The 144,179-nt window shown below is 45.1% G+C and overlaps 2 protein-coding genes and 5 long non-coding RNA genes across 15 annotated transcripts; 1 reads left to right on the top strand and 6 right to left on the bottom strand.

The window, feature by feature from the left end:
• Positions 1-4,730: 4,730 nt before the first annotated feature.
• LOC118173662 lies at positions 4,731-7,910 on the bottom strand. The gene is made up of 2 exons (XR_004754337.1): positions 7,723-7,910; positions 4,731-5,350 (listed from the first exon to the last, which is right to left on the bottom strand). It is a non-coding gene; the product is annotated as an uncharacterized LOC118173662 (long non-coding RNA).
• A 27,356-nt stretch (positions 7,911-35,266) lies between these two features.
• Positions 35,267-38,643, bottom strand: LOC118173657. 3 transcript variants are annotated; one of them, XR_004754332.1, is made up of 4 exons: positions 38,413-38,643; positions 38,199-38,320; positions 37,445-37,534; positions 35,267-36,572 (listed from the first exon to the last, which is right to left on the bottom strand). It is a non-coding gene; the product is annotated as an uncharacterized LOC118173657 (long non-coding RNA). The 3 variants fall into 3 exon arrangements; XR_004754333.1 differs by lacking the exon at positions 37,445-37,534; XR_004754331.1 differs by lacking the exon at positions 35,267-36,572 and having other exon boundaries at positions 37,170-37,534.
• Positions 38,644-53,584: 14,941 nt separating this feature from the next.
• On the bottom strand, positions 53,585-110,241 carry KLHL3 (kelch like family member 3). Of its 7 annotated transcripts, none has more exons than XM_035338408.1 (15): positions 96,660-96,807; positions 89,315-89,431; positions 86,317-86,423; positions 81,303-81,424; positions 74,028-74,190; positions 70,883-70,992; positions 66,371-66,487; positions 65,261-65,410; positions 62,202-62,319; positions 61,304-61,501; positions 60,399-60,500; positions 58,626-58,754; positions 57,079-57,219; positions 56,725-56,868; positions 53,585-56,547 (listed from the first exon to the last, which is right to left on the bottom strand). In XM_035338408.1, the coding sequence occupies exons 1-15, from the start codon at positions 96,671-96,673 to the stop codon at positions 56,519-56,521; spliced, it is 1,761 nt and encodes a 586-aa protein (XP_035194299.1). In that variant the 5' UTR covers positions 96,674-96,807; the 3' UTR covers positions 53,585-56,518. The 7 variants fall into 7 exon arrangements, with proteins under 7 accessions (XP_035194299.1, XP_035194300.1, XP_035194297.1 ...); XM_035338409.1 differs by lacking the exon at positions 96,660-96,807 and adding an exon at positions 94,096-94,114; XM_035338406.1 differs by lacking the exons at positions 86,317-86,423; positions 89,315-89,431 and adding an exon at positions 109,307-110,241 and having other exon boundaries at positions 96,660-96,839.
• A 1,551-nt stretch (positions 110,242-111,792) lies between these two features.
• On the bottom strand, positions 111,793-142,493 carry LOC118173655. The gene is made up of 6 exons (XR_004754329.1): positions 138,583-142,493; positions 137,010-137,097; positions 135,655-136,083; positions 135,156-135,298; positions 130,743-130,987; positions 111,793-112,719 (listed from the first exon to the last, which is right to left on the bottom strand). It is a non-coding gene; the product is annotated as an uncharacterized LOC118173655 (long non-coding RNA).
• Positions 112,800-129,130, bottom strand: LOC118173656. The gene is made up of 4 exons (XR_004754330.1): positions 129,053-129,130; positions 127,890-128,952; positions 125,182-125,268; positions 112,800-113,285 (listed from the first exon to the last, which is right to left on the bottom strand). It is a non-coding gene; the product is annotated as an uncharacterized LOC118173656 (long non-coding RNA).
• LOC118173659 lies at positions 116,286-116,561 on the bottom strand. Its single transcript, XR_004754335.1, has 2 exons — positions 116,390-116,561; positions 116,286-116,355 (listed from the first exon to the last, which is right to left on the bottom strand). It is a non-coding gene; the product is annotated as an uncharacterized LOC118173659 (long non-coding RNA).
• On the top strand, positions 118,405-124,203 carry LOC118173653 (neuropeptide Y receptor type 6-like). Its single transcript, XM_035338422.1, has 4 exons — positions 118,405-119,335; positions 121,560-121,652; positions 121,754-121,788; positions 122,689-124,203. The coding sequence occupies exon 4, from the start codon at positions 122,880-122,882 to the stop codon at positions 124,002-124,004; it is 1,125 nt and encodes a 374-aa protein (XP_035194313.1). The 5' UTR covers positions 118,405-119,335; positions 121,560-121,652; positions 121,754-121,788; positions 122,689-122,879; the 3' UTR covers positions 124,005-124,203.
• Positions 142,494-144,179: the final 1,686 nt, after the last annotated feature.

Raw genomic sequence — 144,179 nt, 5'->3', positions numbered from 1 at the left:
CCATCCCTGGCCCACGTCTCGGCTGCTTCCCAACCTCTGCAGCGGGGCTGAGCCACATCCCAGTGCAGGCCACCACACCGCCTGCACGGCCAGGCCTTGGCACAGGCTGGGCCTGACCAGAATTTAATCCCAGGATGTGAGAAGGATTTAGGCCCTGGAAACAGAGATGGGTTAAAATTGTTTATGGTAGCCAAATAGCCATCTTGACATGTGCACTTGCAGGAGAAGCTAAGGACGGTGGCCATTTTATCACATGGACACAAAGACACCATAGAGGGAAGGGGAAAGTGGGGTGAATCAGGAAACAACCGTCAACAAAATCCCATTCTAAATGGCTAAACCAGAGAAGATAAATGTCACCCCACTTCTTTTAATCTCGCTACAGTAGGGTGCAAAAGGCTGGTGGCATCGCCCCTGCCAGGGCCGTTTGTACGGCGGGGTGGAGGTAGGAAGAGGGCCGGGACCGCACCGTGCTGCCACAAAGCGAGCGCAGGTTTTGAGTAATGAATCTAAGGGCTAATCCATCGCGCCTGCCAGCTCCAGAAGCCCTGATAACCACGTCTCTTCTCGTTTTCCTTTCTCAGCCTTTTCCAGATTTACCAACACAAGTTTTCCCTGAAGAGGGATCACATTTCAGGCCTGAAATGCTCTGATTATTTACTGTTTGTCACGCCATAATTTATATTTATTGTTTGTGGCTCTTATTTACACGTGTTCATTATTTTCCTATTTTAGTAATTTATCCTGCATGTCCCACCCCCCCACACACACTTTTTCAATTATTTCCTACACTCACAGTTTATCAATTATATTGCCGAGATGCTTTTAGAGAGCATAATTTGTTTCTAATGCATGATTTTTTGACAGGATGATTTGTTTTCATGTTTGTAGAGAATTTTAAGATGACAGTGACTCTAGGGCAGGGAATAAAAAGTTGTGAAGCTGTTGCCTGTGGAGTCTTGCTCTCCAGGTTTCTTATATGCGGAATTGCATCGGGAGCATTCATCAGCCTGCTCATCAAGTGCACATTGGTTCAGGCCTCGCTACAGCTTCCCTTTTCCCAGGAGAGTATTAGAAGCTCTCAGAAATCATATGACTTCCCTCTGTGCTGCTCCCCTAACAGCCAGCATTGCCTGGTCCCTCTAGAGCATGCTAAAATAATGCTCCAGGCAAACATCAGGGGGCCGAAAGGGTCTTTGAGCCTTGCCAGCTCCGGTGGACCTCAGACATGGTGTTCTTTTTGGAGTAATCATCTCTAATGATGAGCACTGAAGAGCCCTGCTGTCCACTGCGGGGTTTGGTTAGGGAGCAAATGGAGCCTCTCCAGCGAAGTGCTGCTGCAGCAAGGCTCCCTGCTCGGCTGGGACCGCGGCGTGCAGCCCCCCAGCTCCTGCTGTGTTGGTCACTTTGCTTCTTAGCAGCTCTGAGGGATTTGTCCTGATGCCTGGCTGTTGCTCGGGGAGCTTCACAGGCTGCCGTGCCCAGGTTGGTGAGGCAGGAAGAGTCTGGTGAGGAAGAGCAAGCAGCCATGCAGAGACTGCCAAAAAGCACAAATCCTCCCACTGTCCTGCAAAGACATCCAATGTGCTTTGCTCTGGGACAGGTTACCTGCTCTTACTCATTTATTCAGGCAGTTTGGCCTTTCCAACAGGTGGCAGCTCTCCAAAGAGGTGACAACACACTGGCCTGTATTCGCTCTCTTAGTGGTCCCCATCCCTTGTCCAGGGGTTTTGCTCATGGCCTCTGGAAGCTATTTAACACATCCATTGCTGTGTATGGCTCTGTGAGACGGCAGACAAAATGCTGGAAAACATCTTAGCTTTGTTGATCATTTGTTTTGCCTCCTCTCTGTGCTCATCAGGTGCCAGGAATGAGCCAGTCTGTGTATGGCTTCCTAGCACAAAGTCTCTCATGGCTCCAGCATCCTCCAGGAAATACCCCACAATATTCAACCTCAATTTACCAGTTTGCAGCTCCAAGCTGTGACTGACCTAATAGTTTTCTAGTTTTAGTCTCATCCCACCTTCAGAGTAAGGTGAAAGAAAAAGAAAAGATTTTTCCCTAGACCGCTTTGGGTCAAAGACTCATTTTCAGAAGAGAAAAGTTGCACATCCACAAGGGAGCAAACAGTCTGCTGGGACACAGCACAGCACGGACAGAAATGCCAGCTCAGCAGGGACTCTGGCCCAGAGGAAATCTTTGTGCCTGTGGGTTTTGAGGCCCAGTATTCAGCCGGGGTCACTCTGCTGCAGCTGCTAAGCCTGATTTCCTGTGTGGTTTCTGCCACCAAACCCCATGGCCTCAGAGCATTTTGCTCCTGTGAGCAGATCTTTTCTGTCCAGCAAGGCTGCAAGGGAGGATTTATGTTAACAAGGTCCAAAGCAACCGTGCCTGACTGTGAGCTGCTGAAAGCAAATCAGGATCTGTCTCAGCAAAAGCCCCAATTAACTGGGCAATGCTGCACCAGTAACAGGGAGACATGGCACTCTGCTCCAGGCTGATTTTAAAAACGCCAGAAAAGAGACTGGGGATGTTTGAAAGGGTTCATGTTGGGGTGGGGGAGACAATATCTCTTGCTGAATGAGCCTGGTGCCCTCCAAGTGGTTTTGTATTTTTCTTGTTTTTACTTTCTGTGTGTATTTGTGGAGCTCACTTCAATACTGTTGATAACAATGGCTGCAAGAAAAACACAAGGTGTGTCTTTAAAGGACTCAGAGATCAAATCAAAGGGCTCCCACATAATGTTCCACATATCCTCCCATCCTATTCTCTGCCTCTTTCCCTGCAAACCCTTCCTGGTGGCAGGACAGACAGCTTGCAAATGTCCCTGGCCAGTTCTGCCCAGCTGAGAAACCCAGACCAGCTCCTCTCGAGCTGCATCATTAAATGCACGAAGCTGCCTATGAAGAGAAACCTTGCGCAATGGACAGCATTCCAAAACTGAAATGTTTTGCTTTTTCTGACCTAAAAGCTGCGATCATGGCTTGTTGAGCCCATTTTAAGCTGCAATCCATTTCTGAAGGTTAAAACTGTCTTTGGAAAAGTGTATTTAAGTAAATGCTTGGAGAAGGTAAGAAACACATTTCTTGAAGTATTTATATATATATAGAAATCAGAGCTTTTCACAGTGAATCCTATAAATTAGTTTTATGGGTCTCTAAATTTGGAGTTTGGCATACAAAATGGGGGAGTCAGAAGCAAATTTTGTAGGATTTCATATGGCTGCGTATCAAAGAGCATAATCACTTTACAGAGAAAAAAGCTATATATGTCTTAGAGATGAAGCCTTGTGTAATAACACCAATGTAATGTATACATCTTACAAATGGGAAATCAGATTGGATGCTTAATTCCCAGATTGGGTACATTAAAAAATAAAAAATAAAAAATAAAGGTCATTTGTTTTAAAAGAAACATATCAGCACAGCTCCACTGAAAGCACATTATTGAAGGAGACGAGCACCAGAGAGGACCAGAGCTGCTATTTTTGGAGCAGAAGGCATCAGAGGAGATTCGTTGTCAGCCTGCAGTGCTTAGGAGGGCCTTTGGAATCTTTTCATCTTTTTATGTTTTGAGTTAAAACTAGCATTTTATTGGCAAAGCTATCACATAACAGATAGCAACAGTTACCAGCAGACGGGCTGTGGGTTCTCAGTGTCTTTGGGGCGCAGCAGCAACAAGCCCCCTCCTCTGGCACCCACCGTGGCTGCTTCCCTAGGACGGAGCCACTGCTTTTATCCATGTCGAGATTCCTTTAACCCCCGTGTACGTCCGTGGGAATCTGACGTTAATAGATGCCCACTAAACAGGCTTCCTTAACCTACAGCTATTTCCGAGAAGATATTTTGGGCAAAAACATGTCCCTGATTTTCCGCTGCTGCCGTTACAAAAGGGCTCATTGAACATGGGAACGTTCATGCTCCAGGTGGAGCACTGCTTTTCTTCTACACCTCTACAAATGATTTATTTTTTTCAGCAATGATTTATTGCTTTTTTTTTTGTTTTTTTTTTTTTTTTTTACAGCTATTTCCCCCTCAACTTTCCACACAGCAAGGTCCTGTTTTTTCACCTTTAGTCTGACTTTGTAATCCATGGTTGGTTTTAAATCAGCCATTCAGTGTGGTAATGAATGGATTAACTTTGTGCCTTCTGATGAATAGTAGCAAAAATGTTTCTGAATTATCAAAAAATAATTGGAATTAAAATTGTAAATGGTTTCTACAAGGGACGTTTTGTAATTAGTTGAGTCCGTGCAATGGAAGCTATAATAAATAACAAAAAAATGTGTTTACCTAATCACTGGAAAGTGCACATTAGCTCTCCAATTAGAAGTCCCTCACGGCTCTACTACAAACCATCCAAAGACAGAAAATAATTTGTTTCATGCTTTCCTTAGCAGGCAGAGGAAACTCCATCAGTTCCAGTTGTGCATGCCCACGACTGCAAAGCCGGCTGCAAACTTAATTGCCAAAGATGGGTTCATTTCTCCCAGCAAGTCCCTGCCACCTCCCCGCACCTTGCCCTGTGGGGAGGCTGACAGTAGAGCTGGGCTTGGCCGCCGTGCTCAGTGTGGATGCAGGACGTTGATTTGGAGCTGCCCTGGGGCTCCACGTGCACTGAGACAGCAGAGGGGAGGGATGCAGGAGGCACCACTGCATCCTCAAATATATGCATCTAAGTTGAAGTCCTTTAAAACCAAAACCCAGCCACCCAGCAAACTGCTGCAGCACTTCACTGGATTTCAGAAGGTCAAATAGCTGCTGCTAGCACACTTACTCTGTTTCCAAAAATGAGCGCTCTACAGCTGAAGTTAAACAACATCATACGCATGCAAATGGCACTGCTGTGCTACAGCCAGTTCAGCTGATTACAATTTTCATGTCTCTCCGGAGCCAGGAGTGAGCTTCTTGTTGTTAGAGCCAGCACTGCGACGCACTTTATTGCACAAGTGTTTATCAGCTCTGTATAGAGCCGATGGGATGCTCCATGTGCTTTGAATGAAGCACCTGCACAAGCCCGGCGCTGGATGCGGCCCTCGGAAAGTGCCGGCAGTGCTGGCACCGGCAGCTCCCGGCTGCATCAGGGCCAGCTGCAGGTGTGGTGAGAGCCGCGCGTTGTGACCCCACGGGACAGCACATCCATTTCTGCCCCACGGACCTAATTACAGGGAGATAACAGTGCTTTTGGGGGTCACATGGGAAGGACAAATGGGTGACATCCACAGCCAGCTGTATAAATCACGGCGCCTAGCACAGCTCCAGCCCCTGGCAGCCACAGGTATTTGTGGTGCCTGCGCTCAGGTGCAGCAGATGAACCCGCGCCTCCCTCCCATCACCAGGCCAGCAGAGTCCTGTAAAATGAATAATTACAGCTTGTGCTCATTTCAGCTTTTTTTCTGAATGTCCCTAAGGCCCAAACACCACAATACTCTTCTAAAACTTTTCACTCCAAAGCTCTTCTCCTGAAGAAGTCTGGGTATTTACTATGGCAAGGTTAGTATCTGATGATTAAGTGACATTGGAGCATACTTTTTAATACATTTGACCTGTTTTGTGAATAGAGAGCACAGATTTATCCTTGTCATGCTAAATAGATGTTTAAGCCTGCTGTGTTAAACTGAGCAAAAAATGAAGATTTTATTACGGTTACAAAGATAAATTCATAATGTGAGGAGTGTTTTTAGGATCAGTTTGTGTGGCAAAAATCCTCTTAAATGACTGAAAACAGGAAGCAGTGTTTAACAAATGAAAACACCCTTTACCATTTAGAAACATATGACCTATTTTATCTGCTTAAGAAAATCTATTAACTAGATGCATTTGCCACAGTATCAAATTCTGCAAAGGGAATTATGCCGGAGTGAAATAAATGAACACGACCCAGGGTGTCCTGATTTGCCGACAGCCTGACAATGATAGCTGCTGCTGAGCTGTGATTGCCGTAACACCGCAGCACAAACATCCTCTGCACCCGACAGTGATTGCAACAGAAAAGTGCCAATGTCTTGTTTTACAAAAACATAGAACCTTTTGGGTAGGAAAGCAGAGGGAGTGTGCGATTAACGATGATGATTCAGTTTTCCAGAATCTGAGAATTCAGTGAATTATTTATGTGTTTGAGATCGAGGGAGGAAAAATACTTTTGGAAACTAAGAGAGCAGAAACTGCTAATGTCAAGCTGACCGAGATCAGCAGCTCTCCCTGGAAATGCAGCTGCTCAACTTATTTGGAGGGCACGGTGGTGCAAATTGTGAATGGTAAATACCCATTTCTCTCCCATTTTAAGGACGCTGCTGGTTGATGTCAGCAATAGCATATCACTTCCCAAGCACCGAGGACACAAGCGTACAAAACTCACTGGTACTTTGCAAGTCTGGGGAGAGAAGCCGGTGCCCCAAATTGCTGACAGCCCAAATAAGTTCCCCCGTCCATTACCTCAACGCGGGAGGCAAATACCATGAAATCAATTTCTGTGCCCAATTTACTCTCCGTGACATCTGCTCGCATTTTAAAGGGTAATTTGTCATTTTGCTCCTGAACTCTTATCATGTTACTTCAGGTCATGGGAAGTCAAAGCTTGCTTTTGACCCTCCACACCATAATCCAGAAATGGAAAGCCAAAACAACCCTTTTTCACCTCCCCCCAGCAGAGAAGCCACAAATTATAAATCTAAGTAGATAGTATGGGTAAATCACTGCTGCCTTTCTGTCACCTTAAGCCCACTCTATCTTAAACACCTCCTTTATTGTCCATAGTCCGTAGAGGAAAAAGGTCATTTTGTGTCCGGGGAATATTGCTGAATGGCCCGCGGATCGCTGGGGTGTGATGCGCAGCCTCCGGGTAATTCATCCACCCACTTGTTTAGGTGGAGCAGTAAATGGGCACGACAAGGAGTGACAGGATGATATGCGGTGATATACTGAGCAACTCGGGATGTAAGGAGCATAAAAGGTAGGAAGCAAGACGGTATTAACTGAAGCCCTGAGAGACAAAATCATGGAGTCAAAATAATAAAAATATATGCATGTTGATATACATAAACCCAACAAAGCCACAATGGAAGTGGAGCGAGACAAGTGAGAGGGGAGCAGAGCAGCTCTGCTGGAGGAAGCAGTAGGAGAAGAGAAGAAGAAGGGGCTGAACATGAGGTAGTGTTTCTGGGGAGCCCCCCAGGATGCCTGTGGTTTCAGCTATCACAGGAGGACGACGGGTGACTAAGTTTTATGGAGCAAAACCGCCCTGCAGCCAACACTCAGCTGCAGCCAGGAAAGTCTTATTTATATGTCCCAAACCCACGCAGCCGGCGGTGGCACGGTACCCAAGTACTCAGGGACTGCAGCAGGGACAGCAGGGATGCTTGGCACAAGGCCGCAAGGTGTGGATGCGCCTTGAAACAAAACATGCTATGTTCCAGTCAGGGCTTCAGTGCTTATGAATTATATTTTATATGTAAATTAAGTTGCATACATATATTTAAAAAATAAAAATAAAAAATAAAAAACTTACTTATCAGTAAAGTCCCTTAACAATCAATTTTTAATTAAGTACCACTGCCGTAATAGATCAAAAGCAACTCCCTTTGGAACTACTAGAAGTGCAGCCAATAACATTTATTGATCGTGCATGTCACAACAACAGGAGAGGAAAAGGCACCTTCTGGCCTGCCCCTTTGAGAAGCTTTGTGCCAGGGGTATCTGGAAAACAGCAACCATTTGCTCTTACCTAAATCCCTTTGACCTCTGGATGCGAACACATTTTCTATAGGAATAAGCATCCAGGAGATGTCTTGGTTGGATGGCTTTATTTCTACAACACAGGGTGATTTCTGGCAGGAGTTTCTTCATTCGTCCTGAAAATCAACCCAAGTACCCTACTGCCTCTGGGGATGGCTTTCCCTGCCTGGGAGCCTGTCATCTGATAAGGGCAGAAAGAAGAATAATGCACTTAAAATAAGGGAAGGAGGAGAATAACCTTAGCTGTTGTTTAATCCAGCACTACGAAGATGACATTAGATCATTGGCTCATAGATGGTGTGAAATCCAGCGTATCTTCTCCCATTTTTACAAGTGAAAAAAGGAAAAATCTCAGGCAGTTTCCAGTGTACCCTCACATGGAATTATTTTACGTTCTTCAGACAGGTGAACAAGCGGTCTCATAGCAGGCTGGCAGAAAACATCTCCTCATTACGTGGTGATTAAGTGCAGCTCCCTCACCAGAACCGAGTTGTTTGACCAAGAATGGGGAGATGCAAAGTTTCACAGGGGCTGTGACAAAACAAGGCTTCCTGAAAGCCTTATCAGAAAGATAACGGACTGAGGGGCTGAGGAGACAGAACTGAGAAAGCAGAGTAAGAGGAATAAACCTAAATGGCTCCGGGATGTGGACCCAGACCTGAGCGTGGCCGGAGCCCAGGCTCCAGGCTGCCACCTGAGCAGTGCTGTGGGCACAATGGCAGAAGCATCCACAGCTTTTCTTTCCCTGGAGGAGAGACGCAAACATCCCTCAGTCCCAGCACAGTCACACCAGGGAAAGAGCTTGCAGATAAGGAAGGACCCGCAGCTCCCTCCATTCTTACCAACAGCTCCAACCTCCCTCGCTCTGCCTATTCCAAGTAACCCAGATAAATAAAAACTAAAGCAAGCATGTCTCATTTTCCTTGACACCAGAAGAACTGCAAATTAGCTGGCTTTGAGCAATGATTAGGAAGCAGAATATTTCTCTGGGCATCACTACCGAAGTAGATCACCCCTCAGAGCAGAAGCCATAATAGCTTTTGAATCATTATAAGCAGCGTGCATTCAAGAAACGGCGATTTGCACTGAAAATAATCTAGAGCAGACAGTGAAAGCAGCATTTATGCAAATAAACTAACCTTAGCATTTTGATGCATTTGTATTTCATATTTGTATTCCTTTTTCCACACAGAAGGAACCTCGTATACGAGAAAGAAAATCAGAACAAAAAGGATTAAAAAGCTTCAAGAATTTAAATATTTCACTTTCACTTATCTTCCACAATCTGATACTAGATGCAAATAGTTGCAGCCAAATTCAATTCTGTGCTTACTATCGCAATTTCAGGTAGATATCAAATCATCAGACTTACTCAAATCCCATGAAAACTGCACATCAATCACAATGTCTGTGTCAGAACAGGAGCTGAGAATATTTTAGGAGAAAAAACTCTTAGAAATTGCCACCCAGAAAATGGCAGTTTGGAAGGTTGGACTCCTCTGAGACCCCTCCCCAAACCCCTGCACCCCTGAAGCTATTAAAAAAAAATAAAAAAAAATCATTTCATAATTAAAGAGAGAACAAAAAGAAACAACAACAAGAAGCCTCTTTGGAGAAGCAGTACGCATAGACATGCAGCTCTGCAGGTGTTCAACGTCATTTCTGTATTGTAAGACACCAACATACCACATACTTCCAAGATATAATTTCACTATTGCCTAGTTAAATTAATGCAGCCTTCTTTTAAAGTCTAGGTAACCCATTTGGCCAATTTAATCAGAGGAATTGATTTCAGTTAAACTGCTATTCCTTAAGGGATTTTTCTCCAATTTCATTTGTTTTTACACCCCTTTTAGTTAAACTATTTCATTTTTGCCTACAGGAAGAGTGCTTGGATTGAAAAATACAGTTGCAGAAACAAAGTTCTATGCAGAAAACTTTTTTTTTTTCTTTTAAACACCTTTCCATGGCACCAACTTTCCAAGCAAAAATTAATTTCTCATGTGGTGCTACCCTCTGTGAAATCTCATTTCTCTCAATGCTAGAAAAATACAAGCCAGGTAGCAACGAGCAGATTTGCAAAGTAAAGATGCAAATTGGGCCCTTCTGGGGAGCTGCCCCAGCTCCCAGCCTACCTGAGGCAACCCTGCTGTGAGTTCTATAGGCAGGTGGATTTATTTAGGGCATGCTGCATACATCTTCATTGACCGGCCTCGCGGCTCCGGCACTGTTGACCCCTGAAAGCTTCGGCACAAATTAAGGTGTCCGGAGAAGTTTTTGAATAATTTGTTTCACAGCGTCAGGAGTCCTTGATCAAGGTAGGGGAAAAAAGTGCACAGAGACATCAGAGAGCTCAGCAAACACCAGCAGCCACATCTCAGACACTTACAGCTAGAGAGACACTGCAAAACCAGACTCATCTCATGCCGTGGAAGTCACAAAATCCCTTGCCAAAGCAACGGCACCACCAGGGCAGCAGAGACAAGGGTGCTCTTGCACTGGCTATCCAAAAGGAGGGGGGCACATCATAGCTGTGCTGAGAGGCTCTGGAGAATGTCAGTGGTGAGCACAAGACAAGCACATCAGCATTTGCAGCCACAGCCATCCCCCAGGCCCACCTTCCCTGCAGTGAGGCATTGCTCAGCTCACCTGAGCGAGGGCAGGCTTCAACCACCACGGCAGCAGCCGGCACGCTTCCACCTCCACCATGCCTGGGGGCTCACTCGTGTTACTTTGTGATTGTACTGGGTGTAATTTCCCACTGGATGGGGTTTGTAAATCTGAGGAAACCATATTTTATCAAATAAATTGAGCTCTGTCCTCTCAGCTTAATAAATATTAAAACATCATCACTGCAATTTTAGGCAGGGAATGTTTATGTAAGAACATCGTGCAGATGTAGTGAACAGCTAATAAAGCGATGCTAATTATCTAATCAATCTTTCTTAACCTTTGTCTTAGACACTACATAATGCTTATGCTAAGCCTAGATCCATTTTTCAGGGTCTAAATAACGTTGTAATCATAGCTGTAATGCGTGGGTTCATTGGAAACTTCTCTTTAAATGCAACATTGTCAGTTTACACAGAAATCTGTCTATAAGCCATCTGTTGCAGAAACCGGTCATTATCAATTTCATCAATCTGTTCCCAAATTTTGCAGATGCCAGCCACTAGGAACCATCTGTTAGTGTCAAAAAAGTAACAATTCAATAAGCAGACTATTTGGGGAGGAGGTGGGAAAATATGCTGCAATATTTGGCGCAAAAGGCAAACTTGCTAATTGTTGCAGTTTTACCACTGACCTACAACTTTTCGGAGTGATGCTGAGCTCATTGATTAGCCATCCGTGGGAGGGAGACTTTCCGAAGGCAGTAATAGTCATCAGCAGCAATAAAGCTGGAGAACTGACACCTACTCCTGCTGCAACATATTGTCGGGTAGTGGCCAGGCTGGTGCCAGCTGTGACTTTCCCAAAGTCACCACTGCAATTTGAGCAGCTTTGAGTGATTACCTCCAGCAGCAGTTTAAACGAAGACAGGCTTTATAAACGGGCCAAGATTTTACATTTTTGTGGATTTGTTCAGCCTTGTGCAAATAAAACAGATTCCACATCTGTTTCTGGAATGACCATCCCTCGCTGCAGTGCTCACAATTGCTGGGACCAGCTGCACAGCCCCAGATTGAAACCTCTTGAGCCCTCCACACTGACCTCTAAGTTCACGCATTAACCATCAGACTCAGAAAATTGCCATCGGACTATCAGCGAATTGCTTTTGCCCTACATACCCATGAAGGCTGCAAGGTTTGTGTGTTCCTAAGGTTGCTCTGCCAAAGCCGCCGCTGTTGCCTGTTTGCCACATGGTTTATGAGGTGCATATGCCCAACTAAACAGTCTCGTGCAAAGAAAAGCACAGGGTGAAAAACAAGAAAATCAAAGATACAGACACGGACACCCTTAAGTGCTGGTCAAGAACTCAGAACTCACGACCCATGTTAACAACTACATCTTTGGTTTCCCTGTCCACAGAGGAGCCTCCTTTGACAAATACCTGGCAGATAAGCATGTAACACTGGAATAATAAAGCACAGAAGCTCAATGTGAATGAACTACCCTTGCAGCAAGAGCAAGAAAGCATTTGTTTTCAGACAGAGCTTCCTCAAGAAACAGAAATCCCAATTCCGGATTGGTTTTAGGACATGCTTTCAGAATGTGCTTCCATTTGCACTAAGGGGCACTCTTGTTTGAACTCAGCTCAAATTACTGGGCCGTGTAATTTCTCAGCAACTTCTAAGGGAGAGCTGCTTTGTCCTGGGACTCTTCCTCAGCAGCTTGGGTTAATTCCGTGTCTGTCTTGATCTCATTTAAAAATGCAATAAAAAAAAAAAGACCGAGCTATTTTCTCCAGCCAAAATAGAAAGACACTACCTGCAAAACTGCCATCTAATCACCGTCCTCAGGCCTTGCAATTCCTTAAACCTGTTCTGGTAAAGAAACCTTGCCACAAGAGCACACATCTCTCCTCTCAGCAGCTCCATTTCAGGAAAGCACATGTCCTGGTCCAGCTTCCTGGCCTAACGCCTGCTCCCAGGGCAGTGCCTTGATTTACACCTATATATGTGTGCACGCAGACACGCACACCACAAACTCAGCATGTGGAAGAGCTGCATTAACCATGGTTTATCCTGAAAAGCTGCAAAGGCACTTCCCATCTGACCTTCAAATACATTTCCTTTGGGTACATGTTCCCTATAAATCACAGCCAGAAGGAACCAAGCCGGGGCTGATAAATGTGCAGGACGGGAGCGAGCGTTCCCCAATGAGAAAGGGGCATGAAGGCAGCCCAGGGTGAACCAAAGAGTAGATTCATACATTAGGGCTCCAAAATCCCCAATTAAATGTTCACTGGTGCTCTCAGGGACAAAGAAATGCAAATATCACAGTGGCAGGGGAAGTGCTGGGGTAGGCAGGCAGGAGGCAGCAGTAAAAGCCAATGTTTGTACACACTGGACAGAAATTGAAATAACTGAGCAGTTTGCCGGTGGAAGAAACGGAAAAAAAAAATTAAAAGCTCAATATCCATATGCTGTGCAGTGAAAACCATACCTGTGTGGGATTATCACAAATGTATTCAGCTGTGCTTAGGGTTTGCAGCTCGGTGTTTATAAGAAAGGGGAGTTAAACTCCCGCACTGACAGCTGAGCATCAGCATGCAGACCTGCAAGGATAACTGACCTTTCTGAATGTTAATTATCTTTAAAAGGCCTGTTTGCCCAGAATTGTCTGAACCAGCTGTAACCAGCCACCAGCGTCGCCGAGGAGAAATGACGGACGTCACGAGGAGTCGTTTGATATCCATTAAAGGGGAGGAAAGTCATTTAAATATATTGGGCCCAGGGACCTTACGAAACAAAGACGTGGTAATTACTTCAGCCTCAGATTTACCTGCCTGGACTCATCAATAGGAAGACATCCCGAGGAGGAGGGAGGGAGTGGAGAGCACAGGTTGTGAGATGTCTGAGGTGCGTCCACCACTGAGCCAGGACAGGAGGTCACCCTGCCAGCTGCCCCCCGTGGCAGGGGCACAAGGGCTCTTGCCTCAAGAGCAGCCCTCACCAAATGCTGTTTAGAGGGGTCACAGCTCTAGAAGAGCGTGTCACCAAACTCTCTGCCCAGTGCTGGCTTCAGTTAGCTGCCTGACCTTGGGAACTACACTTAGGATGCGGTCGGGACGCACTGAGTAAGCAGATGAGGGGCCTAATGAGGTGCCCTCACCCTGGTGTTGCTGTCCTCGTAGGAACGGAGCTGAGGATTTCTGACTCTTGAAGTGCTCCTTTAGTGCCTCAACAGCTTCGTGGCAGAAACCAAACCACTGTTTCAGCACAGCAGTAGAGATCATCTCTGCAAAATTCCCCTAGGATGCACAGTCTGTGCTGGGGCTCTCCACGGCCAGCAGCAGTGGGATCCGAGCCCTCACTAAAGTTTGCTGACTTTTTAACACATAATAGGCCCCAAACTCTTTGAAAAATCTGATCCCACCTAATCTTTTTTAAGATGCAATGCCAATTTCCTTCTTCACCAGGATATGCACAAATTAGCTCAGCTATGGAAGACCAGAAAGGAAGGCTTAGGAACAGAGCTGTCATGGGCACCTCGTGCCGGAGAAGTGATGCTATTTTACTTCCCCTTGAGTCAATGGGCATTTTAGCATTTTTTCCCCCAAAATAATAAGTTGCTGATTTTATGCAGAAATGAAAATACATTATATTTTTTCAAAATAAAGTAGCTTCTGAGCCAATTAACAGAACTCCATGCATCTTCCAAAAATGCGACATGGAGAAAAAAAAAAAAAAAAAAAAAAAAAAAGTTAGTTTTGTATCATTATTCATTCTAATTAAAATCTTGGTCAAGGGAATCTATTGCCTTTTTTTCTATTTTCTGCTCAGATGTTGCAGTCCTTGACATTACGCTGTGGTCTATGAAGACACAGAATATTAATGCCTCCCATTCTAGAAAAATATATTAAGTCTGCACTACAATTTTGACCTTTTCGGTACATTGTATTTTGATTAACTGGCCACCTTGCTTCTGCCCCCCAGGTCTGCAAGACTACAGACCGATGAAGTGGTGGAAAAGCTTCCGAATCACGTTTGTCACCCCTAGGAAGGTTAAAGGAGTGTGATAAAACATGATACCTCACAGACTGGGTGAGGCATTCAGCCTGCGCCTCAGCTGTGCCCGTAGACAAGAAAGGCGGAAAGCAGAACCTAAAAAAGAAAAACCAACAGCAGCACAAGCGTATCTGTGGCTTTTCCACTCTGATATTCCAAATTCCTTTCTCCCTGTAGCCTCTGCAAGCCCTGTCTTTCCAGACTGCCAATTAATTCCAGTCACAAACATCTGCCCTGAATTCTTGCAGGTAATTAGCACCACAGGTTATCAACAGGAAGCTGGTACCCACAGGCACTTCAGATAATTGTGTTTCAATATTGGCACATTTCTGCTTACCACAAAAGGTCACTTCAGTTTCTTGCCTCCGTTTTCTCCTTCTCTTTTACTAAATGAATGAAAAATCGTTATCGTTATTCTGAATACTCTAAACAGTTGGCAAAGGCTCTGGGCATTGCAGGACAGATATGAGTGACGTGGACACTTCAGGAGGTTGCTGTATTATTATTTTGTAATCCTTGGCTTCAGATATAACCCTTCTCAGCATGCCAGTTAATGGGAGAAAAAAAAAAAAAAAAAAAAAAAAAAAAAAAAAAAAAAAAAAAAGCCCAAGTCTAGCTAAATACTCATACACCGGAATTAATTTCAAAGAAACATAATGGAAAGAATACATAATTCTAATGTAGCAAAACTTTTGGTCACTCTAACCAGCATCAACAGTTTGGGTAAAGCTGTATTTAGTTGTGCACATATTTGGAGTACTCTTTACCTGTTGTAAGAAGTTGTAAAGTGTGACCGTTCATTTAATTATATGATGAATAGTTTCCACAAACAGACTAAGTATTATATGTGAAGGACCATGTAGTTACTTGTAAATATAGGATTTTATCTGTCCCTGAAACAAGAAAACGAGTTAAATCATCCTTGCAAAATTGTACTCCCCACTCACGGTGAGTAATTCTGTTGCAAAAATAAATTATAAATCATCATCTTTAGAGGAGCGGTCACAGTAAGGGGACAGCTGTCATGCTTTTGTGATAGGGCCAGACAATTTCAGGGCAAGGCTGCATTAAGTGTTAAATTTGAGTAATGACAAAACCTTATCTGCAAGAAGCATTAGAGAGCCTGAAATAACTGCACAGTTGCCTTGGACTCTTGAATAAACCACGTACTGAAAAAGAATAAGTCAGCATTTGTGCCAGCACTACTTGTTAAAAGTTGGAGGGGCTGGGGGGCCATGGCTCTGCATCTCCTTTCTGTGCTCTTCTCCTGCCTCTCGTGTCTATTTTTGAGACCCACAGGCAGGATACGTACCCTAGCATTTTGTACAAGTGCTCAGAGTCTTTGATCTTCTCAGCCAGATACCTGCTTGTTGACGTGTATCGATAACGTCCATTTACACATGTGCAGCAAATTAATGCCAAAACTATCCACATACAGAGAGGCTTGCATTATAGGTTAGAGACCTATAATACTGCTCCTTTATCTGCCAAACTGAATCAAACCTCGTATCTTGCAATTTTGCTTTCCAGATTACTTAAAAACAGGATCTCACACGGAGTGCATTAACAACGGGAGTGCTCAGCGTTGCTTTCAGTTACTCCCTTTCCATCATTACTGCATTATTACACTTAGTATTTTTTATTATATCATTAAAGTTAATGAAATCTTATAGACAGAGAACTGGTGGGTGGTGCAACAGGGAACATTAAAATAATACTCTCGTTTCAATCACTCACAAAAGCAGAAAGCTAACCGCTTAACCACTAAAGACTGCACAGAGCTTGTTTAAAGAAACACCACGGCCTGTTAAAAAAAGAAAAAGGGAGAGAGAGAGACGGAGAGACAGAGACAGAGAAGGTGACACTAGCTGGGGAATAGAGTGTAGCCACAGTGCAATTCCCAGTGGCCTTCAGGAAATCAATACTCACTTCGTGTGGTACAGAACTTCTCCTTTAACCTCTATCCCAGATGCAGCCACACAACGCACCCAACTCCACGGCCCTGTGCCCTTCACCTGCGGTGCAGGATGCGGCCCCGTGAACTGGTCCAGCTGGGCACAGCTCCAACACCTGGGTTGGTCTGGGTGAGAGCGGCCGCACCAAGGCATAACTTGCTGCCTGAACACGTCTGCGGGTCACCGGGCTGGGAAATGCACCTCCGTGGCCTAAATTCAGCCCAAGCTGACCCCTGTCCAAGCGCGAGAGCCCTTGCTGGTTAAGCAATACTCTGAACAGTTTCAGCCTGCCGATCTCACAGAAGGTGATCCCAAACTACCGGGCCACTGCAGGGTTCTGACACCGGGGCTGGCAGTTTCCCATGACAGTGACAAAAATGATGAAAAACGATGACAAAATCCAGCCCTGGCCCTCTGTGCCCATGGTGGCTTTTTCTCATCAAGGGGGCGATGCGCTCGGCTCGCAGTGACAAGCTGCTCAGCACCCACAGGCGGTGACAACATCCACTGCCCGCCAGTGACACTTTCAAAAGCATCTCCAGCAGCAGGGGAACAACTCCACCAGAAACGAGGCACCAAGCGTTTCAGCCCTCTGATGAATGTATTCATAAAAATAAATACATTTTCACTTCTTTTCCCCCTCACACAATAAAAAAGCAATTAACTGAATTAAGCAAGTTTCATTCTGTTTTCATGTGTAAAAACAAGTAATGATACACAGCAGCTACAGAGCTATCTGGATGTTTATATGAAATGATCTACATATTAAAAGACTATTGCAATGATCACTCGTATTTTAATTATCAGCACTGTTCTCTTAATTTCAAGCTTGGCTAGAAACACACAAAAATCAATGTTTGATTAATGGAAAAAGGCTTTAATGGGTCAAGGAGGAGGATATTTTTGCACTTCTGCAAACTATGCAAGCAAGAGAAGTAAACAAAGATGTGGAAGGCTATTTAAAGAAAAATATTTGACAATATCCTGTTAAACAAGTTTAGAATTTACACTGAGACTTCTCCAAGATAGATGAAGTTATGTTCATGATTCTGGGGGAGGAAAGGGAAAGTAGAGGAAAAAGGGGTAAGAAAATACTTGAAAACCAGTTTTTGAATCTATTTAAATCCTTTCTGAATGCAGTCCAAAGGTCTGCGGACTGTGCAATCATTGCCTTCGGTGACATTTTTATCAGATCGGTGCAGTATCCAAAATCCATTTAATACTAGGAAAAGCGGTACCTTTTTCATTAATTTTGATTTATTAATATTAAATCAGAGTCTAATGTGGCACAGAAGACGCAAAAAAACACACTCCAAGCACCAATCAAACCTATTTCCCCCTTTGACAGGTGAACGAGCAATTACTACCTTTCCGCAGCGCGCCTCCCGAGCACGGTATCGCAGTTCCCTTGTTACGAAATGCAATTTCACTTGGGTGCTGCAGCAGCAAAATGAGGCCTGTTAGGTCACGGCTAACAACAGAGATGAGAATGTGAACACAGATAACACTAATTTTTTTATTTTTTTTTAAAGCAGAGCAGCAATAAAAATAGAACTCGAGTCCAAAGCCATAGCTGCTGTCAAGCCCAGGCCGGCGCTGGGCGATGCCAGCGGTCACAGCCCATCACCACCAGGCTCCAGCGATGGGCGCTGGCAGAAACTGAGCATCCTCCCTCAGCACCAGTAAGGCAGGGGCACCCGAGGCTCTTCCTGCCCCCTTGGGTTTGTGAAGGGTCAGGACACAACCCAAGCACAACTTCTGCCTCCCTCTTTTCTCATTTTCCAAGGGGAGGCAGCAGCTACAGCTCCTTGTGCAGCAGCTGCTCCTGCTCCTGAGACAAGCGAGTTCACGAGCAGAGAGGTCATACCCTCCTGAGCAGAACAGCAGCCCTAAATTCAATGAAACCAGCAGTTAAGGGATGCCAAAGCGCAGTAAGTGACGAAGAGATCCTTCCCCTGCCGAAGGAAGAGCTTGTCCCGTGATTAAGAGAAGGGGCTGATTGATTTCTCCTGATACCCTGTTCTCTTTAATGAAACTACAGAACAATTACAGAGCAGGGGAGGGATATCAAATAAAGTAATTATTAGATCCATGAGACAAACAACCACATAGATTGAGCTGGGCTGCAAAATTAAGATGCCGACAAGAAACAATTACTTATCCTGGCTTTTCTCTGGCTTTGAATTAAGGACAGTTAACTTCCCCAGCGACATTAATTACTAGAAAAGGTGAGAATGAATAATGTCCTGTAAATAAATTCATTTTACATCTAATCTATGAATGTGTTTGCTGCGTTTTGGCTAGGAGCAGCTCCCTCTAACTCATTAGAGAAGGACAAATCCACAAACGAAGCAGGCCAGCGAAGCCAGCTGTAAATCTGACCCCGTAGCATTTGGACTGCGTTATTCTTGTATGGATAACTCTAACAAATAAGGCTGTCTCAGGAGAAGGGATTCCAATACAAAAAAACAATAAAAATGACCTTGTGGTGGCTCAGCAAATGTTTGAACGAGTTCATACTGGCTGTATTTGAGCCAGTTCTGTATTTTCTGTCCTCAGGTGTTCCTGTAAGTGAGATTTAATCAAATATTCCTGAAAGGGCACTCGCTCAGCTCCTGAAGCAAGCTCTAAATCAGCAGCCTGATAGCAGGAGATGAACCGGTGTGACTGAGAGGCAGAGGCTGCGCTTCTGCCAGCAGCCACCAAACCACAACTCCAATGTCCAGTTTTACCCATCAAACGCCCCGCCACGGTGCAAACTCCAGTCACAGCTGACTGAGGGACACTCAGGCAGAGGGAAGGGATGCACGTGTCAAACGAAGGGGTATTGGAAAGCATTTGCCCAACTGGGCAGCAGAGAGGGAACAGGATTATTTCTAAATAAACTATAATAATTTCTAAAGGAGCACTTGTGTCTCTAAGCTGAGACATGGCCGAGTGCTGCCCTGCCAGTCCCCAGGTGCCCCCCTAAGGGCTGGACCACAACCCCCAGTAAGGCAGCACTGACCCACGGGGACTGCACCCAGCACTGAAAATGACAAGGAAGGCTGTGTGGGGAAAGCACAACTTATGTCACGCTTACTGGACAAATTCAGGTCCTGAGGCTACAGCCTGTTAACGGGGTGATTTGTGAAGCCTTTGCTCAAGTGGCATTTTTCCTGCTAGGATCAAAGAATCAGCTACAGCCATGCTTTGTGTGAGGCCAGGGGATGGAAATGGTTCGGCATGTGCTGATCACCCAGCTCTCCTGGATCCTACCCCTTCCTCTCCTCCCACAGAGGGCACTGAGTTACGTTCCTGTTTAAAAACACTTTCCTCTCCCGCGCCTCTGCCAACACAGGCGGCTACAGACGTTCTTCCCACAACACTGCCGTGAGCAAACCCAGGTCCCGAGGACACAGGAGAGATGGGGGCACAGAGAAATGGAGAAAGGTCTTAAATAAGAGTAATAATAGTCAGGAGGATGGCCAGGAAATAGATGTTAGAGATTATACGAAGACAACTTTGAAAAGCAGGCAGAGGGCTGGGGAGAAGCCTGCTTCACTTTCTCTGTGCGAGGTTATGTTCCACAATATTTTATCCACCAACATTGTAATTCTATTTCTAAGCCTAATATATTTCCCACAGAAGCCCTATTCATTCTTAAATCTCTGACTGCTGATTCAGGGAACTGTCATGTTTTTTCCATGCCAGCATCAGCTCGCCCCGTACTAAAAAAGCAAGATAAGGACTACAAAATAAAGGGAAGCGTAACGCTTTTACCCAAAGGAAAGAGACAGCACGGGAAAGACTTGACAGTCTAATTTTGCTGATCATCAGTCTCTGCATTGGGCTCTGCGACCTACTAATGAAACGCGGGCTGCAAGAGTGGTGATTTCACAAGAAATCTGACCTCTCTCATGCTGAGATTTAGAGCTAGGCAGCAGGTCTCGTTCTCCCCATCACTGGTCCAGTCCATCATCACCACACTGAATCGCTGACTACCCACACTGTACTGTCAGGCTGAGAAGACTTCCCAAGTGTGAGTATTTGGGGAAGTAAGAACATGACAGACAACTTTATACCGTCCCAAGGACCATGCCATCTATTCCCCCAAGCAATGGGACAGTTCCAGACAGGAAAAAAAGGGATTTTTTTTTTCTTCTAGCTTTGAAGCAGTTACACACCATACCATCCACATACCCAGCAAGACATTTAGTTTCCCTTTGTGAAGGAGAACAAGACCCTCTCTTCTGTCACAGAGACACGTGGTACCTCAATGCCCACAGCTGCTAACATCAAAGGACCCTCTTGAAGCAGGCAGTGCCCCAGCCTGCCCTGCCTCTGGGCTGCCTCCAAACCTACCTAGAGGTTTTCAGCAAAAACACCGCGATTTTTGATCCTGGCATTTGCTCAGAAGTTAACGGGCTGATACCACCAAACTTTGCTCTTTTGCCATCCAGGATCAGAACAGTAACCTGCTGTTGTCCCATGAGACTCATTTCTCCAGCCTCACCTGCCTCCTGACAGCCCTGCCATTTGCTCTGTTCACTTTTCCCTTTTAGAAATCACTCACGCAGTCAACTTTCACACCTCTGATTTCACCAGCCCTTTTTTTCTTTGGATCTGCCCTTTACACACTTTTCTCCCCCAAACCTAACCTGTGTCACCATGCTAAGAGAAATAATAATTAACACAGAATTCAAAGGGCACGGGGCTGAACAACAAGACCCACTGTATTTGTACACATTCCCTTTTCCTGTTACTTCTCTCATAATAGAAGTCTTGGAATTCTCTTTGAAGTCGCTTTAATTGGGGAAGAGCTGGCTCTTGCCAGCTGTAATAACACTGATGTTTGTCATCAAAGAGGTGCCTTTTGATTTGGTTTGCCTTTCTGCTGATAACACTTGCTAAGCAGCCAACTTCATCTTAATTTATTTATTGGCTCTACTCAAACGGTGGCTACAAGTTAATTGCAGCTTGCTTTTTGTAACACAAAAACACGGTGTAAAATGTTTTTATCGGTGATCAAATCCTTGGATTACTTTGTTAATTGTGACCTGACTTAATCATGAAGAGTATTCCAATTTAATAGGCAATTTCTCCAGCTTTTTATCTTCATGGTTGCAAGCCATGCTTCCCTGGCAGAAAGCAAGGACCATTAACAGTGCTTTGGGAACGAATTCTAATTTCTGTATCAAGTGTTCTCCATTTAAATACACCACCCTTTCTACTATTAAAAGAACCAGAGCCGCAACACAGCCTTTTTTGTAATAATTTATAACCTCTCAGCAACTAAGAGCATGTTATACGGAAACCGCCGCATGATCCATCTCCGCTTTGCACAGACTCAACTTTTGTTGGCAGATTTGTCAATCATGTTTATAGGTTCCTTTCTGCTGTACAGTCAGGAATCCTCATCCTATTTTGATCTGTGTCATAAAAATGTACTGGGACTGATATACACCCAAGGACTTTCTGTTGATTTGTTTCTGTCGCCAAGCTATGTCTAATTTATGTACAACTTATCTCATTCTATTAGATCACTTTGTAATCATATTTAATTTAGATTTATTCTCGACAGTTCAGGCTGGCTCCAGGCATTTAATTAAATTTTGCCCTCTTAAGCCACTTAGTCAGTCTAGATTTCAAACATGATGTAGTTTTTCCTTGGACAGCCCTTTTCTATCCATAACCTTTGAATTGGTAATTTGTGTGTTGCATCTTACATGACATTTTCAAGAACTCCTTTAAAATCTGGCCTTGATGCTGCTCAGCACAAGCATGCAGCGAGCCCGGTGTGGAAAGGCTGGGGAGAGGAAGCCCAGCACAATCCAGCCCCACTTCAATGGAAACCAAGCCACTTAGATTCCTTTTTACCATGCACAGAAGCCTGAAATCACAGCCACGGAGTCAACCAGGGCACAAGAAGTGAGGTCAAAGCAGGGATCATAAAGTTAATAAACTGCACTATTAACTTACAAATTTGGCTTGGTTTGGAAGACTTAAATTGAGAATTAAAATGTCTCATGAAAATGTGAGTAGAAAAATATTGGTTGAAAAATCATGGGATGCAATTAACAGCTATTAAATTATTTTTATGTAGGCATAAGACAATCGCCCTTTAGGAGATGGACTGTAGGGAAAAAAAAATCTTGCCAAATATGGGAAATAATTGTGAATGTGAAAGTGTTTAGAAAAAAAAAAACAGATACATAAGAGAAAAATAGAAAACAACCTTAAATACTATGTTTATTAACTAGTAATACTGTATTTATTAACTATTTCGTTTTTCTTCCTTGATTTTTATTAATAAGCAAAAAAACTTTGCACAAACAGGATTCTTTATAGTTTCCTAAGAATTCTTCCTCTCTTGCTGGTTACTGGAATTGTCTCTTCCATACCATGGTTACTGTCAAATAACAGGATTTCAGAGAACGTGCTTTGAATTTCCTGTTGTCCTGCAATTTACCTCACCTGTGTTCCTCAAACTTGAGCAAAACCCTCCAAGTCTTACAGATGTTCTCCTCCCTATGCCAACTCCTCCCTGTTCCTTCCCTGCTGCTCTACCAAGTCTGACATCATTAAAATGCAGACGAGACGTGCTTCCATGATAGCCACATACCTGTGCACATTTGTGATGCTTTGGAGCTTCTAAAGCACGGACACAACCTGCCTGCTGCTTTCCTGTTCGTGCTCATGGAGGTCCTACATGGCAGAGTGCCCTGCAGAGACAGCTAGACTAATCAAAATGCAAATTCAGGGAGAAACTAGTCACTTAAATTCTACTAATATACTTCAATTTTTTCACCCAGCAAAATGATATATGGCTCCACTATAATTCAGTCTCCTTACATTTTTCATGAGTTAAATAAAGCATATCAAGATAGAGTCCTTCAGCTGTCATATTTCACTCCATCCGCAGAACTACTTCAAGCAGATGCAGAGCAAACCCTACATCCCACTTTATTAGCTGCAGGGAATTTGAACCCAAGTAAACATGGATCCGAGTAATTAGCACATTGACGGACACAGGCAGCCCACTCAGATCAGCATCCCAACCCTTTGAGTATTATTATTTCAGAGGGAGGTACATGAAACTTTTTTGCTAAGAATGATTTATCAGCTGGGAAATTTGCTATTTGCTTTTAAGCCTCAAGTACTGGGATATGAGTGTTTATCTCCCATCCATAATTCTTGCTTTTCTTTTGAATTCAAATCAATTGTTTCAACCATTCCTTCAGCCCAAGGTATTTGTAGGAGCCACTGAAATGTCCAGACTATTTCAACGACATCAGTATCTTGGTTTCAGCACAGCTTGGCAGGAACAGTGAATGCCATGAAGGCTGTTTTCCCAAAACTGGCTTCTGAAGGCCTAAAGGGCTTCTGAGGGCTCTGATTTGCCACGCATCCGGACTCACAACCTACTCAGGATTTCTGTATGCAGTTCCTTGATTGCAGTAGTGCATTGCAAGCACCACAGGCTTGGTGAATGCAAACACTGTAAAGCTCTGATTCACCTCTCACTCTTTTTACAGAGCACAGAAGAGAGCAAATGGACAATTCATATGAATAAATAGCCACCATTATAAGCAAAGATCGCAAAATGATTCTTTGGAAGTACAAGCTCTGTTGTTACCAGAGTAGTCATTTGTACACCTCAACTTTCATAGTGGTTACTCTATTTTAGGAATTACACATTTATACGAGACCTCTTTTACGTTCCATATAACAGCATTTTGTGACAGTAAGAAGTAGAAATCAAGAAAAATGTATTTCATTTACTTACTTTCCATTTTTCCTCCCTACCAGAGGCAATTTTGCTACAGAACAGTAGCTTTCCAACCTCTGACATAGCTGCGCCTTGTCATTTTTCTTTCATCATTTATTTTCAAAGCTGCTCTATAAACTTTCCATCAATGCATTTCTAATAATCTTAACAGACTTTTACCAAGGGAAAACATAGGTTTTCATTGTCAGGAGGCCTTTCTCTGAACCTCGAGTGCTGGCATTTTTTTTGACAACCCATCTAAAGACAATTGTCTTCTATTGACTTTTTCCAGCTGCTTTGAGAATGACGACATATTTTAGGTCTGACGGTTCACCTGGCCCATTACATCCTCCCTCCCACCTCCCCTACCCCACCCCACCCCTAAATCTTGACTAAAAATGCTGTGCCTATTAACAATACCCGACTTCAAATATCAGTCTCCACATTTCCTTCATTTCTCCAATTCTGTCATTCTTATTGCCATCAAAAACAAGAATCAAAAAAAAAAAAAAATGCTTCTGCTCCTACTAAAACGTTAGTATGTTCTGCTGCTCCTACTTTGATGGCCGTTTTAGGTATGTTTTCAGTGTTTTAACTTTTAGGACAATGAGAGCAGGCAACGTATCATCTCCTCTTAGGAATCACTGGGTGTTCACCCAGGCGCAGACCCCAGGAGGCGATGCAGTTGGCACATGAGCCATGCCTTTGTCCCCACCAAAGCCAGTGAGCGGTGGCCGTGTCCTTTGGTCACCTCCAGTCCCTTTGAAGCAATGCCTGGGTTTGTGGCAGTCCTGAGGTCCGACTCTGCACCTTCTTTCCCACTGGCTCATTACAAAGTCCCCTCGTGTTCAGCAGTGAGAGAGATGAAAGCACCGTTTACAGGCTTTACTGAACTGGAACCACATGTCTGTAACATCCTTCTGTAACGTACTTTTTTCTTCGATACAACTCAATTTCCTACATGCTCTTTCTTTCCTTATAGACAAACAGTTTGATAAGTTTTACTCTATATTCTCTCCAATAAGCCAACAAGCCATTTCAAAATTTATTCCAACCTAATATTGTGGCAATATTGTGTTAGGAAGCAAAGTAACTTCATTTTCATATCACTTTCTTATAGGAATATCTGTTCAAACAGGGATCCTGCCCCTTCTAAATATCCACTTTTCTTATGGCCTTTCCAATTCCCAGCACCCCTGGCTACCTTCCTGTCTTCTGTGCCTTTTTACTTCATTTATCACAGAACGAGGAGGCCTTTCCTTCACAGCCCACTAAAAACACCTCCACACCATAGGTGGGACCTCAGAGCAGCTCAGCCATTCCATCACCCTGTGATGTACACACGTGGGTCCAGAAGATGCTTCAGAGATCTTTGGCCCTAGGCAGACCCAGCTCTGGAGAGCTGTAGCCACGCACTGCTCCTCAGCCCAAGCAGAATGGAGCTTGAAGCCAAACAAGACAAAAGAGAAACCTTTTAAATTGCTGGCTAATCTCTTCTTCTTCTCCCCGTTGCATTTCCTGGGATGTTCCTGGCACAGCTCAAATTCCTTGCAACGACACAGCACAGATTTTTTGCCCACTGACAGTAGCCACATCTACTCTGAAGAAATATCTACGTACCTACCCAGACAAATCCCTCTCCAGCCTATAAAAGACTGACTATGACTTGCAGTTGCTAATTTTAAATTCATAGTCTGTCAACATTGAAAAGGCTTCTTCAGCAACTTCTTCCACATATGTTCTTGGCTATTACATCCAACCCTCCTCTGTTACTTAAGAGGAGAACAAATAAATTCTAATCACATGCACAAATCTCCTTCCAATATTTGCTAAGCACTAAATCAACTCTTTATCTTTTCTCATATTATTTCCCAGAATACTCTTAAAGCTCAAGAGAGCCTGAAAATGAGTGGAAAAGTGCAGAGCCTGCTAAAAGAAACGTGGAGGAGAAACCTTTTTTGAGTCAAGGGAGAAATCAAAGGTTTGAGTGATGGCTGACAGCACACAGGCTGTTTAGGATGAGAAGCCCAGTGCCAGATTTGACCCTCACTAAAGGCTGAAGCTGAGAGCTAGACTAGATCCTTGAGAAATCTCTTGGGTAGAAAGTTTTATTGTTATTAAAGCAGAAATTGTGTAGGAATTTTATGTAAGAGACTTAAGAAAAGAGACTGTCTTTTCTTCACATAGATCTGTTTGGTAGATGCTGGCACAGCTTCTTTCCATTTTGATCTCCCCTAGGCTTTAATTTCTATGTATTTATGGCATGCTCACAGCCTTAAAGTCTAGATCTGATTCAGGGTGGAATTTTTCTACACCTCTGAATGACTTCGGACCACCGGTCCCTTTGTCCTCTGATAACAATGGTGCTCCTAAGCAGGTATGAAAGCTCTGATCATAACACCTTGTAAACTACACCAAATAAAAACCCCTTAAGACAGGTATTTGGGTTCTGGCTGTTAAAACCACCATCATAAAACAGCAATGAGGTCCAACATTGCCCTCCTGTCCTTTAAAGCCATGAACCTCTGCATTTCAGGCTAAATCAAGCCAGTTAAAAATAAAAGTAAAAAATAAGAAAGCTGCGTTTGAGGAAGAAACAGAGCTGCAATATGTGGAAAATGTCTCAGCAGCACTGGGTGCAGAGGGATTCCATCACTCCTGGAGCTGCATTAGCCTCAGTCAGAGGCAAAATGCCTTTGCTTGCCCATGGCTCAGCTAAAAACACCTCCGGGAGCAGGGCTGCCATGCCCAGCTGGTGCGCGGAGCCGAGGAAGGTATCAAAGCCAGAAGCAGCCAAATGAGAGTTGAAAGCCTCTGTTGTCAAACTGCAAGGTGAGAGAAATGGGATCTTTGAAACACACAGGCATACTGAACAAAAAATCTGTTTTTTCCCCAAAGAAAACATTCATGAAACACCCGCCCAAACGTAATCTCAGCATTCAGAGTGTGGCTGCACGCAGGCAAGCAGATACCTTGCTTCCTCCAGATTCAAAACTGAATCTTGCAAGAAGAAATTATTTAATCTGGATTGCTAAATATGTTGCTATAAGTAGCACGCAATGCTGTGAGAAACATACAACACCACCAGGAGAACTCCTTTATTTTATCTGAAACATTTTTTCAGTTTTTGTGATTTTCCTCCGAGTCCCACCAGCACTCTGCATTGCATCAGGATTAACAAACCCGTGACATTTTGCAGCTCCAGAAATCAATTTTTTCTGGAGTGTTTTTGGAAAAGAAGTTCACATAAAAAGAGGTTTTCTGCAGAGACCCCCAGCAATATAAACTGAAAACTAGGTGGTGTGGAAAGGCATTGCAGCGGATGGGGGCAGAAGCCACGGTGTTGTGCTCAAAAGGACCCCTAACCCCAGAGAGGTGTAGAGAGCACGAGAGGACACGTTAATGGGGAAAAAAAGGGGGGATGCCCCATGACTGCAGGCAGGGAGGGCAGAAGGGGCCTCTAGAGTCCAACCCCACTTGAAGAGACACCTGATCTCACTGAATTTACATGAAAATATATGCTGCTTCTGGACCAACAATACAGCAGGCATTATGGTGCCCAAATTCATTATGAATTTTCTTAGATACAGTTTTCATATATAAATGCACATAGCCTATACAAAAGCGAAGAAGCTTACTAAGGAAAGTCAAGCAGCCAAATCCTGCTAATTCCTACTAATAACTGAGATTTCCCTGCAAGTTCCTGAAGCTTTAAAAAAAAATAGTGAGTAAACAAGCAAATAAGCCAGACTGAAAAGCAGGGTATCCTGAGCTGTTCCTTCCTGGCGCTGTCACGTTTTGCTAACTTGCTACCGAGTGGGTCACTGCTCATGGAAAGCAGCCACACCGTTTTCTGCCGTGCCTCATAGGGCAGCCGGAGGGAACGAGGACAGCGCCAGTAACCCCAGTAACAAGGGCAGTGGTGTGCTGCCTCCCGCAAACTGGTGAGCAATGGGAAGGAACAAGTCCCAGCAGGACAGGGAAAATTTTTAGCAGGCTGCAAATTCAACACCGTTTCTGTAGGTCGTGTTGACACGGCCCAGGAGGAGGCCGCTAGATCGAGTGACACGAAGCCATTAAGCGCTGTATTTCCCCAGTGCAGTCCAAGTAATGAAACACCTGGAGATGGATGGCTCTGTGCAACTCCAGCCAGAAAATATTGAAGCTGTTGCTACTCAGGGGCCATGCATGGATCAGTGGGGACCACGCATCGGGGCCAGAAGAGGTGCAAAGCCTGGGGCCAGGCCTGCACCCTCCACAGGAGGACACAGCCAAAGCCACAGCAGCACGTACATGGGATGAAAACGGGACTGTGAAGGTGCACAGCAGTGCACCAGGCACCCAAAGATGCTCAGCTCCTGAAGGTGCCCTTGCGGAAGAGCTGCACACTTTTGGGGTGTCATTTTGCTGATAAACAAAAGCAATAGGCAAGAAAACATGCACCCCTGGGCAAATGTAATATCCCTTGAGTGATTGGGTCTCAGACGATGCTGAGGAGAGATGAAGTCAAGAGCTGAGGAAGAGACACAGACACTTCCAGCCCCACTTCATCCCCTGCCCCATTCAGGGAGATGATGAAAAATAGTAAATGAGGAAGTTTTTCATTTTTAGCTAAGGCTTTTTCTGATAAAAGGAGAAATAAGGCCTTAATTTGTTTATTATCTCTTTTCCCAGACTTCAGGATCTGATCGCATCAGTTTGAAAGTTCCCTTTTTTCCTACGAAGATAAACCCCTGTCACTTTATTTCAAATGCTTGCGCTTTAATATAAGCCACAGGCTACTTCAGGAATTATACTTATAAAAAAAAAAAAGTTGATACAACCAAAAATATGAGGAAGTCAAATTATTTTCCCTGCTTTGATGTTTATTTGTATTTTGTACTGCGGGGCACTGGTGCAATATGTGCAGAAATGCCAGGAGAACGACTGAATCCTGCTCAAGTAATTTAGAGGATGAAATGGTAAAAGGAACCGCTTTGAACTCAGCCCACCGGCACATCGCGAAACGCGCTTTGTGGTCCCCGCGTCGTTACTGCCACACAGCTTGGGTTGGTGGCTGCCGGGTAAATCTGACCACGGACACAAAATGGTGAGACTTCAAGCTGGGGCTTCCTCCCAGGGCTGAGAAGCCTTGGGACAGAGCAAATATGGGCCTTGTTTTTCTTTAGAGCCCTTGGATTTAAGAAAAAAAAAAATCTCGATTTTGTAAATGATTGATAAAACTTGTCCAGTAACTATTTCCCGCTGGTTTTTCTGAACAGCGGATCACTGCCTGGAAACAAAGCTCACTGCTTCCTGAGTGCCAACCGATCCTCTGAAGGTAGAGCACGCTGTTAACTCGTGTTATCATTTTAACACCGGTCCCAAAAATCAACAAACAAACAAACAAAAAAAAAACACAACCACAAGTGGAAATCTCAGCAGTATTATTTCAGAGGGGAAGTATTAGGATATCAAACATCCCCCTAGCAGGAAGGATGGATTGCTTTTACATACAAAGAAAAAATTATGCAGAGGCTAAGAGTTCAAAGAAGTTAAATGAACTGTACGTGTGAAGAACGGGTTTCCCCCATTACTCCAGCACAGCCACTAAAAATTCATTGTGCATTACCTAAAAAATTACTTTGGTTTAGCTAAATAAACTTAAGAATTGCAAGTATTAATTGAAATCCAACCCTTGGCTAATGTGAATTAGTGCTGGATTATAATGCTACATCATGATAAGCAGCTTGGAAATATTTCAAACAGATTTGGAAAGTTGTTCCTCGTTAGATTATAAATATTATTAACAGATAAAAAGCCATAAAAGAGCCCATCACTTCAAAAGGGATCTGGCCATTTTCTAGCAGAGGAGCTGGAGGTACACAGCTCCCTAAGCCACATTTCAAAGCAGAAAGCAAATCAAGGCATATAGAATTATTATTGATTCCTTAAATTATTAACTTAAGGGATTACCTTGTTCACTTTATTTTTGTTCAGAATAAAACATTAGCTCGATATAGTAAGGGATAAGACGTGCTAGGATTTTAGCTCCAAACATTAGAGGCTTTTGAAGACACACGTGAAATCAGCATAATGACATTCTTTTTTTTTTTCCCTGAGCGATGCTGGGGATAGCCAGGGGAGAGCAAGGCTCTCGTGGGGCTGAGGACAGGCGCAGGAGCCACGCTAGCTCCGAGACACCCAGACGCTTTCCTGTGCCTACACTGTTTGCATCTTCATTAGCAGCTTATAAGAAAGACATTAATGATGGATCCACCCGAGGTTAGGCCAGTAGCTACCCAAACACGTAGTTAAAAAAAGCAATGACAAAATAAATAAATAAATAAGCCCTTCCCAAGCAAAAAAAATTGCAGAGAGATAATGAAATGGGGCAGACAAGGCGTCCTGAGGGAAAAAGAGATGAAATTAAACTTGCCATCAGCTGATCAGCATGAAGTTTTCTTTTCAGCTAAATCCATCGAAAGAGATTTGATCACAAAACACCGTTTGGACAACTTGTTTTCACTAACAGCTTCCAAATTTCCTTTGCTCCAGCAAATGGGAGATCCCTTCTGCTCAGCCTCAGGCTCCTGCTCATGTGGATCAGGAGAGCAAAGAGCTTTCTTCAGCCCCTGTGGCCACCCCTGGACCACCCTGCTGCTGCTTGCTTTGGCCCCAGAAATAGCGATCAACTAGTTCTGTATTTAAACCGCTTTGTCCTGCCACTAATAACACAGCTTTCCAAAATGTGCTTCTCAGGAAGGACTACCCCAGGCTCCGTACACCTGTTCCTCCTGTAAGCACAATCCCTTTTCCCCCATTCCCAACGTACTCCCTATGGGCAGCTTGTCTTGATTGCTGCAAATCTCTCATATAAAGCGCATAAGAGGTAGTGACACATTTATGGCACTTTTCATCTTTACGGCTCTGTGTGCTGGTCAGTTTTTATTACACTTGCCAAAGCACCTTCCTTATTGTCCACCAGGAAAGGGATTTTTTCCCAGACAAGCTTTTAGCCCGGCGAGATGTAACTACACAATAAAGACATACACACATCTTCCCCTATTACGCTAACTGATAGAAAAAAGTTTGATCTAAGCACAGTGCCTTTCCATCTCTGTTCCCAGCTAGCCCAACACATCAGCCTGAAAATGTTCATTTTTATAGTACCTTCAGTCTTGGTACCATCTAGCCCCAAAGTGTTCCCTCGAGGGCTTGCATTCAACTCAGAAAGGATGAAAGGGCTAACTAACAAGGTCTGAGCCGTTGCAGGTTCAGCTTTAGGGGGCACAGAAAGCAAATTTCTGGTTTGTAGCACTTGCTTATTCCTAAAGTTATTAACTGCTCCAATGCAGTATTTATAGCAGGGCTGCCTGCCTCCCTTTCCCCCAAGCAAAACTGTCACTATTTTAATGCTATAATAAGAAGCTGATTTAGCAGTGTGTAACTTCAAAGGGAAACTTTCTTCTGCTGCCTGATAAAATATTAATGGAAAATAACACAGCACGGCGGCGCTGCCCAGGAGCCTAGGACACAGCTCTTTGGGGGCTGCCAAGCGGCACTCCCCCTGCCTGCTGCCTTTTGTTCTCGCCAGGTTGCCTAATAAAGCTGCTAGCAGGAAGCTCTCCGATTTGTTTCCCAAACTGTGGCCAGGGACCAGCACTACTTTACCTGCACAATCTGTTTCCCTTCCAACCCCAAAGCTCGCAGGCGAGGCCGTGCTGGCAGAACCAGCTGTGGGGCAGGCTCCTTTCGTCACATTGCACTTGGGAGGGTTTTGCAGTGATGCAACAAGTTGGGGAGCATGAGGATGTGGCAAGAATAGGTCACAACAACGGACAGTTTGTCATGCAGAAACCTCCTCAGCAGGTTATGGAAAAGATGAACCCACCAGCAGCCAGGCACCTTTGCAGAAGCCACCCCAGCATGGCTGTGAGGATCCCCCCCTTCCAGCCAGCGGCACCTGATGGGGTTCCCCCAGCCCACGCTCGATCACAGAATCACAGAATCACAGAATTTTCTAGGTTGGAAGAGACCTCAAGATCATCAAGTCCAACCTCTGACCTAACACTAACAGTCCCCACTAAACCATATCCCTAAACTCGATGCACAAACACATCAGGTTGGTACATCAAATCCAGCACATGCCCACATCCTGCATTCTCAATAGGGGTCTTTGTTGCCCTCTTTCCCCCCCTGCCTGGGTGGGCAGCAAGCACAGCACAACTTCTCATTCCGCTCTCCAGATTTTCTGTGATTTATTCTTCCTGCATTTTCAAGATGTGTAGGAAATGAAGATGCTGTAAAGCTTGGCATGAGCAGCTCCCCAAGCATTATGTAGCTCAACCAGTAACAGCAGCTTTCTGCAGAGCTGCGGTACATCACGTTCTGCTCCCGTGCACTGAAGTCACAGTCCCCAAAATGCTGCAGGTCCCGGCCAGCCTTCTTAGCGGAGATGGAAAAGTGCAGTGCAGTCATTTTAGATCCTCCCACCAACAAATATAGCCCCTGCAGGCAGGATTCAGGTACACGGGGCTGGATGCTGGGCCCCAGTGAGGCTTTGCACGCCCAGCAGCAAGGCTCCTGGTGCAGGCAAACACAGACCAGGTTAGGTCGTGGTGGTGGTTACCACTGGGTATGGGGCTCCTTTCAGATCTTTTGCTGCTTCCACCTCATTTCATAATGACTGACGTAATTGCTGTCAGAGTCCCCAAACAAACACCCCAGATGTCAGTTATTTCCCAGGCACTTGGAAGTACTTGGAAGTACCTTAACTCTGATGGGTGCTGCATGAAAAATGGATCCCTTCCCATCCCTGTCATCCTGCAGGTTTAAATGTTGCCCCTGCTAAATCTCAGTGAGCACCGCAGGACCCCAAGTCATTAATCACTATGGAAACATCAGCTTCTGGCCTCAGTAATGGGTTCGGTGCATGAGGTCCTGTGACGGAGCCAAAATCACCTGGGGCAGCACCCAGCTTTCTCCTGCGGGAGCAAGGCACGAGCCGAGAGCAGAGGAAGAGCCATTAACGCTCACTGATGTACAATGCACACACTACATTAGTCACAATCCTATAAATAAACATGTTTCTCATCCACACTACATTAATCTTGATCCTATAAATAAACAGATAGAGCACAGCCGTGGCTGGCTGAGATACCCCCCGCAGAACGAAAGTGGCGGTGCCTTCTTACTACTGTTCTTTTCTAAGGGTTTGCACCCCAGCCCACAGCCTCGGTTACGCAGTTTGCAATAAACCCAGCTAAATAAAAGCTGGTGTCCCACGAGCATCTCTGAGACTTTTTCCTTACAAGACGAGGGATGCTGAGCATCACCTCACATCCACACAGTATTCCCTCTGCTTATGCCTCATGAGAAGGAACCCAATGTGCTTCTCAAAAATAAAAAATAAAACAACACAACACTCTTCAGAATCGCTTTACCACTTACAGAAACGTGGCAGCGGATCAGCTGCAGGCCAGCTCGGGACAGGGATGTCACCGTTCCCAAATAAAATGACCAGGAATGAAAGGAGGCAGAACGTGGCCACCTAAAGTGCAATTTGAAGCAAGTGTCAGTGGGTATTAGTGCCTTCGTGTAAGCTGTAAAATTGGTTCTTAACAACCCACTTTAGCCATCAACCAGCTAAGGAAATGCCAGCAAATGGAAGGAAACAACAAGAACAAAAAAAAAAGTATTAAGATGATGGAAAGATAGAGAAATAAAAACAGAGTGAACCCTTTTAACCCCAAGCAGGTGGACCTGGAAACTTGGAGACACACAGTGGAAGAGAAAGGCAGGAGGAAAGGAAGATTAGCATTTAACCCGAGGCATGATTTCATTAGCTGTGTCTTAGTCTGCAGTGTAGCGTTGGGCTAGAATTGGACATTTTTGTCTTTACAACAAACAGCGTTTGTGTGCCTGGGTCTGCACAACCCAGATTCAGGCAGCACGTCCCGAGGGCGTGGGTCAGGGCTCAGGGAGCACCGAGCAGTGCTCATATGATTGGGAATATGATGCATTGGCCATTTTAATTAACTTCACCACTGAGGGCTGACTGTTTATATTCGGTGCAATAAAACATGCGCAGCGTTCTTAATTTTTAAGACCTTGCAGACAATGAGACAAAATTAGAGCAAGCTACCGAGGCTGTCCCCGGGGACCAGAGCCGTGTGCTGTCCTTCCCCAGGGAGACCAGGGCCAGCAGAGACGCAGAGGGAGCACAGACCATGGCCATGGCACGAGAAGTCTCCGATAAGTGCAATGTCTGAGGCCTAAGCAAGCTTCTAACATTTCCATTCACACGTGTTAACTGACTTTTTACTGAATCTTATCCTAGTGACGGCACTTAAGCAATGAGAAGTAAAGCTACCCATTAACAATACTGCCTCTTTTTCTACTTTTCCTTCTCAGGAGGGTGTAATCAAGGGAAACTTAATTGTTCATGAAAGACAGCGTCTGCATCACGTTCCCAACATACATCCGCCTGGAAAGCTGCCCAGTGCGGCCATTCTGCTTGGCGCACGTTACCTTTATGCTCATCATTAATGACGTTGATTTCATTATTAGGGACCTGGAAGCTGTAGCAGGGGGCGATGCGCACATCCAGAGCATCTGCGCGCCTCCTTAGAGGAGATGCACTCCATCAAAAGCGGATGCAGATGAATAAACTGGTGGGCAAGGTGTGTTGACTTTTTATTTTACTTAACAGCAATGAAATGTAACAAGTGCACCAGGGGGATGCATTTTCATAAGCAGACAAGCAGATGGGTGAAGAAAATTTGACTTGCTATAAAAAGCTCGGAACTGCCAAGCCGTCTGAAAGGCGCTGCGGAGTCGGCTGCTTCACGAAGAGCACTCCCCTTGCCAAGATCGCACCTTGCACGCTGCAGCCCAGCTCTGGGGCGCTGCACATCCCACGGGGGATGAACCTCGAAGCCAGCAGTTGGCCACAAGCCAGGAGCCATGGGCTGCCTGGCCCCAGCACGTGAAGTCCCCCAGGTCCCCTCCTGCATGGGGCAGAGGTGTCCATGTGAAGCATTCACCCCATTGATTTCACTCCCCACTGCAAGTAGGGGTCTTACAATAAATTGAAGTGTCAGAGATTTCCTCAAATACTCCAAAGCCAAACACACGTATCCTTTCCATACCTTAAACCAGAAAAATGTTTGGTTTTAAGGGACGTAGTGGGACTTAGCTGTAAATCTGTCCTGAGCTACACCTTGAACCAGCAGTGAGGTCTCAAACTGCTGAGACCCTTTTTCAGCCATGCTGCTAGAATCAGCAAAAACACTTCAGACCCTTTGTAGATGTGATCATTGAATCCAACGAAAAGGCCAACACCACCCAAGAGTCAACCTACATTAGCAACCATGGTCAGCCTGCCTGGGTGTTTTCCACAAGCCCACCTGTCACTTTGCTGGGTTTTAGGCTTTTTTCTTCAGGATTTCATAAGCAAACCACTTTTCTTGCTTATTTGTGTTCATTTGCAAGAGGCATAAGTCATCAAAAGCAGCTACAGATGAATACTCCGCTGCGCATTGTGGGTTTTCTTTTTAATACTGACAAAACCTAACAAGCCAACTTGAGAGATGTATGTTTATAACCAGTCAACCAGATGGGTGCAAAAATCTGATTTGCTATAAAAAGCTTATAGCTGCTGAAAATCTTAAGGATTTGCTGGAAGGACTCAGCTGCAACAAATCATGCCAGGGTACTAAAAAGACTGATCCAGCTTTGTCCAACTGTTGTCTCAGCATTTGCTTTCCTTGAGCTGTCCCAGGGCTGAACCTAGCACACCTCCCAGGGCAAACAAGTGCCTAACGAGTAGATTCCCAATCAGCACAGCACATTGATGGACTCCAGGCAGAGCTCACCCCTCTGCGAGCTGCCGTCCTCCCTCTGCAGCCCAGGTCCCTGCCTCCCTCCCACCTTCCTGAGCCCTCCAGAGAAGGAGATGTTTCTGCAGGAGGACCCCAGCAGCTTGCAGGGACCGATTTACTTCCCAAATATTGCCAGGGTGTTGTGCAAGCACGATTCAGAGCAATCCCTTCTCCAGGCTGTAACATTGCCTCTCCATCACGCATAAGCCGCAGCATAAAAGTCTTTTAGGTTTTGTTCCACACATGGAAGCTACCACCAGCCTTCAGTGTCTGAAAGGAGATTTGCAGAGACACAAAAGCTGTTGTGCAAAACCTGCCCTGGGCTGCTCTCCCAGTTGAACTGGGAGCTCCACCAGCCCCCTCAGGGCTCTGGGAAGTGCCTCGCTTTTCCTTCTTGTAGTTTTTCCTCCTGCTTTGGGGGTACACAAACCATATCCTGGCAGAAAGCAATTGTTATTCGCTTTATAATTTATGTTTTCTTGAGAGGCAGTTTTCATATTCTGGGCTCTTTCGTGCTGTCTGGGAGCCTGCCGCAGAAAAGGGTCGAGGCTCCCCAGCTGCCCAGGCCTGCAGGGCAGACACTTCAACAAGAATGAAGCCTGTGCAAAGCAGACAAAAACAAGAGCTGCCCGCTCAGAAACAACAAAAATAATAAGCTGTGAAGACTCACGCTGGAATTTGACACTGTAATCTGACAGAGCTCCCTAAAAGCACCTCAGGAGCAGCTTCACCTCCCCAGTTCCCTCCTACCCTCACAGCCCCATCCCCAGCTCCGTACCTCAGGGTGAGCCCAGCTCCCATGTGCCCATCCTGCAGGCCCTGCCTGCTTTCCTCAGGCCAGGGAGAGGGAGCATCACCAAAAAAAAAAACCATTCTGCTGCTTTAAAACCCAGCCATGATGACTGAAATCCACAAATTGTTGTTATTTCTTTTTTTTTTTTTTCCTCCAGACCTGTGGGACTGCTCCGAGCATAATTAGGTTTTGGGTTTACAAAAAACACCAGCATCTGTTGCCTGCTCTGTGCACGCTGCCAGTCTGAGGGGACTGCTCCAGGCTCGCTCCAGCTTTTGTTCTTGCAAAAAGAGAAAACTTTGCCGAGCCTGGAGCAGGGCTGCTGGCCAAGGGAAGCTCCGGTTGTATTTGGGACTGAGCAGAGGAAAGGAAAGGTACTGAGCGGAGTGCCCCAGCCTCTAGCTGAATTTAATTTGATGAGTTTCAGATTAATTTATGGGGAAAATTCCCAGCAGTTACTGCCAACAGTCACATTATAAAATAAATCTGGCATAAAATAATCACCAACATATGCCGATCGCTCACTTTAAAAGGAGTTCCAAGAATTAGAGCTTGACCAAGCCTCTCGCTGCTTAGCAAGGAAAAGTCCTCATTAGACAACGGTGCTTTCCTTGCCCTCTGCCAGCAGAGGAAACAGCAGCAGCGCTGCCCAAGCCCAGCCATCCCCGGCACTCTCACACTCTAGCAAAGGGCGAGCAGAGAGGTTGCTGCTAGTTCTCCTCCTCTGCACCAGGTAGGGTTTTATGGTCAAAAAGCCTGGGAAGATATCTACCATGGGGAAAAAATAAAAAATAATTTATTTAAAAAAAAAAAAAAAAAAAAACGTACAACAGACCTCCTGCACTCCTGCAGCCTACAATTAGCTCTGCTCTGGGCAAGCTTCATGGTGACCCCTCTGCTGCTCTCAGCTCTGGCTGGTTGCTGCTCCAGGAGCAGCAGCATGGTACAGAACAACATAACAAGGAGCCTTCGGCTGGGTGGCATTAAAGGAGGACCACATCTCTTTGATCGTTAACTAAGAACTCAGAACTGCACATCCTATAATGACTGCAGGTGAGGCCATTGCGTACAAGGTTGTCCTGCAGGCAGCGTTCTTTGTAGAAATGTGCCAGGCCAGAAACTCCCACCCAAACACACCTGAACATCAAGTTGCATTGGGTTTGAATCCTAAAAATTCCAGCCAAATCACTACTATGCTGGGGACTCATTTCCCTTTCTAGGCAAGCAGCTCCAAGCAGTTCTGGTTTCAAACCTGAACTTCTGCTGTTTGGGTTCTGCACTCTCTCCCTCAGCATCCGTCCTCCTCTTTCTATTTTTGTACGTGGCAGTGCTGTGAACATACTGTCCAAGCTTTATGACACTCTGCTTCCTTCTCTGAAGCCCAAAAGCATTTATAGGAATTCCTCCCACTGCTCTGAGAGCACCAGCTCACCTCGGCAAGGCTGGGGGAAATCCATTTGCGGACCTTCCGCGAGGGGGGACCAACCCGACACGTCACGAGCTTGTAAGTAGCACTGATTCTAACCCAGGGGACCGTGTTCAGCCAGCTCAGACCTGCATACATTTTTAGGAATACATTATGTATGAGGGTAGAGCCGTACAAGTAGAGTTGAAGTTTAAAAAAAAAAAAAAAAAAGCCAATTTACCTTCTGCTTCATGCCATACTCAGTCCTAACACAGGGATTTGACGAAGTAAATACAAAGAGGTATAGGTATACTCTATAGTATAGGGATTGGCAGGTGACAGTTTACTTTGCACACTGTCACACAACAAGTGGTGCATTTTGAAGGCTGTTCCCCACCAGTTGATCACCCAGGAGGGACAGGCACAGCCGCATGGTCAGGAGCACAAGCGCTTGCCCTCTATGTCTCTGCCAGAGCCATAGGTAAGGAAGCACACTAACACCAAAGCAGGTTGTTCTGCCACAAGACACAAGGTCGTGCAACTGCTGTCCAAAATTCAGGGCAGTATTCCTGCAAAAATAAAGCAAAAACTCACCCCAAACTCCATCTGAAATGGTTACTGTATCGCTGTGAATGCAAATGCGCAAAGCCGCTGGAGGCGTTCTGTCATATGCCAGGCTCTGGAGTCCTGCGGGTTTTCTGTCAAAGACGCCAAAGCTTTGATGCCAAAAGAACCGAGTTTGCAATTATATCGTTTGCCTTTTTTTTCCCTTTTTTTTTAAAAAAAAAAAAAAAAAAAAAAAAAAAAAATTCCTTACTGCCTTTTCTAGGAAAGGCTTAAAATAAATTGATGATGGATGGATAAGGAAGGGGCCTCAAACCAAGAAGGGTAAAAAGCCATTACATGGATGTGTACAAATGTAGAGAAATTATATAATGATATGCTACATCTACACTATTAAGAAGTTAAAATGGACTATAAAAGGAAGGTAGAATGGAAGGCAAAATAATAGGACTATTTCCAGCACATTTCAAACAAAAGGCTGGTAACAGGAGTTGTCAAACATTTCTGAAATCAAAAGACTAAAACTACCTCCTCGGGCACTTAAAAATAAATAAATAAAAATAAGAGAAACACTTCTGTTGGCAGAAAGGAGGGAAACAGACACCAGAAATGAATGTTTTCTTCTCTCAGGTAAATGCTATTGCCCAGGATACCGAAACCCAGAAGAGACTGTGGGGGATTTACACCTGCAGCCTAACAAAAGCCACCCACAGCTGCAATCACCCCTCAAATTCTGCAGGGAAAAAAAAAAATATAATAAAAAAGCAGAATAGCCAACACCACCCTAGCTGCATTGTGCTGGGAGAGGTAAGTCTGAGGCAGAGCCCTGATTTCCCATAGCACAGCACAGTCCGGCCCTGCCTCTTCAAGGAGAGGAGCCAGGAGCACTGGGGAGTAGCTGAGGGTGAGCAGGAATAAGTGATTTAAACGGAATATCCTCATCCGTTCACGGGCCATCAGGGCTGCTATGAGGAAGGGATGACCTCCTGGTTATTTTGAAGTGCTAATCTGAAAGTGTTGTCAGAGACCATCCAGATAAAGTTAATTGAGGAGCCACGGCAGAGCCATTGCAGAGAGCGGCTGTGTTTTGAAAAAGCCTTTCTTTGTCTCTGTGTCAGTCTCATCTTGTTTAACTCTCCTGTATCAGCCACGCTGAAAAAATACATCAAGTCAAGCAATGTCTTTTGGGTTTCTTTCTTTTCTTCCCCTTCTCCTTTTCTTGAGGGACTGAATATTGTCCCAGATAGAAATTGCAGGCCAGGCTTGGAAGCCCTCTAGCTCAAATACCGATCGACTTCAGTGGGGTTTCCATGTGTGAAGTACATGCAAGATCAAGCACATCGGTCATTGTTATAATACCACTTACAGAAGCACTTCGTGCTTCAGAAATAAATTGATAGCTGCAAGAGGAACAAAAGACTGTGCACATTATGGTACAGCTGAATGGAGGCTCAGCATTGCTTTACATTATGTGGGCCATACAAGTTTGCTGGTTAGGTTATTAGAAGGGTTATTAAGGCAATTCACTATCTTACGCCCCTGTTCTGCCTTACACATGCAGTAAGGACCTTAAAGCCTACTACTTCTTCTAAAACAACGAGAAAACAAGACATGAATTCTGCAAGCCCTACAAAAGCTGAAACAACACACAGCAGTTGAAAGAAATAAGCCCTTGGCAGCTGCAAGTTGTAAAACAAGGCGAAAGAGAACCTGTGGTTAACACTTGGCCTATCTCCAGATGACTTGCCTTAATCTTGTGACACCAGGAGCTACGTCCACTACCGTGACATTTTGATAACCTGTGCTTTTAAAAACCAAATCAGCAAAAAAGAAAAAGAAAAACCAGAGATAAATCACAGCAGGAACCAAGAAGGAGTTGGGTTGTTGTTTTTTTTTAAAAGCAGTTTGTATACGAGTGTGGCCATACTGGGATACTGCAAAAATCTTCTTCATCTTCTTGGAGAATAGCACAAATATATGGTACAAAAGAGGATTTTAGACTTTTTTATTTAAAAAAAAAAAAAAAGGAGACTATCCACAACTCTGGCTTCTCTGAAAAGACCAAGTACTATTCTGCAATTACTTCCAGTAATAACTACAAAAGGATCTAAATTAACATAAATCTCAGGGGCAAGCTGGTGATTATGGACAGAGACGTACGGGGCACCACGAGTACCTAGGTACGTTCTTACTTTAAAGAAATTTTGAGGCCACACAGAGATAATAGGAAGCACTTAAAAAGGACTGAGAAGAAATTATGTATGTGTGTTTGTCTGCGAAGCACAGGGCATCTAAATGAGGACTCACATAAAACAAATGGCAATAGAGACCTTAGGCAGCACGTTAGGAGAGCGTCAGACAAGGGTAAATATTTGTTGTTAGCTTACCGCAAACAACCGATAGCCTTTACGAGACCTGGAAGAGAACTGAAACCCACTCACATCTCGTATGCACAAAAAAAAAAAAAAAAAAAAAAAAAGCGCATTTGCAAGCAAAATTTTGCTCACGCCGCTAGTCCCACCGTCAGCAGCCGTGCTGGCTCATCTGATGAGCGGCAATTTCATTTTATGCATCAGAAATAAGCTCTTCGATAATATAATTTCGAGGGAGACATTTGTGTGACAAATGCCCGTTTCATACTAGTCTGCTATTAATTTTGAAATGTTGTTTTTATTTTAAACCCACTCTCGTCTCCTGAGGTCCTTCTGCAGCCTTGCCTTCCTTCAGTGCCTAACTCATGCCATCGTGTGGTGGAAAAGGCTCTGTCGCTGGCAGCTTTGGTAGCCAAAATAATCCCCCAAAAACCTCAGCCCAGACCAGGCAGACCTCCTTCCCCCTCCCAGCTTCCGGGACTGGGTTTCCATTAAACATTGAATGGTTCTTGCTCTACTTTTGGCTTCTTCCAGGGAAAACCAGCACATTTCACGCACCGCTCTGGGATGCTTCCTACCACCTGGGGAGGTTGCACGTGCCCCTAGATGCCCCACTCACATTTTCTCCAGCCTTCTCCCCACAGCACTGACCTTACCTACTTCAGACAAGTCCAGTCCTCCCTCCTGTCCCACAACACACGAGCATTTCCCTCTCTCCAGGCCAAATGAGACAGTCCTCCCCCGTCCTGCCTGTGCCCTTGCTGGGGTGGCCTGACTGCACCTGGCCTCCTTTGGCTGGCTGCAAAAGTTGGGCAAAACAACAAGGAGATGCATGCATGGATCCAGCTCCCTTGCTCAGACCTTTTTCTCTTTCACATATTGCTCCATCAGCCCTTGGTCGCATGCAGGTAGAAATCCTTCATTTCTAAGTCACTTTTCTTAACGAAGCTCCCAGATACAGGCTGAGAACAGGGAGGGCAGGCGGGTATTTGCAGGGCTTCACTTGGTGCCTCGGCGTCGAGTCACCAGAAAAACCTTCCTGGTTTGCTAAAACCCACACGTGGACGATGACCGGGGCTTCACCGTGACCACCTGCAGCACAGCCAGCAAAGGCTGTGCCTCCACCTGCCTTGGTGAGCCCCTGCCTCCCCCAGGGCCCCCAGCAGGTTTTGTTGTTTCAGCCTCCAGAAACGCCAGGCTTTTTCTGAGCAACAGATACAGCAACCGATCTACCTGTCTGGTGGCAGGTGAGGGATTGCCGCCCACACCCCTTATATTTTCTTCTCCTCTAACTTTATTTACTGCTGCTTTATTAAGTATTGGATTTTGGTTTATATAAAGGTAAACAATGTTATCACACATATCTTAATCTTATAATTGCAGCCTCACTTGAATTGCTTGATGATTAGCTTCTAGGCATAACACTCATCTCATTCAGTTATACCTTCATTATCATCAGATTCATTAATTTCATCCTCTGCACGCTAAAACACTGCATGGTTAAAGGCAACGTTTAGCAATATTCAGAATATCAGCAAGGCTTCCCAGTCGCTGCTGAGGAGTTTGTAGAAGTGATATTGCACCAAGAGGATCAAGGAGTTAATTTTTCCCTTAAATCCTTAATGCATTGAGGTGATAGCTAAATTAAAAAATATAAATACTATTACTTAATTATTTAAATTGTACCAAAATGTAACTGCAGTGTATCCCGAGCATGGTAAATGGCCTTGGGATGGGCTCTGGGTGAGGCTGGGAGCTGCCTCCTCCTGCCCCACGTGAGAGGGGCATGGCTGGAGAAGCCAGGATCCACGCCTGCTCACAGAGATGAGCATTTTGTCATCTACATTGCTACCTGTCAGCAGCAGGATTTGCTCATCTTCCTGTCATCCAGGGCTCTGCAGGCGGACTTGGCCTTTTCTCTATTCTGTAGCTGTTCCTGGCAGCGCCTTACGCCGCCAGGTCACGCACAGTTCCTCCGTATTCCTGGACTTCCTAGAGCAGGTCCAGAGGAGGCCACGAGGATGATCAGAGGCTGGGCACCTCTCCTAGGAAGAAAGGCTGAGAGAGCTGGGGATGTTCAGCCTGGAGAAGAGAAGGCTCTGGGAAGACCTCCTTGTGGCCTTCCAGTACTTAGAGCAGGCTTATAGAAAAAAGGGAGAGCAGTTTTTTACATGGGCGGATAGAGATAGGACAAGGGGAACGGTTTTAAACTAAAAGAGGGGAGATTTAGATTAGGTGCAAGGAAGAAATTCTTGACTATGAAGGTGGTGAGGCACTGAGCAGGCTGCCCAGAGCAGCTGTGGGTGCCCCATCTCTGGCAGTGCCCAAGGCCAGGCTGGATGGGGTTCGAGCAGCCTGGGCTGGTGGGAGGTGCCCCTGTTCGTGGCAGGGGGTTGGAACCAGATGGGTTTTAAGGTCCCTGCCAATCCCAGCTTTTCCATGATTCCAACACCATTAAGGCTGTTTTAAATAAACCCGGCTGGAAGGAGGCTGAGATCACAGCAGGGAGGAGGTTCAATCACAGCGGCTCGGTGAGGGATGGAAAGCAGCCACCAAGGTTACGAGCTCGAGAGAAACTGTCTCTAAGCGACAAAGGTGATGAATACAGAGGCAGCAAAGCCATCAAACCAAGCCTGGTATAGCCTCTCCAAGCCACCCAGAGTACACTTATCAAATTACTGTTCATTATAGCTGCAGAAGAGTAAAATAGGGGTGTCATGACATTTATCTTTAAAACACGTGTTTTAGTACCTGCTTGAAGAGTGATGTTTTGACAAGATTCCCCCGCCCTCCCATAGGGAAATGAAACCCTTACAGACACAAAGTGTGCCCTTCAGGAACTGCAAGAGACAGATACGTGAAAATGAGTACTCTAAAGCTACTTCAGTATCAGCTTATAAAGGCTTTTGTACAGCACCCCCAGAACAAAGAGGTCCTACGTGAACATCACACTACCAAACCAGTTCACATCACTGTAGGACATGTCTGTACTCTTGGGCCACTAAGGAGAACAAAACACACAGAGAAATAGCTGGCTGTGTTCCAGCTAGAGGCACAGCGACCAGCGCAGGTAAAGCATAAACTTTAGGTTATAAACACAGTATTTCAGCTTCATACTGAACCAACATTATTTTTGTAGAGATTGATGCAACAACACCAGTTGTAGGCAAGAAGTGGTGCAGCTGACCTGCATGTAAACCACAGAAACATTCCCCTGGCACACTGAATTAATAGGTAAAAAGGAAGGAATTAAGTAAATACACATGCAAATATGTGGGCCAATTTAATAGGGGCCTTCGGGCTCAAGTGCTAACATTTGTACAGCTTACATTCTGCACATCTTTTGTGTACTCTTAGGCTACAGACGGCTTCATTCAACAGCACAAATACGACCTGCATTAGAAGAGCAGGGGAAACATTTTTTTGGCTTATCTTCCAGGACTGGAGCCCAGGCGTGGGATAGGAGAAGGAACCCAAAATACATTTAATCAGAGAGGTTTACAATTTCTATTTTACATTTAAAATACCTGTTTTAGTGGAGAAACATTATTCAAGTGATATTTCTCTAAGGAACTACAGAAGATGGATTCCCTAAACACAGCAAGAGCTCAGCAGCTCAGTTCCTCTCTATCACTTTAGAAAGCCAGCCGCAAACACCAGCAAGGTTGCAAACGAGTACTTTGGTGTCTTTTGGAGGTCTCTCACTGCTGGCTGGAGACAATATTAAACTGAGCTGGGGAGGAGGGAGCTGCAGGGACATGCGTGAGAGTCCCCAGCCCCACAACAGACACCATCCAATACCAGGGATGACTCTTCCAGAAAATGCCTTCTCTAAAATAAAATAAAAATAAATCACTTATTTACAAATACGTAGTCACACAGAACTCGTGAAGCCTCCTGCTATCTCTGCACCGCCTTTATCTGGGCTCCGGACCAGCTCTTAATAACACTTGCAAGTAGCTGATGGTGGACTGGCACCGCTACAGCTGGGATGTGAACCCAAGTTTGGCTACAGGCTTCATGCGTACAGAATCATGCCCAACAAATTAAATTGAGTTATATTGAAGCCAGGGACCACTAAAATGTCAGTTAATTAAAGCTGGATTTACCAAAGGCTATGGGGCAGATTGCCAGCTGTTAATCTGTCAAAACGTGAAGCTGAAATGCACTGAGCGGTTCAGGGGATGTTTTAAGGTGACCAGACAACAGATCGTGTCACACACACAGACTTCCCTACGTAAAGCTGCCTACTTTCCAGTAAAGAGATCTTCCAAAAGTTAGTTGGCCTTGAAGAGGCCACAGGACAAGGCTCCACTAATAATCCCACCCAAACCTGGAGATCTGAGGAATCAATGGTCTTAAAATTAAAATTGACAAGAAAAAAAATATGAAAAGGCTCGGTTTCCTCTAAAATTATGCAATGGTGAAATTTCTCGAGTGTCAGGTCTTGGTTTTACCTTGTTGCTTTTATATTTACTTGGGATCAAATCCAGACGCTCTCTCATTAAAAGCAACAGGCCAAGTGAAGAAGAAAGGTGGTTTCTCTGTAAGAATAAAGCTAGAGGAATATGGCCCTGACCTATTTAAATTACAATTATAAAATGAGTTAACTGCAAGAAAGATACAAATTTCAGAACCAAAGACCTTTTCCTTAGCAGCCATGCTAGGAAATGATGGTGCGTGCATGTGTCATCTCACGTATCTTTTCAGAAAAAAAAACTAATTAAAAACATGGCACGGTGTCAAGTTTTTGTGCAAGTCTAAATCTCATCTCCATAAACTAATAGAAGGTTTTCTGGTTCAACAACAAGGCAGCAACAGCACAGGCAATCAGTCCCTTCCTAGACGATGCCTGCTTCTGTGTTATGACAGAAAAGTGAAATGCTAATAACCTCTCCAGCTTTATTTCTTGAGTTTGTATTTCAAAATTACCAAAAAAAAATGTATTAAAAAGTAGGTAGACCACAACAAATAGGGGGCTCTAAGTTCAACCAAGAGTAATTATTTGCCCTGCAACCACCTGCACCCATTCCACAAAAGCATTCTCTGACCTCCAGAAACTTCTAAGTGTTATTTACGAAGCTGAGCAGCTTCTAGGTAATGTCATTGAGACTTAAATTAGGTTTCTATCAGATCTGAATCTGAGACTCCAGCAGCTAGAGGACATCTCTCACTCTTCCTGTTATGGGATCTCCAAATCACTCACGTTCTCCAAAATGCAGTGTCCTTCGGTGTAAATTTTGAAGTCAGCTTCCCAAGAACAGATAGGACAAGAGTGTCTTACTGCTAACCTGACTTTCAGTGGGGTGCTGGTGGGATAAACTTCAGTTTCCTCTGGAATAAAAAGGGACATCAAGAAGGTTTTGTAGCTGAAACCCCACACTCGGTCAACCAAGGGACCCTGCGTGAATGAAGACCTCATCTGCTAAATAAGTCGCTAATGAAGTCACGAACATTTATCAAGACCATGATAGCCATGGGTATAACACGTGCAGGGAGGTCATCCCACGTGGGGCTCAGCGGAGAACATATATATGGGCCTCACCACACCAGTATTGTGATCTCTGAAATCTTGGGGATACCGCTAAGTAGGGATTCAAACTATGAAATGGGATAACACAACACATGCCCTGGAAGAGTTCACAGGTAGCCTATATTAGCTTAATTGAGGCTGCAGCCCCTACAACCTGCAGGATCAATTTGGAGTCTCCCCCTCCTGCTCCCACCAGCTGTGCCTCAGCTCACTGCCCCACACCTCACACCACAAAAGAAATAACAAAATACACGGCTTAAAAATTCCTGCTCCTTGTCTGCAAGCTGTTTTTATCGTGTCATCAAATGAGGGGCTCAGATGCACGGAAGCTGGAAAACAAGGAAGGATTTCTATCACAGTACATTTGATCCCAATCTATATGCAAAATATAGTTCAGCCGCACTGCACAAGAAGAAAATCATAACCATATGTTTCCAAACACCGAGGAACACAATTTTCAGGAAGATTCAGCACTGCAGACGTCTCTCGCTCGCCAGGCCCGCGCTCATTCATTTGGCTGTGCTGACCCCCAGAGCCCAGCACCCTGCATGGCACATCCTCACGCTGGGACCCAGGCGGGCACTGACGAGCTCTCCTCCTGCCACTAATTCAAAGAGGTTCTGCCGAAGTGATTGCTCCTGCGGGCTGGGAATGATTGCACCCTGACAGCCTGATGGAAAACATACATTTACTCGCTGTTGACTCAAATTGCTGCATACACGAGGAACTGCAGAATTAACTAGATAAGGAAAAAGAATTCATAAGCATTACCAAAAAAAAAAAAAAGCACGTACACAAACTCATGGGGAAGCTGCCTGATGGTGTCTATTATCTCCAGCCACATACCTGGCAAAACCCAAATTATCTCTAGACAAACACCAGCTGTGGCAGAAGGGATCACAGTTTCTGCTTCTTGAGGCAGGAAGAAGCTGGCACTAGTTTGTATTTTACACTTTATGGACTTCTTATTCCTCTTTCTCCAAAAGATTTGCTTGCCATATTAATAACTGTCAAACATACTAATCAATCAATCATTCTTAAACAGATAGAAAACAGAGATGGATGGTTTTGGTTAATTATTCTTAGGTTATTGCTGCATAAGGGAAATTATTGTTTAGAACACATTTGCAGCATTAAAACCACTGCGATGGAGACCAAAACCACCCCAGCACAGTGCAAAACACAAATACCTCACACACAGTGCAACATATTACATGGAAATAAAGAATTGACTTTAAAAAAAAAAAAAAAAAAAAAAAAAAAAAAAATAAAAAAATTCTTACAAATCGTTTCAACCAATGGACCGCCTTGACTCCCGTTCACCACCAAACCCTTTGCAAAACCCAGGGTGCTAGAAAAAGGCTGCGGAGATGCAGTTATTACCACGATTAACACTTCCATCTCTCTATTTTCTGATGGGTATCACACTATCGCTCAATGCTTCCTATGTGTCCTTCTGTGAGGACAGGACCTTTGTTCTTGGCTGTGCTTCCCAACCTTCTCCTTTTTCTCCATCCCCTTTTACTGATGCTTGCCCCCCCAGCCACTGCTGTAGCCATAAGTAGCATTCTGGCAATGAACCAGAGGAGCAGTATTATCCGATATAACACCCAGGACCACGCACCGGAGAAAGCACAAGACTTCACTGCCACCTTGCACAAACACCGTCACCACCATCTGCAAAACGCCTGGCGCTGTGTCTACTCACTAAGCAGTAAGAGGTTCGCATCCATCCCTACCCAAGCAACAAGCCAGCCACCTGACATACACAACCCTGCGCTGAGAATTTCAGCCTCTTGTACATACCTTTTCTCCTGAAGCTTCCTGCTCGCCCAACACGTCCTCTCCTCCAGCCACAGGGGACGATGTGCCCTGGAACCAGCTCATTCACCGTATCCACCACTTTCCCCAGCTTCCTCAGAAGCTGCTCACTATTGGAGAAGTTTCTTGGGACCACCAAAGAGCACGAGGCATTTCTTACAAAGAAAAAGCAAAAGGAAATCCAGAAAAAAAATGATTAAACTTCCCCTGTGAAGAGCTGACAGGGTAGAAAAAAATAATTTTTAAAAAAAAAAGATTGTGAGTGAAGCTGTCAACACCTACAGCTGGAAACAATTGATCACAATTAAGACTTAAGTCACGAGCAGGTGTCCTGGTTTTAAGTAACTCACTTCCACCTGGTTTGCCTTTTTTTTTTTTTTTTTTTTTTTTTTTTTTTTAAAGGTAGCTCCCTAACAAAGCAAATGCACTTGCTGCTTGTTCCTGATAACCACCAGGATTAATTACAGCTTTAGCCATTTCAGCAATTACATTACCAATGCTCCTTAACGACAAACGATGCATTTCACAGTGACAATGTGATCGTTTGCGCTAGAAGTTTGTGCCAGTCTCTATATTAATAAATGTTGGTCCTTAAGAATATTAAAAAAAAAAAAAAAAAAGAAAAAAAAAAAAGGGGGGGGGGGGAGTGTAATTTCTTGTTAGATAAGCCAAATACTCAATATCTCTTATCCTTAAAAAAAAAAAAAAAAATCACATTTCAGGTATAGCTATTAAGAACAACATCCATACCTAGTCAGTAGGCTGATTTTTGAGACATACCCTTCTTCAGGGCATGCAGGCCCCAAGCCTGGTCACGTTCCGGGTTCTCGAAAGCCATGGGCATTTTAAATCTCCTTTTGCCGTGTCCACTGGGTTGGTCCATCTGGACCACGGTGCACGACCACAACTGTAGGCTGGGGACGGGGCCTGCAGCCCTTGTTCTTTGCAAAGCATGGCCCAAAGGAGGCCTTTAAGAACCACAAAGGAGAAAAAGTGAGGGAGCCACGCACGGATCGGCGGGAGCCTGCTTCCTGACAGGCATTCTGGCAGGGGTACTCAGCCTGTGGTACGCAGGGACGAGAAGGACTCGGAATCAAAACCCCTAAGTAATTTCCTGACTCCAGGCTGGGGGTAGAGAGAGGTCCTAAAATCCTACGCATTCATTTAGTGTGCGAGCCCTCAGCCATTTAAACCCTCAAACCTAGCCTGAACCTGCAAAGTCAATTTAGACAAAATCTAACACTCCTGGAATGATTTTATCACGTTCACCTTGCGAGGTTACCACAAATTAAGTGTCCCAGGCTGTTTTCCATTAATCCACGAATTAGCTGCATCTTATCAACAGCATTTTTTTCCACTAGCTCACTGAGGTCTGTTATCACTGCGGGTCTGTGCAGCTGCCTTGGGGATTTCTGGGCACTTGGTCACAGCTTCGGTGCCCCAGCACATAGCATGTGCCCAGGCATGCACACAGCAACATGTTAAAGCACACAGTATGTGTTTTGTACATATGAGGGTATTTACAACTAAATTCATAATATGTGAATTGATTGTTCATTAAGCATTTCTTACACAGATGAGAAATATTGCCCAGTTCTGAGTTAAATCTGAGCTGTCCAGAACAACGTAGCTCTATAATACTGTTGTTTCCATCAGAGCAATTTCTGACAGAACACAAAAAAAAACAGAGGAACTTGGCAAGGCTGCTCTTCCATCCCAAGGAGGGGCTGCTTGCCATGATTCCCGTTCAATAAGGCTGCGGTGCCCCTGGCTCCAGCTGGCAGGGAGGCTCGCCAGGCTGCCCTTATGCACAAGGTGACTTTGCAGGCACAGGAGCCCGGCACCACATCTGTGGGATGTTTCACGTTACAAACAGGAGACAAAATATTCTAGGTAGGAAGGTTTCAAGGAGGCAGAATGGGCCATCAGGAAGGGATTTGCCTGTGAGTAAAACAAAGTAAAACAAAACTTTCTGTACGTGCCACCAATCCACGTGGCGTTCCCTATTCCTCCAGTGGAAAATCAGAGCCCAGTGATTTCCTTAGGTAGGTTCAGGACGGCCGAGCTGTGCAGAGCCAAATGCAGAGTGGAAGGAGCTGCCTATTCCCAGGGAGAAAAGGTTATGTACTGGGTTGTAACGCAATAAAAAAATGTCTTCCAAACAAGAGTAATGTTTCTGATGTTGTCTGCCCGGGCCTGGCAGCTGGGACTAACCAGCAGAAAGGGTTTGTGTTCAAAAATCCTTAAGAAATATCAAATAGCGTACGTTTCTGTCCCACCACAACTCTGACTTCAAGGACATGATTTAAATTACACCTCAGTGTTCACCCAGTGAGACAAACTCAGCATTGGGTGAAAAAACATTGCAGAAAAATGATAATATGAAGTAAGGGACGGACGATCAAAACTAATATTCAGATCTCTTATGCTCGAGAGAACAGAGCCTTTGGGACAGGCATTACACGTCCGTTAAAGGGCCCCCTTACAAGCTTGGCTGAGTGCAACCAGGGTCTCGCTTTTAAGACTTGTAATTTACTGAGCAATATGCTGAGCAGGGGCTGCGGAGGTCTGCAATGAAAGAAGGAGAAGTGGCAGGCTCATGATAATACAGTTGGTAAATTGGGGCCAAATCAGACGCATTGAGCTCCAGCAGCTGTGCCAATTAAATCTCATTCAATTTGCTGAACAAGAACATTAGCATTAATCACTTTGGCAAATTTCTTAGAATATTTCGTGTCACTAAGTAGTTAAGTGATTTTGTGCTTGTTTATAGAGCAGCATAACGTTACCCAAAGCGAGAGCGTTAATCACGGAGCAACCGCGGGATGCTCTGGGAACCCAGGGTAGCTCATGGCAACATTTCTGTAGCAGTCCTGTGCTTCCTATATCTATATATATATTCTTTTTTCCCCAGAAACCTCCAACAGATGAAGGGTTCTTTTAATTGCAGTTATTCTTCGCCATCACCCATCCACCCATGGATAAAAAGGGGCTGGCTGTGTGGGGGACAAGTCATTTTGAAATAAAATCAGGAGTATTTGCAAAGTCCCCCGGCTGCATGGAGCAACCCACAATATGACGTTACCTGTGTTCACCTGAAAATTAAATTTCAGGCTCGCATGTGGTAAATCCAGTGTCATACATTAACAGAGGAGGCACGAGGTGCATTGCTGGAAAACTAGTGAGTGCAGTGAGACATAGCAAAAGTCAAACTGAATTGTGCTACCTGTTAAATGTGTTGGTCTTTCCGGTGGTATGGAAAACGTGTTAAGAAATAATGAACCTATGGGGGTAAACTCTCCTTTCTCAGGTTTTCCTTCATCCTTTTTGCAAGTGCTCATCCCAGAAGCTCAGCTATTTTGAGGAATTTCAGTGATGGCCTGGAAAGCCCGACAGTGGTGAGTCGCCCCATGCAAAAGCCCTGGCCAGGCAGCTTCATCTCTTCTTGTGCCTCCAGCATTTGGGGTGCAGGAGAGTAACCGTGCCCCACACACAAGGACGAACTAAACCCAGGGTTTGCAATTGTATTAAAGAGGAAAAAAAGCCCCGTAAAGTGATGAGAATGTCACTCGCTGTCAGAAGCTGACAAAATCAAAACAGACCCAGAGGAGTTGTGTTAGGCTGTTTTTTATTCAAATTAAAGTATGGGGAACTACAACGTGATTTTGTTATAACGTAAATACGTCAGTGAAGACCAGTCCCTGCATTGTTCGTCACACTGGACAAGGCAGCTGTCAAGAGAATTGCTTTGCAACGTCCTTCATCCTTCACACAAACGAATATTTTATTAAAAAAGAAATGAGATTCAACCATCAACTGACTTGTTATGCTGTCAGCTGTTGAACCAACAAAGTCTGTTTTACAAAACCAAAGAATTTCACACCCAGGTAAATTATACAATCCTCTATTATTCTTAAAGTTTTTTGTTTTAATACATAAAATGTACAAGTTAAAATTCTCCATATTTATTTGTTGTCACTGTAGAGGAAAATTTATAAACCCAGAAATAAAGATAAAGGCAGAGGGAAAAAAAATGAATTCATTCATTTCCAGACTACAATGTCTAACATCCTCCCAAATGCTGTAGCTTTGAGCAACTGATTATGGGTATGTGGATGTTATTTATGAGCACAATGCCAAGCCAAGGGGGCAACTGCTCCAGTATGACATTTTATTAGCAACGAATCCCACAGGTTAAAAACAAGCTGCATTTATCGGCGGAACCATCACGTTAGCTTGATGAATTAGGCATCACACATCACTGGATATTAAGGATTTTTGTCTCCAAACATTGCAAACAAGAGAACAGTATTAAGCTTTCATGGTGTTGTCATGCAAATGCCGCCAAGTATATTTATGGTAATTACAGTGCTGTACACATCTGTACAAAAAAAGTATTTGGAAAAACTGAATGAACTGGAAATTGGTTTTAATCACCCCCAATTTATCTATTAGGCACAAATGGAAAAGATGGACTTGATTCAAACTTGTTTAAACAACAGATTGCTTGAGGCAAATATATCCTGCTTTACATATGCTTGACTGTTTTGCAAACCAGCCGCGTGTGAGCCTCTTCACAAGCGCGTACCCACAAGTGGTGCTGTCGGGTTTTGTGGGTGCGCATCCCTGGAGATGCTTTCACCAGAACAGCAAAGCCCCCTTGTGGAAACCCAAGGCCACAAACTCGCAGGGTGGCAGCACGTGGTGACCCCAAAAAGAGCCAACACCATACCAGTGCTAAGGAAAAGCCCTCAAACTCAAAAAGGAGCATTGTGAGGAAGCAGCCTGAATTAGGTTTTAAAGCTTTTACAAAACCTGCAATAATTCCAGTATTTTTGGCAACCCGTGTTGTGTTGTGCATCACATCCTCCATCCTCAAGCAATGCCGTGCTCACGCAGGAGAGATGAGAAACGAAACCACCGAGAGACAGCTTGGCCACCAAGCTGCCCGGAAAGCAAACACACAGCAGCAGAAAATTAAATTATTGAAATTGTTTTGAAATAAGCTAATAATCTAAGAGCATAGTGGTGACTGAGGTAATGGATTTCAATTTATTTCATAATGTTGAGCCCGATGCTGTCCCTCTACTATGTCAGAATCAACATGAGAGCTGTCCCACATCCTGGTTACAACATTTAATTGCTTGTGCAGAAAACGTACAAATTCACACCTACGTCATGGCCAGCAAAAACTTGCACAGGAGTGTAAGAATTAGATCCAGGATTTAACATAAACGTCATTGATGACCATAAAAAGCAATCCAAAAAATTATTTAAAATTCTTATAAAAATATTTACAGTAAAATTTGTTAGCACTAATGCTACGTTTTCAGTCCTAGAAAAAGGCAATCTTTAAAGGACCTGGCTCAGGTGCTCAGAACGAATGATACAAACAAGGAACAACACGCCAAAGACAGACCAAAGACAAGACAAATTCAAGAAGCATTTCAAGGGGAGGGGATACAGCTGGTTCGTCATGTGTTACAGTTGTTCATATTGCATAGCTGGAAAACGAGGTCACTTGACTTGCATAACACTGCAACATTTGAGAAGGAAAGAAAGCAACGTGTTTGCTGCAGAGGAGGAATGGCTGCGGCCACGATCACCATCAGCGATGGCTGGCCAGTGCCGAGTCCTAGCCCTGTCCAGCAAGCCACAGGTCTTGGCCACCAGCATGACTAAATGCCATTTTACAATAGCAGAAAGACACCAAAAACTGTTTCCCTTATAAGCAAGAAAGGTTTGTAAAGAAATGTGTATCAGGGTATACTAATCCCAGTCAAATAAGAGACGCTAACTCAGACCAAAACGTTTTGCCTATCCCATTTTATCTCATATTCCCACAGGAAAGGGAAACGCCTGCTAACCAGTTTTTGGGGTAGCAAATTTCAATCAGTCCCAAGCAAAAGGTCATCTTGCTTATGTCACTGCAAAGATGCACCTCAGGACTCCAATCTGACACCAGCTCGTCTTGGTTACATTCCTACCAACCTCAATAGCTTTTACAGTAAGTCCAACCACCATAAGAGAGCAGCACATTATGCTATTGTTTTGGCACATTTCACTGCAGATCACAGAACCCAATGCAAGAGGCTTCAAGGGTATCACAGGAAAGATTAATTTTTCATTATTATTTTCAAGACCTCTGACCTGACATACAATGGAAGGGTAGATCCCAAGAATAATACTGCCATTCCTTTGGACAGTTTGCTTTTATTTGCAAAAACAAGAGCATCCAAAGAGGAGCAGGTTCTAGCTAACACTCCTCCTGATCAGAGGAGCCCCTCTGTGGGACGTGAAACAACAAAAACAAGCACTGTTTACCCCAAAGCGAGCAGGCACCCGCGTTACAAGGACCACATCAACTCAAACACTAAAAGTGTTCTTATTTACAGAACTAATGTACAGCCCTACTAAAGCTGCACAAGATGATTTAGCCTTAGATCCCTCTGAAATCAATTTTTAAGTATTTTTCTTTGCTAGTGCAGAAGGTTGCCTCGAGTGTTTTTGACAGGAGTTCCATGGAGAAATAAAGCAGGAGAAGAACAGTGGTAAGTGCTGGAGCTCGACAGTAACACAAGCAGATATGGTTCTGCAGGCCAGATGCCCATGACAGAAAGCCTCAGCTGGTCTACAGGGAGAAAGAGTGAGATAAGCCCTCACAAAAGGCAACATAAATCAAAGTTAAGTGAGCTGGGAAAGCAGGGAAAAAAAAAAAAAGAAAAAAAAAAAAAAGAAAAAGAAAGAAAAATGAGAAAGTTTTCTTCATCAATTCCCTTTAGCTGGGGAATATTCAGGGAGTCTGCTGTATGCAGAGGCATGTCAGAGCTCACAGAGTCAAACAGAGGTACTTGAAAGCCAAATATCCTCTCAGACAGAAAGTTGTAAGAATTTGGGATGTAAACAAGACAACTACAACATAGCTGGATCTAGATTTTTCTGTTTTGAGTAATCTTATAAAATCTTTGTACTAACAGAACACCATCAGTACAGGCAAGATTAAAATACCAGTTACAGTGACAGCAATTAGTGAGATCTCCGTACTCTGGAAGCATTAAGACATCACAGGTACTTTACCTTGCTCATTAATCAGTCCTTGGGAGGCAGAGGGTTCTCACTGCACGTGGTGTCTACATTAATGGCACTGAAAGATATTTCTTTTGACACATAAATGCTGTATTATGAAATGGCATTGAAATGCTGGACAGAGTTAGAACTGGGGCTTTCAGCACAGCTGGCAACACTAGGGAAACACAGGGGTAAGGAATAGTTTCTATTCAAGCAGTATTTGTTTCACAGGAGCAATAAACCATGTCAGAGCAGCACACTTTCTGGCGTTGAGATGTTTTGTGTGGTGGAGTTGCCGAGACGTCAGCCCCAGAGAAGGCAGAGCCCAGGAGGTCCCAGCGCGTACAGGAAACATCATTCATGGCAAGTAGAAAAATCACATGGTATTTATTTCCACCATACGACAAGTATTTCAGGGATACATACAGTAGTCCAGTGGCATATACAAACATATGACTGAGACAGCATCACAATCAAGCCAGAGCACCCTGTTCCAGTCCGTTTCTGCTGACTGCTTTTCTCAGTTGGTACTCAGAAGTTTCCACTGTCAGTAGTAAAGTCCACCCTCCAGGCACAGTGAGCAAATAGTTCAACCAATAATGTGTACGGAGCATCAGTAGTGAAGAAATCCAGAAGTGTTCATTTTTTTACTCACATGCCCAAACGTAGCAGTTTAGTTTCACACAAGAAATTCAGTGCCTGCAGTTCAAAGCACAGTGTTTATCTCATGACACAAGCCATTGAGAAAAACAGTTGATTGCACCACATATAACAAGCAACACCTCGTGTCTAGCATGGAACACGTCCCCAGAGGGATTTTCACTTTGCTAAGCACTCCACCGCAGAGCAGATGATGTTTGTAACGTATCACTTGTCATGCGAAGACTGTAACAGCAATGAGATGGGTCAAGTCAGAGCTCAGTCATCTTCCCAACACCACCTAGCTGGATCCACTTCACTTCTGCTCCTCGCACTGGCTTCATTGTGTGTCACAACGGTTTGTGAATCACAGCCACACCTGTTTTAAGAAGGTGCAGTTATCATAGGAGCAACTTCTGGGTTGCAACGTGCCTAAGAATATGCTGCAAAAGCTAGGCCACATAAAGCACACACAAATTTAATATTTAAGCTTCAGGAGGCACAGACCTCAAGTTTATGAATGACCCCATAGTCGTGTCTCCCGTGGACTATTTACCTGCGTAACTTCTCCCCGTGCTCATGCTGGTTGGCAGTAACGTCCACTTGTCCGTGATGGGGTTGTAGTACTCCACGGAGGCCAAGTTGCAAGAACCATCATCTCCTCCCACCACGTAGAGGAGACCATTCACTGCACACACACCTCAAAGCAGAGTGCAGACAGTTAGACGTGGGCTAACATCTCCCCCACAACGTTGCCTGCCACGTTTTGATTCATTCTCTAGCAGATACCTCATCTTCCATTTTTATTACTTTTTTGCAATACTGGTTACTTACATTACTATCACAAGAGTCACATGAAAAACCAGAGACAACTCCAACTAAGCACCGCAGAGAGGTATATTGTGGTTACCTGCATTTCTTCTACACATATTCATGTCTGCTACTTGCTTCCAGGTGTTTGTTCCTGGATCGTAGACCTCCACACTCTTCCTGACTAGGGGACCGTCGTGCCCCCCGGTGGCGTATAGCAGCCCGCTGAGAACACCAACACCTGCCAAACAGAGCCAGCGTTAGCCAAACATACAGAGGAAACCCTGTATTCCAGGGCTGAGCCCCTTCTCAGATCTCAGTCTTACAACGCTCTTCCACATTTATTTCATGTCTTTAGACCGTCTTGCTCTCTCTTCCCTTTGGCTTTCCAGACTGCTGCACCTCGACCATGTTTATCCTTACCTGCCTGATATTTTCTGCCATGGGGCAAACTTGCTTTTAGCCTGATTGCCATTTCCAGCAGTTCTATTTTTGCTCTTCCTGCTGCCTTTGTGCCACTCGGCATTTGACTATACTCAGCTGTTAACAACAATTTAATACTCTGAAAAGTCTGTAAGCTAATCTAAGCAAGTAAAAGAGTGGAAACACTTTAAGGCTTCACCTGAAATGCCTCCCTGTGTAGTGAGACAGAGGCACAGGCAGAGTGGCCGTCCCTGCCGGGAGGGGTCTGCCATTCCCTGCAGCACTGCCCGCACTGGGGTCACCGCCGGGATTTGGGGACGCTCGTCCTCTCCTCCGCTAGATGTCAGCATGGGGACGGCAATGCCGGGAGCTCCGAGCACGGATTTCCTTCACCGAGCTGTACAATAGCTCACACTGCAGCACCGCTTTTGGTGTCACTCTCAGCCCCTCCCCGGTGCCTGCTGGAGGGGCATGTGCTGTGCACTTGGGTCACAACCAGACCTTGATGTTCTCGGCTTTCAGTTTGGGAAAAGCAAATTGTAAGGCTACTTGGCAGGCCAGGAAGAGCATGTGTAACACTAACCTTGCCACTCGTAGTTGTGCTCACAGAGCAGGGCTCAGAGCAGAGTGTTTTGAGCAAAGAAAACTCACTGAAATCTATCTCACTACAGGCATCAAGACCACAATCCAATCCTTTTTTCCAGCCAGCAAAGATACAAAAAAAAAAAAAAGTTTTAGCAGGGGCCATTTGAGTTTAATTCTGTTGCCTTGACTTGGTCTTCAGGTCAGCCAGTGCAGATATGCTGCACCAGGAGAATCAGGGAAGATCCAGAAGGAAAATCCACCTGACAACCCCCAAACAACAGCAAAGAGAAGGCAGAGCAGTTCCCTTTCCAGTCCCTGGCTAAGCCGGCAGCTGGCCATTTGGAAAGACAACTCTCTGCTTACAAGTGAGATGCATCTGTTAGAAAAGCTACTTAGAAACACTGAACATTATTTCATTAACCTAGAAATTAATTTCAATTTGGCAGATTTTAATGAAGTCAGGAGAGCTGCTGAGAGCTTCCAAGCAATTATGGCTCTTCTCCTCCTCATGGGAGGGGGGAAAATAACAGGTTGCACTTGCCAACCCAGCAATACTGAAACATACTTTTCCTTCCTTTCCATGAATGGAGGAGAGCCCAGTGATTATCCACTTTTAAGAACACATCTTGGAGCCAGTACCTGCACCACTGCGCCGAGTGCTCATGTCAGCTACGTAGGTCCATTCGTTCGTGGCTGGGTTGTACTGCTCTACGGTACTAAGGCACTGACGGGACGCTCCATCGTAACCGCCCACGGCGTAGAGCTTACCTGGAAGAGAGAGACATTGGCATTATTAGCTTTACAGCTATGACTGACGGCCCTGAGTGAGGACAGATCCTGGCTGAGGCCCTGGGAGACCTGCCCAAACCTGCTGGCATGTCTGGGGAAAACCCTACTGAAAGGATCTGAAGTAGACTCACAGACAGGCGGGCCTGGTTTTAAAGCTGTAAAAGCTGTCAACTAAGTCAAGGCAACATCACAACAGCAGCTTAATTAAAAGCCAAAAGCCCAGAGGGTTTTCCAAATGACTTGTTGGCCCTGGAGAAGTGGTAATATCAAAGCACGTTCTGCTGATCAAGCGTTTCCTCCTGTTCAGGTGCCACATAGCAAGGTGAGCTGTCAAAGGTCGATACTGTACATTAATTACAATATCACATGAGCAATAAATACACAACAGCTTCTTAATATAATACCTCCATGGAAACCTAGACCCAATTTTGAAGATTCCGGGCCAAACCAAAACAAACCAATGCTGCTAGTACAGCTGAGGCCAGCCTGTTTACTCGTGCCAAGTGATCTTAAGGCAGAAGAAATCCCAGAAGAACTTCACAGCATGGTATGTTTATCCCCCTGCAACTCAACTCCATGAAACCTGGACAACAGCTACCTAATGAGAATATAAGGGCATAATCAGATGTCATGGGACTACACCATACATGAAACAAGACTGATGCTACACCAAAAGCCTTGTTCACAGACTTGACATATACACTCTCCTTGTCTCCCTGTATCCCCTACCAGCTTTGTACACAGCCCCACTCACAGCCTCTTCGGGCTGTGATCATCAGAGGTTTGCATCTGTGCTCCTCCTGTGCTGTTGCCTGCTCCACACCGTACTAATTGGAAACTGTTATGCCATGCTAAAGATAAGGTCACACAAAACGTTTCGTTTGCTTTAGAACTGATTTTGCTAAATGAAGCAAAAGGTTCCTATCTAAATTGCTCCTTCTCCTGGATCCAAACCAAGTTGCTCAGTTCCAGCTCGTTCAAGCTGGGTGCTGACACATACGTGCCAACAGCTGCTGCTGCGATCCTCAAAGCACCCTCCCCACTCACCTTGCCTACCTCATTCACAGGCTGCCACAGTATCAGCGTTTGCTATCGTCAGTCCCTGGTCATTTATGAACCTGACTAAATTATGCCATGCATACCTGAAAGCCTGATGTCAATAAACACAGGTTTTAGTATTCCTGCCAAACCACCAGCCTGGAGCTGTGGGATGAACTATGCTCTTGTTCTCTTGCTGAGCAGATTTTCTACGATGGGTGCTTTTTCCACACACCGTCTGCTGATGGCAACAGCGTACACTGCATAACAGTTTGCTTTTATCAACCAGCAGCAGCTCAGGAAGAATAAGATTCAAAGAAACCTGCCCACACCTAATGGCACGCACAGAAGGCACAGGTTTGTCACATCCAGGCCTGAGGTTCTTGGAAAGCTACACACGATTTTTCACCAAGATAAAGAGAATGGAAAAAGCTACAAAGATTATGTCATATATAATAAATCTTTACCAACTGAAGACAACTTAAAGAACAGATCCCATAGTTGCTTCCTGCTGCACTTAACCATTCAGGCCCCCGTTTGACACAGTAACATTTGCTTGATGGAAATGGCTGATGATGTTCTTACCCTCCACAACTCCAACTCCAACACTGCTTCTTCTTGTGTTCATGGGAGCCACAAAAAACCACTCATTGGTTTTATAGCTATAGGCCTCAACTGATGCCAGACCTAGTTAAAAAGGGGATACACAGGTTTTCTAATTAAAAAAAAAGAGAAGAGAAAAAGATTGGTGTTGCACTTTCATCTGCCTTCTACCTCCTCCCCAGCCTGTAATTCCCCCCACACTCCTACAACCCAATTTTGCAGTCCCTTTCATTTCGGGCTGGGGCCAGCATTTTAACACCACTTCTCCAGCAGCTGGAAAAATTCTTATCACATAGACCCTGTCCTGGGACACCAAAGTGGAGCAGAGTCCAGATTCCAAGCCCAAAAGTCCACATTCTTTCAAGCATTATAAAATGTCCACACAAAGGTTTAAAAATTACCCCAGGCCCTGTTGTATTGTACTCATCACCAGCTGAGATAGTCGGTTTAAAGCTAAACCAAGCAGCAAAGCTCTACAGCAGAGGTGTGAACCTACACATGCCGTTTTATGCCAGACTAGCTCCCAGATGCACGTACCCCATATAATGCCTTGTTCACATTTCATTCATGTTATGCAAATTTTAACTAAAACTAGGAAAAATCCAACCCCCTTTTTTTTTTTTTAAGAACAGAGTAAGAACATTCATATAAAAACAAGACTGCAAGAACTGTATCACTACAGGAAAAAAGCCTTGGTGAGACATTCTGCGATCACTGAAGGGTCAGAGTGAGCATATGGTTAAGTATAACACAATATGCCCAGTCTCTGCCTCATTCCCTATAGAGAAATTGCTCTGGAGCCTCACTAAAGCTCTGCAAACTTTGCTGGGGACTGTGAAAACATTGTTTTGGATCAGGCACTGCCTGGTTTCTGTTCAGCCACCTACCTGTGCTGCCATCAAAGCCGCCCACCGCATACAGGAGATCGTTGAGCACAGCTGCTCCTAAAGTGCTTCGTCTCTCCTGCATGCTGGCTATGGAGGTCCACTGGTCCTTCACGCCGTCATACACGTCAACGGTGCGTACCCTCAGCGACCCGTTGAAGCCCCCGACAGCATAAACATTGCCAGCCATAAATACAACACCTGGTAAAAGAGGAGAGAGATTTTATGGAGGTTTTACAAATAGCTTAGGAACAGAGTATCATCAGACACCTGCAAGGGTGTGTAAGACAGCAGGGATGAGCAGAACGTGTGCAAGCCTTGAGCATTTTCTGCAGGTTAGGAGCACTGGAGTTGAGCATGACAAAATACGTGTCATAAGGATAGTGAAAGGCACAGAAACACACAGCAACATAAGGCACAGATGGATTTCAGATCTGAATGAAAGGTTTTTCTGAGTCAGAGAGGATACCAAGCAGTGATCCACATTCACATCCAATCTCATGTCTTCAGAAGAACACTCTCAGCTTACAGATCCACTCTCCATCACCCCATAGGCACACCAAGGGCCTAACTCAGCTCCTGTAATTTTCACTAGGAAGCCAGCAAGGAAAACTGGATGCCTGTGGGCTTCCACGGCTAGTGGGACAGGAAGAGGAGGGGAAACAAATGTAGGAACTAACAGGAGAGATGATGAAGCAAGGGGACAGGCAGAAACAACCCCTATAAAAGCAGGGCATCCACCGGAATGTGAAGGACACGTGCGTAGGGAAAGAGGAGGAGGAATGGCAAAGAGCTGTTTGAGGCTGGGGGCAGAGAGGAAGGCTGAAGGGACTGAGAACACAACTGTCCAGCCCTGAAGAGCTGCACTGGGAAAATGAAGAAGGCTGTAAGTTCCCGTTACCTGCTCTGCATCTCCGGGAAGGAAGCTCAGCAACCTGATCCCACCGTTCCTCCTCAAAGTCATAGCACTCCACACTGCGAATGGCTTTGGGTGCTTGCCCGCCCACCACAATCATCACCTGGAGAGGGAAGATGAGAGCTGGGACACCTCAGACATCAGCCCAGGCAGCTGCTCTCTGCAAAGAAACCGTCAGCACAACCTGGTCTAGAGCAGCTGCCACCTAAACACTGCAAGCCCACCAAAAGCCTCTGCAGAGAGGGTTATTTAAGTCAATTCTATTATTGGAGGAGTAAAACTATCTACCTTTTAAAGCAAACTAAACGTGGCAGCCCCCATTAGCCCTTCCTCACTGTTTCCAGAGTGGGCAACCTGCCCTATTTCCCCCCCAAAACACAGAATTGCTTTGTACCACGGTGCGTGCAAGACTCACTGCAGAAGTATTTTTAAGTGAAGAAGATTCCAGCGTAATTTCCACAGGCAGCCCACTCTTTAGTCATTATCTCCATGGTGGTGCTAAAAATAATCGATGCCACTTAGCAAATAAAACCTGACAGCTGTATTGCCACCTGCAGGGAAGATGACACTTGGGGAAATCAGGACTATTAAGACCCAGGGATGCTGGACTGCTGAAGGAAGTGATTTGTCAGCTTCATTAGGGCCTTTGGCTGCGACGTGTGTTGATGCAAATCTAGTAATTAAGCCTTAAATTCCTCACATTGGGGAAAAGAAAAATCTACGTGAAAAAGAAAAATCAACAGCAAATCTCAGGGGCATAATCTGCCAGGTCAGTCTAAGAGTCTACCTAGACCCAGTCCCCATTTCTAGCAACAGAAATCAGTGGGCACTGGGGGAAAACACGAAGACGTAGACCACATGCAGTGTGGTCCTTCCCAGATCTGTCCTGTCTGCCACCAACAGCCAGGGGCTCTCAGTTCGAGGGCAGCCCACCGGCACATGCACAGGCAGTGTTCAAGCCTCCAGCATTCACAGATGTCTCTACCTGTACTTTGTTCTGAACACGCTTCCTTCTGTCCCTCCACAGCTATGGAAAAGGAGGATTCGTTCCCTTATCACAGGGAACAGCAGGAGCAAACACTGCCCAAGACAAAGTGATTTTTACAAGGCCGAGGAGCTGGAAGCGAGATAACTGGGCTTCAAATATAGTCAAAGAGTACTGGCTTCAGCCTCTGCAAGGCGGCTGCGGGTAGCTGAGGGAATAAGATCAACACTTGTGGTCACTCAGGTATGGAGCTCAACCCCCACCGCAGCTGCTTTACAAGTACAGGGCCAGACAAGCATCTGAAGTATTTCACGAGGATGAAAACAGTGAACTGTTTGATCTAGAGAGATGGAAACACAACCTTAGAAAGCAAATTCAGTCCAAGTTAGCAGTCTAACTACTAATTGTGTAACAGTCTCCCATGGAAAGCTACAGAGCTTCAAACACAGACTTGAGAGGTTTCACAGCAGGACCAACAGATGAGCTCAAAGTCTCTGAGTAACTGGACTGCTGGAAGATCAGCACCTTCTCCCACTTCTTTACAGTTAAAAAGAAGGGAGAACAGACCCAGAGAAAATTTGGGCTTATACTCAGGTCATGCTACAGAATATGGTAAGAACCTCTAAAGTCACTAGATCACTGTTCATTTTTCATCCTTAACTTCTTTAGTCCTTGACGAAGGGTTACGTGGCCCTTCATGATGCCCCCAAAGCTGTTTTCTACCAACTCCACCTCAGTGCCAGCAGGTAGAACAGACAACACACTGACAAGCTCTACAGAATTGCCATTTCTTGACGAACCTTTCAGCAGCTGAACATCTGAACGCTCCCTCATAGCACAGATCTCATACGGCACGCCACAGAACAGGCTCCCTATTATTTGTCCTTAGAAAAATAACACAGTGTGGTTTTGACATCTTACAATCTCTGAAAAGCTTGCTAATAACTTCAGTGACAGTCTGTTGTGAGACATTACGATGAACTGCATTTATCTCTGGGGCATGGGTTAAACAGTTTCTGTTGTCATTTTCTCCTCACTAACAAAGCAGAGGCCAGAGCATCACATGCCTCCGGGACAAACGCAGGGAGTAACAAGGATTATTTATTCAGTAGCTGCTTTGAGTCTATTGAAATTTGCTTCAGACTTCCTGCTCACATGTCTGGTTGCCGTTGTTTCCTGCTTTCCTGCCTTCTGATTAAGGAGACAGAAAAATGACAGGCACCGATGGTGATCCTCCCCAGCAGGGCTCCGCCACAGCACTAGGAACCCGCAGAAACCTCAGTAGCTCTCCAGGCAGCTGCCTGCAGCCGCTGTCACTGCAGGTCACTGATCCTCAGGCCATAGCTCCAGGAGCAACAGTCACTCCCCAAACCACTTGTGGCTGACAAAATGTTTTGAGAGCAGAGCCTTGTCCTTGGGAGCAGAGATATTGCTTCCTCTGTGGGTTTCTCGTTTATCAAATTTAATTATACATCCTCAGTGGTTACAGGCAATACCAGAAGAGGGAGTAAAGCGATTCAAAGAATTCTGAGTAGCATTATTCAACCAAGATCTGTTTTTCCAGCAGATTTCCCCAGCAGGTGATGGCACGCTCCCCTTCCACATCAATGACTTTTGCTCTTTAACAAAACTGATGTAAACTCCTGTTATCTTCATTGACTGTATGAAGATCTGACCTCAGCTGATTTTTGCTTGTGTCTGCAGCCCTGCTCAGCCTCAGCAGATGATAGCTGCACATGCATTAACCCCTAGTCTCCAAGCAGCACCACCTATAAGATGGCATGGCGCATTTTCCAAGCAGTTCCCTCCCCTGTGCTGCTCACCCAACAAAAAGATTGAAGACTGGCCATAATATATAGGAAATACAGCACACATCCTGCTGTCGGACTTTCCTCTAATGGGCTCAGAGCAATTGAAAAGAAAACAATTAGGAGTTAGTAAAAGTACTGTGGTAAGCACATAAACTCCTTTCAAAGACAGAAAATGCCACCAGTTATACTGTGGGAGGTGTCACAAAGTGACATTTTCCCTCCTGTTTTTGGAAGGGAACTCAGCTTACCTTTGGCAGGCTAACAGGAGTCCTCGGCTTTGTTCTGGGATTCTTGATCAATTGCCTTTGATCCAGAGGAAGCAAATGATATTTCATGGCCTCGATAAGGAAGTCTTTACACGTGTTGTTATTTTTGATTAAAGCTTCTTCTTCAACTGTCTGAGAACATGCATGCACATGAAAGATCATTTACAATTAAGGACTTGGTATCTCAGGTCAAAAGAGAGCTCTGCATTGAAACCAGAGCTTCTTTTCTGAAGTACCAACACAGAAAATGCAGAAGACAGAATTCCAGTTCTTTCCAAAAAAACAAATGCATTAGCATCCAGGCTCCCCTTCTTCCAGCATCACTAAACAGCAGCAGTCCTCCCTCTATTTTATCACCCCCAGTCAAACACCTAATACCTCAACACAGGAGAATTTACCAGGAGTCTGAATGCAAAATAATTTGAGTATGAACTGTAAGGAGAGGCAATATCTGTTACTGGATAAGAAGATACAGTTGAGACAGACATGGGTGCATCTCACGTATATCAATTTAATTTCTATTGTATTGCTTTTTTTGGACATATGTTGAAAGTATGGCAATCAGAGCCCACCAACCTCTTCTTTGTGGATTCTTGGCTCATTATTGAGGCCCAGATCTCAGGAATTAACTCACCAAGAACAACCTCTAAGTCAGACTCTGACTGACAACATCTCACCTGCCAGTCACACAGACCTATCTCCTTAGATCCTGCTCCTGCACAGAGCACTTCTTAAGCCAAAACTATCACACATGCACTAGGGAAAAAACTGTACAGCCCTGTAAGAGCATGATCTGAATATTTTCTGGGTGAAAAATCCTGAGATATTTACCTTTAAATGCTTCCACCAAGACTGGCAGGAGCTTAGCTCTTGGCTCTGCTGGTCAGAGCACAGGTCACATTTTGTAAGAAGGTCTCTGTGTGCGTGCATGTGCGCGCACACGGATTTCAGATTCCACCCAGTTTTTCCATTATTCCTGTTACAGACTGAGCTACACGCCAAAATACCCATCTCAGAAGCAAACAGCCAAGACACTTCCAAGGAGCTTCCATCAGCTTTAGTGCAATATTAATTACTTATTCGCAGACTAACCTGTACAAGATAATCTCTGGGCAGAAGGGGCAGGCGAACATGCTCCATCAGTTTAGCCATGTGCTCTAAGCGAGACTCCTTCTCATAATTTATCCAAGAAATAACCGCTTCGAAGACCTACACAGATAAAAATACAATTAATGTAGAAAAGAGAACAGGCTTACAGTCACCTGCCCAAAATCAGGAGCATTGTGATTTCGCAATGTCAAAGGAAGGAGATGCGAGATCCCTATCAAACAAACAGATGAAAAATTCAGGACAGGATGCAAAGAGCACAAGCACCGCAGTAGCCAAGAGGCGAGCTGACCGTGCATGTTAATAAGCAACTCCGTATCTCGATGTGCTGTATCGCTCTCAGAGCTGAGCATGTGTCCAGGACAATCATGCACCTCTTGTACAGTAAGGACTACTGGAAGGCGGCCAGGAAACTTAATTAGCCTTTTGGCATTTGCGGTGGACATTATTCATGAAATCAGCCACAACGATTACTACTGATAACAAAGATCGCCCCTCCTGAAGGAGCCGGCTCTCATGGCAAGTCGCTGCGCTCACCATCGTATTTAATCCATGCACCAGTGCCCCCCAAACCCGAGAAACCCACAGGACAGATTCACCCCACTCTGCACTACATTTATTTCACTGCTCAAAATGCCCGGATACTACAGGCAGGGCTGCACTTCCCACAGGGAAACAAGGGCACAATGGACTTCTGGTCTGAGCCCAACGGTAGTTTTATTTCTGGATGCAGCCCATGCAGATAAGGACCCAAACTTCGGCTCCATGACACGCTGCACACAAACAGCCCCATGCAGCAGAGAGCCCTGTGCGATGGACAGACGTGTACCAAAGCGTCCTACATGATCCGTGCATGAATATGCATGCACTTATGTAACTGTCAGCCACACTCCTCCCCAAAGAAAGGCCTAAAAATGTCACTGGGAGTGTAAAAGGCTTCCTGAAAAAAGGCACAAAGGTAAGGCGAGGGGCTGGCGCAGTCTCAGATACTGCACAGCAGGATATTGATCCTCGCAGTGGAGCTTCCCCACAGAGTCAGAATTAAATTCTGACACTTAACTCACACCTACGGGCAAAATTACGCCACTGATCCTGCTCTCCAGTTACTGGGGACGGCCTGGGCGCATCCCTCCCGCACACCACCCGCAGTGCCGCTGCCCCCTCGCCCCAGAGCACCCAGCCCATGCCCGTGGCTTCAACTTCCCTCCGGGGTCACCGCGTGGTCAGGCCAATTTGCAAAGCTATTTTTTCTTTCTTTCCAGTCCCCCCAGCAAACCATTTCTTTGGTCCAAGGTCAGTAATTTGACAGCATTAACTTGAACCGAGGGCACTGCCTCTCGGTCCCCAGTTGTTGCCAACAAATGTATTTGCAGGAGGCACCGACGGTCGCTTCCTCGCACAAAGGAGAGGCAGAGCGCAAAGGGGTTTCCTCCTAGTTGCTGAGCTTAAAAAAAAACAAGTGAGCAGTAAAGCAGGAGCCTCATTTCCTATGCCAACAAACTCTCTTGCTGAACTGCTTGGAATTCAGGAAGCTGCAGCAAGGATTTCAGCAACGCAACGGGGAGCCCTGTAATCAAACCCCAGCGAGCGCAGAGGAAAATAACTACTCCAGAACCTTGAAGTATTTTTAAGCACAAATAAATAAACAAACAAACTATTTCACTTTAGCTACAAGGCATTTAAAATGGAAAGTAGGTTGTTAAGAGATTTTTAATTGCAAATGAGCATGGCAGGAGCATAAAGCAATGTTTAGCCCACAAACATGCTTTTCATTAACCTCTTCCGCACCAGCAGAACAGGTCACTGGACTGGAATATATCCAGCTGCAGATCAAGATGACACTGAAAAATTGTTAAAGGGAGGTAAAGCAGTGTGTATGGGGAATTAACCATCTCCCCAGCATTGGAGACCATTCCAGAGGCAGGCACACGCTGACTACCCCGCTGTGCCCACTCGAAAAATAACAGAAATTTTAAAAGTCACACGCTGGAATCTCCCATTGGCTCTAATTTTAAGAAATGGGGAAAAAAGTCTGAATCTGAGACACTGATACATTTTCACACATACATTTTCCCTCTGCAGGGAAAAATACAGCTGTTAGATGCTCCCAGCACTGAGGACCAAACTCTGCATCAGCTCCTACTGCATGCTAGGATGGGTTAATTAATGGGCTCTCTGTAAAGTCCCCACAATAAAAAATTCCAACCCTCTCAAAAGTTTTTTGTCACTATTCTGAGCTGGCAGAGGCCATTTCTTGAGGGCTGGAAGCCTCTCCATTTCACTCATAGTAAATATGAGCAAACGTGATTTTTTAATGGCTTTTCCTTGCTTGCATACACTGTTATAATTACAGAGTAAATCAGGTCAGGTGCAGAAAGCACCAATAAAACTTTCTTCGAAGTCCTCTACTATAGCTGAAGGAGCAGCCATGGACCAAACCCAACTTCTGTCCTAGGCCAGCAGGGCCCCTGCAACTCCAGAGACTGACAAGGGGGAGAGGGACAGAAAGGACAATAATCTCTGATTTAAGGGGAAAATTCCTCAGAGTAGTCATCTTACAACTAAATCATTTCTGTGGCAGCAAACAACTTCTGTAGTCACAATAGCCTAGGGATATTGTCATGCCAAAATCCATAGAGGTAAAGAACACTTTTTATTAGGCCAATTAGTATTAGTTTGGGGGTGGCAGAGGAAGGGGAGAATGTACAAGCTTTTGGGCACACACCTGGTCTGGAAGCATATTAGGGGCAACTCTCCCTTCCGGGGCTTGCTGCCTTCTGGCCCTGGAGGGACTCAGCTGTAGCTCTTCCATCTCCGAGAGATGGAGATGCCCTGGCCCATGGGCTGCGTGCATGGGACATGGCAAGAACAGGAGCACGACAGCCTCTCATGAAGTCTGGTTGGGACAATTTAACCCTCAGACGTCTGCAGCATTTGCTTGCTTACTACATCTTACTGCTGAAAAATAGTTATCCTCTGTCATGCACACACACATATAAGCGTGTGTGGAAATGCAGATGTAGATATTTATACCAAACACATTAGCAGATAGGAAGAATAAAGGTCAGGAAAACTGCTCATCTGTCACACTGAGGCTAATACAAAGCAGCCGCCTACCATTCTGCCCTCAGTTTTCAGCAGGTCTTTGGACTCCAGCACATTTTTCACATTTATATTCAAATCCCATGCTCTCCCTATCTCCTGTTACTGGTAGCTGTTGTTTTGAATGTACAGCTTATGCTCCCATTTCCTTGCACTGACTTGCATGTTCAACTTTTAGAACAGAAATACTGGCTTGATTGTATAAAGCTGAGTAGAGGGAGCAGACGCTTTGATTTCCCTGGGCTCAAGGCCAAAAAAAGCTTTTTAACAATGCTGCACAGGACTGGAAAAAGTGGTTACTAAACTTGCACTTCCCTTTGCAGATGGCTTGGTTCATGCAAAGCAATTCTGCCATGAGTTCACACTATTTGTTTTTTTTCCCTTTTGGCCCTGCCTGCGTGGCACAGAGCAGCACCCCACTGAGACGCCCACGCTGGCCCAAGCCCTGCGGAAACGCACTCCCAGAGTCTCCCAGTTTACTGGCTGTGGATCTGAAGAAAGCGTATCTCCATCCACGCCTCGCACACTGTGGGTTTTCTGGCAAGCTTCGCGGCCCGTATGGGCCCAAGCACATGCACATCTGCAGCACGGATGGATTGGGCAGGATGGGTGCACGCACTTGGGCCAGCTGAGGACACAACAGCAGGACCCAACACACCAGGGTCCAGCCCCACCCCACCAAAATCAGGGTCCTGAAGTTACAAGCACAGTGACCCTCAAGCTCTTCTGTAGCCTCTACAGGTGTCCACCTACATGTAGTGATGATTTGGAGGGAAAGACTTGGAGCACACAGCCCAGAAACCTGCTGCAGGTCATGACAAAGAGGACCTAGAGTTCCCTGAGTGCCACAACCACTGCTTGAGCTTCTTTCTGGGACTGCAGACAATACGAGATGGTTCAACATTTCAACCTCAAAGCAACAACCAAAACAGTGCCTTATTTTCCTCTTCCATTAAAAAAAAAAAAATCATGATGCTAGAAAAACGTTTCCTTCCTTCTTCTCAGTTGTGGACCTCCTTTACTTCTTCTGTTCAAGGTGCAACAGAAGGCAGTACTCCTCCCTGGCCTAGTGCAATAAACAAACTTCTGAGGTTTTACACCAGGTAACATGAGCATTACATCAACAACAGATGGGAGGTTCCTAGTTGGAATTCAGTTCTGTCCCCCAGGGTTTTTGGAAGAGACACCAATCTGAGAATCATTACTTCCTATAAAGAACAACCAATTGAAGGTCATTTTCATGTGTTTTACGGAATTGCACTATTTTAAATTCTCCTTTCGTAAGCTCTGTTAGAAAATGGCCCCTAAAGAGCATAACACGAGAACAGTTTCCAATGTAATATCTAGAAACATTCAGCATTCTTAAATTCACTGTTGCTATATGATTTACTGTACCTTTTCTTCAGAGGAGACTGTGAGCTTGTCACTTGATATTAAACTGCAAACCTGGTCCAGACTAAGGCTAAGAAATTCTTCTCCTAGCATCACCTCAGGAAAGTGCTGCTCTGTTCAACAAATGAAAAAGGGGAACACAAAATTATAATGAAATCCATGCTTTCAGTCAATGGAAGGGCTACAGCATTCAGTGACTGCTATCGTTACAGCTCTGAGCAACCAAGACAAACAACACACTGCAACTGAATGGCCGAACAATAAGAAAATAGTCTCAGAGGAGGCTAAGAAATGAGACGTTATTTGAAGTAACACAAGCTCCATGAGACTCTTTTGTAAACGGCAATAAAACGTAAAATGGAACTTAACTTTCTACAAAGCCACTTTCCAAAGTACTTTCCAGTGGCAGATATGATTACTAGTGGCAATTGAGAAGAGCATCGATACCTTCCTAAAGCAGTAAGTAACCTGGCTACCTTGGGATTCAATTCCTGCCCATTTCAACAACCTACTCAGAAGCAAATCTGCTCAACACTTAGATGAGAGACTCCATCAAGGGTGCCTGATACTGGCAGTTATTTCAAGCAAAGCCCACCTTCAACATGCACCAGCCAAACAGTCAGTTTGGTGCACACAGGCCAGCAGTGACTAGTGAAGGATCCCAGAGCACCCAGCTGAAATCTGTGTGCACGAAGGGGCATACAGAGAGCTAATCAAGAGGGAAGCCTCCTCCCACACACACATATGGGATTACCTCTTCTCCCCTTTCACCTTTTAATTTTTCCTCAAAACGTATAAATTTCAGCTTCCCCCTCCTCTAAACCCTCAGCACCCATCTTCCCAGGCAGCCTTGCCTCTTCCTACTCAGACTGCAACCATACACATTTCTCCTCCCTTTTTTGCCTCCAAATTCCTCCACGCTGGAACTTTGGGAGCCACCTGAAAACAAAATGCAGCAATTCAGATCTCTGGCTGTAATCCCAAACTGGAAGAATTCAGTTTGCAGCACAAGCCCAAAAGGGATCATCAAATCTGTCATGCTTTATATCTAACCAAAGGGCACTATGAAATAATTACTTTCTAGGAAAGAATTTCTAGGTCAAAATGGCCATTAGCTGGTTGAGAACAATTTTAGTTTTCCTAGCATTTCTTAGAAATACACATCAATTTAATCTCACCTGCCATTTTCTATGTCTCATTTACCTCTGACTGAAATAATTCTCAGCCGCTTTATCTGAAGCGGCTTTTTTCAAGCCCTAACCCCTTTAGCTTTGAGAAGTTGAGACTCGTATATCCAGAGAGCTCCCTCTGCAGCAACATCTGCCTCTTGATTTCATCTCTGCAAAATACTTTGCTTGCCAAAAAACAGCACTACGGGGACACAAACTGGCACAACTTCCCGAGAGTATCTCCTTGGAGATCTCACCCGAACAACTCCTTACCAACGCCACTGCTGCAGAGGGCACTTGGGCTTCCCCAGCCACAGACCTCTTTAGTCTGATGGGGACCAAAACACCACAGCTAAGCCAAACGCTGATGTAAAAGATCAATAAAGCTTAATACTGTGTTATGCTGGAAATCATATGTAAGATCTAATGAACTTTCCTAGCCTTAAATACTTGAAAAACAGGAAATGCTCCTGACACAGTAATCTGTATGAACTCTGACTTCTGGACACAATCTCCTATTCATTCTGGATTGGCATCTGGCAGTAGAAAGATATTTGGTCTCTTATTTGTTGGAAGCAAGTAAAAATATTTACTGATTTTAATAAAGTAACTTGTGCCTGCTTCTGTCAAGGCAGCTCCTCTACCCACTGAGGTTATCCTTTGGCCAGAAGCAAGCACTTCCCAAGGAACTGAGCTCACGCACACAGGGGCTCTTGAGCCTGGGGACCTCTGTCTTGGTTTAATGCTGTTACATAAACAACACAGCGAAAAGAATTTTAATGGCATTTTTATTAATGGAGTTCCATTAACATTACATGGGCTACTGTACTAACTGGGACTTATGAAGGCCAATAAAACAACAAAGCAGACTTTCTAATTGCCAAACAACCAAATAAATATACAGTGAATGCACTGCTTGTTGGGTTAAAGATTAAACAGGGCCTGGAAGCAAGGATAATGAGATATTACAAGCAAGCCTTTACAAAATTAACCATTCCTTCCAGGGTACCTTTTCCTCCAGGGGATAATACAGCCAAAGCAGCTGAAAAAGGTTTTACATTTATTTGCAGGAGAATAGGGGAGGACTCGGTGGGCACATTTTTATTCCACTGAGCCCACTTATGGTCCAATTAAGGACAAAAACATAGCAAGGAAAATGGTGCAGGCCAGAGCAGGTGGCTCTGGGAGAGAGCAGGTGTGTTTTTGCCTATATAAATAGACACAAAAGCAGAAAAACAAACTGAGTAGAGAAATTCTGAGCAGAGTTCAAGGGCAACTGTCCCAGAGGAGACTGGAAAGTGCAGGGGAGTTAAGAGTACAGGCCCACTTGGAACAGATTTACATTTACAACTCAGACAAGGAATGCTGAAAGCCATTGCCTGTGCCTACTTATTGCAACCAAACACACCCACTCTGAAGGAATAAAGGAAATTAGCGTTTATATACCCGTGGTGTAAGCTACTGTTGCTCCACAGATCAGAGGCTCAAACTGCATGACAATTTGTTTTAGCTGAGTGTTCCCATTCCCACTCACAAGATCTAATTTTGCCCGCTGCCAGTTATCCCCAGAGTGCACAAATCCCCAGCGACTGCTTCCTGCACTCAAAGGGCAGCACACCCTTTGAGAGGGCAATGGGTGAACACCAGCACTCCAACACCGTGCTGTTGAGCAGGAAGCCAAAAGAGCTTACCAGGAACACTCCAAGGAACTATTTTGCAGGCTGGAACCCAGAGGATTGTGGTGTTGTTTTTTTTTTTGTTTTTCTTTTAACCGTCTGGGCATTTCCCTGCCACCAAACTACATTTCACAATTTGCAGCATCACAAGAAGCCACAAATCTACAACAAACACAAAGTACATTCCCTTCCCTGGTCTAATACTAGAAGCACGATGAGACCAACCACTACGTGCTGATCTTGCTCAGCCTATCAGTTGCTGCACCTACAAGCAGGTTTACAAACAGACGACCTTTTCCTCACCTGCGTAGGCATTTGCCTGCTGCAGCAGCTCAGTACATGCGTGCACATCTGCGAAAGCTCGAATTCCAAGGCAGTTCGTGGGATGCAGCTGGGACTGAAGGAAGTCGCAGCAGTTTTTTCTAACATCCATCAGCTGCAATAAGCTAGCAGCTGGCAACAAAACCTGGAACAACAAGAAAGGGAAATTGGAGATAGCAACAGAGAAAGTTTAATTCCCAGCTTGCACGAGTTAGATGCAACCCCCCTCCAGACAGCGACACATCACTGTGGGGTGTAAGAAAGAAGGTTAAAGCAACCAGGGATACACCTGAATCTCTGCCTTTGCTGCAGCTAGGTCCTGCCCACAGATTTGGTTTCCCCTGAAGAGCTTTATATTCTTTGCATGTTTTACCATCACATTCAAAGCCCACACCACCCCAGCACCCTCAAAACCCTGAGCCTTCTTATTTTCATCAAAACCATGCTGGCTTTTGAGCAGGGTGCCCAAACTGCCCCACTAGAAAGGGAGACAGCAAGCTCAAGCTGGTTCTGGTAACAGAGGGGGTCTCAGGAAAGATGGGGCCAGCTATTCAAATCAACGGCCCCCGTTCTCAGCCACACAAAATCTGTGGACACTTTGGTGCTGTGGTTCATGACTGCATCTGTAAATGAGGTACTGCTTTGTACCTACAAAACCAAGGGCAGAAAAGAGAGACAAAACTGGGTCAGGAATGCCACATCTGCTGGGAAGACCATTTTGGAGGTCAACGAGCAAGGATAGGAAGTAGAAAATAACATCGGTCGGGATGTTACAGCCTGTGACATCAGCTACTTCCTTTCTTATGTCTTACAGCAACTGCAGACATTTCTGATCCCAGCTCTTCCGTAGCTCTGGCTGCTTCACACATGGTCTTCAACCCGGGCATCTGTGCTCACCATCTGAGCACAGATTTCCGGAAAACTATTTCCAACCAAAAAAAAATTGTGGCAGTTAAACAAAACAAGCAGGTTAACAGCACTCACCTCCTTGGGTCTTGATGGCAGAAAAGGGAAAAAGACCTCCCCTCCCTGCCTGCCTCCCCCCACACTCAGTTTCTCATCAGGGCAGGACACTCACAACTCCCCCCCCGGGTGTTTTCTAAGCCTTTGACACATTCCAGCTCCACCACACACCTGCAGTACCTGACTGCTGCCATGCAGCCACCTCAACAGGCAACAGTAAAAAAAAAAAAAAAAGAAAAAAGAAAAAAGAAAAAAAAACAATTAACCTGGGAATTAACCTGGGAGCCCATTTTGCCCCAAGCCTCTTGACGCCAGGAGGAGATTAGTTTGTGGTTTTGATTAAATCGAGATGGCAATGCTCTTGCAGTTTTGGAACCTAGCCGTGAGCAACTTTCTACCTGGCTGAACAAGCTCCTTCCAGCAGCAGAAAGGTGAGTGCCTGACTTGCACGAGGGCTGGGGACTCCCTGCAGGCTACCTGTGACCAGCCAGAGCTTCCTCCAAGCACACCCTACCCACCAAGCAGGAGTGCCTAGCAGAAGCATTTGGGGATACTGCCTGTGAGACAAAGGTTGTTCCCTATGGTCACTGACACCCACTTGCTAGAGCCCCTTGGGCATCCCAGTACTGCTATCCTGCAGCTTCAAGCTGGTTTGACAGCGCAGCAGAGAAGTGGCCTCACATCACTGCAGTTATTGTGAAGGAGCATTATCATATAATGCTTTAGAAGTAGGATAAAAATAGCTTATCAACAGATGAGTGGATTTTCTCTTTCTTATTTCCCAGCTGAACATCTTACCACTTTACCTTTTTTTTTTTTTTTTTTTTAAACCAGGGAAGGCAAAAAGCAAGCAAGGGATATCCGCTAGCACAATGTCTGTTTCCTTTAGAAATAACAAGAGGAAATGCCCTGCCTAAACGTGCAGCAGGACCAAACTGCAACTCCATTAAAATCCAGGCAAGTTACTCACTTGGGTCTGGATTTGGCTTTTAATATTTGAACTCCAACTACTGCGAACAATTTAGAGAACGTACTGTTCATCTGGCCTCTCTACCAGATCAGCCTCCTCACCAGATCCAATCATCTTTCAAAACTATCAAAATTACCTGCTATTGCTACCAAGATTGATTTCTTTGCTAAATAAATTATGTCCAGAACCTCATCTATGGTACAAAACAGCAATAACCATCCATTTCTCCAGCTGTGCTCTCACCCTGCAGACTCTCTGCCAGCCTCAAGTGTAACAGAACATTGTCTGTGCAATTAAATACTTTCATAACCCTTTGATGTCTCTGAACCAGAAACATCTTTCAGCCAAAAGTGATCTGTGTTGCCGTTGAGGTTCACTCCATATTCAGGGCATTAACGCTAGGCTTCAGAGACCAGGGTTAGTTCCCTCCTCTGCCACAGCCTTGCAGGTAACCTCACCCTCGAGGCAACCTGCACTATTCCTCTGCAAAACGGGGAGAGGAGCATTCGCCAAAGCAGAGACATTAAAGCTTTTAAGCTGCTTGGACAATTTAGTCAAATTGGAAGCCAAAAAGGGTGTTGGCTGTAATCCTCAGCAGTACATCCAGCGCCACAGCTGGGACCACGCATCTGCCCAAACAGGGAGACAGCTCCCGGGGGAAACCACGAGCAGAGAAACAAGAAGAGTTCACATTTGCAAGGCAGGTTAAATGCTCGGTTTTTACTTAATAGCTCAACAGTGCACATGGAACAGAGATAAAACGGCGTCATTGTAATGTGGCTTTTCAGCGTAAGGAAGGCAATTAAGGCTTTATCACTCCCCAGTTGCTACCAGGCAGCGCCAAGCGTGAACAATGGTGCTTCTACTTAAATGCTCGACCTGGGGTGGAATAGCCAAGGCAGCAGCATGCATGGCAGCATCAGAAAGCCACAAACCTCTCCAGGAACAGGCGTAAGAAGGGATACAGGGATGAGAGAGACAACGGGAGTAGCTTGCAACTTCCCTCCTAATCTACCTTCTCCAACTTCACTGCACAGAACAGCTAAACCATCTCTTGGTAAACAATGGGATAAAAAGAGTGGAGGAGCACCTGCCGGGCTTCCAGCACAGTCCTCTGATGCCACACACGAGTTTCTTCTCACCTTTCTGTAAGGCCAATCTGATCTAGATGACTTCCCCCAGCCCACAACTCTGCCTTGCTGTTGGAAGACTCTCCAGCACCCCAGGAGAGTGACGCAAAGCAACGAGTTCTTACAGCAGGGAGAAAACAGACCTGATTTATTGCATTTCCTAACGCTGAGCTGAAAGGCGCTCTGCAAACTGTACTAACTGAAGTTGCAGCTTTTGGAGCGTGCAGAGGGATGGGAGATGAAATGACCCACTTAGCAACCTTCATCATTGCAGTACCCAAACTTCCTCCCCCCCTCCCCCCCCCCGAGACTCTCCTTCCTCTGTTTTGAAGTTCTAAGTCCTTTGGGAAACACGAGGTGGGGAAGCACACTTCTGAAAAGGAAGCGTTAGATGCTAGCAAAGCTTTTTTCCTCCTTTCTCGAGACATTTTTAATTATGATTATTATATTTGCATGCTGACACTTTCAACATCTATTTCCCCCAGTCAGTTATTTCTAGACATCTCTTCGTTTTTCTTTCCATGAGCCATACCTCAGACTGCAGTAGCGTACAAGGACACCACGCATGTGGTATGCCGCTCCTCATTAATAGGAATTTAATCATGAAATCAGGTTAATCAGGACTTTTCCCAGGGAATCATTGCAACCCTAATGGTAGTGACTTTCTTAATTGGAAGGGTAATTCTCAGGCTGCAAGTAATTAAGTGCCATCGCTAAGGATGGGTACAAAGTGCTGAAGGAGGACTGTATTCACTGTCTACAGACAGGAGCTCCTCGGAGAATGAAAGGCCTCCTCCCAGATCTCCTCTTCATTCAGTGTCACAACCAACCTGGATGCCCAAAACCCATGATCTCTGTGAGCTTCAGCACAATTTCTTTTCCAAAATAAGCACACCAAGAGCCTCGTGCATGCAGATGCTTACCACACTGGGTTTCTGGGTGGAGAAGTGGTTTTTCTTTGAAGTGGAAGCCCAAATGGATCATTCCTATAATTTCTTGCCTTCCAAAAGGAAGATGTTTACCACAGGTGCAGAAGAGCAACTTGTACCTGGAGAGGGGAACTCCACACGCAACTGCTCCAATTCTTGTGTCACTCAATCCCAACCTACAGATCCAGGGCAGCTGTTGACTTCTGTCATCAGTTTTCTGAGCTTTCCCCCATTGTATTTGCTCACGGATTAAAAACCTTGTTTTTCAAGCCTCAGGAAAACCTTCCTCCCTGAACAACAACAGCTCTGACCCACCTCCCACTGCCAGCCCACCTGCAGGATGTTGTGCTCCAGCAGCACGACGCTGTTGGCACAAGAGCGCTGGGCTCTTATTTGTTGAGCAGTATGTCTCCTGCCACGCAGAGAAAACACCACAACAAAGACAAAGCCAGCCAAAAATTCACCTGCTTCAGCAACATGAGTGTGAGCATCTCTAAGCCTCCTAATATATGGCAAAATAACTCTCTAGAGTGCTCTGAGATAAATTTGCTGGATGTCCATAGGCCAGCTCCAGCATTAACAGCTTCAGGCCACCTAACAACCAATTAATGCCATTTAACTGTCTTTTTTCTTGTAATTTCTACAATGAAATGAACTGGCACGCATACCCAGAAATCACTTCTTCCATCTGCTGAGGAAGTCTGAACAACTGGGTGTCAAACTGCAAAATAAATAAATAAATAAACCTTTAATCCTTTAATGCACCCTCTTCCAGCTAGGAAATCAGAGCTCCGGATGTGAGATAGCTGCTGGGAACTGAGGAAGTCTCACGATGAGACGGTGAAGGAACGTTGCTGAAACATCGCAGACCAGCACCACCGAGGCACCCTTCCAGCTGGATGGCTGACGGAGCCGTGCAGCAGGAGGACGTGACAAGGTAAAATACCAAAACTGCTCACGTCTTCCTAAGGCTGCCATTGTTAATCCACACCAAGGGCTTAATTGTTCACGCTGGTTTGCCTTAACCTGTGTGAACCTTTCTGAGGAATCACAGGATATTCTTCTATGTAGAGTTTTCTCTCTGTGCCCATTAACCTGTTTATGGCATTCTGTTCTCTTTAATCTTTCTGTGGGCTTCACAAAATTCTATCAAATTCCACAAAATATTTTCAAGACAGACATTTTTAACATAACAAAACAGTCTAGTCAGTTGATCTTGCTCTAGATCAGCTTCATTTCTTAGCTCTCATGAATTAATTTACCTCCAGACTAAAGAGTTATTCACAGTGTGAATATTTAAATAAATCGTGAAGAAAAGGGAGTGCTTTATTAGACTGGGAAAAAGCTCATTGCCTAAATCTTAGTATTCACCAAACACATTTTTGATCATATTGTCCGAGAGATGTGAGCCAAAATATAAGGATAGGCATGGCTCTTCAACTCTGTAAAAATCCCTAGGCCAACATAAAGCAGAATATGGTTAAGTTTTACTAAAAAAAAAAAAAAAAAATCTAAAAAAAGTTATTTTTTGTTTTTGACTGGAAATGCAACACCTGGACTTCTCGGGGCAGGTCTATCCTGCCAACGTAGAGTGGGATGGAGCTGGCCATGCAGCCACCCTGCTCATACACAGGTACAGCTCTACACGAGCACCGAGGTGCTCTCATGCAGGAAAAGCTAGAGCACGTGCAGTAACTTCAGGCAAGCCTCTCTCCATGCAGACTGACGGGATCCAGCACGCCAGATGGCAGCTGGAGCTCAGCACATCCCACGTGCCGAGTGGGTGCTTCTGGGCCACCTAACAACCAGAGCAGGGAAGGAACGCATACGTTTCCAAAAGCACATGGATACAGCCTTCACATTTCCCCCAGGAAGAGATGGCAGCTTGACAGGGTGTAAATGTCATTTTTCCTCCAGCACCTGAAGACCCCAGAAGTCCTGGAATCTACTCTGCTTCCCCACTACGTATTACCTGAGTAGTGCAGGAGCTCGGATCCTTACAACCTTGACTACACTGCAGTTAAGCACGGGACCTTGCAGTGGACAGGTAGCTCAGGGGGGTTTGAACATCAGCTTCTTTGCTGCAAAAACACCTGGAAGGTCTCCTCACCGGTGGTCCCCAGGGGCCTGGCTTACTCAGCCTCACCGTAGAGCAACCAGGGGGGTCCACAATATGATGCGACAAGAGCCAGGTCGAGAGCAGGCCAGAAGGACAAGTTTGTACCACCGGAGGGCAGAAAGAAGACACCCACAGGCTTGGGTCACAAAGGATGGCCCAGGGCTCAGACCACACAGCAGACACAGGTCAGGTTTTGCAGAGGTTCCTGCAGGAAGAGCCACACACTACAGCACAGAGAGAACCTGGGCCCTCCCTAAGGGACCAGAGCAGGTGAGCACGTCCCATCCACAGCAAGAACTCAATTCCACGCAGTAAAGGACTTCGTGCCAGTCTAATTTTGCCATCTTAATTAGGTCAACAGAATGCAGGCAGCAGCATTTCCCCTCCCTCTGACACTGGCTGCTGATCCCCTGCCCGATGCCCACATCACCGAGAGGACAACAACAGGCCTAAACTGCCACTTGCAAACAAAACCAGGGAACAAGCAAAAAGCACGCCTGCACACAAGCTCCCAGCATCCCCTCCAGACATCAGTGGCTAAGTGCACAGCCGTTTTCTTACAAAGAAACAGAAGAGAAAAAGCTTTACCAGCAGCCACAGCCATGTGACACAGACAGCAAAACACTCTTCCTTGCATCCTGCTTTATCTGTAAGGCTGCCTTTCAATTACCCCTTCCACTTTCAGACAAATATTTACCTCAAAGAACTCCAAGACAGAACGCACACAAAGAATGGAAGAATGCCCTCATTTCAACAATATATTCCACTCAAAGCTCTGCCAAACTAATCAAACTCCCCAGAAGAACTTTAACAGGCAGATTCCTCTGCCAGACCTTAAAACCACATTCGACTCGCTGCTTGTTGGAGTATCTTCTGACCTTTGACAGACTGACCCACAAGTCAGCAGCTTCTTGGAATGCAAATGCCTAAGCTCGTTGTAAGAGCTTGATACTAAAGCTAAATGCAACATGACTTAGGCGCAGGGAAAGCAGCAAAGTGCCTCAAGACTGAACAAGGCTGGAAGGAGCTCTTTTAAGCTCAACCTTTTACTTCCCACAGCCTGAAGAGATCACTCACCCCTCTCCAAGGCTTTTGAGTTTCAAGCTTCTGACTTGGGTTTCCAGGGAGCAGCTGAGCCAGACTCACCTGCACGTTCTCTTCCGTGACCTCTATCTCGGCTGTGTAGATGTAATCAATCAGCTTCCTCAGCGTCTGCCCATCGACATCTTTTATCTCGATCTTCTTGGCTTTACTTTCAGACATGTCTCCTGAAAAGCATTTCAAAAGGACAGTCAGAGTTTGCTTGGCAGGAGCTCTTTTCAGCCCTTGCTCCCCACATATCCAGCACATACTCTTGGTATCTAATAGACTGCCCTAACACTATCCCTGACTATCCAAGGGCAACTAGCAAGGCTCTCAGAACCTCTTAATGCAGCCTAAAGAGCATCTCAACAGTGGAAGACACTAGTGTAAGATAAAAGGCATCAACAAATGCAGCAAGGTCCATTTCTTGCAGGATAAGAACCTTCAAGTTCACCCGCATTCAAACACCTATGGGGGCTGAAAAAACAATACAGCCTTCAGCCACGTCTCATCACAGGGACAGACACAAAGAGACCGAGGACAAGCCTTAGGAGGGCTTTATTAATATATTTAAATATCAGTATGGGTAGATGAATCATCTGCAGCAGCTGAGTTAGGGTGCTTCATGGTATACCCTACGATAAAATATAGCACCACCCTTTCTTGAAGAATAACCTGAAACCTGCTGAGGAAAACCAGCACACACCCAGTGTGCTGCACACTTCTCCCCTAAATTATCTTGCTGTAACCTGTCCGCACAGCTGCACCTTACAAAAAGCATCTGTGCAAAAAGATGTACTTGTCATTGCAGGCACCATGCACACAGACCCCGTGCGTACAGGAGCGTGTCCCAGTAACAAAAACACAGTGGGAAGGAGGAGGAAAGACTCCCCAGGGCCCCTTCCAGCTTTCACACGCGGGGTGAGATCACCCAGCCCAGGCTTTAATCAGCAGGATCCCCAGGAACCACAGAACAGAAGGAGCAAGCTCCAGAGCAGAAAGGAAACGACAGATGAAAAAAAAATAAAGACAGACAAAGGACAGCTTGAAGAAATGTCAATTCTTAAACCAGGACATGAATAATCACTACTGTAAGAAACCTGGTGACTCAATACTGCCGTGGGATTAAGAGGAAAAATAGTTTCTGCAGCCTATGTGAGAAGTAATTACAGCCTACATCCCCATACCGAGCACGACAAGACACAGCCGGGCACATTAAGTGCACAGCACACGGCACGGAGTCAGATGCTAAAAGGGATCCGAGCCTGAGCAAAACCTGGAGCCTGGAAATTAAACTTCTGGGGCTTTGCTTATGCCAATGAGGAGGTAAATAACAGGAGTCGGGCCAGACCATAAGTATGAGAAGGGCCAACGCCACCCAAAGGGAAAGAGACTGAAATAATATTTGCTCCAACTTCTATTTTTAAAATCAAATGAATTTTTTTTCAGAGAGGCCCGTGAATACAAATGTACAAGTACAAAGGGATAAACGACCTACATTTGGGGGGCTTTCAAAGCAGGTAGGATTTTTTGACTGACAAAATAAACATCTCCCAGCACTTCTCCCCCCAAAAAATCCATCTCCAGAGATGAGAGGAGGATTGTGAGAACAGACCAGTGCACACACACCAGCCTACGCGGAGCTGGCGCTGCCTGCAAGGAGCATCCAGACAAAAACCCTACGGAGGCGAGGGGCAAAGGGGAGCAGCTACAGCACTGACAGAGCTCGCTGGAACCAGGGGCAGAGGAGAGGCTGGGATGCTCTCACCCATGATCGATACGGAAATATCGATACAGAAATAGCTTGGAGGGACCGATCCAACAACATCATCCGTCTGTGTGGCGCTCATGTGACACAGCCAACAAAAATAAAGGCAGTGTGGGCTTCTACACCCACCAGCAAGCTGCCAGCCCTGCATGCTAACGTCCCCCACTGGCTCTGGATTGACAACGTCCCCGTGCACAGCCACCGAGGGGTCTCACACATGATGTCCCAGGACAGGGACAGCAGTGGAGTTGGGACCAGATCCTTCCAGCCACGTCCTCTTACAAAAATAAAATAAGAAATAAAATACAGGCCACAAACCCTACCCACTTTCTCAAGTCAGATCCAAGCCTCACCCGATACCTTAATGACAGAGTGACTCAGAGCATTAATGGCATCTCCCCTAGATGAGAGCTGTGCTGGAAATGAACCTAACGGGTGCTGGGCTGTGCTGCAGCCAAGCAGGTACAAGGGACAGGGTAACAGGGAGCAGAGATGTGAAAACAGGCAGCGTGCCTGCAAGCAGACCCTTTTTAGGGGCATGCACCCTGCAGACACCAGGGCCTTGTGAAGACATTTCCCTCATGCCCCATACACAACACCAACGCTGCTCTCTCCCTTCCTCCTTGTAGTTTTTCCTGCCGCCAGCCTGCTCAGCTCTTCGGCTTTGTCACGAGAGGCTGCTGTCAGAACTGCAGCGGCTCACAGCGCCTTGTTTACCCAGCACAGCAGCTTGCCCTGCCTCAGATTTACTGCGCTCAAGATGCTTCCCAGCTCCCAGCTCCTGTTGTTTCCCAAGTCAGAGATGTACCGAAGGAGGAGAACTCACAAGCGTACTGAATACCAAAGCCACAGCCCCTCATGCACGGGGGCTGACAGAGATCTGAAATGAAGACTTCCGCGTTGCTGCCAAAATCCCCCCACGTTTCTCACAGGAACAGTCCCAGCAACATCTCTGCAGTGTCTGTTGTCCTTCCCGAAACTATCACATTTTATTCTACACTGATGGAAATTACTGTCACCAATCATCCCCACACAGCATGGTGCCAAGGACCGCCCATCCGAAATGCTCTAAAAGCCAGTAAAGAATTAGGAGGTGCTGGGTCCCATCTCTCCTTCAGTGGGGGAGGATACAAATGGAAAACGTGCCTTTTTATTTTAGGACTTGCTGAAGCTGTTGTCAAGAGATATGCCTAACCAGAGGACACCAGGTGGTGTAAGACAGATCCCACAGTCATCACAAGGTCATCCACGAGTCCAAAATCAGGCCCAACCTACAGCAACAGCACCCATAAAGCAAGTGTAGGACACGGGGGACGAGCCGTGGGTCTCGGTTTGGTTCCCACTGCTCAAGGCTTTACACTGACCGTCCACTACCAGGCGGCTGCCAGCACTGCCTGGGGTCCCCCCAGCTCCCCAAAAAGCGTTTCCTCCAGCAGGGGCTCAGCACACGCTGCTGCTGCTGCCCCATCCATCCTGCACCCACCCTGCAGGTGCACAGCTGTCAAGCCGCACTGCTGACGTGCAAAGCAAAACTGAAAAATGAAACGCGGCCAATAGCCAGGCTGCGATGTTAAAATCTCACCCTCCAGAGACTGAAACAACACACAGCTGGAAGCAGATCACACGCTCGGCCTTTGCAAGAGGAAGATCCAGGCCTTAGAAATTTAGGAGCAGCTGGACTAAAAGCGAATGGGGAGTTGTTCCCTGCCTGCCCTGCTGGCCCCGGGACAGGCTGGGGGCCCCGCAGAGGCTGTCACCCAGCCCAGGGCAGCGCCGAGGCAGCCACATGATCGCGGCTGGTGGTTAGCTGATTACTGTTTAACTCGCAGCGTGAGGGATTACACGTCCGGAGAATTCCTGCATGGAAACATGAGCGGCCCCGACCCCGCTCTGCACCACCGCGTTCCTGCTCAGGTGACCTCTAAAGATCAGAGGGCTTTCCAGTATTTTTTTTTTTTAATTCTAATTAGGAATGAGCATCACAAGCACTCCCAAGCTCCCCCCCGAGGTGCCCTCTGCCAACAGCTGCCTCAGAGCGGGGCTTGCTCCTCCATCTCCTCACCACGGCCAGCACCCACCCACTTCCAGCTCCCTAGGAAACACAAATGCTTTCCCCCTTAGCTCACCGCACAGACAAGGCCACCGTGGCAAACCTCACATCCCATCCAATGTTCAGACATCGGTTTATGCTTCAGCGTTACATGCTTTTTTTCCCCCTCCATTAAAAAAAGGAAGAAAGGACTCCCAAATGACAGGCTTTCCTCAGAAATGCTGCGTTCTGCTTCCAGTGAAGCAAAATAAAAGCAAACCTAACCCAAAGGCTGGTAGAAGCATCCACATGGCCTGTTTCCAAACAGGTCCAAGAGCTCCTACTGAACTTGGCTTTCTCCTCCCCAAAGCCACAAACCAGGGAACATAAAACAGTGGGAAAACCCCCCAAAATGCTGAAGCTCTGGGACTGTAACCATCATTCTCTGGAGCATACACACGTTTTATTTCTATTTGGTTTAAGTCAGTTTCTATCCTGGGAAGGAGGGGCAAGGAAAAGGAAGAAAGCTAAGGAGCTCCTGACCAAACTGACGGTACTAGAAGGACTTAAATAAGCTGGTCACTTGCCTTCCTTGGGATTGACACGACTTCTTGCTGTTCTGCCTGGGCACAGCCAGTGACAAGCACAGGCTATAGGTATCTCACGAACAGAGCAAGAATTTCATCCTCTCCTTCCCTTCTCATTGGATTGCATCTGCCATTACCAAAATATGCTGGAGTGCAACAACACTCCCTGCAAAAAGGCAGGGCTGCTAATACATGCTTGGATCTGGAGAACAGCAGTGTTATTTCGGGCAGCAGCAACAAGTGCCATGGGAGATTAAACATCCGTGACCGCGAATAAGCGTCTGCAGGGCCGGGCCTTGAAACTACAACTTTTACGCCAGCAACTTCTTTGAAGTGCACCACAACCATTAGGGCTCTGCACATGTGCTTGATGTTAATGATGTGTGTTTTCATGACCTGAGCTATTGTTACGGAATTAAAAAACATACACACAGCGAGTGAAGCCTCCTAATAATCTTCATGTGAGCTCTGTGCTATGCGCTCCCCCTGTAGCCACTCCCAAGGCCATATATTGTGCCTAGAAGAATTAGCCAAGGATGATCAGCAACATCCATCGCACGCAGCGAAGTGCAGACCTAGCCGTACTTCCCTCTCAAGGCCATGCCTCCTGCCTCTGCTCAGCTCCTGCCGGAGGCACAGCAGAGCTCCCAGCCCCTTCAACCCGAGCGCGGGGTCTGGCGCAGAGAGGAGTACCTGTAAACATCGCACAAAAATAAGGGCTGCAGGCCGCAAGGACCACGCGGTGGGCTTCCATCTCCACAGTTTCAGCCACAATCACCACATCACAGAGGAGCCGCTTGCTGGAAAAACACCAGAAAAGACAAAGATCATTTCAGAACTCCTGGTCAGAAAAAAAAACTACGTCGGTAAAGCCCCCCAAAAAGTAAGCAGAAGTCCTACTATTACAGACAAGGCACCTGAGCTCCTGCCAAATCCCAGTGCAAGGTCCTCTTGTCCTTCAGCTACCAGCTCCTACCAGTGCTCCCCTACAAAGCAAAGCCTGAATCCTCCTGACGCTGCAACCCTGCCCAAGGTTCTGTTGTTTTCCAGAAAAACTATGGAAGCCAAACAAGGTCTGGAGGGGAAAGGAACTCCCTCCACCTCTCAAAAGTAGGGCTTAGAGAAGGTACAGAAGAGTTTAAGAGTTTGGGCACCACCTGGAGCCAAGCACTGGCAGATCTATAAAGCACGTACCAGTCATGCAAGGAAACACCAGCAGTAATTTCACCTTTCCACAGGAAAAAGGTAGAGTGGAAAAATGTTGTATCTGTTCTTTCTTCCATGTTTGGCCCTGCAGAATGTGACCAGCAAAACACCTGTTGGTGCTGACCAGTGCAGAGGCTGCCCTAAGCCCAGGGAGGAGCAGCCAACCAGTGAAATTTATCTGTGTGCCTGACGACTTCATTTACAACAAGAATTAGCCTAGGATTAAGAGGCACCAGGATAAAAACAAGGGGCTCCAAACGAAAACCAAAAAACTTCTGAGCTCCCCCACTGACTCACTGTATGTCTTTGGAAAAGCCACTTCATTAATCAGTGACCTTTCCCACCAGCCCCACGTACATCCTTTGAGGATTCATTAGTTAATGTTTGCACAGGGCTTCAGAGATGTAGACAGCTAGAAGTGCTCAGCCTCCCAATAAGTTGGTTTAAGCTGTCTGAGCATACAAATGCAAAATAAGGGTGTTCTTTCCAAATGTCAAGCCTGAAAAAAAAAGTTCTGTGTCTGTAAATCTAGATGTCGCCTTCTCCTCAGCAATGTTTATCACGATGCTCTGCTTTCTCTTAGGCAACTGCAGATGAAATAAATACACACGGATCTTCTAGTGGACTAGGTGTGTCTCCTTCTCCTCCATATGCTGGAATACACGAACAAAATTATTCGTGAAATGGAGGGCTACGGTTGGGAAACAGGAAGAAAGTAAGAACTGATAACCTTTGTTCTACTTTCAGCCCAGTTTGGAAGGGATGACGGTGGTAATGGGAGCTCTTTCATGGTCTGTTAATGGAAGCTTCCACATCACCTTCAGCTCATGTAAAAGATGCCCTATTCAATTCCTCTTTGGACTACAGTTATTTAAAGCACTGCTCATGAAAGTTAATTTAATTTACATTTGAAAGCTACAAATTCCAAGTGAGCAACATATTGCAAATCGGTTAAAGGCTTAGCAAGATTCTTCTAGGCCCTCTGTATGGGATTTCTTGATGCATTTGCTTTAAGGCACTATTATTCAAGGTAGCTATTAACACTGATTGTTGATGGCTTAACGGATCACAAGCTCAATGCACAATACAATGGACACGAGAACTGTATATTCCAGAACAGCAGCAGGGGCTGAGGAGGAGTACCCAGAAAAAGAAAACATCAAACAGGTGCTTAAGGGAAGCTTTTAATCTTGTATTTTTTTATCACTTGACCATAGCACAAGATCTGGCTAACTACAGGCACTAAAAAACACTGTCAGTCTCCAGCTATTCCCACTATGCTTCAATTAACAAAGGAACAATGGTAGCACAATAGATTTCTGAATATAGCTGCACAAACCTCTATTTTCACATCTTTTGCTTTCAGTACAAAGAGAGGACTAGAGGGATACCAATATAAAAAAAAAAAACATACTCTGCTTCATTTAACTGTTACAAGGGAAAGATATTTCCTTTTCTGTTCCTCATGCAACTGAGAGTCGCTGTGTGACATCTGTGGAAGGAGACATTTCTAATCCTTCTCCATACTGGAGAACACGTATGTAGGGAAACTGCTTAATCTACAAAAGAGAGGTGGCTCCTACAACATCTTCTGAGCACTTTAAGCATGCAGGAAGAAGAGTAAATGATGTTATCTGCTTTCATCATACCATCTGGAGAAACAGGGAACACACACAGTCACTTGTATGACACGTGTCTTTTCCACAGGAACCCTTTTAAAAATTGTGATTCTGTGTTTGAATGGTAAAGGACTCAAATGAACTACCTATAGAAACACCTGCTGAACTTGTGCCTGGTTCATGAGATAAGAGCCAAAAAACAATTCAGACTCAGCCACTGTCATCACATCAGTGACACAGTGGTTCTTAAAAACTGCATTCTTCTCAAGCCTCTGTTCTCCCTGTACCTACGCAGTTATTTAAAGACACCAAGGTGTTCTCTTTTAACTAATAATGGGATTTTTGAATTTGCAAGTAGAGATCTAAATTGTTAGGGTCTTCTTCCTACTTTGAAGTGCTCAGCCCAGACTGAACGACACTGCTAGTTAAACAAAATAAGAACGGTGCATTAATAATCTTTGGTCTGTAATTATGTGTAGGTGTCTTAATGTCTGAAATGTGCTATTATTGGTTTTCAGACCATTAGCTCAGCTAAGAGCATAGTTTACAGCTAAATTTGCTGTAAGTAATGGAAAATGCTCAATGAATTATCATCTATAAAAGCAGGATATTGCTCAGATCATGTTTTTGAGCCATAGCTGGCTTTCTTCCGACTCAAAGATAGGCAAGCGTGAGACTGGGTACAGCAACCCATCACAGAACAGCTGTATTGTAGCTGCCTCTTCCTACTAGCTTATTAATACCCTCCATGCAACCATTAGCTGTGACCAAGATGGCACAGTTTTTTATTTATTTATTACATCTCCCAAACACTTGTTTTAATCAGCATGGTCCCGCTAAACCATAGAGGATGCCCAAAAGTGTACCTCCGTAATTCATTCATGACCTTGAATGCCTTTCTCATGTGAGAGGGGTTGACTGTCACTGTGCGCTGGTCCTTTTCATCCTCAGCTGCCTCAGAGGATCGGGAACTCTGCTTAATGCTAAAAACAGGGACAAAAAAGAAGTAGAAAATTTGATTCAGTGACACACACACAAAAAAAAATATCCCAAAACTGTAGCACAGGGCATCATGCATGGAGTTATTACTTGCACGTTTGTTAGTCCAATCAGGTTCACACACAAAGAGCATCGCAAAACGCAGCTACCTCTGCATGGATGTTGAAAGCCAACCAGCCCACATTTCAATCAGCAGGGAAGAAAGTGAAAAGGTGCCAAACACTCGAGGACAAAGCCCAGTCTTATAGGCTGCAGTCCAGGAAAGCAGTATAAGTTGATTTTGAAGCCAGAACATAATTGCCTGACCGAATAGAAATAGACTTCAGCACTGGGAACTGCCAGAGTACCAGGGATACTTTAACAATCACGCAGAGAAAGAGAAGTTGAGATTTCCACATTTGATCTCAAAAACCTAACCATAGAATATATGCCTTGTATCTTCTGCTACAGAGGCAAGTAGAAAAGGACTATGAAAACTACCTGCAGATTTTCCAAACGTTAGTTTTACAGTGGCCACATCTAATTTCTGTTCTAGCAATAAGTTACCACTCTAACGTATAGAAAGAATTACTGAGCTAGACTTTCCTAGCAGAACCACAAGCTATATAGGTAATGTAAAACCAAACGCACCCAGTTATGTGCTGTTTAACCCGGCCAACAGGTGCCTTAGGCACATACATGTCCTCATTACTTTGTTCTGAGCGCTGGCTCTTTGTACAGCATTGACATAAGGTCAATATCTACCTCAATGATTTGAAAATGCATGAAATCACTCAGAGCTAAAGGTTTCCACCTGTGAAAGCAGCAGCATTTTAGTGCAAGATAACTGTGCCGCTTAAATCCACAGCTCATTCCTCACACCTTCCAGCCGGCAAAAGCCAATAAGACAAGTTGGGCAAGGTTGTCCTTGCCAAAAAACCAACCCCAAGTGAATGGCAGTCCTTGGAAGGTAATCTCATTGCCACCATCAACCAGGCTGGAGACCTGCTCAGAGTTTTCCTTCCAAAGGACGGTCTGCATCGGCTTTGGGTTTGTCCCCACCTCCTTGTAACCCTTCTTAGCTGTGCTTGTGTCATGATAAAAAGAGGATGAATCAGGTTAAAGCAAAGAGTCTGGGCAGCCTGGCACGCTGGTTTTACCAGCGGATCATCTCTGAAAAATGGTGCAAAGCCAGGGAAGCATGCGGGATCCTTCCCCAGAACAGTCAGACGGCCTCTGCTCGTGTATGTATTCATGCACATATGCACGTATATACACGTGTACTCACACACAGTAACTTTTCTGTTGAAAACCACAGTTATTCATGATTCACTACCCCTTGACAACATGCAGCCCTTACTAAACATTGCACTCTCCTCACTGCCTGCTCCTGACCGCCTCCTGCTACCTGTGCCATGTCCTCCAGGCCCCACGAAGCTCGTTGTCCCCCTGGCCAGCCTCAGGATGCCAGACTGTCCTCCCCCAAAAGCACCGCGCTGAGCGGCAGCCAAGCTGCACGCAGCTTGCACGCACGCCTGCATACTGAGCGGCCTCCAGCTTTGTGCCCGAGACAAAGGTTAGCCTGTAAACGCCAAAATCCGGCCAAGTCCAATTCCTTCACTTTGCTGAGCAAGTTAAATATTTCCAGCCATAAGCGAAGCCGCGAGGCTGAGCACAACACAACTCAGCACTTGTCTCAGATGAGGTAGACAGCTTCCCCGCCTGCACTTTGGTTGTCATCCAATTAGCCTTGCACGGCCAGATAAAAACCAGAAAGGAGTGTACCTCTTGTTAAACATTTAGTACTCACGGGGCTGGCACCAGGCAACAACACAACCAGTTTTCTGTCCCTGGAGAAAGCTGCATGTGCTCTGCGCCAGTGGCACCCACAGGCACGGAGTTACGGCAGCCTTCGGCTCTCACCCAGGTCTGCACGCTGCAGCGAAGAGCCTCATTGCCACAGGGACATAGCCAGATTCAGCTCAGCCTCTGTGCTGTATCGATCAAAAGCTGCTTGGCCTGAGGTTTCAGCAGAGACGTTTGACCACAGCTTTAAAAATCCAGCGCAAAGCCTTGCTTTTGGAAAAGCCAAGCCTTCCCTTGCAGCACGCCAGAGCTAAGCCAGGAAAAGTGGTGCTCTTACAGTGTAAGCAACTTCACCAAGCTTTCAGTCTCCAAAGCTGAAACACCTACAGGAAGCAAACACATCAAGAAAAAGAAACAGAAACAGAAAGAGGTGACAGCAAACACCTGTGGCAGGCACAGCAGGGCCACCACAGGGCCACCAAAATCAAGCCCTGCACGCAGACATCACGAGGCTTCTTGAATAGGGAAAAGCACTCCGCTGAGATTTATTTGTTAGCACTCCAACGCCAGAGACCAAAGATTCATTATTTTAAAACTTTTCAGCTGGCACAAGATACAGATCAGAGAGCACAGCAAGTTTCATTGAACGCCAACGTAAATGTCAGATCAACAAGTCTCCATAAAGCTTTAACTCTGCCACCATTTGTCTGTGTATTTTAAAAGCAAAGACCTTGCTTCATTTGAAAAAGATCAAACAATTCTTCCTCAAAAGCATGAAAAGTAACTTTTTGAAAAGCATCCTGAAAGACATTCTCAGATTTACTAGCAGGGGTGAATTTTGCATTTTACCAAAGAGCCAAAGGATCACCACAAGAAAATACTGCAGATTATCTGGTTAACAACTTGTCTCAAAAAAAAAAAAAAAAAAATCAAGATATGCTATTTAAAGTTCTTTCCAAATGACTCATGTAAGAAACATTAAAAAAATTAATGGCCAAGAGCCTTTAACTCATTTTTGAAACTGAGTCAGCTTCCATAGAATTTCTCTCCATTAATATATGGAGGCTGATTTTTGTCTGGGAGAGAGATCTCACACCCCCATGCACGAACTCGCAGATATCGCCGACACATTTCCAACATCGAAATGCAAGAACCTACATGCTCCAAGCAAATGCAACCTGCCACAAGAAAAAAGAAAAAAAAAAAGCTCCCCCTGGGAAGACCAGAATAATGCATTACATAACCCAGACCTGAGGCTTCTCCCACTACGCTGAGAATTGTTATGCTTCAGAATTACTCCGTTATTTTATTAACGGAACAAAGACAAGGAGAGAACAAAGTCCTCGGATCAAAGGCACCGAGCGGGGCGTGCGGGATCCCACAGCCCGGCACAGGGACGCTGCCGCCAGCGCCCCGTTCGAGGAGCTGATGTCCTACCGCCCCAGCGGGACCGGCAGGCCGGGTGCCAGGAGCAATTTGTTCTATTCCTGGGCTATCTGAGGCCGTGCACCAAGTGAATGGACAAATGATTTAATTTCCCTGGGCCAGATGAACAGCCTCGTTAGGGACACAGCAGGACTCTCCTCAGATGAGCAGAGAGGCCCTTCCTTTCAGAGCGCGCCAACCCCGCCACCGCTTCCCGCGTGGCTTTTCAACACCGTCCCCGAGGCGAACAAACACACCCCCATTTCAGAGCCCCAAATTATGTCAGCTGAGTTAATCAGAGCCCCATTTCCACCACGGTTCTCCTCTCACCAGCGGGGTTTGGCTCAAGCCGCCCGCAGGCTTGCCGCAGCTCCCGCCTGAGCGCGGCCGCATACCAACCCACGGCAAGGTATTTTAAACACCCATAACCCGCAGCTCTGCTGCGTGCATGCATCAACTATAAAGTTGAGTTGCCTTAGTTACCAGCAGTAATTACAGATGTCTTTGTAGATTATGTGAAAGAATAAAAGCCCTCCTTGGAGCTAAACTGTCCCCTTGCAAGATTACTGCCGCGTAAAGAGCTGGTAAACCCCAGCAAGAAAAATCAAGGCTCTGCCAAAATCAGTTCTGAGACAGCCTTTACGGGAGCCAGAAGTTCACCCTAAAGGAGGGGCAGTTTCCAGACGAGCTTTCCTTCAGAGCAGAAGGAAAACACCACACAGCACTGGGGGGCTCTGGGAGCCGCTGTCGTCTCCACAGGCCCAGGGCTGCCCTCACAGCCAGGCCCTTCAGCCCCGCGCCCCCACGGGCGCTTCGTGTCTCCGTGCTGAGGGATGAGTGGCGTGTTAGCTGCAAATCTGCAAAGCCCAGGGCACTTCTTTCTGGGATACTTTACAAACATCACTGTAAGATGTCCATCTTTAGTTTCTGACAGGTTTGGCATAGCTCCCAATGAAAAATTTGAAAGGTACCTAATAGCAGCTACTAGTCTTCAAAGCTTAAACGCCACGTTAAGATAAATTAGGACTAAAACATTAATTTAGTCCTGAAGTAAAAGTATTTTTATTTATTTACTTCAACAGTTCTTTAGAATCATGACCAAAATCATGGAACCAACACATTATGCCCAATAGTGTTATTCCTCGAGTCAGACACACAGTAAGAAAAGGAGGTCAGTGTAGCGGCATATTTATAACATCTTAATTTCCGAATTTTTCTTGACGTATATCCAAGACAGTAAAAAGTGCGACTGACAGAGTTCAAACGCGTGGATTTTAAGAGGATTTCAAAGAAACATTGTCATTGAAACATTTAAGATAGAGCATAATGGAAAAGATTTTTAAATAGCATTTTTATCCTATTTAGTTGAACTTTTTCAGTGCCTACACCAACATGAAGACATTAACTTAGACAAATACATAATTGGCACACAACCCACCCCCAAAAGTACATTCATATCAATGGAGACAGCAGAACTCAGAGGAAAAGCAAACTTCAGGAACTACTGAGAAGAGTCTTCACTAACATTTATGGAAGCAACAAAAAATAAACCCAAATTACAAGAATACCATCTGCTTTCTCCATATTTCTCTGACAAATACTGTGAAGAGGCCACCACTCAGAGAGATATTTAAAATCACAGATTAAAAAAATTTTTGTTTCCTTTCCAAACTCAAAAACCTTGCACATCGAGACTCAGAGTATCAAGCCCAATCAGACACCACTATGTAATTTCTCCATAAAATGAGTGTCTCCATCAGCAGAGTAAAAAGAATCAGGATTCTGGGATAACTTGTTGCCAGATGCTTACATTTCAGGTTAAATCCCCCTTGCCCATGGCTGCTTCTGCCCCTGTGCAATGACATGGGCACATGACACCACTGAACAACTCAGATGTGCAAGCTAGCAGGATATTTGAGTCCTGGCAGGCTTGGGACCAGAGTCAGAGGTGATGCAAGCACCAGTAATGTGTTCCTCATGAACTACAAAAATGGCAAATTAAAAACCAGGGGGAATTCTGCTGTCATAAAAACCACGGAGTGTAAAATTTAAGACCTAATCTGCATGACACATTTTTGAGTCGAAATGCAAGGCAAAAGTACAAAAACAGGAGGAGAACCTTCCCACAGAGCCGCCAGGCCACTCACCGCCACAGCACTTATCAAGCAAGGTCATTTTCTAAAGCCTCCTCTCAGGTCTCGTTCAGAGCAGGCAAAAGCTTTGCTGCAGTTCTATACAATGTGCCCTTTCCAACGAGAAAGCAAATTAGTATTTCCAGCTTTCCCTGCCAGGAGTCAAACCCCACTTTGTTACTGCCTGTGACCACCTCCAGGCTTCCTTCCTCTTCCCAAAACCTAGAAATGAAAACAGCAATTTGGATAAGCATTCCTCACTTCCAGAAGCAGAAAGCACGCCAGTGGGGGCGATCAATCCTTCATGTCCTAAAACTGGACAGTCTGGAAAAAAAGAACGAGGCAAAACAACCCAGGCACTTTCCAGGTGACTTCTTCCCCACTGAATCCCCAGCAAGAAGCCCCCGTGCAATATAGGGCTCAATATGTAACAGTGCCAAGAATGAGCACAGCCTGGGGGTACTAGAACAGCTCCTCTGTGTCCTCAAACACTAGGCTCGTTTACATAGACATAAAGGGGAAAAAAAAAAAAAAAAAAAAAAAAAAAAGAGGAAAACATTCTATGTTTTCCTAACATATTTGCCTAACATCTAAATATGACAATATAAGATTTCAAGGCACTGGAAATTAATATCTGGATATCAATATCTGAATTAATATCAATAGCTGGCCATTCATGCCCTTACTGGAAATGGAAGCTGTACGGTGTAATTTAGAGAGACATGACAGTTGTTAAGGGGTGCGTTGCACATTAAATACTCAAAGAATTGCAACTGTGGGGTCGCTTAAGGGTAGAAAGCTGCCCTTCAGAGCCTGGGAACTAACTCTTGACAGGCTGCAGCAAGTGCTGTCCTTCAGCTGAGGGAAAACACCCATAATTTGGGGGTTGACCCCGGTTTAACTTTCCAATGTATCATATTTAAACAAAACTTGTGTCAAGCCCTGAGGATCAGTGCTACCAGCAGGTCAAGCCCCCTCTCTGTTCCCCCACCCCCTGCAAGGTCACCAGCACAACATGCAAAGGAGGCACTCAGCATATCCTGTTTAAAAGAAAAATACAAAAAAGAAACAGCTTAGTGTTTAGCTTGAAGCCGTACAAGTGTGCTTCTGGTGTAGGAAAGGCACCCAGACAGCGGGGAGGAAGAAGGCATGCAGAGAAGGCAGCGAGCGCTGACCACCTTCCCCAGCACCTCCGTAGTTCCTGAGCAGCAATAATCTCTTTTATGCGTTCAGCAGGCATTAGGTCGACTCAGAGAGTTTCTGCACACAAGTCTTGGAGCTAAATCATCACCTTGCAGGAAATAAAGCACGTATGGCCCAGCAAGTGTGCGAGGAAGGCACAGATCTGCTCCTTCCTGCCCTACCACTCATGCTGGCTTCCACGTACACACAGGTACATCGACCCCCGAGGCTTCACAGGCGTTACAGACTTTCATTCATTAGCCAAAAAAGAGCCATATACCTGCTGGTATGCCTCTTATTTTATTCCCAAGTCAGCTGCCGGAGGTCCAAGCAACACACGAGGCAAACACAAGCCCAGCGCTCCACGGGGTGTACGAACCGCTCCCGCAGCACGCCAGCCCCTCGCCGCTTGTGCTCCAGGTGCACGAGAGATAATTTTATTATTATTGATTTTTTTTTTCCTTTAAATCACCGCCTGGAGCAGCATGCCTTCCCTCGCTGCTGCCCTCCAGCACGCATCCTGCCCACACGGCGAGGCAGCCCGTCACCGTGACACTGCAGCATCCCCCGGCCGGCGCAGGGGGGATCCCACCGGGGGGAAGGAACCCCACCTTGTGTGCGGTGGATCCCACCCGAGCAGCGGCCCGGGGCCGCCGCCGGAGCCCGCAGCCCCCGAGGCGGCACCTACCTCTCCTCCTCCATGGTGCGGCGCGGCCGGGCTCAGCGCCCCGGGCCCGGCATGGCTGCGAGCGGCCGGCCCCGGGCCCCGTCCTCCGGGCGGCTGCCGAGCGAGGCGTCCCCGGCGCGCCCCGCCGCAGCCACTGCAGCCCGCGCCGCCCTCCTCCTCCTCCTCCTCCTCCTCCTCCTCCTCCACCTCCTCCTCCTCCTCTCCCTCCTCCCCCTGCTCGCTCGCCGCTCGTCTCCGGGCAACAGCAGCGGCGGGGGCGGCCGCAGCTCCGCCCGGCCCGGCCCGGCGCTGGGGCAGGCCCCCGGAGCAGGTGGGGGAGCCCGGAGGCCCGAGGCTGCCCTCAGCCCGCTGCTGGGTTCCACACAGGGGTAGCGGCGGGGCTCTGGTAAGGCCAGGAATAGCCTCCAGCCCAGCTGGACGTGGTTCTCGTACAAATGGAGTGCTGGCACGCTGCAGGAGAGATTCCAGGAGTGTGGGCGGCCTGGTACAGGAGGTAGCGGAGCAGCCAAGGGATCGCAGCCTCCGGGGCAGCGCTCTGGGGACGCGCTCCGCTCCTTCCCCTCGCTGGAAGAAACAACAGGCAAGCAGCTGAGGCTGTCCTCAAAACTGCTCCTTCCCATCCTCTCCTGCATGAACAGCAACCCATCTTCACATCTTTTGCAGTTTTGCCAGTGCTGCTGATAATACAGATAATGGGGGGCTTCTGGATTTGGGCCTTCTACGAAGTCCACCATCTACCAGGCCAAACGCTTGCTGCTGTGTAGGGAACGTGGGCCCTTCTAAATTGCAGGTGCTATGCAGCCTGAAGGACTGGACTCAGAATTGCTGTTCTTACTCTCATTAGTACAAATAGAGGAACTTTTGCATATACTTTTTTTTTTCATTTCATTAAAATCATTTCCCCAATCATATTCTGCTACAATGAGGCCCTAGAGGTTAATTATAAAGACAAGAACAATTGCTTTCTTCATTACTTTTCTACTTACAAGATGTGCTTGTGAAATGGAAAGAGGTAAGCAAAAGTGCCCAAGAGATTTATATTGCAAGATGCCATTCTTTTCTGTAAATAGTTATCACCCCACCCTTTTACATTTCTCCTCCAGTCCTTCGTCGTACCAAACTAACTTCCATTCATCCTTTAAAATATATCAGCAATAACGATTTCATCGATTTTATTGCACCTTCCATATGAGGATGTAAAAAGCTTGCTGAAAAACTTAACTGGTGATCATTCCCATTCTTCAGACAAGAAAACCCAAAACACCTGGAGGCTAAAGGACTTTATCAAAGCTGCACGGGGATGGAGAGTTGAGAGTCCTACTGTTTAAACACCATTTGGCAGTCCTCCCATAAACAGAAGAAATACAAGGCCATGAAGTCAAGCCTCATACAGGAGTCAGGTAAAAGGCATGATTCCTGCATTTTCCCTTTGAGAATCCCATTAAACTAATGGGTTTAACACATTAGATCCTCAAGGACTTTCCAAGTGTTCGTGCAGTCTTACAGTCCTGATGTACAACGTGCAAAACTATAAGACAAGTTCAAATCACAGAAAAGGCAGCAATACTAAAAATAGTAGTAATTTATCTAGAAAATGAGGGCTGGAACTTGTTTCCATTGAATAAGTCCCTTGACAGTCATAAAATGTTCAAATGCAAGAGCAAGTCCTGAAACTGCTGCCAAATACCTGTGTATTTCTATTAACACAGTTATTAAATAACAAAATAATATGCTTTCACCATAAAAATCTATACTTCAATCAACCCAGCCCATGGTACAAGGCACATAGGGTGCACCAAAACAACAAACCTGCTTTGTCCAGCCAACGCTGTGCTCTACAAATGCCCATGGTAAACACAGGAAGGTAAATCCCAGCAACAGGAAAGAGCAAACCAGTGAATAGTCACAGCTGGGATGGAAAAAAATGCACGTTCCAGTAATCAGAGATTACATTTATAGTAGCCTCACAAAATAATCATGCCTAGATAACAGCCCAATATAAACATTTTTGGCTTGTTTTTAAGTACAAAGAATGTTATCTTGAAAAAGAAGCTTTTTAAAAGGAATTAACAACACTTGATGGGTAGAATTGTTCAAAAAATCCTAGTAGGAAGAATTTAGGACTACTTGGGATATCTAATCTATTCTCAGTCACTGGCAACCATATAACTGACACTCAGTTTTGAAAGGTCCACAGAACAAGCATGCAGTCAGTACTATGTACCTTGGCCTACCAAAACCTTCCCAGATACCCCTGACAACCTCCAGATCTACAGTAGAAGACCAAACCCCACAGCTCTACTGAGCTGCAGGGATTGATGAGGAGAGATCAAAGCATTGCCAGTGACCCTACAACAGTAAGGAACTACGTGAATAAAAATGCCAGGAAGAGAGATAATAAAAACAATCCCTGTCGATCCGATTCAAAATTCTCACCTGGCCCAAAGTCTGGCAACTTGCTTTAACTCTGAGTTTGGCAGTAAAGCAAATTGAGTGTTTCTAAGAATTTAATTCTGTGAATAGCACCAACATGTTCAGACAACACCCTGTCAAACTCCAAAGCTTCAGCAGAAGCCAGAGAGACCTCCCCTCCCCAAAATCCAGCAGCAAGCACTCTTTTTCTCTCTGCATCAAGGCAGAAAAAAGTCCTTTCTGGCTCTGCAAGGCAAACTACAGGAGCAGTGAATCACAGGATCATCATACAGTTTAGAAACAATGCAAACAGTGATTCAGTAACAAAGGTGCCTCAGCAGAGAAGCCCTGAACATATCTGCTTCCAATTATCAAAACCCCAGGCTGTTACTTTTAACAGGATTATTCCCCTCTTCATTTTATGATACTTCTAACATACCACCAGCCATCCATATTACCAAAGCACTGCCAGAATTCAGAGCTCACCACTTTTACATTTTTTAAAAAAAAAGGCAGCTCAAGTTTAGCTCCTGCAGCAACACAGAGGGACCCAAGGCTGAAAACAAAGCTCTAGGAGACCTAGGGACCTGTCCTGAGCTGGAATCACCGGTGTTTTGAAAGCTTAAGTGGTAAAAGACTCCCACCGACGCAGTGCTTCCTGAAGCATGCGATCTCTAAGGACAGAGGCCGGGAGCACCCACCCCGAGCCCTCTCCACCCACCGGCCCCAGGAAGGTCCAGCTCCCAGCAGAGGTGCTGCAGGAGCTGTCAGCGCTCCCAGGCTCTGAGACTGTTGCCCTCTGCTGGCAGATCTGCAATTTCTACACTCCTGCCTGCCACACTCCATTGAAATTGGGGTTTATGAACCATGCTTTCCTTTAATCTTTAAAATGAGTCACCATTCTTATAAGGGCAGCGTTCTTTCTCCAACAGTTTCATCACAACAGTGCCAGCTGTAGGGTAATAACCTGGCCACCTTCACCCCCAGGCTGTTATTTCTGGAGCACAAGGCGTTAAACTGCTCACTCTACCCAGCAGTAACAATGAGCAGAAAACGGGTCTTCCTGCTCCTGCTCTCTTTCCTGTAGCATAAAAAAACTGATATCACCCACAGGCAGCGATGTCAGCAGCACGAGCTTCCTGCCCTGCTATCGTATTATACGTGTATCGGAGGCATGCTGGAAGATTCTCAGACAGATTTGATGACTTAGAATTGAGCATGCAAAAGGGAAAAATTTCATGCAGGAAGAAAGCTGTAAAAACAGCTCTTGTGGCAACTTGAACAAAGGTGAAGGCCAGTATTCGGGTGGCCTAAAGGCCGCTTCCTTCTGCCTAATGCTGCCTTAGTTTTGACTCCCATTTCTGCACCACCTGAAGTGTCCTGCTCTTACCACAGGCCGGACACAGGGACTTGAGCAAAAGTTGAGGCTATGGCCCAAATGTGATTTGGACACATTAAAGTGACTCTTTTTTCGTTTTAATATATCCTTTAATTCTTTCACAACCTCCTTTGGTAGTAAGGGGAAGCTACCCGTACATTTCATAAAGATGCCGCATGGCTTCATGGCTGTAGGCAGTAACTCAAACCAGGACCTCCCTGCCCCAATCCAGGTCTATTCACTCTTACTCCTTGTACACTTCCTGCTTCGCTCTCTTGATTTTTTTCTTCAAAAATGACTTTTTTTTGTTCTCTGTGGAAGCTAGGAAGCAGCCCACCCCCCTGGTGCTGGAACACAATATGCTGCAATGTTAACGTGAAGGAGTAAATCACGTAAATGACACTCATGAAATTTTTGGCAAGATTGCTTCCCATAGACACATTCTTTCACCTGAACAGAAAAGGCTGCCCCATGCAGCATGCCTTCCCAGCAGATAACATTGTCCCTCAGTGTTTTCTGGGCAGACACCTTTTTTTTCCTCTCTCTTTTTCTCTCAATCTCCATAGCAATTCAGAATGGGAATTGTACGCCGAGGGTTCAGCTTGGTTTTCTGTTCGCTTAGCAAACATTCATGGTGTCCTTTTCAGTGCTCAGCTTTCTCATCCTCTCTCCAACAAGAAATACACTCTGTGGGGAAGAAGGAAAGCACCAGAGAGCACAGGGCACCAGCTGATTTGGCCCAAAGCAGCACTAGCGCTAAAACAAGCCCAGCTCTTCCTTCCCAACTTTCCTTCCAGAGGTGGCATTTCTCAACTCACTCTCAGTTGGCTCCCACGTGCATGGAAAACAAGAGCTCTGCGTTGCCACCAGCTACGCACAAACCCAACCCCACATTTCCAAAACACGCGTGGCGCTGATTCACGCCTCGAGAGGCTTGAAGAGTAACGCGATACCTCAGAGCAGAAACCCAAATTCAGTCTGGAGCTGGGTGAGTAAAAGAAAAGCCCAGTAATGGTTTCCAAAACACACAGTTACAGAAAAAAATATTTGCTTGTATTTAAAGTTCCAGAAAATAACAGACAGGTGAGCCCTAAATGAAAGAGGCATGGCAGTTGGCTTCAGGTTACTCGCTGCTAAGGCTTCAACCGTTCCCTTGCGCTCATGGGAATCTCTCTTTTTCAGGAGCATACATAACTAGGAAAATACTCTAGCAGCAGCAGACTAGCGTTACCTCTCTTTCTGGATGCACTTTTCTAAAAATCCTTTGCCAGAGGCATTAGAAATTACAACTACAAGCATCCTCACGCTAGATCACTGCTAGGCTGCAGAAGTCCTGAACTTGCCCTCGGGACTTTAAAGAAGCTCTCTTCAGTAAAATAAGCATCATTATTCCAGCAGCAGCGGAAAGAATTAAAGAATCGTAACTCAAATCACACAGTAAAGGATTCTGTCACCTGGCAAAATTACATGACAACTAAAGCCTGAAAAAGATACTAGATTACGACTGGAAAAATCAGATTGGAAATCTTTAAGGCTCTGCAACCCGAGAGGACATCCCCTTTAAGGCAGGGCACCTGCAAGATGAAATAGGCGTAAACTATTTCAAAACACAGCCGAGAGCGCTGTGATTTTATACAATAGCTAGGTAAGCACAGCCTCCTCCCAGAGCCCTGCCCTGCCCTTGTTGCTGTAATTTGTTCATCAGGGTGTGTGGTTGGGAGAGGGAGGCTTGCCATGAAACCTGGGTTAGCATGCAGTAAAGAAAACAAAATGATTGAGCCATAGAGAAAGAGAACAAGTAAAAAGAGTGTGAATCTCCAGCCCCAAACACTGCTTGGGCACTCTGTCCAGCTTTGTTTTAATCTAAATCCATTCTGGAAGTCGGAGCGGACTCCGATCTTTCTCCTTCCAAATCAGTGCCTGCAGTCATCACACTCATGCTTCTTCCCAACGGGATTTTGTGGAAACAAAGTTTTCTTACAAAGTAGAAGCAGCCAGCTGTAAAACTGTAGAAACCAGACAAAGTTACAGAAATGGCAGAGGCGACTAAAATGCTGTCTGTCGTATTGAGCGGGTTACATACCAACTGGCTATTTGCAGAGGCACCTCTCCGCATACCCTCCAATTCAGAACGGCGCATTTCCAGCAAGTGCAGGGCTTCTGAGAGAACCTAAACTAGTTAGCAATTGCGTGCTATAAAGCAACATTTTAACAACGCAGGTATTTTCAGATTCACCAGCTCATTCAGCTTCTAAGGATTTTTTCCTGCAGGGTTCATCAGTGATATGTACTTCGATGTTAGCGAGCAAATGTGCATCTTGCCACGTTTGCAGCTAGGAACGGAATAGCTTTCTAAATTGGTATTGATTCCTTGCTGCATTGCACATGAGAGATATTTATAGTTGTATAATGAACGTATCAAAATTACAGCGGTACATGCTGTAGGTTATTTTATTTTTAAGGAAGTGCTGTTCTTACCAAAAGTATTTTCCATTTGTGAAAGCATTCAGGAACGAAACGTTACGTATTGGACTAAGAGGGTTAATATCCAGATGCCTCGGACAGATGGCATTATTCATCTGCCTGGGCTCGGCATCTAGTTTTCAAAGTTAAGGAGCTTTGGTTACTTGGATGTCTGACAATCTGAGAATAGCCAGGGCTCTAAGCCCGATGCATCTCTAATAGCAATAGCCAACAGCGCCTACCGGACTCGGAGCACAACTGTTTCCTTGTTTCTTGTTTAAGATCAGCTGCACTCAGAGTACTTCGCAAAAACCCTACTGCAACTTTTAGTTCAGGACTCCTGCTGGCAAAGGCTGACCCAACAACAGAGACCAGTACTTGAGGGGTTTTTTCTATCCAGACCGCCCCAACCTAGACCCGAAGTGTTTCATCTTTTTAACTATGTTCAGCCTATTCAGGAGATACACTTCAGGAAATAAAAGAATCTGAAGAATGTCTCTATTCCTCACCAAGCTACAGCTTCTTTACAGCCCCTGCTCTCTCAGCCTTCCCATTGCACTACGTTACACTTCTTTCCTTTTTTCCTGTTTTCCCCACGAGATGGATTAGATGTTTTTAAGGGGAACACAGATATGATTAAAGCACATACAAAGAGAGGTATTAGCTCAAAAGTGACTATATTTCCTCCCCTTTGTATATTAGAGAAATCAAAGAGCTCTGGGAGCAGAAAATGCAGAAAGGACCAGGATTTGTCAAAGGAACATCGAGGAGGAAAGCACCCAATTCCATCAGCTCCTTTAAAAGTTGGAGTATACAGGTAACCGACAGAAAACTCCTAGGTAAAGATAGATAGCAGAAAGCCTTTCATTTTGCTGTAAGAAATACACCTCCTACACCCATCAGTAGCTGTATTTACATTGCAGTAGGAATAAATATTCATTAAAGGTAAGCAGAAGCAGAGGTTCTGTGCATGTGTGCATACAGCACGTACCAGAAATAATAGAAGCGTTAATACTTCAACAGGAGAACTAAAAAAAAAAACCTCTTCAACAAAAGCAAACAGTGCTTGTTCAGGCTGGCTCAACACTCCTGCTAACGTTCGTTAATTGTGAAAGACATTTTAAAGCAAAGCAGGGATGCAATTGTTTATTTATGAAATAGAAAAAGAAGCAGAAAATTCATCTTTCAGAGATGCATACATCAGATGACAGAATCCATTAAGCTAAAAAAGATTTTTAAGGTTTTGTAAACTGCACCTAGGGCTAAGGTGAAAGGACATTTTCAGTTACACTTTCAATCCACTATAATTAACTAAAGGTATTATTTTATATATACATACTTGGAAAGACGCATCAGAAATGTCTCCTTCCTGCCTGATAGCTCACAAAGCAGCCCTTCACAACAAAACGTATACCACACAAACGTGGTGCAAACTGTTTAGTGCTAAACTCCAGTCCATAGCAGCTACCCCTCAGGAGGGGCAGCCCTTTTTACACTTCAGCGAGCTACCTCCCGTTAGAAAGCCAATTATCTCAGACTGGAGGAGCAAACTCCTGCTCACAAAAACATACCACGGTTCTGTTCACCATGCACACAACAGAACTCTGCCCTTAAGAGTTTTGTTGTTATTTCTGTTGTTTTTTTTTAAACCAAACTTCTGCTTTTTAGAACCTTCTGAGGTACGCAGAAATAAACTGCTCCATTTTCCTCGATTGGGAGGTTGGGGTCCCCAGCACCACTCGGGCTCAGACCCTTTTCAGCAGCAGCAGGAATGCCATTATATTGCGACAATGGTATCAGCTGGCAGGGCAGGATAACAAACCTCTGTTCTGACCCACACTACCCACTTGGGTCTTTGAACACTAAATGAAAGCAACATTTGCTTAACGGATCAATCTAAGTGGCAAAAAAGAACACCATAAAGCATCTGAGAACCTTAAATTACATTTTTAACCACCATATTTCAGTTGCCCTCATTTTTAAGGCCACTGTGCATGCACACGAGGTATCTGGTCTGATTCAATCACATCTCCTAAGCGCTCCCAGCAGGTCCGAGGACGCTCTCCCCCGTAGGCAGAACTGGGAGCCTGAGAGCCAACGCGCTGCAGCTGCACCACTTGCACCTACTTCAGGACACAACACAAACCCAAAGCTTCAGTTCTGGAGAGTAAACATCATCCACTGAAGTCTCCTACACCAGCCCGAAGGACAGCGCGCAGCTTTTATTTTGTAAAACTCTCACAGCTGTAACACACTTCGTGACCCAGCAGAGATATTTTTTTTTTGGTCAAAGCTGTTTCAGGTGCTGCTTCTGTTCTAAATTACCTTCTCATCATCTAATGGTGAAAACAAAGGAGATGTGCTTCTGCTGATTTGTGCAGATACCCCTCCATTAAACACACAGGTGTCGAGCATCTTTTTAATGCAGTAGGATTAAAAAAAAAAAGTGTATAGGCTAACTTCAATGATAAAAGTGGGTAGGCTGATTTCATTAGTCAAATAAAATGTACAAGTCATACCAGATGCAGGATGAAGAACAGGTTATGCTTTGGAGTAGACATGAATACTCTACTCTTAAGAAAACCATGTGCACATCACACCACAGCTGTACTGTGATATTGCAGTCTCTAAAGAGCTTTCTTTTGGAGAGTTTCTTTTTGCTCGTAAAGATTAAAGATAAAAAGAACATCCGTGTTTTAAGAAACCTACCGCACTTTTACTTTATTCGACTTCAAAAGTAAACCAATTGCTCTCACTTCCCGTTTCTGACAGGTAAAACCTCAAGGGCCTTCTGTTCATGAATGAAGTTATTAATTTCAGACACCTCTATGCCAGAACTAAGCTACAAACTAAGAACAGCAAACTGAAGTTAAACTTATTTCCGTCTCTAAGACCATCCCAGTGTGACTTTGCAGCCTAAAGCTTTGTTTATGCACCTGCTAGGAGGTCACAAAGTTTCTGTCATTAAGCACATAAGCAAAGCTTCAGCATCAAATTTCTCCCTTTTACTATGTCACGTACTAGAAACAGATACATATTCAAAGAGATTCTTTGAGTCATTGTCTCTTTAACGCTATCCGGTACAAATCTGTCTCTCTATTACATGCTACAACCCAGCATTACTGCCCCTTATTATAAAACCACTTACATGAGCCTGAAACATCCCCAAGCACTGTCACAGCGGCGTTCCTGCTCCCTTGAGACAAGAGGTCAGAGCAGAGCAAGTCCCAGCTAGTTGAGATGCTCGCCACAGAACATTTTGGAGGACACCTTTGAAACTTGACGCAGATGACAGCCTTCTGAGATACACATAGCATACTCCTTAGTATAGGTGCAATATCTGCGATCCACTTTTTCTTCTGTAAGGCATTAGTCCTGTAAGAGGACACTACAATCAAATAGCATGCTTCAGCACAACTCTTAAAATCAAGCTGTAACTTGGCAAAACTGACAGATTTCACAAATGAATTTTTTTTTTTTTAATTACTCGTTTCTAGTATCAACAGGTCCTTTTATAGCACACATGAAAGGAACCACAAAGCTGTAGTTGGTGACCAAATCTCCATCCCCTGAGTCAAATGACAAGCCACATCACAGAAGGGAATTTAACTGCCTCCCTCAGACCAGGTTGTCCCTTGGTAGGATGGAGGCAGTCCATCTCACAGGGACGAGATCACACCCAGACTAACAGAACACCTAGAACTCAGTAGTCCACTTCAGCTACAGAACAGAAAGCTGTGCTTCAGGTGAAGTTCAAGGCTGACCGTCCAACATGGATGTAGAACACAAAGGTACAGTAAAACACGTTCAAGCTCAGCAAACTGAAATAAAACCAACCTCCTGCAGCTGCCCTGACAAGAGCCAGCACTTCACCAGTTGTGTTTCACAAACCCTTCTCCGAGGCATCATGCACTGTCAACAACACATCAGTGATTGGTTCAAAATAGAGGCTGACAAGTGTTTGAGATAAAAAAAAAAAAAAATACAATATAAATGCAAATTACTTGGAACCTATTTACAACAGCTAAGCCAAAGAGAATCAGTTTCACTGAGTAAGAGCCACAAGTTATCACACTCCAGAGGAAACTGCTCTTGGTTTAAATCCCAGTGACACCAAAAGGTTGTCCTATTCACTTAAGCAGGTAAGGAACTGAGTTTAAACTAGTTTTATTTCTAATAGCAACAAAACACTCACTCCAACTAAAAATCAGTGTCAGGTTAGCCTGACATTAAAGACTGACTCTAACTTGAGATTCCATCCAAAATCCTTCAGCCCAGCGGTGCAAATCCCTAGATTCCACTTTCCACTGGAATCAGAGGGAATTATACACCTAACATCTTGCACACCTGGCACAAACGGAGATCAGCTTTTAAGATGCAGTCCCATAAAGTACCTAAGTGCTTAGAAACCTCAAGTCAAAATAACTTTGTACTTTTTAAATCCATGCCCGGTATCATACATACTCTGACTCAAGCATGTAAGGAATTCAATTCTTTATTTGATATCCATAAACGTTGCTATTCTATATTTCTATGCAGGAAGGCAGTTTTCCCCTAAAACATTATGCTTTTTAATAAACAACAAACTTTAATTCTATTGCGTGAAAAGGGCTACAAATATACATTTGTTAATCAAGCAGACTACACAAATATTTTTGCTTTACATCTGGCACCTATGTTATGGGTACACTGAGCTGGCTCATTTGTCACAGCACTTTGCCCAAACAGCTTCGATTATCACTTTCTGAAATATATGGGCAATTGCGATTATTTTTAGAATAGTAATAATGTGCTGAGGCAGGTATTGCAAAATCTTTTTTTTTTTCAGTTGATACTCATGGAGCCCATCTTTATTCGCATGCAGATTTAATTTCACTCTACACCAGTCATCTAACGGCATAAAATAACTTGTAAGTATCTAGTACAATCGTTAGCAACCCAATTTCACTCCTGCCGTAAGGGAGCCTGCAGCAGCGGGTCTGCCATCCTGCCGGTAGATGGTGCTGCAAGAGATTCTCGGGGAACTTTAACGTAGGACAATAGTTGAGAATGAAAAAGTCTGTTAAACCGGTACTATGAAAACAAGAATGCATTTAATAGAAGGGATAAATGTCGACCCTTTCCTGTAAGGAATCATACACAGACAAACCAATAAGAGGACTTGAAACTAAGCAATCGGAAATTCTGAACATTTTATATGAATGAAGCACATGCTTAACACAAACTATTTCGTCAAAACTACACAGTACATACGTTGATGGAAGAGTCCTACAGAAAAAATTGACCAACCATGTCAGCACGTCAAACTGCCTAGTACAAGATGGTGGATGCACACAAACTGCGTGAGAACGAGTAATTAAAAAACAGACCACATCCACGGATTAGTACTTCAAAAATTTCTCTGTCGCGTGTTTGAAAACCAATAAATCCGCTAGGGGGGTAGCAAAAAAGTCGATCAGGACCTTTACCGGCAATAAAATATTTACTCTGAATACATGGAGATTGTAAAGCAGAGGAACACTCGCTTCAAACCTAGAAAAGCCTTAAACCGTACGGAATGGATCCTAGGAAAAAAAAATAGACATGTAAAGGTCAATGAACACAATGATTTATTTAAAAAATAAAAAATGTAAAAACGATTTTTTTTCCTCCTTTACAGAAATGTTAATTTCAGTCATGGGATCCGAGGTTTTGTAGAAAAAAATGTAGTAGCCAGGTATCGAGTCCTTACAACAAAGAAAATTCCCCCGTAACCCTCCCCAGTTTTTACTCCAGATCAGCAAGACGCTTCCCACCCCGTACCCACCCCCCCCCCCCAAAAAAAAAAACAAAAACAAAATAAAACAAGACATTTTTCGTTGCTAGTATAAAAACGACCAAGGTCCAAGTAATAATAAAAAAATAGAGTCCATCAATGACTGTAACACAAAGTATGTGTGTGTGGGGCCCAGTCCATCTTCCGAGAGAAAAGAAGTGGCACAGGCAGCAGAGGCGACCCCCAGGGGGCATTTAGGAGCTGCTCCCACAGCGGGGAGGCATTTAAAAGGAGCTGCCCTTCGGCGGGCGAGGGGAGAAACCATTTCGAAGCTGCCCCGCGTCGGAGGGAAGGCTCTGCACGCCGCCCCCCCGGCGGGTAAGGGCGCTCCGGCTCAGAAGGAGCCGCCCCCGTAGCCTCCCCCGCCGTAGCCTCCTCTGTACGGTCCACTGTTACTGCGGCCCCCCCAGTTGCCGCCCCCTCCTCCGCCTCCTCCGCCGCTCTTCATGGGGCCGTAGGAGGACTGGTGCTGGCTGTAGCTGCCGAACCCGCCGTACCCGTTGCCGTAGTCGCCGCCCCCGCCGCCTCCTCCGTAGGAGCCGCCGCCTCCGCCGCCGTAGGAGCCGTACCCGCCGCCGCCTCCTCCCCCGCCGTAGCCGCCGTAGCTGTTGTAACCGCCGCCTCCCTTGGCCAGCCCGTTGTGGTCCCGGTTGCCGGATCCGCCGCCGCCCCGGCCCCGTCCTCCTCCTCGGCCTCCCCTCGAGGGCCTGCCCGCGCCGCCGCCCCCCCCGCCCGCCTGGATGTCCTCCTTGGGCACGGCCTTCTTCACCTCCACGCGGTGGCCCTGGATCGGGTGGAACTTGACCACGGCCGCCTTATCGGCCGCGTCGTGGTTCTGGAAGTAGACGAAGCCGAAGCCGCGCTTCTTGCCGCTCTGCTTGTCGGCGATGATCTCCGCCTTCTCCACGGGGCCGAACTGGCTGAAGTGCTGCACCAGGTCCCCTTCGGCCACGTCCCCCTTGAGGCCGCCCACGAAGAGCTTCTTCACCTTGGCGTGAGCCCCGGGCTTGGCCGAGTCCTCCCGGGACACGGCCCGCTTCAGCTCCACCGCGTTGCCGTCCACGGCGTGAGGGGACGCGGCCATGGCGGCGTCGGCCTCCTCCACCGCCGAGTAGGTGACGAAGCCGAAGCAGCGGGAGCGCTTGGTCTGCGGGTTGAGCACCACCACGCAGTCGGTCAGGGTGCCGTAGGCCGCGAAGTGCTCCCGCAGCCCGGCCTCCGTGGTCTGCACGTTGAGGCCGCCGATGAACAGCTTGCATAGCTGCGAGTTCTCCATGCTGCTGCTGCTGCCGCCGCCGGGAGCGGGGCCGGGGCCGCGCCGGGGCCTGGCGCCGAGGCTCCTCCTCCCGCCGGGGGGCAGCGCCGCCGCCGCTCTTCTCCCCCCCGCCTCCGTCTTGCCGCCTCTTCCCCCGCGCGGCGCCGCTTCAGGGCTGCGGCGGCCGCCGAGCGCTGCCTCCCGTCGGCCGGGCCGGGCCCCGCGCCTCGCCTCGCCTCACCTCACGGGCACGGCGCGGCCCGGCTGCTGCCGCCGCTCCCGCAGCGCCGGGGGGGGAGGACGAGGGACGGGGACGGGCTCGGGCACGCACAAAATGGCGGCGGCTGCTCCTCGGGAGCTCGCCCGGCGACTGGTGCCCACACAAAGGGGACGCCGGGAGCCCCGCCCGCCCGCCCGCCGCTGGGACACGCCCCCTCTGCGCCGCCGCGGCCAATCGGAACGCGGAGCCGGGGAGGCCGCCCGCGATTCGCCTCCGGGGGCGGGACTAAGGTCCCGATTGACGGGCGTAACGGCGAACCGCAGGGCGCGACCTCCGCCGCGCGGCGGCAGAAGGGGCGGGGCTTGCCGCTGAAGGACGTGGCGGGCAGCCAATAAGGTTGCCCCGTAACGGCCGGCGGCGCCGGGCGCTCTTCGCGCGCCTCGCTCAGGGGGAGGGAATGGGAGGGGGAGGGGGCGGGGCAGGCCCGCGCTGCGCCACTGCGTCAGCCCGGCGGCGGGCGGCCAATGGGCTCCCTCCTGCCCGGCGCGCGCTTTCTCCCCGGCGGCCCCGCCCCCGCGGGCGGGAGCGTTTGAAAGGCGGGGCCGGAGGGGGGGGGGGCGGCAGCGGGGCCGGGGTTACCTCAGCACCGGCCCGGCCCTGCCCGCCTCGCTTTGGTTTCTTTCTCCCGTTCTCATTAGTCCGGCTCCCGGCCTCCAGCCGGTGTTTGTTCCTTCTTCCCTCTCCCGTGCCCCTTTTCTCCTTCCCACTCTTTCAGGCAGCAAGAGTTTTCCTTGGAGCCCCCGTATCATACCTGCTTTATGCCCCAGTTCTTGGCATTCAAAAGCCCGGCAGTGCTGTCTCGTTCTCTACAGCCCCCAAGACCGCTGGCATCAACGCTCACAACCACGCTGTTGTGACCACCCTCTGAGGCCGATCACAAGCTGCCCAAGAGAGAAACCGCGGCTGAGCCTGGCCACCAGCGAGCAAGTCCCGTTGTGGCGGCTGGGCAGGCCGGTCACCCACCTTTCCTTACCTTCCCTTCCCCGGGCACAGATGGGAAAGCCAGAGGGGTTTTCTGTGAACCAGAAATCTCGGGGACTGGGTCAGTCAATGCTGAGAATCTGACTTCTTTCCAGCAAGTTCAGCCCCTGGATCCCCGTCAGACACATTACAGAGGGTAGAACCAGCCTTCCCTGCAGTACAGCCTGGGAACACGCTGTAGTGCCTCAGTTATCTTGCTCGATCCCCTGACTGACAGCGTTGGCACGAGGGAAGCAGCAGAACTGCAGCATCCCCGATTCCGATCAGCTGCTGTGCAAACGCACGCTTGGAGACTCAGATACCAGCACAGCACTGACTGTGGTGGAAGGCTGAGTTAATTACAGCCCCAAATGAAGGCCAGAGAGGCTGAAATTTTCAGCACGAAGTGTGATTCTTCCTTATTCCCTGTCAGATGGCGTCTGCTCCTGAGGTTAACCCTGACAGGAAAATTCTGGCCTCATTTCTGTCAGCAAGCCAAGCTTTTGGTCTTTAAAGTTAAAGGCCATGATTATCATCAACCAGTTCAATTAATATTTGCAATACAGTAATCCAATTTTTATTAAATTGTGGTTTTCTGCTATAGCCAAGTCTTTTAAGAGTAACATTAACATGACAGGACTATTAAATCTCCGTGTTTGACTGCCACTCACAGGGAAAGACATCATGTGTTTAGATCCATTTATCTCAATGCATGAACAGACACAATCACTGTAGCTAGTTTAGAAAAGAGAATAGGCCCATAGAATCACTGAAATATTTGTGGTTTAAAAATAGCCATACCCTACTCTGTTTAAAAAAAAAAAAAAAAAAAAAAAAAGTTTCCTAGAGGCTGTGTAAAAGTTCCACACAATTACAGGAAATACAGAAATGTATTTTGTCTGCTCCGTATCACAAAAACTGTGTAGCCCTTCCCAAGCTAAAATAATGTCTATTTCATGTAGAAAATAACCCATGAGAGTTCTATAGACTGTTAATAATTGACAGCAAAAAGGAAGAAAAATTAAGAAGAGCTAATTAAGGCCTCCATGGACACCAAAAAGAACGTTTTGGTATGGCTCACTTTTCTCCCTGATACAAGAGGGACAGGTATGCCAAGAGATCAAAGAAAGAAGTCCCTGCTTCTGTCATCAGGAGGAGGAAATGAGGGTTTTTAAGACGTGAACAAATCACTAGGGAAAATCAGTAGCTGACCACATTCAAATATAACCCAATGTTTCCTCTTCATTTGCACTTCTCACTGGTTGATCTATGAAAAGGAACAAGTGAAGAACACCTTTAAAATATACAGACCCATCTCCTGCAGACAGAAGTGTCTCCTCTGATACTACAGAAAGCCTTAATGGGTAGGACCCATTCCTATGAACTACGTGCCCCTACTTGCTCCTGAAATGAGACTTTTCCATCTAGTTGCTGTGAGCCACTGAAAATGTGTGATACACAGCACCTATGCAGGAGGCACAGAACCAAAAAATGAGTCTCATGCTGTGCATGTGAGACATTCCCGGTCTAAACCAGACAACACTCCTGCAGCTACAGCAGTTTCCCTACCTTTTGTTTGTTTTTAACTACATATTTAAATACGTAATATCATATTATGTATTTAGAAGTTCTTAGGCAAACACTGCTAAAAACAAATACATGCTCTTCTTCTCCTCACAGGCAGTTGCAGCATTAAATCGCTTCAATGCTGATAGCAACCTACAGAATAAAAACACATTGTGTATGTAGTTCATTTCTAACGTAGGCTAATGCTCCACCTGCAGCACCACCTAAAGAAAATGCATTTCTCAAACAAGAATCACTCGTCAAATAAAGCAGTGTGTTAAATGTCCTCATGGGATATTTTAGTTAGTATTCAAATATTAGAAGGAAGAAAAATATATATATCGTTTTCAGGCATAAAGCATTCCATTTATTCCAGTAGAAAGCATACTACCGAGATCCACAGGAGGGCATCACTGCTTAAGAGATCATAAAACAGGAATTTAAGAGTTCATTTCAGGCACTGAGCTTCCTACCTTACTATATATTTTCAGTAAAAGCTGATACAAAATACATCATTAAGGACATCATTATGGCATCTTTTATCACTGAAGACATATCCTTCTGTGACGCTGTTTAATGGGTCCAAATTTCTAAGACAGAAAAGCAACTCTTAAATTCTAAACATTCTGATTATTTAACAGCTTGTATAGAAACAAATTGTCTTTTACTTTGTTTCAAACCCTTTAATCTTGTTTTTATCAGTGCTGTTGGCTTCCATCATCAACATGTGTTGTTGATTTGTTTGTTAGAACAATTTAAGTGTAACAATGGGATTTTTTTAAAAATGAATTTAAATATGCAGGTTTTTGTAACGTAGTGCAATCCTCTAGATGTAGGTTTAGTTTTACCTTCCAGCAGACAGAATGCATATTGAAACGTACAGGATTCCTTCATGCAGGCTGTTTGCAGAATGAGTTCTGCGTTGACATTATGCTCTTTGAAGACTGTATTATTTTAATACAAGCTGCTATACAGATTTCATCCCAAATTTTTCTAAACGTGTATAGGCCGAAATGGTCAGGAATAGAAGGGACTCAACCATAATTTCCAGATCACTTGGAGACCTACACATATTCTGACAAGGATTTTTAATTTAATCATATCAAAGAGGTATTATAAAAGACTCTTAGAAGTTTCACTCCCACCAAATCAACACCCCAGGCAGAGAGTACTTTTGCAGTTAATAGGAATAAATTTTTGACAAAACATGCAGCAGCAACAGCAACTTCCCCATCCTGGCCCTTGCTTAAGCTATGAGTGTGAAGAACTTAAAAGAGAGAAAACCTTCTTTGAGAGAGCTATTGTTTTTTGTTTGTTTGTTTTAAGGCAAAATACTTATCTTTCATACTGTTCTGCTGTTTGCAGCTTAATTTGCAGAAAATTTAAATCCGTGATCTTACTTGTGAGACTAGCGTGAATTACCACTGGATGGGACAGGGTTTGCATTGAAAAGAGTGATTAAAATGCACTGAGAGGGAACTAGACACTTTTACCGATCTAAAGTTTGAATAGGACACTCCTTGGGATAAAAATTTCCATGCTGTGCAAATTCAGATGGGGAATAAAACACTTTACCCCTCTCCTTTATTTGCTTACTGCAAAATAAGATATTCTACAGATAAAAAGGTATCTGTAGAATACCCCACAGGAACCATTTATTCAGTAAGCACTATCAAAAGTTTACCTTACTGAACAAAATCTTCCCTGAGTGCCTTGTAAGGGGACTGTGCTGAAAGAGAGAAACACATCTTTGTGAAGGGTGAAGGGGAAAGTCATCAGATAATCCAATTTGCATCCTCTTCTTTGGACTTAAATTACCATTTTCCCTTAAATCCTGCCCTCCCTCTCCTCTTTTCTCTGAAGCTCAATTTCTCTTTTCCTCTTTCATCTTTCCACTCGTCTGTCATAATTGATGATTTCCTTTCTTCTCCTTCCTAAAAGTTTATATAAGAGCTGGTCATAATTTGGAGTGATGGGATGAAAGTAAGACAGGAAAAGACAGTCTGAAAAGTCAGAAAAACATGTCAAGGATCAAAGAGTCTGGCAACGCTGAGGCAGATGTGAAAGGGTAGATCTTGCACTATCCTGCACTAAGATACACCAGGATCATAAGTTTTGCCTAAGGAAGAATAAATCCTGGAGCCAGCAGCAATATTGTCCATGCTCTGATCTTTTCAACCTGCAAATCTTTGTGTGTTTTATGTACTTTCAGGTAAAATTCAACTCTAGTAGCTTTTTTTTCCCTTAGCTATTCCTAGCCCCCATCTATTTCCTGTTCCAGAGAATCTCTCTAGGGCACTTTTTTGTCTTTCTTTTGCATGACTGACATTTAGCTTTGTTTGAAAACAGCACCAGGAGTTATGCCATGAAGTTCAGTATGTACCTGCCTGAAACCAGCTGTAAGATATCCATGCTGCTCAAGAAATTTTAAAATGAGATGTATAAAAAGGAAGGCTTGCTAGACCCAATGTAGCGATCTAGAATTCATATTCTCAATTCAGAAAAAAATGTGTGTTATTACAGCTTGAAACATGCATGAAAAATTAAACAGACTCTGACGAAGAGGGAAAAAAAAACTTCTGATTACTTAAGTATTTCTTAATTAACAATTAGGACAGTAAAAAAGTTCAAGGCATCAGAACGGCAGGATTTGATGCTCACAGCGTGGTTATAAAAAGATTGTAGAACGGAAAGGAGCAGATACAAATGATCCTATTGCCCTCCAATGTGTGAGCTATTCAAATAATCCGTTCTTTGGAGAGATCATTCTTGGAAAACATCAGCTAGAGAACTTCTAGAAAGCTACAAAGGATTGAATCAGGGTTTGGAAAGTGGAAACTATTATAAAATAAAAATTAATGCAGTCACACTCCTCTTACAATTACTCATATATCTTATCTCTTTTCAGTAAGAAAATAGAAAAGTGACTTGGCTGACCCAAAAAATAAAGATGCTAACCTTACAGCCAGAGAAGTACATCGATCTCCATCTCAATTGTATGCCAACTGAATAAGGTCCAGAAATTAGCCGAAAGTTCGTGGCGTGATATCATTGTAAAAATGAATATGCTATTATAAGTAACTCATTTAAAGTTAAAGCAGATTTTAAAAGAGTTGACTTTTCATTCTAGGCACGACCTAATTGAGAGGTAAGGACCAGAATGAAGAATCAACGATATTGTAAAGCTGGTCTTCAGAACTACGCACTACAAAGAGTGAAACCTAAGCTCCAGATAGTGAACCTCAGTGATTTTTTGTGACAATTTTTTTCCAATTAGGAAAAAAATTCCTTATTATGCATCAGTGTTTCAACTGACATGTATATATCAATCCTTCTTTATCTGCGTGATCATTGCATAGAAAAAAAAAATACAGTAAAAACGTAGTTGATTTTCAGATGTTACTAGTTTGGTCAAATCAATTTGCTGATGAGATCTTATGGGCAGGCGATCTCCCCATGAAACAGGAAACCATTAGGGGACTGGGTTTTTCCTCTGACATAGCACATTAGAACCTGAAGAACTCTTTCACCTAGAAAGCTGATAAATTGTGGGCATCCTTATGTGTACTAAACGGAGCTTTCTCCAGAATGGGGCTGCAACAGGTACAAAGACTGCCACACAGGAGAGGTGACCAAACAAACTAATCAGAAGCAGAAGGTTGGGGTGGTTGGCCACCAGCAAAGTCCCCTGCTGGGCAAGGAATCATGTAAACACCAAAGGAAAAGGCAAGCTTTGCCTCAAGGGACTTCTACGCTAGAGAATTACAATTTGAAGGCTGGAAATACTGTTTCTTCTGGCTTCTGATCACTTACCCTGACCTTCCACGCTGCCCGCGGTGTGTATGCCATCGCGACAGCACGCCTTCACTGTACCCAAGATGAGGCTTCGCATACGTGGACCCCAGTTAGCGACGAGCTGGCTGGCTCAGAGGGCAGTGCCAGGGCCCCATGCTTGGCATGGTTAATTGCCACCTGGCTTAAAACTACCCTGGGAACATCCACCCGAGCTGAGGTCGTGCCTCCAGCTGTAACAGAAGAAACGGCTGGGAAAAATGTTCCAATTGGAATTACGATTTCAATATTATGATATAGCTGCAATAAATCTGATGAGGTGATTATCAGTATAATGACTCACATTCAGTATAATGAGACTCGGTACACTGATTATTATAGAGGGTTTTTTTGTTCATTTGTTTGTTTTGCAAACTAATACTGCAAACTGAAATCCCCAATAAAACTCAGAAAACATCCAAACTCCTACCAGTTCCTACAATACAGAGGGGTTCTTGAACCACTGAAAACCCACACAGGTAGAGTCATTGAATTTACACTCGACTGGGCTTTACTAAGCCAGGCACAGTCTTATCCACAATGTAGTTTTAATATTTTGTTATCAAGTTACATACAAAGGTTGCTTCTCACTAGTTGCAGTCCTGCCTTCCAGTTAGTTATCAATGTCTACAGATAAAGGATACTTTCCATTATTTTTATTGTGCAATTTAGAAATAACACAATAATTTACGTAACGTAAATAACATTCTGCTATTCATTAACCTTTTATGCAAATAGACAGTACAGCGTTTGGATGAAAACAATCTACCTGGGTCCCTTCACACGCAGCCCTGGGTTCCAGTTAGTAGATCTACCTTTGACCTCGAGCACAAGCAGAGCAGGAGCAGCTACACCCGTAAGCCTCCAATGTCAGATGTGAACTAATTCACAACAGGTTACAATAAAATTAAGTCCACAGAAGGTAGCAGATTGACATGATTGTAAAATAAATGGGATCACACGTTAAACACTTCAATCCTTCCACAGATGGAGGACTGCACACAGTATTATATTAGAAACAGATGCCTATGTAGATAAGCAATCCGATCTTTGTTTGGAATTTATAAATAGAATCGGAACATCTTTTAATTTGACTTATTTCATTTATAAACAGATAGTGCACTTTTATGGCCTGTTCTGATGCTCATCCAGCACGTTCCGTTTTTAGGTCTTGATTCACTTCCTGGGTTACTCTACAAGCAGAAGCAGAAGCTCTAGAGTACTTTGGAAAAGCTTTATAATATTTTTTTTACATAAGCAAAATCAGCAAGTGCTAGAAATATTTTGAAAAGGGTAGGTTCACATTGCCCAGTCATAGCAGTTTGGCTAAAATTTCAGAATTCATCGACCAGTCTTGGAATAAAAAGCAATAGCCCAAAGAGAAGGAAATTTTAGGGGGAGGTGTTAAGTCTAAGAGTAAGTTTGGCACTTGAACACACAAACTAGGATTACCACTGATGTTTACAAAACAGGTGAGGCAAATGCATCACAAATAGATAGAAATATACTGGGAGCAGGAGATCGATCTGGCTGACCTCAGAGGCTCCCTCCACACCCCCATTTCCCACAAATACAACAGCACAACCAACAGCATTTTCAGCTCATGAGTTCCAACCTGCACTCCAAGCACAGCATCAGTCTTGCTTACCCCCAAATCCTGCTGCTCTTCAAAACATTCTGTCCAAAAAACAGCAGCAGTAAGACAGACTCTGGTACTCAGTTTGTCTGCAAGTTTCGAATTCCCTAACGAACAGGGAATCCTCATCTAGTTTCCCCAAATCTGCCCCACACAAACTCTGGCCCATCTCCTATTGCCTCCACTTTTCCTAGCTCTGGAGAGCCCCAGGCTAGGTCAGCGTAAGGGACCGGGATAATGGGGGCTATGGGCACCTAGGCAGGAATTGAAGAGTGCAAAATCAATACACCAAATTCCACGTCCCAAGAAAGACCGGTTCATTTCCTGCTCCATAAACATCCACACTCAACATTTACTAGGCAAACGCTGAACGCTAATGTTTATGAACAACTGACTATATAAAGTATGGACTTTTACTGGAAAAAGAGGAAGAATAATCCCTTTTTCAACACGTCTCAGTGCAATGTGTCAGGCTTTGCTTTTCAGGAAGATTTTTACAACTGGAGTAAAATTTAAAATAGGAATTTAGAGTGAAAAATATGACTAACTTAATTGCAATAGATTAATAGGATGTGCATGCTCTAAGAAGCTTACTGTATTTTCATATCTGTCAGTTAAAAAAGCAATAAGCCATCTGCAAATGTTTATGTATGAAATCCATTGTAGGGAAAACATTTGCACTACAGAGCAGATAAGATAATTGAAAATGAAATTGCAAGATAAGGTGTTTGACAGGGCGGAGGGAGCAGCACAGTGGAGGAAAAACCATCCCCATGACTACTGGGCTTTTCTCCTCCCTGCTCAGTGCTGTTTGCCTCTTCTTGGATTCCAGAGCTTGTTTTATTCCTCAGCAGCCCTTCCGCAGCCTGGCGGATTCAAGCACAGTTGGAAATTGTGGGACTGTGGTTTGTTTCAGAAAAAGAAGAAAGGAGAGTTTAAGTAGAGCTTTAGCAGCAGATGGCTCTGCTTTGGATCCTCTTAAACACAAAGGAAATCTGTTTGCTGGCTTTGTAATTAACTCGAAAAGGGAAAAGAAATTTTGTTAAAGACAGTGTGGATATGACTTGAATTTTTCATCAGGTAAGAAGTTAGAGAATCTATAAACTCGAGAGAATAGTTACTGAAATATATATTTTTAAAGGCTTGTTGTATTCTGTGCATCCTCTATTTAAAATTGAATGGAAAGTTTCATTCAGCTTTTATCTGTGCAATACTTTGGGACTTACTGAGCAGATGATGTCTGCAAGCAAAGCATTTACTGCTCAGCGTGAAGGGATGGAGCTATGCATTTTTAACATCTGTAAGAAAATACTTAGGAAAAGAAAGCTTGTTTGAAACTTATTTTATTTTAGACTATGCATTCAACTTTATTTTGCTTACGCATGTTTTAGTAATGTTTCTGCATCTAGAGGAATGAAAGAACTGGGCTAAGTGGATTATCATTTCTCACATTGTTAAACTCTCACTATTTATGGTAGAGAATCTCTTTTGAAATGCATGGATTAGGGACTGAAGAAAGTAGCAGAGACATTAGTTCCCTTATTAAACACTGCAATCCGTTTCTGACATCAGCTGGAGTTGTGGTTCAGGGACACTGATTCCTCCAATATTTGTTCAAAAAAATACCAGTAGGCATTACAGCTGTTTAACATGCTGCAGTGAGTAGCACTGTAACTTTTCTCATGCTGTTAATACTCCAGATGTTTAAACAAGACAGATATAATTGCTTTATTGTTACAGGAAATGTTTAATTTGCCTTTCAGAATGACACAAACTAAAGCATCCACTTCTTAACTCAGAGTACAAAGCAAATAGAGAAAATAAATTAATCTTTTTTTTTTTTTTTTTTTTTCCCCAAGAAAAGCCTGGCAATGTAGATGATTGGTGTGCCTCAGGCTAAAAAACTGAGTGAACTGACCAGCAGGTCAGTAGAGGACTTTTCCTTGCTGGTTGGATGTGCCAAAGAAGCCCCACTGTCCTCAACTAATTCTTGGGAGAGGACACGCAGCACCCGCCATCAAACTGTGTTGGGCAACCAGGGAAAAATAACCAGCAGAGCAAATAGTGCATAAAATATTACCAACCTGGCTCAGCCTCATGTCCTCTGAGTCCCCACAGCTTCTCTGGCTAGCACAAAGAGCAAGGAAGAGCAAAGAGCAAAGCTTTCTTTGAGGGTATGTGTTTCCAAGCCAGATCCCCTGCTAACACCTGATCTTTGCTTAAAGGGCAGGTCCCAGGTCCGGGGGAGCCAGGTGAATACCCCAGGCAGTGCAAAGAGAAAGCTCTGCACTGGGACAAAGCAGCCTGACTTGGGACCCTTACACCTCTGGAAGCGGCAGCAAAGCTCACGGGGGCAGCATTTACCACTGGCCGGCCCCTTGCCCTTCCAGCATGTGCATCCTTCCATGTGATAAATCCAGCCAGGCAATTAGTGCTCCTCTAGGGAAAAGCAGCTGACAGCACATTGCAGGAAATGTGCTGCCTGGAGCTGCTGTCACCCAGGCACATCGTCTGGGTCTGCAGGGTACAACCACGCCAGCTTCAGAAACCCTGCAACATTGCTTGAACTCAGTAAGAGGAGTTTTTGCAAGCTGGTGCGTGGAGTAGGGCACACAGCTCATGTTCCTCACCTACCAGACTCAGGACACCTGTAAGACCTTACAAAGTCAATTTGAGCCATAGAATTAATAGCTCCTGCAGCAAGGTTGACAAAGTTTCTATGCCGCTCCCTCACTGTAGCTGTAACAGGGCCAGCTGGGTTATTTAGGAAGACTTCAGGGCTTAATGTTATCCCCCTACTACAAACTGAGTCATATTCAGAACATCAACCACATACGGTCACACGAATCTACAGCCACTTCTCAGTCCAACATGACTACACTAAAATATACTATAAAAGTATATTTTAATCAGATTGACAGCGGTAATAGATCCTACAAAGGTTTGGTGGTGGTGGTTGTTGTTTTTAATCCTAATCTGAAGAACCCAAAGTAATGTCAAGCAGAAGTATGAGGATAAATCAGTAAAAGATCTATTTTTTATGTGGAATACTCTTTGAGGGACACCAAACAGTTGTAAAATCTCAGTTCCCAGTTTAGCCTTGGACTTGCATTTAATCTTGAAGAAGGCACTAAATAGCTCTTATTCCCTCATGATTAAGTAATGGCAATCATTTGTGTAAAAAGGCTGATGAATCTTCTACATAGAAACATTATTTCTAGTAATAATAAAACATCCACCCATCCCTTCCTCCTTTTCTGCATGCTCTAGCATTCCTCTGCTCCTTCATCCCTTGTCTCCACAGGGCTCACAACGCTTCAGTGTTTAAGACTAGGGGTGACGAATGACCTCCTTCCTGCCAGCTCTCCAGTAACTCCTACTTCAAAACGGAATTATGGTGAGTTACGGCTGAGTTTTGAAAGGTATATGTATAGAGGATATTTACCCACCTTTAAATTTTAAAAGTAACTCTTATATCCTTCTTTTTTCCTTTCCCAGGTTGGAAACATGGTCTCTTTCTAGCCAGAAAGCTGGTGAGCCTTTGATTTCAGATAAACTTTTTAATTCAATGATAAATTCAAACCCATCAAGATTTTCTGCTGGAAATATTTCTTCCCATTGCTATTAGTTTTATAACAACAGAATTGTGTTGTATCAGATTTTTGCTTGACATCTGTTAATACTAGAACTGAAAGAAGAATCAGCTCTGTGTCTCTAGAGGACATGTTGCATTTAACCACAGAAAATGTTGAGGTTATCATTTGTCAAACTTGTCCAACAATGAACAGTGCGTAGAGAAATGGAAAAGACGATCTTTGGCAACTACAGGTATGGCAATAATTGGGCATGTAACGAAAATGTGAGCTTTGTTTGGTTTACATTTTTCTCAGACGAGGCTGAGGAAAAAGATACGCTACCTTGAATACATAAGGAAAACAAGAAACTTAAAAGATGATGTCATTTGTAGAGGTGTGGAATATCACATAAGCTCAAGCACACATCATTCTGGATTAAACCAGAGGGATTTGGTGTGTTAGTTCACACCGCTTTGTAGTTTTAGAGAAAATGTAAGCGTGATGCCTAAGCTAGCAATGTGATGGCAAGTCCCAATTCTTCATTTTTTTCCTGATAAAAAAAAACATCTGACTGTTCTCAGTGGAATTCCTCAAACCTTGCTAAATCTTTGTCTGAGACGGATCTTAAAATATTTTACTTTGAAAAGCAAAATTTATCCAGTTGGTAAAAGAGGATTTGTATGAAAACATTCCTGCAAGTTTAAACAGAGCTATCACTGCTGTTTCTCATACATCACAGTCTGTTTTAGTCCTGTAATAGTCAGTACAGAACCTCAGGAAAGGAGCAACCTCCATCCATCCGTCTATACAAAACCACTAATACCAGACCACTTGCCTTTTTTTCTTTCTCTTCTCCAGAATTCTTCAATGCCGTAAGTATTTATAACAGATTTGCTCAAACCTTCAAGGAGACCAAACACAAAGGTAGAATCATGGTAATCCCTGCCTTGGAAAGCTCCAAGCAAAACACCTGAGTTTTAAGGGAAGGGACATGCTCATAGATGCAAAATCTTCATGGCTAAGTTTTGGCATACTCTGGGAGATGCTTCATGATGGATAAAGCCGTTCAGCATCCTAGTGAGATTTTATCTAATAGGACTATCTCAAACAGCAGCTATTCCCAGTTTTTTAACTTTGATACGTGCCAACCTTCCTTCCCTGTGGTATTCTTGCTTATTACAGCCTACACAGTGGTTACAACAGTGGGGCTTTTTGGAAACCTTTGCCTGATTGTTATAATAAAGAGACAGAAAGAAGTTCAAAATGTTACAAACATTCTGATTGCCAACCTCTCTTTATCAGATGTCTTGATCTGCATCATGTGTATTCCCGTCACAGTTGCCTATACTTTAATGGACTACTGGATATTTGGGGAAGCTATGTGTAAAATAAGCTCCTTCATACAAAGTATATCTGTCACAGTCTCCATTTTCTCACTTGTCCTGATTGCTGTCGAGAGGTATCAGTTAATTGTGAATCCACGTGGCTGGAAGCCTAACATTTCACATGCCTACTGGGGAATTCTTTTCATCTGGGTTCTTTCCCTTGTAATATCCATTCCTTTTTTAATATTTCACCAATTAACTGATGAACCCTTCAAGCATCTATCTTTCCATAGTGACTTCTATAAGAACAAAGCTGTGTGCATCGAAGTCTGGCCCTCTGTTACGGAACGACTGATTTTCACCACTAGCCTGCTGGTTTTCCAGTACTGCTTCCCCCTGGGGTTTATTTTTGTCTGCTATCTCAAGATATTTGTATGCCTCCGAAGGAGACACAGTAAAATAGATAGGATGAGAGAGAATGAGAGCAGACTGAGTGAAAACAAAAGGATTAATATGATCTTGATATCAATTGTTGTGACCTTTGCAGCGTGCTGGTTGCCTCTCAATATATTCAATGTTGTTTTTGACTGGAACTATGAGGCACTGATGAGCTGCAATCATAATCTGGCATTTACACTGTGCCACCTTGTGGCCATGATCTCAACGTGTATCAACCCCATCTTTTATGGGTTTCTCAACAAGAATTTTCAGAAGGATCTGATAGTATTAGTTCACCATTGCAGATGCTCAGCATCACAAGAGGAATATGAAAACATTGCCCTTTCAAATCTGCACACTGATGTATCTAAGGGATCTCTGAAACTAAATACTCCCCCCGTGGATATCTAAAATAATCCTGCAGCAGTTCCCAAAATTTTGTATTTTGTTGCAGATGACCTTTTTCTATAGGTCTTGATCCTGTTACCCCTGGAGTTAAAGGTGGTTTTTGCCATTTAGTTCAGCAAAACTGGGATTATGCTCCCAAGGGCAGACTGTTAACAGGTACTTTATGATGGCATTAATGCCAAAGGAAAAAAAAAAAAAAAAGCCCGCACTTCCATGAGTCTTAAAGATCAATAATAAGGAATTATCAACAGTGTTAACAGCTTACTTTGTAATCCACAATTTCCAGGTCACTGACATGCTACCTTAGACCCACTGATGATGATCCCTAAGCCTCCACTAATACCTTCATTTCAACACCACCACACAGTTTACTTGGGTTTAACACCAATTCAGGATAGAAATTGAACTTTAACGCGAGAAAAGGCTAGAGTTGGATTTTTTTCTTTAAATGAGCACTAATACAGGCCCCATTTGATGTTCAGCAAATTCACCTCAGATAGCTGTTCAAGATGAGATATGTACTTAGCGTTTCTCCTAAAAGCATTGTATTCTCCTCCAAACCACCAGAAGAGATCATTGCTTTCTCTGTTATCATCATCACCGGCCTTTAAAACAGACCTTTTAGAATCTCCATTATGAAACAGACATGCTATGAATTCAGAGTAACTCATTTGCTTCTGCTACTTCTCCAGATTATGGGTTTTTCTTTGAATAGAAAATTAGTTTCGTGCTTTAATTTCAAAAATATCTTTTCCCTCATCTCTGCACTAGCAAGAGATCGCACTTGAGGCAAATGCCGTTGTTTCTGTTTGACCATGTTTGAAAACAGCTTCTCTTGCAATGCAGTGCATGGAAGCCCAAAGATGTAGTACTGAATGCAACTTCTCTCCAAGTAAAACATATTAAAAATCATTTTCCAGTTTGGTCATAAAAGTTAAGCAAATATCTTAGAAGTCAACTTGCTTTCTCTTGTCCAAGTTATATAAGTGTAATTGTCTGCATTGCTAAGGCCCTTTTTTCTTTTGAGTTTAAAAAAAAGCCTTGTTTTAATATTTGTACATAAAATTCCTTGCAATTTATTCCATAAAATGAAAAATTTACTTAAGCAAAAAGTATTAATCTTCAAATTATAAGCAGCTCCTTGATGTTTCAGCTACAATGAAACTTACCTTAAGGATACAGAATTCCCTTGGATAGGAACCAGCCTTTTCTGTATTCACAGAGTCCTTAAAAGATTCAGTCAGGTCACAGTTCTCTTGTTCTGTTTCTACAACATTAGTGCAAGCTGTCAGCATCACAGTACTCATCAGAGGAGCTGTGAGAAGAGCCTCACAAGCTCTTACAAAAATGCTGGATTCTCAAGTGCTTCCTGATTCCTGCTGAGCAAGAAGACCTCGTTGAAACCTGTTAGGGCCTGATCCCACTGACGTCCAAAGCCAGTGGTACTCACAAGAGTGAGAATGGAGGAATTAGTGACATGGTAATAAGTATTTGAGTGACAGATATGAATTAGTTTTGGCATAAAATAGCATGCTTTTTTTAATCAGATTAAATATAATGCCTGTGTAGTAGAGTGCATTAATATAGTGCTTAAACACCTGCCTTCTGCATCACAGAAAGAAAACCGGGAGACAGCTACAGACCTGGTGATAATAACAACACAACTACTGAGCGTATCTTAGTATTAATTATTTCCATTAACTCCAGCCCTCAGTCAGTTAAATCACTGGGCTGCCTTTACTGCTGATGCCCACCATCTGCTTGCCCAGCACAACAGGCGTTTGAGCAAGCAGCAGGCAGTGCCTTGCAGTCAGCACCGCTGCTGACACACCGTGCACAAACAGCGTGCCTGCTGCATGCTCCTGGTGACGGGGATGTGATGGAGTTTGTTCCCTGCTGTACAGGGTGGGACTCCAGGGTAAAGTAATTACCTCTGTTCCACTTGCTTAACTGAGAGCAAATGTGATTCAGGAATTTAACTTCTCTCGGAGACTCCAGTGCCCTACAGAAAGCCATCTGATACAGTCAGATCGCTCGCTGAACAGAGCGCTGCAACAAATTATGGCAACACAGCTGCTAGAAGCTGGGTTACCAGCCAGCTCGCTCTGAATTTGGGACACCAGTTGCTATCTACCACAGTTTTTCTCATACTTGAGCACTGTTTACAGCTTCAGGACCCGTGATTAAAATAATTCACAAGCACATGACGTTTGCTATATACTCCAATTCATCAGTATTTGACACGAAAGTGAAGATCACTCTGCTCTCCTTGTGGCAAACAGCTCAGACTGGATTTAGTGTTTGAATGAGGCCCAGCTGAGATTCCCGTGCCTGAACTTGGCCTAGGTGGCTCCCATACCAGTGCTGCCATCCCACTGACATGCCCAAGTCTGCTTAGATTTACAGTAAAGTTGGTTTTAGTTTCAGGCCCAAAAATGGTTTAAATACAGCCATGGGATAAATGCTACTCTAAATTATATGGTCAGAAGGGCAGCAGAAACTCTTGGGACCTCAAGGCCAGGAGTGCTTCCCCTCACTGTCTCTCTCTGTAAGTGCTTAGGCAGTACATTTCTGTGACATGAAACGGTTAATGAAAAAAAAAAAGGCTACTCTCTCTTTTTGTGACACCAATTGTCTACTCCTGACATCCTGATCGGAGTTAAGCAATCAATTTTTCCAGACTGATTCTCGGCATAAGAGGGTTCTTCGTTACCAGGTGGAAGCTCTCTGAGCAGCGAGCCTGCTTCACAATCCAGTGCGAATAATAACACTTGTGCCTTGATTTCTTGTCATTTCTTCCTTACACTGTCATTTGACTCAAGTGCTGATACTCCATGCCTGTTCTGAGCTTTCAGTTATCAAGTATCTCTTGTGCCGCACTTTTGAAATTCACAGCAAAATGAACAGAGTACCATCACTGCGTTAAGACGTCACCCTCCATGCTGTACGTGCCCTTATTACATCCACTCACTTGATAATGCCGTCTGATTTCTAATTTCCAGACAAATCAATAGGAGTGAACTGACTTTCATAGGAATAGGATCGGACAAAAAGGAGTTACTTATTTTTAATACATAAGCGTTATGGACTCCAATGTGACATGTGACGGTGACACGTGTACTGTGCAATATGAAACACTTAAAATGGCTCAAGTCACAACATTAAAATGGAAAATGTTGCCCGGTGTTAGGGAATGCTGAAAAAAATATTTTCCCTTATGTTATTGGTATAACAAGTCGATACAATTTTAACAATCTTGCTCACCAGAATGTTGTTACTTGGTGTAATCTAGTAGAGCTCCGAGAGCTTCCTCGGGGGAACAGAAACATGGAATTGAATATGGGAAGCTAGACGGGGGTACCTGAACTCTAGAATGCTCTCCTAATGTACAAAGAAATTCTTAGCAGTGATGTTGTTTAAAAAATAAAAAATAATCTTGCATCAGAGCTTTGTTCAAGTGGCTTGGTCAAGTAGACCATAACCATATATTTACAAACATCCTTGTAAATAAATATATCCTTACACGTATTTGTATTTTATGGTTGATTGGTTTAACTGTAAGCACATGTAACTAGAGATAGATACTTGGAAAATGACATTTCTTGTGAAAATGATTCTGTAGAACAGAGAGCTCAGTTGATTATTGATTGTAATTATGTACATGTACGAATGCAGTGCCAATGATGTGTTATTTAAATACATTGATTCCTCCTGTCTGCTGACAAATAAATATTACCCTGTATAAAACTGCTGCATTGCCCAGCTGGTAAATATTATTGCTTATAATATTACTAGAACAGTTCTTATGCAAACAGTTCTGGAAACTGCTTTAGCATTTCATATGTTCACTTATTATATAAACAGAGATCAGTGAAAAATGAGGTACACTTGCTGTTTCCAGAGGAGAAAAAGACTTAAAAGCACTTTAAATTCTTAGTGCTATAAATGCTTAGCTAAAAATGATGCAAACACGTAAACAGCATTCTCAGGGCTCATGGTGCTGAGAGCCATTTTGCTGAAGGACAGAGTCATAAACCTGGGAGGTTTCAAAGGAATTCATGCCTCAAGGGCAGAACAACTTTTCACTACGGTACCTTACGATTTGTACTGAAATATGACCAATGCGCTTGGAATAGCGTTTTCCTAGGCATTTCACTGATACGTTAAATAATGTTTGCAATTTGTCAGAGCAGAAGTTTCTCCCCAGCAGATCAGGAAGTTTTATCTGCAGAACATATACTGAGAGAACTTTTCAGAGTTCTGTATTGCAGCCCAATTAGTACATATTTGTTATAGAACTGGCCTCTACCACTGTGTTTTAATGAATTGATCTCTACACATGGGAAAAAATACTTTGCTTTTTCTTGTTTAAGCCAAAATCTTCACACCACATTTCCCTGCATTATCACTATTTATTTCCACTTACGATAAAAACTCCCAGGGTGCAACAACAGCACATGTTACTGGGACAGATTCCAGTCTTGAAAACTATATATCTTTTTATCCAAACCCTGGTCCACTACAAGTGACAGATGGTACACAGGTTCTATTTCTTGCATTATATTTTTTAAAGTTGCATCACAGCTACATCAGTTGGAAGGCAGGAATATTTTATCCTGATTTAAACAAACACTAAACTGTAATGCAACAGGTGAAGTTCTGAATAACACCCAAGCTGACTTTCACAGAGAGAACCTTTTCATCTTGCAAACATCCAAATCTTACCCAGATTCTAGGTAGAAATTGAAATTATGGCAAGGTTCATAAGGGACACAAATTACCACCACCCCTTAAAAAGTTACACACACAGTATTATGTGCTCAGTTCAACACTACCTGTTCAGAAGATGATAGCTTCAGGCTAGCAAGAGCACAGGTTGTCCAGCTCCCAAGAAGGGTATCAAGGAGATTCGGAGAGATGACACACAAGTTTTGCCCCAGCATTTGAGATCCTGGAAATTAAATATATGTCCTTAATTAACACTGTTGTAAATGCATCAAAAACCTTTGAAAACCTTTACATTCACGTAGGCACAACAAAGCCAAACTAACATCAGAGCAAGAAAGAGATGGTATAACTGAGACAGGACGCGCTGTTAGTGGGTGTATGGAGAAGATCGGGTAATGAAGAGTTCAGGGAGCTTCAGAAGTGCCAGAGAAGCTCTGATAGAGAAAGACAGACAAGCAGAAACAGTTGCGTTTGTCAGCAGAACTCAATACGAGCTCCATTTTGTGTGAAATATTTATTAGACTCAGTACCAAAATGTTTCATAGAATATAGAAAATAACCGCATCAGAGAGACACTAACCCAAACACAGCATAAACCAAAAAAGGGAAGAGCAAGCTCAGGCATGAACCTGCTGCCAAGGAAATATTTTAAAATGTTATTCTCACAGTAGAGCTAATCTATAACAAAGCTCTGAGTAACCTCACAACAAAAGGTCAGATGGACTGCAGATGCACTCAGAGGAACCTCAGACTCCACAGATGTCGAACAACACTGTCCTTTCAATTCTATGCTAATAACACACTTAAAAATGCTCCACAATGACAACCTTAGAATTATCTTGTCTACCGTTGCTCACTTTTAAACAAGGTTCCTTTGGCATATAGCTGGGTTTTCATGCAAATGCACTGATTGATGTCTTTTATTTCATTTTATAGGCTTCTCTATTAGTCACAGGCTATTTACATAATGTGATGGAAGTGGCACCTGCGTGGAACTATTCCCTATGCAGAATTCATTTCACCCTCATACCTAGCAAGGAAAACTTGCTGCTTCATGTAGATGCTCAGGCTATAGCAGCTACTGGGAATTTGAATTAGTTCTTCCAACCAAGAACAGCTGCTACAGTCAGAAGTTCTCAAAGTTTGGGGTCCCACTATATAGAATTGCTTACACGAGACTGCCAGCTCCAGTTTCAGACTGGAAATGTTGCAGGGTTTATCTCCACAAAGGAAGGAGGTGTCAGAGGGGTCTTGGAGGGGCACAGACTTCTCAGGCACAGACCACGCTGCTGCCTGCTGCACCACCTCCACTTCCACAGATGCCCAGGCTGCAGCTGCTCAGGTTGCCCCTGCACATTCGTATCACTCTCCATCACCATCAATACAGGCTGGCAGACCGATCCGTTAACAGGCAACAAAATGACTACTCGGGGGCTAAAATCATTTGGGTGGTATAGGTGTAACAGCCAATCCCATGCTTTAAACTGGGCCTGGAAGCCATCTCAAGACTTACCATCCCTACTGCTGGTACGAACCACGCCATGACTGTGTGTGAGCATATTGCAAAGAGCACACAGGAGCCCGAGGCCCTGGGCTCCCCAGAGAATAGCCCTGAGCACAGGCTTTGCAGCAGGACGTGTACTTGGCATTTGCACCGGGGGGGGGGCTCCAGATTTATTTTCTTTTCAGGAATTTCAACGTGAAGGTCAGAGGGACCTCACCACACCCACAGGACAAAGCTTTGGGAGATTAATTAGTCCAACAGTCCCTTTGAAGGTACCCAGGCCTGATACCCCACTGTTTGTACAGAGTAGCTCCTATGAGTCAAGCTGGCAAGGCTGTCAGCAGGCCTGATATCCCATCCAGTACACATTTACATTTTTGCATTTCAGATGGCTTGAAGTGCCTTATTACTTCCAGCTTATTATTCAGAGATCTTTCTGACAGTGCGAGCAGGTCAAGTTGTCACTCCCACCAAATGTGCCGTGCTGCTTGGGAATCAGGCTTACATACCTCCTCCCTGGGACTCGCAGAGCTCATTTAAACCAACACCAAAGATCTCGAAATCACAGCCTAGGCTTTCTCCCGAAACTGGCTCCCATTAGGATGAGTCCTGCAGGCGCCGTCTGTCTCCAGCTCTTTGTTTGAGGGAAGTGCTGGGTCTCGGGGCTCGCTCCGGAGTGGAGAAGTGCTTTCACCAGCCGGGCAGGGAGGAATCATGGAATGTGTCACACTCCAGCAGCTCTGAATGCCGAAATCTGGGTTAGTGACCGTAAACATTATTCTAAGACAGCATTCTCCAGAGGCATCCATAATCTTTGAGCAGTTCAGAAGCTCCTGCCAACCACCCTTGTCAAGCAGAAAACCCCCAAAATGAAGCACACCAAGTTATAACCATATTTTCAAGGACTCTTTATTAGGTAAAACCATCTAAAACTTGGCCTGTGTTTAGTTGTGCACACAAAACCACGGGCACATTACACCTCTGTCTGTACTGCGGTTGAAATATCTGATGTCCTGCACTGAGTGGGGACACAAGGCTTCCAGTTAAAGACTAAGTCGGACCCCTAAAAAGTTGGCCACAGAATTAATATTGAATCTAAAAGCAAAATCTGAGTTGACTGAAAGGTCATCAAACACAGGGAGATAATTACTGCTTGATGTTCCAGGAAAACCAGGCTCTGACACTGAATAAAGAAAAAAAAAGCAGCACTGGAAGCCTTTGATGAACGGTAACAAAAAGATTCTTTCTTTCCCATCCCCACCATGCAAACAGAAGAAGCATGGAGATACTGAGGGCATTATACAAGAAAACACCAAGAATCGTGTAGGCCTGAGCATCCTGTTAAACTTCAAGTCTTTTTTTCATTGGCATACAGAACAAATCAAGTATTTCAAAGTGAAATGTCTTTTTTTGTTGTTGTATCATTTACTTTGCCGACTAATCCATTTACAGAGTTGGTTAGCTTTTTCTCATGCAGATTTGGGTCCTTGCCTCATTCCAAAATGATGAATTACAACATGCTAAGATTCTAGGGGTGCTCAAGTTTTGGGAAAAGGCTTAGTGGGGTAAGTATTAAATAATAATAATAATAATAAACCAGTATGTTTCTGCATTGAGGGAATCTGCAGCAGCTATACAAAAAGCATTTGAAAATAGCAAAAAGATTATGAACAACGAAAAATTATGAACTGTCAAATTAAGATAATCAAGAGTCACAGTACCTCTATTGCTAAGAAATAATAGCTACTTGTGTTCTTGGAAAAAATGAAAAAAAATCAACTGCTAGTTTAAGAAGGCTTTCAAAACATGCAGGATCACAGAATCACTGAGGATGGGAAGGGACCTCTTGAGATTATCTCATCTAACTCCCCAAACTCAGTAAGAGTATAATTATTCTTTTTCTGAAGCATAATTGTAAATTTACCTAATTAAAACACAACAGAAAAAAAGGCTGAAGAGCTGTAATTCCTTTCCATAACATCCAAGGAAAATAAACGTTCTCCATCTGTTTAGCTAATTTTATCATATTTTTGATCTGCCCTTAGTTAGTGGGGAGTCTGGGAAAAACATCAACTACTACTGCTAAGCTATGGGAGAAAATTCCTGTGCCTGGATTCTGCAATTGGTGCCAAAACCTAAGTTTCAGAAGCCACTTGGATCGAACTGGCTAAAATGCCAAAAGCATAAGAGCAGAGAGCAGCCTGGTAGCAGGGCTGGAACAAGCCAAACTCAACAGCAACATGGAAGAAGATCAAAAACCTCAAGCATCCCTGCCCAGGCTTTAGCTGGCACTTCAAGAAGTGAAAGACTCATTTCATTGCCTGGAGTATGGGTTTGCTTTCTTTCCAGCTGGAGAAGCATCATCAGATTCAAAGCACATACAAATCCAGGCACACGGGTTTGTGAGAAGAGCTGGAAAGAAAGCAGAGCAGGTAAAAGTAGGTCTTTGGAATAGGTAAGGAAGAGCACGGTGCACGTAGCTGCATAATAATATTATTATTATTATTAGCTGGGCTAATCTGAAGGGTGCGTGGCACAATGCTGGTTGGACTACCAGCAAAAAAGATCCACGGCATGGTCAGCAGATATCTCGGCAGGATCAAAGCCTTATTTTTATATCTGTCCATTCCAATTGCAACGTTTGAAGCTAGAAATAGTGCAGGCATAGCAGGAGCACCATATGGAGAGCACACTCCTCTCAAAGGCCGGGCGAGGGAACAGGGGTCGGGCGGTGAGCTCTGTGCAGACAATCTCATTTCAACGCTGAGCGCTCGCTTGGGCGCTGCACCGAGGCTTCAGCTTTTAGAGCAAACACAATGCTAATCTGATTGTGCTAAAGGTGGCACACAGCAATACCTGCCTCAGGGAGCAGCTCGATTGCTTTAAAGGTAAAACAAATAAAGTCAGTATAAAAGGTTGACACGCATTCCTTAAGATCAGATTTGACAGCCATCCTTCATATGTATCTAATACCAAACACAGATGCCAGTAAATCACAGAACCTCTGGATTCTCATCATCTAAGGAAGGTCTTCTGGTCTTTTTTCCTATCTCTCTACCACGTACCTTCAGCCAGGTAGCCAGAATGGGCTCCCCAGAGGAGCTTTTGGCTTTCTCAGAAAATTCTGCAGCATGAACTGGGGTGGAGAAAAGGCAGGTGGGGCTGGTGTTAAAATGCAGCTGGAGAGGGGCTGGAGAAGAGCAGGGCTGCAGAGAGGCAGGAGCATCCTCGCAGCAGTGCCGGGCAGAGGGTATGCAGCACAGCATGAGTGCTGGCCAGACAGGGACAGGTCCTGGAGGCAGCAGCAGCCTGCATCGCCTGGCCAGCAGCACGGGCGTGACAGCACCCGAGCAAACAGCCACCATAAGGACAGCGGGAGAGGTTTCCCCCACACCTCCTGTCCGGGTGAGCAGGCTGACCTTGGGCACGAAAATGTCAAGGACGCATCAAAGCCTTTTCCTGGCAATTCATCCAGACACCATCGCATCGCTCCTGCAGGCTGCGCCCCAGGACAGGCAGTACCTGCTTATCAGAAACCGTGGCTGACGTGCCTGGGTTGTTTCTGAACCACGGATGGCTTAGAATGAATCTCACGTGGAAAAGGAGCTCAGGGAATGTGCCCCCTGAACACAACCTCACCTGCCCTCCCGGTGGTCCCAGGCTGATATTTATGGCAGTCTCCACATTTCCTCCACAAGTTATGCCAGAGCTGCAGGATTTATTTGCTCATCTACTTTTTTCTCATCATTAGTTGCATGACATCCTCTGCTGGCATCATCCTCCCAGCTGGCAAAGCTGGTGGAAAACCCAGTGCTCATGAGTCCCCCACAACCAAAGTCACCCACATACCAGTGTCAGCTTTAGGTAGCACTAAAAATAAAACAACAGCCTACCTAAACACATTAATTTCTACATAAATTGCTGAACTTCTAGTTAATAGACTTCTGAGGATTTTTGGTGGACAGAACACTCATTTCAAAGCAGATGATTAGGGCTGTATGAAAATATCCCTTTTACTGTTCAGCATTTAGATTAATATACTGACTAGTTTTAACATCTCAGCAGCCCTCCTCCTGCAAAAACACTTTACAGTCCCAGTATAAAAGCCCTGAAAGGCCAAGTATTCACAGGTGGGATGACAGATGCAGAGGTTATTTCCTTCATACAGCAACCAACCACCTTAGACCCCCTCAGCCATAGGGAAGACAGAAATCTGTCCTAGGTAGCACTCACCAGTGCACTGAGTACACCATAATCGAACTACTTGCTTGTAGGATCAAAGGTAGGAAACAGGTCATTATCTGGGACTGTTAGGGATAGAGAAAGGTTTTACCCAGGCTGAGTTCCTGAAATACACGTAGGTAATGGATCACTCCTGTTTTAAAGCTCTTCACCTTAAAACTCATCACCTCATGGCCACTTTTAGTTCCACCAGGGCAGACAGCCTTATAGAGCTCCACTTGCTCTGCCTGGATTCTCAGTTTCCCTCTGCCGCCTCCTCCTCTCCACCACTCCCTTGCTGGGAAAGAGCAAAGATGAAACTTCTCACAATATTTGGCAAGAACACCTACATGATGCAACTGCCCAGAACCAGGACTTAACAACCCATAATTCACGTTTACCGATCAGGGCAACATTTCGGGACTTTCAGCAGCTGAAGTCTCTAGGTCAAACAAGTTGTTTCCATTCACTTTGGTCATTTTTTAATTAAAAAAAATAACAGCTACAAAGCAATGGAAATCAAATGCTAGACTTTGGCACCATTAAGAAAGTCAAGGGATTTTACCACCAAAATGTGATTCTGCAAATAACCCCCAAGTCTTGGGCTACCAAATACCCAAGGTTTCAGCAGACTCATCCTTTGCCTTCCCAGGACTTTTGTCTACGTAGAATTGAGATTTTATCCATCTGTCTGCACTTACCAGTGGTGATGCTCAGATCTTTCCCGGGAAGGGTCAGGCTGACCACATGTGCTGTAAACCAACTGCACCTGCACAACAAATCCGACGCTGGAGCCCAGCAGTTTTCCTGCTCAAGCACAGGCCACCTGCTTTCCGCAGCACACCTGAGACACACAAGAGGAAAAACTGGTGTCAACTTTGGGATACAACAACAACCAAGTGCTACACTTAGTAAAGAGTGACTTGAAACCAGAATGAAAAAGGTGCTGCGTTCCCACCGCCAGTCTCCGATTTAGGTAGTTCAGCCGGAGTTCACAGTCTGGACAGATTAAACAACTCGCACAGAACACACTCAAGCTTTCAGGTGTACATTATGAAGAACTTCAGATTGCGATAGCCTGTGCTTCTGGCATGCTGAGGCCTCCAGAAGTTATAATTTGTCAAGCGTACAGAAGGAGTTAGTCCCAGGAGCAGCAATACCCACAGCTGATGCACTGATCATGACAGGGACGTAAGCAACCTCAGGGAGTTAAATAGGTGCTGGGCCTGGACTCACATCACTCTCTCGGAGCCAAATTCAAGTCTGCTTTTCCTCGTCTGCTGTTTACTCCGTGTAAGTGCCAAATGACATTAACATGAAGGCTCCCTGAAATTCCATCTCACTAACATTTAAAAACATGCTATTGATTTGTGTCTGTCTTGTGTCGAGACTTGTCAGCAAGCTGCTGTGAAAGACACGCGAGGAGAGCAGGGCACTCTTCAGAGACGCTCAGCAGCTAACTGCAGCTCCCAGAGGGATCCGCACACTTCGGTAATCAAGATGATTCCATTTTCCCAAGCCAGATGGCTGATTGATCTGATATTATAGAGCACATGGTCAGACTAAAACGTTTTTTCACGCTCCATTACACAGTCTACTTCCAAGTCTAGTTAAACGTCTTCAGATCCTCTGGAGAATAAAGAAAAAAAAAAAAAAAGAGAGAAAAACAGCAAAAATACATTACTGTCAAAATTGTCATAAGATGCAATTACAGCAATACCATTGTTAAAAAACTAGATCTTGATCCTTCTTGGGGGAAACCAACACAGCATACAACTTTTCCTATGAATTATTTTGCTATTGGAATACTTCCAAAAATTTTGAACGTCACAAGGAATGGGCATTTTCAGGACAACCGCCTCGTTTCACCAATAATGAAAGGCCAGGACAAGCTCAGCTCTAGACACCTGCCCAGGTCTGCTTGCTCTGCTTTGATTCCCATGGAGCAGCAGCCCATGGTCCTCGGGGCAGCCTGGAGGACCAGCGGTATGCGTGATACTGGGAGCACTGCAACCCACACCTCTGAGTTTGCCCATTTACCACACCTTACACTGACACTACTATAAAATACAGTGTCTTCAGGCACCCTGTTATCGAGGAGTTTATGCAGCCACATTTAGACAAAAACCTGAAACAATCCAAGCCTGCAGAGCATCGAGCATGAGCTGCTGGAGCTGCCACACTCACCACTCTGCTAGTCAATCTGCAGTGGCTGCGTGTATTTTCTCCTGGGAGCCTCTGTGTAAATATGCAGAGCCTGGATTTATGAAACAATCCTTTTTCTTCTTTGCTCAGTTTTGAAAAGAAGAAAAATAGCCAAGACTCTGTCCCTGTCTCACCCTTTTATTTTATTGACATTTTGTTTTTTTTTTTTTTTTTTTTTTTTAATCTCTGGAGACCAGGGTTAAAGTTTCAACTCAGCCACAAGCACAGTGCTTGATGGAATTGTTTCAGTGCCTAATAATTATTTGTCCACACCATAAAACTATTATCTCCCAACCTATCATCATTAGCCTTTACTGTTTGGCCAAGGCAGCAGGTTGCATTGGTCATACCTGAGGTACATGCTGGGCTGGGCGGGTTAGAAAACACGGGAACTGCCTGCACAAAGCAGACCTTCGGCTAGGAGTATTGCTTGCTTTCCTGGAGGGGGGAAAAAAAAAGGACCAATTCAACACAAACGTTAAGAGTAGCAATTACTTTATCGACATATTTGCTCCCAGCAGCTTATGGGTGCAACTATTTTTTGCATTGGAGAAAAATCAAGGTCATATTATGCTTAGATTGTATCTGATTAATTTTTCATACTAAAAACATTTTCAATGCCAGATGGCTGATTTGTGGTCATTTAGAAACCAGAAGGCATCAGTCAGGAAAAGAAAAAATCCCTCAACTTCGTTCACTGAACAACCTTTTTCCCTATGGCCTTGCTAGTCAAGTTGTATTACATACTTTTGAGCAGGGAAGTCATTTAAGAGAAGCATGAACCTTTATGATTTTAATGCGTCCACTTCCCAAGCCTTTAGAATTATTCTTTCCCACTCAAGCCAAGACTCTCCCGGGTAAAATTCCCAAGCACAAAAATACTGACCTCTGTGCTACCTTTTGCTAGGAAGAAAGCTAGCAAAAGACCTTTGGGTCACCTTTATCACCCAACTTGGGGACATTGAGAGAGATGCACGGGGAAAGCTGGAGTCTGGCTCTGCTGTGGCTCCCGTTGTCACCTTCAGGTTACAGCTTGCTAACTGGCAAACAAAGAGCGTCCCCTGGGGACAGCAGAGCAAGGACAGAGCTGCTGCAGCCCGCACAGCAGTGACCAGACTCCAGTTTGTCAGTGCTGGTGCACAGAGGAGCAAAGCACCCAGCTCCCTCCTGTCCAGGTGAAGCCCAGGCTTGCGCAAGCGGTGCAGAGGCTCTTCTGTCCTGCATATGCCAGGCTACCCGCTGCTTAACATTTGCCAGAATGTCATTCAGAAAGGAAAAAAAAAGCGCTCCTTAATTATAGCCCTTCTGTCGTTCGACTCAGGGGTTTTATTAAAAGGGAGAAAGCACAGAGAGCAGCTAATCAGCTGCTCCGAACAAATGAAGTTCTGGAGATTGATTTTTCAAGTGATTAGCGGTGCAAACACGCGTCTTCGCAACTCAAAACCTTCACATTTTCCTCCAACAGTTACTTTCATTAACAAAGAAAGGATCAGAAAAGGACAGTTAACAGCCTCAGATACAAATGGTTTTGCCACCCGAGCACACAGATTTAAAAACCTATTTTGCAGCTTTTTTTTTTCCTAGTCCCATCAGCTCCACAGGTTCCATGGACAGCTTTAATTAGAAGCCAAAGCCGCTGCTGTACCTTTGCACATGCAATTCTTGCGTGACAGAACATCCCTTGCTGGACAAAATGCCATGGAGCTATGCACAAGCCATTCACTGCCTTCAGCAGCATCTCAGCACCGCTGTCCCTGTGCTCATGTTAGAAGCTCTAAAGACAGAGCAGAACAGCTGCCAGCACCTTATAGGCTGAAACAGGGACTGGAGTAGCTTAAAGACAGATGACACACCCTGAAGGGAGCTAACACTAGGTTTGGTGGCATCAGGCAGCTTAGGTGTTTGCTGTGCTTCTTTCCATACCTGCCAGTCCCAGAAGTATTGAGCACCTGCAGCTGACAGCACCGCTGGGAATGGAAGTGATGGGTGCTTGGCTCTCAGGCAGTACAGCTGCAGGGAAAGCCGAGCCATGAAAATTAAGGCGAGAGAACCTGTTCGATAGATCACAACCTAGATTTAGTTTAGATCCCCCAAAAGGACAGCACTAATAAAATCATCATTTGTTTACCATTTGTTGCCTGATTTTATGAAGGTGAAAGCTGTACAAGTTTCACCAGTGACTTAATACCTTTCGGAGCAAGAGACTGGCTGGGGAACAATTTTGTTTGCACCCACAATCAATTAACACGTCTCTACCTCCTCCCTGGCTTCACATGGGAGGCTGCCAGAAGACAGCCTTTTTCCTCTCCGCGTGCTCTGTCTCACCATACCCAATACACACCCATACATTCCCCGTCCTGCCTCAGAGAAAAGGAATTCATTTCATCAGACGGACGAGGAAGTCCAACATGACCGCTATACTCCGGCAGTGCGTGGCAATAGCATGTGGCCAGCTGGACCCTTGCCACACTGCAGGGAGGATTTTCATGAAAATAAAATGCCCCTAGCTCACAATGGAGGAAGCATTTTCCACAATAAAGGAAGCACACAGAGACTGTGAATCCCTCAGTCCCCAGAAGCTGGAGAGGCAGGAAGGGGAGCTGATGCTCTTGCTTCATTCTCACCAAAACAACCTTAGCCTTAACCTTAGTTCCGAGACAGGGTTTATGGCAGGTGTTAGACTCTATTGCTTCGACCTCTTACAGCTTCCAAGATGCAGCAGTGTCCCTGGGAAGGAATAGAGCTCTGAATTCAGGGCACCACTGCCACGCGAGCTGCTGCAGCGCTCCTTTCACCCACCGTGCTCTCATTACACAGCACCACGGGACATTCACTTACACCGGCAACGGCAGCTTCGCAGCTCTCCTGCGAGCAGGGGGACTTTGCTTCCAGGGAGATCCAGGATTTGCAATTAGTGCAGTTGTGCAGGACACTGTTACTGAACCTGCCATTAACAATTACACTTAACTGTTGGTGAGAGGACAGCATGAATTAAAGCACTGTCTGTACATCATACAGGTAGATATAAACTACTTGCTGTCAAGATACCGCACGCTCTATCTCCAAACCCTGCCTTTTTGGGGCACTGCTTTCCATCCAGACCTGCGTGATGATTAAAGCACATCAGTGGGACCAGGGCAGAGAAAAACCCTACGGGTTCAGGATCTCCTTCCCTGCCCTGCAGGGTGAGCCTGTCTCATAGCTATCAGTGAATTCTTCCCACTCTCAGTGGCAGGTGTGTTTTTCTTCCCCAGGCTGCCAGCACAGGAAGCTCTTAGACCAAAATTTCACTCCCAAGAGAAGTTCTGTCCCGAGTGGAGCAGCTGGAAAGCCACCTAAAGCTGCTCTCTAAGAAGTGCTCTTTCAAAGAGAAAACTACCGGCTAATTGAGGGCTGTCACAAAACCCCATGTGCCTCAACCTCCACTGCGTGGCCCTTGGCACTGCTGGTGGAACCAAGCACCAGCAACAGCCACGTTGAATATGCAGGGGACCAGAGAGTCAAGGTGCATTCCTCGTGCTTACACGGGCTCAGAGACAATCTCACCGCAGTTCTCAGTAGAATTAATTCATGCACTGTGTGCGCAGCACTATCAAGATACAAGAAGGAATGGATTACATAAATACACTTTTGTCATGGGGAGTGGAACAGCTGAGACCAATTTTCATTTTCATTTTTGCTTCTGCACTTCGATACGCTTTGTAGATATTTTCCTTCAGCAAATGATTCAATCCATCACAATTAAAGTAACACAATGTAATCTTTCCTTTAATTGTTCCCTTTCTATACAAGTTCAAAATACTTTCAAAATACGTTCAAAGTAACAGTTAAAATAGAAAGATTATTTTCAAAATTAGCACAAATCTCCAAATGGGTTCAGAATTACATGCTGGGAGTCTTGCAACGCATTGATTTTTGGTACTTAATTTTAAAAGATTTCCAAGGTACGCCAGCATGAATCCGAGCTGATATTTCCCAGGAAACTCTAATGGACTTGGGTATTCAAACCTCTCAGAAGATCAATCTCCTTTCTGGTGCACTGCTGCAGCCGCTCTCCTTCCCCACGAGCTTGGAGCAGCGGTGCCCAGCCGTGGCAGAGACAGATGGAGCAAGCCCTGCCTGCTCGTGGCAGCAGCCCAAGGGCCCCACACCTCATCCACTTCCACGGCTTAGGAGCAAAGCAGTAGGGAAGGGCATAAACACAAGATCAGAAGGACAAATACAGGGAAAGACGCCAAGCAGAAATGTGGACGGTGTCTATTACTTGCACAGCGGCGCTCAGGAAGAGGGAATGACCAGCAGTTGGGCTGCATGTCCCAGCAGCTTTGCTCGCTGCTAACTTGGGCAGGTTTGACCCACAGCTCAAAAGCTTTTCCTGACTATTCATAAGCTTGCACGAGTACTTGTACACACAGATAAGCCTGTCAAATGGCAAGTAAGAGCTATGCTCAGAACGTCTGCCCTCTCCTGTAACCAGGAAACAGGTGAAAAAGAGCAGTTTGACATCACCCCAGTTAATGAATGTGATTTCTTCTATCGCCTCTTTCCCTCTCCTGATTTGTTTTCAACCCCTTTCCCTTGCCGTACCTCCTGAATGATTGATTCCATGTCCAAGCTCTGCAATGAAGCAATGCCAGCACTGATGCCTATCAAATGAAGAGCTGAGGACTTCCCAGCACGAGGCAGACCAGCGCTCTCAGCAGTAGCTGGGGACACCAAGCGATGGCGTGCAATGCGCACACGGTACCCAAGGAGCTGGAAAGCAGCAGCAGCAGGAGGTTTCCTCCCCGTGCTTCCCCAGCGCTGACAGCGGCCACCTGCTCTCGCACATGTCAGCTCAGGCTCACGCAGCACACTCTGGGAAGCAAATACACTAAATTGTTAGTGTTGCCTTAGGAAATTATGACGTGCCGTCTTTGCAAATGCTAGAGTAATCGTGCTTTCAGTGAAACTTGGCTCCCCAAACTGCAGAGCTGCTGGTAATAATTTTAACAGAAATGGCATCCGCCAGCATTGTAAGGATTCAAGCTTTCATTAGCTGTCAAAACAGGATTTCGTACAAGCAGCACTGTTGTTTCAGGAACCATTCCTCAATAAAGGATCCAAAGGGAACCATTACCCACACCAAGCCGTCTATCTGCATGTTATACTAAAGCACTTGCCCTGCTCACCACAGCCATCCAAGAGCTCTGTAACTACTCAGCGATGTGAAGGATGCTGAAGCAATCAGCACATTCCAGCTCTTACCAGAGCAGGTATGCAGCAGCACCTGGAAAACAGCCTTAGAAAAGCAACTGGTGTAAAAGGAGTAAAAATTCAGAAGTTACGCCTTTTGCAAACGTCTCAGCACATCCACCACGCAGCAAGCAGCATGTGTGCACACGACAAGCTTTAGCTGGTTAGGATGGGTGCCAAACCAGTAACATCCTACCTGCTCGGTGCTCCCCCAGCTGAGTCTGCAGAAAAAGCACTGCTGCTTGTCCCAGCTGAGCTCGGATATCCCTACATTGTGCTGCAGCACCCAGCATGAAGCTAGCCCAGAAGACGCCAGCCGTGCCATGCCATGTGTTATCTATGAGCACACACTGGTGAGGAGGAAAGGAGCAGGGGGACGGGGTCACAGCCCTTATCCCAAACCTCTCCCTCTCCTCCTACCTGCACACAGAACAATGCAGGTGAGCCAGGCTGGCGAGGCAGCAACTGCACACTGGGCAGATGGAAATGGGGCAGCTTTCAGCACAGAGCAACAGGCAGTGCCTCTGAGTGCAAACCAGAGCTTCTGGAGTCAGTCCCCAGCCCAAACTGGTCTCAGCACAGGAGGAAGCTGACCAGCTGTGCAGTTACCTACAGAAAATGCGTCTCCCTGCCTTCACATAGGAGCTGAGGACCATTCTGCTCAGAACCACAGGACACAGCTGTTTACAGCAGTGTTGCAGAACCCAATTCCTGTGTGGCCCAACGCAGAGTTACCTCACATGGCTACTCTGTGCTACAAACCTCCATAACCCTTTCCTTACATACTCATAAATTAATACACCAGAATTGTATTCTTACTTCTCATGCATATGTTATTATTACTCTACCCCACCTGAAGCTGCTGGAGCTAAATGAAATGCATGTTTAAATCAATAAAAGTTTACCATCATCTTCAGCAGAATTAAATGACAATCTTGATGCCCAGGTCCTGTCACACTGTGATACCATTAATATTACTCATATTAGTATGGGCAGCAAAGCACAACGTTATATCAAATCCTGTCTGAACAGAGTCTTATCAAAGAAATGTCTGACAGAAAATACATCCTCCTAAAATAACTGCGGTATTTGCTAGCGGCACCCACGCAGTGCAGCGCTGAAACTTCTCGGCTCCTTTCCAAGCTCCCAGAGCAGCGATGTGCTCACGAGAACCCCGAGGGCTGCTCTGCGCAGCCACAAGCGGCACATCCTTACTCCAGCACTGCAAAGCTTGCCGAAATGAGCCCGGTCTTACAGGGCTCACTTGGACTGTTATCTAAAGGCTACGAGGTTTGGCAAGGTATTTGGGATTAAACACATTCAGCAGGTCCATTCCTGCTTTCCGCATGCACCGTGACACTGGAGGAACCCGCAGCAGCAACCCAGCCAGGACATGCCAGCACAGATTTGTGGACTACAGGGGGATACCAGGCACATTTAAACAGTAAAAATAATAACTTGAGAAGTCTCTGCTGTGGCCTGAAGTTTACGGTTTCAATGCTCAGTAGTATTTCAGCTGCTCAGCTGAAGCAGGGCGCTGGTGCCATCTGCTGTTTGCTCGGGGCTGGCAGGTGAGCACAGGCAAATCAAATGACAACAAAAGAAAATGACACGATACACTGAAATCCGGCATAAATGGAAATCCTTCAGATGCCTCGGAATCTCCTGTGGCTGCTTAGGGATGAGAGTTTTACACAAGATTTATTTATGTGGGAAATATCACAAGTGAACCCTTGCTGAGAGTCCTTAATGCCACCTGAAATTAGCCCCAATGCCCTCCTGGAAGCAAAGGGCAGGATAAAAACATATATTCACACTTATTTTTAGGGGGCTGGGGGGCCTGGCTTCCCCTGCCAGGGGTGAGGACAGAAGGCTGTTACCTTCAGCAGCCAGGGGCCTGAGGGGCTGCAGCACAGCCGCTCACGCCGCTGGTTTTTGACATACCCACTTTGAGCCCAGCCCTTACACAGAGGCACCTATTTGAGTTTGACAAGTGAGCATCACTTTATCATTTTCCCAGGACCCAACTCATATAAGACTCATTCACACCGTCCTTCCCAAGAGCTATTTACACTGGCAATTGTGCTCTGCCACAAGCACTTAACCCACTGCCCAGCCAGAAGACGGGTTTCACGCCGACGCCGTGCCCCTTCCTGCAGGTACCAGCCAGCGCACACCAAGACCGGAGCTGCACCGTGCAGAGGAGGCAGGCAGCACGTCTCTGACACAGCGCAGGCAATGCTGCTTTTAAATGGAGCCGCTGAGGCCAGCAGCACACGAGCGGG

This window comes from Oxyura jamaicensis, chromosome 13 (assembly GCF_011077185.1).
Source record: "Oxyura jamaicensis isolate SHBP4307 breed ruddy duck chromosome 13, BPBGC_Ojam_1.0, whole genome shotgun sequence".
Lineage (NCBI taxonomy): Eukaryota > Metazoa > Chordata > Aves > Anseriformes > Anatidae > Oxyura > Oxyura jamaicensis.
This window is presented reverse-complemented; position numbering and strand designations above follow the sequence as displayed.

Bases quoted from the DNA above. Each gene is read 5' to 3' on its own strand.
- LOC118173653 (XM_035338422.1), top strand. From the start codon at position 122,880: ATGATGGATAAAGCCGTTCAGCATCCTAGTGAGATTTTATCTAATAGG.
- KLHL3 (XM_035338406.1), bottom strand. From the start codon at position 110,003: ATGGAGAACTCGCAGCTATGCAAGCTGTTCATCGGCGGCCTCAACGTG. The intron at 74,191-81,302 runs GTGAGTCTGGCT...TTGTTGTTCCAG, and splicing joins TCACGGAAGAGAACGTGCAG to GTTTTGTTGCCAGCTGCTAG. The intron at 70,993-74,027 runs GTGAGGAAAAGG...TTTGTTGAACAG, and splicing joins GCAGGCAAATGCCTACGCAG to AGCAGCACTTTCCTGAGGTG.